General features: G+C 41.0%; 3 protein-coding genes across 5 annotated transcripts; all 3 read left to right on the forward strand.

The window, feature by feature from the left end:
- Positions 1 to 1002: 1002 nt before the first annotated feature.
- LOC132836782 (heterogeneous nuclear ribonucleoprotein L-like) lies at positions 1003 to 48252 on the forward strand. The gene is made up of 14 exons (XM_060856245.1): positions 1003 to 1195; positions 4133 to 4254; positions 5536 to 5767; positions 7570 to 7655; positions 11353 to 11449; positions 13314 to 13386; positions 23783 to 23842; positions 31439 to 31761; positions 33094 to 33218; positions 33313 to 33514; positions 34913 to 34970; positions 35506 to 35526; positions 46526 to 46621; positions 47896 to 48252. The coding sequence occupies exons 1-14, from the start codon at positions 1154 to 1156 to the stop codon at positions 47940 to 47942; spliced, it is 1584 nt and encodes a 527-aa protein (XP_060712228.1). The 5' UTR covers positions 1003 to 1153; the 3' UTR covers positions 47943 to 48252.
- Positions 48253 to 52070: 3818 nt separating this feature from the next.
- Positions 52071 to 78711, forward strand: LOC132836715 (heterogeneous nuclear ribonucleoprotein L-like). Of its 3 annotated transcripts, none has more exons than XM_060856120.1 (13): positions 52071 to 52224; positions 55348 to 55478; positions 59269 to 59506; positions 59787 to 59872; positions 60926 to 61022; positions 61403 to 61475; positions 66504 to 66563; positions 67205 to 67488; positions 67696 to 67817; positions 68769 to 68970; positions 72570 to 72627; positions 73089 to 73184; positions 73280 to 78711. In XM_060856120.1, exons 1-13 carry the CDS (start codon positions 52132 to 52134, stop codon positions 73336 to 73338), a joined length of 1599 nt encoding a protein of 532 aa, XP_060712103.1. In that variant the 5' UTR covers positions 52071 to 52131; the 3' UTR covers positions 73339 to 78711. The 3 variants fall into 3 exon arrangements, with proteins under 3 accessions (XP_060712103.1, XP_060712104.1, XP_060712106.1); XM_060856121.1 differs by having other exon boundaries at positions 52071 to 52203; XM_060856123.1 differs by lacking the exon at positions 66504 to 66563.
- Positions 78712 to 80807: 2096 nt separating this feature from the next.
- On the forward strand, positions 80808 to 104067 carry ech1 (enoyl CoA hydratase 1, peroxisomal). The gene is made up of 10 exons (XM_060856124.1): positions 80808 to 80955; positions 84102 to 84267; positions 87347 to 87435; positions 88216 to 88340; positions 89831 to 89879; positions 94295 to 94359; positions 96058 to 96128; positions 100954 to 101025; positions 102652 to 102802; positions 103570 to 104067. Exons 1-10 carry the CDS (start codon positions 80919 to 80921, stop codon positions 103672 to 103674), a joined length of 930 nt encoding a protein of 309 aa, XP_060712107.1. The 5' UTR covers positions 80808 to 80918; the 3' UTR covers positions 103675 to 104067.
- Positions 104068 to 116776: the final 12709 nt, after the last annotated feature.

Consider the following 116776-nt stretch of genomic DNA (forward strand, 5'->3'; position numbering starts at 1 on the left):
CTCCCCGCACAAAACACACTCCCCTTTACACCCACCCTCAGTCCTGAAGAGTTCCACCCAAAATATTGATTTCTCCATCTCCTGATACTGCCTTACTTTAGATAAGATTGGATTAGATTCCCTACAGTGTGGAAACAGGCCCTTCAGCCCAACCAGTCCATACCGACGCTCTGAAGAGTAACCCACGCAGACTCATTTCCTCTGACTAATTGACCTAACACCATGGGACAATTTAGCATGGCCAATTCACCTGACCGGCACATCTTTGGACTGTGGGAGGAAACTGGAGCACCCTTGCAGTGTTCTCCCAGCCTCCTACTTGTTTACCTTATTTTTAATTAGTGGCGAGAAATACAGTGGATGTGTGAAATTGGTACAAGGCATACACAACAGTGGCACACTCTCAAAATGAGTGGCAGAGTAGATTCCTCATAGCCTACTCCTGCAATTTTTCTACAATTGCAAATCTTCAGGCAAGTGCAGCTACAAACAGCGGCAACAGCAATGTAAGGGTCCCACTCACAATTCGTACACTCCAGAACGGGACAAACTCCCTGATTTTTTTTTGCACAACCAAAGATTCATCCTCAGAAATGCAGCACCCTCTTTGCTATTGATGTTATCTGCTGAATGTGGAATCCCATTGAATTAGTTCCAGTTCCGGCATAACATGCGTTTTAATTTTTCTATGCACACAGACCAACTTCATCAATGTCTGCATTCTGCTGAACTGAAACCTTAACGATGTTTCGCACTGCATAGGCACCACAGTGTTTTCCAGCACTTTGGTACAATCCCAAGCTCAGCTACAACGTAAGCCCCATTGGCGTGCCTTCAGTCTAAAAGATCTGACGGCGCCGCGGCATTTTCATGAATGAACCCCGAAAGGCCCCGCCCACAAATGATGAATGGTGTGCCATGCGACCAATCAAAGCTGGGAGCTGGAGCGGGCCGCGTGCTGATTGGGGACATTCCGCATGATTGACGTCACGCTCACGGGCTCGTCTTGTGGGTGGGAGAAGGAGAGCGCTGCTGTGGCCGCCATTTTTGTTTCTCCGTCTCTCTCTCTCTCGCGCTCTCATTCTTACCTTCTCTCAGCGCGCGAAGCGTCTGCCGGCTCGGAGCTGTGGAGGGCCGGCGATCGGAACCGAAAATGGCGGGCAGGCACCAGGCTAAGCGTTTCAGGTTCGACAGGGTGAGTGAGTGAGTGCGTGCCGGGGTCGGACGGGATGGTTGAACAGTCATCGCGCTTCGAACGGTCGCACCCCCCCCCCAATCACCTCCCCCTGCCCGCGCACACCGGGCAGGCTGAACAAAGAAGGTTTGAGGCCTAGGCCGCGGTCAGTAGATAGGGGCCTTCACAAGGCAGCGGAAGGCATCTATTTAAACGTGCGATCAAACACGCCGTCCGGAACCAGCCACTCGGCAATTCAGTCCCATCTGCTTTAGTGCTAAGTTAGAAGGACTGCTAATTGAAATGAATGCATGTTCAAAGTGACTCCTTTTACGTCGTGTTTCCGCCGTTCTGTGCCATGCATTTATGATTTCAGTGCTTTGAATGTTGAAGTTCGGTTTACCTAAGAAATCATGGAAGCCCTACAGCTTGGAAGCATGCCATTCGGCCCGTCGAGACCACGCTAGCACTCCAATGAGCATCCCATCTCCTTACCCTGTCCCTGTAACCCTACGTTTCCCATGGCTCATCCACCTAGCCTGCACCTCCTTGAACACCGTGGGCCATCCAGCACGGCCAATCCACCTAACGTGCCCATCGTTGAACTTTGGGAGGAAACTAGAGCACCTGGGGGAAAAAAAACTCACGCAGACGTGGGGAGAATGTGCAATCTGCACACAGTCGCCTGAGGGTGGAATTGAACCCAGGTCCCTGCGGCTGTGAGGCAGCAATGCTGACCACTGAGCACTGAGATGCAAAAATTGGGTCTCGCCCCTGGCTATTTGCTCTTTCCACTGCTGGTAGATTAGATTAGATTACTTAGTGTGGAACAGGCCCTTCGGCCCAACAAGTCCACACCGACCAGCCAAAGCTCAACCCACCCATACCCCTACATTTACTCCTTACCTAACACTACGGGCAATTTAGCATGGCCAATTCACCTGACCCGCACATCTTTGGACTGTGGGAGGAAACCGGAGCACCCGGAGGAAACCCACGCAGACGCGGGGAGAATGTGCAAACTCCATACAGTCAGTCGCCTGAGTCGGGAATTGAACCCGGGTCTCAGGCACTGTGAGACAGCAGTGCTAACCACTGTGCCACCGTGCCGCCCACTGGTAGCTGCAGTGCTCTATGTAGAGATTCGTCAGTAGAGCTTTGATTTGGACACGATTGGCTATTTTCTACTATTGTCAAGTCCAAGGTGATTGTAAATATCATGATCTTGAGATACTTGTGTGTAACTTGTCCCCAAAGAAGCAGCCCCACTATCTGACTTAGAGGGATGCAAAGAAAATACATTAATTATAGGGATGAGATTGAAGTGAGTAGATTGGGGCTGTACTTACTGGTGTTCTAAATGAATGAGAATTGATGATGATTGAAATGTAAGGTTCCAAGAGGACTTGGCAAAGTAGGTACTAGAGCCTGTTTCGCCAGTCTTGCATTTGTCTCAGGATCAGGGGCTATTTTATTCTGATAACAGGACTCTGGTTTGTTTTGTTCTGGATTGTATTCAGTTTCTTGTCTCATTAGAGCTACATTAACCTAAGCAAGTAGAGTATTCTGTCAGTGTCCTTACTTGTGCCTTCTCGACAGTTGACACATTTTGGAGAATCTCACTTCCAGAAGTCCTAGCTTTTGTCTGTTCTCCTAAGTGAGAGAAAGTTAGGACTGCAGATGCAGGAGAGTCAGAATTGAAAAGTGTGGCACTGGAAAAGCACAACTGATCAGGTAGCATCCGAGGAGCAGGAGAGTCGGTGTTTTGGGCTTCAGCCCTTCATCAGAAATGCTCTTATAACTCATCTGTCAAAGAGGGCTGGTCCATTTAGTTTCTGGTCATTGGTAACTCCTGAGATGTTGTTACTGTGGACTTGATGAAGTTAACCACAGAATTATTGTGGTGCTGAAAGATGCCATTTGGCCCATTGCCAATCTCCTGCCATTCCCCATATCCTTGCCTACCATTTCATTCCAAATAAGCATCCAAAGCCCTCTTAAGTGTTGAATTGAATCTGCATTCACCACGTCTTCAGGCAGTGCATTCCATGAATCTGAAGAGTGGCAAATAATGCTGAATATTGTGACTCAACCATGAGTATCCTTACTTCTGACTTCAGGTTATTGAAGCAGAGTTAAGGATAATTGAGCTCAGTGTACTATCTAAGAAAGCCTGGTGTGATGTTGTGGAGCTGAGGCATGGCAGCCTTTTAAGGAGGGGATGATGTTCAATTAGTATAATTGCTGGATTGTTAGAAGTCCATTAATCCATTGTTGGAAAACCCACCTGGTTCACTAATCTCCTTTTGGGAAGGAAACTGCCGTTCTTGCCTGGTCTGCTGAATGTGACTCCAGTCCTACAGCAGCGTGATTAACTTTTAACTGCCCTCTTGGATGGGTAATATATGCTGGCTTCCATCCCATGAATGAATAAAAAAAGAAAGCCTTGAGCCAGTTGAAAGGTTACTCATTTCTTCCTTTCTTCTGCAGGATCCTTGAAGGAAAATATTATGTTACTGATTGAGGCTGTCACACTTAATGTTGATACTTTATATTTACCTTCTCCAGTAGGAAAACCAAGATCTTTGCTAAAGTTGCATGCACAATCTTCAATCAGAGATAAGGATGGAGCATGGGAGTACAGGCTATTTTTCTACCCCTGTTAAATCATTGTTAACTGTAACACCATTACTAAAGTGAGTCAGTTCAGCCAGTCCATGGTTGAACATGCATTTCTGGGTAATCACTGAAGCTCTTCTGGCAGCAAAGATTTTCAATGAAATGGCATGACTGTGTAATCTGAGAGTTGATAACCTGTAAATATTGTGCTGAGGACTGAAGAATGAGTGTTTACCACAGGTGATCAGATAATGAACCATTGAATTGCAGAGAAAGTCTTTGTGACTGGATTACAGTGAAATACTGAGTTAATTAATAATTGACTTATGTTTTTTTCAGGATGGTGGTATTGAAGACCTCAATAAGATTTCTCCATCTGCTGTCATACATATCCGAGGACTGTTGGATGGGGTAATGGAAGTTGATCTTATGGAGGCTCTGCAGGATTTCGGCAATATCAGGTATTTAAGAGGGTCATGTGAAGAGTAATGTAGATCCGATGTGAAATATCTCTTGGTAAGATTTGGAATACTTGCATCTACAGTGTGAAGAATACGTAATCTTTATTAGTTTCAGTTTCTGTTACTTGCAACTTGATAAATGTGACATTTTCTGAGCTTGGAAGGGAGCAATACACAAACTATTTTAACCGTTTGTTACTTTTGAATAGCATTTCTACTTGGCTCAGACCTGATATTAAGTTCTGACTATTACCCTCCTAATTCAAAGAATGTTCGATGTTAATCTTCCATTAGAATGGTGCAACGCAGAAGGAGGCTGTTTGGCTCACTGGATCTGTTTTTCTTTCAAAGAGTACTTGATTTTGTTATACCATGTTTGTTTTGGTGATTTCATTACTGTGTGTAATGGTACTGTAGTCCAAAAAATGGGCATATGGCTATTTTTCCTAAAATAGCAGTAGAAATAGTCCCTTTGAATGTTTTTAACACCAAGGTAGATTCCTCATGAGCAAAGGATTGATATTTTGTCAGAGGTAGATGAGAATGTGGAGTGATCAGATCAACCGTGTTCTTATCAAGTTTGGAGCAAGCTTGAGGGATGGAGTGGTCTTTTATTCCTAAATCATATATCTAAATGGTATTTCCACACTCCTGTGTGCAATATATGTTTTTGGTATTGGGACTTGGTACCGACAGTTACAAGAGTGATTATTAATATTTTGAACTTTTTCCAGTTGGTGTGAACATTATTGTAAATGCTGGGACTTAAATTTTTGTAGTTACTCAGTACATTTCCATGTTTGCATGGGCGAACTCTTGTAGCTGGAACAAGGATCTTGAGGTGATGAATGCTTACTCTGAGAAATGACACCTAGAGAATGAGTACTGATCTAAGTAGACAGGTGGTTGAGCAATTTGGAATGAAAGCCAGTGTGTGGATGCTTAATAGTTTTATTCTATGGAACCCTAAAATTAATTCTTTTCAGTCAAAATGGACAACTTTTATATACAATGTATTTTCATGATTAGCTGAGTGAGTGGACAAATACCTGGCAAATGGAATATAAAGTGGGAAAGTGTAACATTGTCCATTTTTGCTGAATTAATTAATTTTTGGTTTTCAGGAAATTAACAAAAGTTGAATCCTATTTTTTTCTTCTCTAACTGATTGCTTACTACAAATGCGGGTTGCTGAAACAACATTATACTCCACAAACAAAATCTGAACATTTCAGACAATTTTAGAATCTGTTGTTAACTGTCCTTCTGCTTGGTTTACAGTTGTGTGATGCTGATGCCCAGGAGAAAGCAAGCATTGGTTGAGTTTGAGGACATCGCTGGTGCATGTAGCTGTGTGAATTATGCAGCAGATAACCCTATCTATGTTGCTGGACAACTGGCCTATGTTTGTTTTTCCACAAGCCAGAAAATTGCCAGACCAGATGATGATGACTCTAAAAGCAATAAAGTCCTGTTGATCACTATTGCAAATTCTATCTATCCCATCAACACAGTAAGTTTAACAGAAGCTAAGTAATTAATTCAGTTTTTAGCAGTCCCAATGTAGAAACTTTGTGTAGTTTAATGCCCCAAGGTGCATCAGGGGAGTGTTCAGCCACGTAATAGAAATATAGGAGGAGTAGTAGGCCATTCATCCCTTCTAGCCATCCATGTTCTAAATTATGGCTCATCACCTACTTCAGCAGTATTACCTCCGTAACCCTTGATGTCATCGATATCTGGAAATCTCTCAATTTCGGTTTTCAGCATACTCAAAGACTGAGTTACCATAGCGTGGGTAGAGAATTCCAAAGAATCAGTGCTCTTGAAAAGATTCTCCCTCATTTCAGTCTTTAAATGGCTTGTTCATAAATAACTAATTGGTGTCAATCCATTTGGGATGAAAATCTCTTAATTAATTAATTTTGTAGCCATGTTCTCTGGTTCTAAACATGCCTCCCTATCTGAACACTACACAATGTGTCATTTATGATGATTTTGGCACTGTGGTTGGGCAGTGTTCTGATAAGAGAAATGCAGAGTTGGAGTTTGCAAATGTGATTTAGTCATATATTGTCATTCTTTTACTGTTGCAAACAGTTCTGGAACATACTCCCTAATAGCAATGTGGTTGTACTGCAAATGGACTGTTTGCTTCAAGAAAGCAGCTCAGCACCTGCTCTGGAATCGAACCTGGGACACTGGTGCTGTGAGGCAGCAGTGCTAACCACTGAGCCACCATGCCGCCACGGAACAATAGACCATAATCATTTTTTAAAAAATCAGGAATATGATATTGTCAGCAATCTGCTAATTATAAATGCATAGCATTTTGTTTTTGGTCTGTACTGTATACTGTGACCACTGTGTTTCTTAAGTTTATGCCTAGATAATCTAGACCCCCAACCCAGCTGAGTTTGCATATTTATACTTTTTTTTTATTGTTGCTGGCTTGTCCTGAGTGGTTTTCTTTGGTTGCTTTCTGCTTAAAGCATTAATAAGTTTATATCAGTCAATGAAATATTATAGATGGTAATATTTGACAAAATTTTACATTTGATCCTTAAGTTGAATCTGTGATATTCATAGGTACACAAAGCAGGACAGTTTGCTCAATGTCATGCTCTGGTTAGGCCATTACAGCCATGTTGCTTGAATCTGGTCGTCACATTTCAGGAGTGATATGAGGTCTTTGGGTGGGTGATTGCTGAGATCATCTGTTGGAATGGTGTTCAAAGTTGGGCATTTTAGCTACAGTTCGCTAGTGAAGCTGGAATTCTTGGAACACAGGAAACTGAGTTGAAATCTGATAACAGGTTATAACAGATTTGATGAAGGTAAACAAAGAAAATACTACTAGTTTTGCTGATGGTATGAGATGTATAGGACACAAATTTAAATGATGCTGGGGAGTATGCAAAAAAAAAAACTTTTTTCACTCGGCAAGTTGTATTAACCTGGAACATGTTGCCTTGCTAAACGAATGAAGGCCAAAATGTTGTGATTTCATAATAAATTACATTGATTCTTGAAGATGATAAACTAGCTTGGCTGTTGGGATATAGCGAGTGAGATTAGTCCACAGAGAGCTGATAGATTTTGTGGGCCCACTGGCCTCTTGTGTCATAAATGACTCTGACACTGTCCTGTTATGAATGCCTTTTCTTTTGTTTTCAACTGCAATCTTATCAAACTCACGTATCGTGTGTTGTATTTTGTTTCTTTGTCTGCTTCTTGAGAAGTTAGAACTACTTTAATCATATCTCTGTGGGAATTTAAATATGTCTTTACCCTTCACAACTCCTTGTTTTGCAGGACATTCTATACACTATTTGCAACCCATGTGGACCTGTTCAAAGGATTGTGATTTTCAGAAAGAATGGAATTCAGGCAATGGTGGAATATCCTTTGAGTTCAACTTTAAGCAGAATGTTAAGTAAATGTTTTTTTAAAAGGGAAAAAGTAGAAATAAGTAAACTAGCCAGGAAAATAGAAACAAATGTAACAGTGATTACAGGCTCATAAACAGAACCTGAAATAAGTGTTGGTCCTTACAGGCTGTGACAGGAGAAATTTCCATGGAAATTGAAGAAAGAGTGTACATGTTGAACTAATATTGTGTTCTCTCAAGAGGTAAATGCTGGATATTAACCACTAATTGTAAGTAACGTTCAGAAATTATCAAGAAAAAGAAACCATATGGTATCTTACTACGATCCGAAAAGCTCTCAAATTCCAGCAGCTAATACCCTATGTCTCAAAGGTTCCAAACGTGGTACATGATAGATGTGCTAGTTCTTATTTTCTAAATTTCTTTGTATTCTAGAATGGTCCCACTGGGTAGGAATGTTACAATTATGAAACCACTGTTCAAAAATGAAGTAGAGAAAGAAGTTTAATCTGCAGGCAAACTACCCTGACAACAGTAATTGGGAAAATGCTTGAATCTTTAAAATTGAGAAAGCCTTAATAGTGCACGTGGAGAAACATTGTCAGACAAAGTCAACAGTTTTAAGTAAGCAATTTTGTTTTAACAAATGTATTCGTTTTCTAAGGAATTAATTGGAAGGCCAGATAGGAACAAAAACAGAAACACCACAGGTCTAGCAGCATCTGTGGAGAGAAAGCAGAATTAATGTTTTGAACTTTTAACTCCTTCAGGACTGAATGTAGCTTCATGAAGGTTGGTACGTATGTTGAAGATTAGGTCGGGTGGTGAGGAGTGAAGAGAGGGAGAGAGAGTCACAGTCACAGTTGGGCAGGCAAAGGAATATGTAAAGGTCAATCTGGGAGAATGAATTACTGCTAATAGGACCATTAGTAGCTGACAATGGGTTGTGGTAGTGGCCCATGTGATAAGGCCTGCTGTGTGGATGTTGGGGGAAAGACATGGGAGAAAGGGCTCATTCCCTAAAATTATTGAATGCTATATTGGGTCCATAAGACACTGGGGTTCCCAAGCATAAAATAAATTGATCCTCCAGCTTGTGTTGAGATTCACTGGAGCACTGGCAGACCTGAGACACAGATATTGGCTACAGTGGTATGTTGAAATGGCAGGCAAGTGGAAGCTGCCAGACAGGAGTCATTCGTTGGTGCTTGCTTGAATTTCTAACAGGCATTTGATAAGATGCTGCATGTGATTAATATTCAAAATGTTCTCACAAAGTTAGACATCATACGTGAGGATGAATGGAAGATTTGTTAATAATCAGGAAGTGGAGAAGACAGATGAATGTGGGCTAGTAAGGGTTTTCACCTCTGTAACATAAGGATAGGAGCAGGAGTAGGCCACTCGATCCTTTAAGCCTAATCTGCAATTCAGTATGACCATGGCTGATCATAGAGTTCAATTATGTAACCTAATCCTACCTTCTCCCATAACCTTTGGTTCTTTTAGCCTGAAGAGCTATACCACCTTTCTGAAAACAATGTTTTGGTCTCAACCACTTTCTGGTAATTAATTTCACAGCCATACCATTCTCTAGGTGTAGAAATTTTGCCTCATCTCACTCTGAAAATGTTTACTCCTTTAAACTATGACCCCTGGTTGTAGACTCCCCCACCATTGGAATGTCTTTCCTGCATCCAACCTGTTTGGTCCTGTTAGAATTCTATAGATTTCAATGAAATATTGCGGTTGTCCTTCTCAACCTAAGTGAATACAATACTAACCGATTTAATCTCTCCTCATGCATCAGTCCTTTCATCCCATGAATCAATTTGGTAAACCATTGCTGCACTCCATCTGGCAGGAACTTCCTTCCTCGTATAAGAATACCAAAAATTCACACAATAATCCAGATATGGTCTCACCAATGCCCTGTATAATTGCAGCAAGATATCTTGTTCCTGAATCCTCTTGCATTGAAGGCCAACACAATTTGCTGCCTTCACTGCTTGCTGCACTTGCAAGCTTTCAGTGACTGGTGTATGCGAACACCCAGATTTTGTTGAACATGCCCCTCTCCATTTACAGCCATTCAAATAATAATCTGCCTCCCTATTTTGCTACCAAGTGGATTAAAAGTCTAGATAATGATGTTCTCTACTTCTCTAAGGAACAATTATTGTTCAGGTGCATCAAGCAATTAAGGAAAAAAAACACAATGCTGACTTTGCAAGGAAATTGATGAACAAGAGTAAAGAAATATTGCTACAATTATATGGAGTTTTAGTGAGATCACATGGCGGTTACTTTGTGCAGTTTTGATTTCTATACTTGAGGATCGAGAGACTCTTTAAATGGGCCAATTGATACATTCAGAAAAATATAAAAACAGATTCTGCAATAGCTTGACAGGTTATACAGTTTGTGGAATTTAAAATCCAGGGGCATAATCTTGGGATAAGAGCACTTTGGACTAATTTGAGAAATTTCTTCATATTAGGAATTCTGTATTGCAGAGGCTGGGGGTACTCCATTGATAAGTAGATTAAAAGTTGAGATAGATGAGCAGAAGTCAGCGACTTAACCCTTTGAACTTGCTCTGTTGTCATATAAGATAGTGACTGATCCGATCACTGCACAATTGGACCCTATTACCAAACTGCTTTGAGCGTGTTTACATCCTTCATTAAATCAGGAGACCAATACGGTATGCAATTATCTTTTCCTAGGGTGGGGGAGTCCAGAACTAGGGAGCATAGGTTTAAGGTGAGAGGGGAAAGATTTAAAAAAACCTGAGGAGTAACTTTTCATACAAAGTGGGGGAGGATGTGTGTGTATGGAATGAGCTGCCAGAGGAAGTGTTGGATTTGGCACAGTTACAACATTTTAAAGGCATTTGGATGGGTAGATGAATAGGAAGGGTTTTGGAATGATATGGGCTGAACTCTGGAAAATGGGACAAGGGGTCAGATTGAGTTGTTTGTTGATGTGGATGAGTTGGACCAAAGAGTCTGTTTCTGTGCTGTATGACTCTGGTGCTTCACAATATCAGAATAAGGAACATCCAGTTGAAGTGGATCATATTGAATAATGCAGCAAGCACTGATGTCAGTGTCCTCCTCTTTCTTTCCGTTCTTGCTTGTTCCTGATCTGCTCTTGTAATTTGGCTTTTCCTCATAAAAGTTTCTGTGTAATGCTAGAGGGCTATCTTGTCTATTGGTGGTTATCAACCACAGTCTACACTCTGCTTCACAGTGGCATTTATCAGGCAAGTGCTTGTCCAAAAATAACATTGTGAAGTTCAAATGCTCTCATTGCACTTTTGTCTTGCATTATCCTCCCCCACTTGTCTGCCACAAAAGCATTTGACACTGATGACCAATTGTTAGTCTTAGGACACTTGAATCAGGGCAGGAATTTCATGATTTGCTTGATGATACGGTTTTGCATTCTTTGAGCTGTTTCTGTGTATATGCAACAAGACCTGGACCGTATTTAGCTGTCCAAAAAGTGTGAATGTAATTATCTCCCTATGACATTCCATTACATTGCCAATGCTAAATTCTCATCAACAAAATGCTTAATGGTGCATTTATTGTCCAAACCATTGAGGGGAGCTGTTGAGCTTCCATCTTTGTGCTGAAAATGTTAAATTGTCACGTTTTTTGTGGAATATCTCTATGCTTACTTTCCTTAATTCAGCAAACATTTGACTCTGTTCAAAGTGCGCAGAAGGCCAAAGCATCTCTTAATGGTGCCGATATCTATTCTGGATGTTGTACTCTGAAAATAGAATATGCCAAGGTAAGCATATGTGGTAAAATGCAGATTGTGATTGTGTTAGATAACCTGCATTTTATCCTTTGTGTGGTGTTTTTTCTCATTTCTTTGGATGAGTGGAACTTGTAGGCATCTGTGCTGTTACTAAACTCTTGTCGCCTCCCCACAAATCCTAATTTGGTAGTTTACCCTACGTTTCTGAAGCTGGTGATTCGTTGGATGAGGTCCTGAGAACAGTTCTCCAGATGTCTTGTCCCAAAATGGCAAATGTTGATGTTTGAATGTAGAGTGTGTTACAGCTACTTGAGTTTTATCTTGCCCACTGGTACCTTGCATGTGCTTTCCAATAGTTGAATGTATAATGTCAGCTGCAAACATTTACCATGTTTTTAAAATGTTTTTGTGTTCTGAAGCTAATTAGTACACTAATTAACCAGTTAGTGCCAGTTGCTGTTCTGAAAGACAAGTAATTCAGCAAATACCAGAAATTGATTCTTGGTATAGTACCAAGTGTGTGACTTGGAATTATATTGTGTTCTTACCAAGCTCAGTAATCTAGTTAGCAGATTATTCTTGGGCTAACTCTCTCAATGGTGAAGTAATTTGATAATATGATGTAGGGCCATTCAGTTCCAGTTGTGGATGGTAAGCGACAATGGTCTTTGTTAAATAGTTAAGCAAAAGTGATGAAGGGCTTTTGCCCGAAATGTCGATTTTCTTGCTCCTGGGATGCTGCCTGACCTGCTGTGCTTTTTCAGCACCATACTGATCTAAACCCTTTGTTAAATAGTTGCATAGTCAACTTAAAGGCTTAATTTTTAGACACTTAATGACTAGCCCATTCACTAATAATTAATTCTGTCCCTGATGCAATGTTTCACTAAATATTGTGCAGTCATCGCATCTCCAGGACATTACTATGAGTGTTCTTCAGGATAGTTTTCTAGGCGAGCCATCTTCAGTTGCTTTATCAATGACCTTCCCTTTAGCTTAAGGTCAGAAGCTATTTGGTTTGATAGTTGTGCATTGTTTGAGCAGTTTCAGCTTATATGCAACAAGACCTAGATAGCATTCAGGCCCTTCAGAAAGTGTGCACTTCATTATCTCCACAGTTATTGAATTATCTATGCTGGGTCCGTGCAATCAACATCCTTAGGTTTGCCATTGACCAAACCTTAACTGGACCAATCATACACATTATTGCTACAAATCCTTTAATTGTATCCCATCTGTCAGCTTACATTTATTCATAGTACTACTGTGCAGTGATAACAATGTGTACTAAGTACAAGGTGCACTGCAGCAACTTTCCAGTACTCTTGACCTTCTAAATCCTTGACTACTTTGACCTCCCTATGAAAGACAAGGGCACCAGATGCATTGGAACACGACAATGTGCAAGACCCTATCCAAGTTTTTCACCTTTTGACATAGAATTATATCCTTTATTCCTCACTGTCATTGGGTCAAAGTCCTGGAATTCCCTCCTTACCAGCACTATAGATGTCCCTTCACCACTTGGACTGCAGTGTTCAAGAAGGTGACTCAGGACTGTCTTCTTGAAGCCATTTTGGGATGGGCAATAAACGCTGCCTTTGTTCCCATTGAATTTACTAAAAACTGGGAAAGGGCTGTGAATGATTTGCTGCACATTAAATTTGATAGCTCAAGTTTGCTAGGAATTGCTCTCTTAGGAAGTCATGATATGTTGTACATGTATCTGTCTTCAGGAATTTGTTTTGAATGCTGTTCAGTTTGTTTCCATTTCAAAGTTTAACTTAACCTTTGAGCCAATGAGCACTTATCTGAGATTTTTTAGCCATCGTCTTGTGATACCTTCTATGAACTAGATTCATTTATCCATACAACTCCTTATTTCCTGTTGCAGCCAACTCGTTTGAACGTCTTTAAGAATGATGCTGATACCTGGGATTATGTAAACCCTAATCCTGGTAGACCAGGTAAGAATTTAATTAGAATTTCAATACAGTCCTCTTTTGCATAGCTTGTCTTTACTTTCTGCTTCTATTCAGTTTTACTTCCTGTCAGCAAACATATAGTAGAACCTCTGACCTTCAACCACACATTATTGGCATGGTGTAATAAAATTATCTTGTACATCATCTTTGTGTATGTGGAATATGGGACTGTAAACATCTGGAAGTGAGACAAGTGATAAGACTGTAGACCTGAGATTTTGAAAAGGTTTATTGTTTGCTTTTAAACTTTTTCGTCTTTTTGAGGCTTCCAACCATTTTACTGAAGTTGAGGTGATTTTGTGGTGCTTCAACTGTTGCTAATTATCAGATTAATAGAGCTGATTTTAAAACACTCCCACTTGTGTTCAAATCCTTTCATCACCTTATCCTCTTCTTCGTAACCTGCCGCAGGTTTCTATGAACTCTGTATTTCACTAAGTTTGGCTTCTTGTGTATCTTCCATTTCCTTCATCCACCTTTAAGCCCCAGACTTCATAGGCAGCAAGCAGTGAGATGCCCTCCCTAAACCTGTTTTGTATAGGAATTCAGTATCTATCCTCTTGTGTGGCTGCCCCTAAACTGAGGGTTTTTTTTGTCACTTCCTCCTAATAGAATTTCATAGCACAAAGGAAAATATATTTTATTATTTTTGAATTGCCTTGGAACTGTTATTCTGCGCTGAAAGCACTCTAGAAATGCAGTGGTTCAATTGTGATTACATTTGACTGAGAAATTAATGCAGTGAGGATTAGTATCAGTGGCCAAAACACTTCCAGAGACTGGCAAATTCTTGCGGGTGAGGAATTGATGTCTGATGAATGGATTTTTTATGCATGATGTGTAGGGGTTATTTTATCTATCCGAGGTAACTGAAGTGATTTTTTTTGTTGGGGAAAAAAAAAGCTCATCTCTGGGAGGGAAAAGACCCTTTATTCATTTATTCACTTTCTCTTTTACAGCTTATTTTGTTAATTAGTGCCCACATTTTGTTAATGTTTTACAAAGCTAGTACTAAAAATGAATTGGATTAGCTTTTCTAAATTCTTGAAGCTCATTGGTATTTGCCCAGACTTGAGGGAAGTCATCAATTGAGCACATCAGGAGCTATGGGTCAGATTTAAGATGTTTTAAAATACATGTATTGTAGAAAATTAAGAAAATATCATTACAGAATTATGTGGATTAGTTAAATAAACCTATAATATGGCTTAGCTAACTACAATAACAGCAAATGCAGGTGACAGTGGTCTGGCAGTACCTGTACACAGAGAAACAGCTAATGTTTCAAATTGGTGACCTATCATCAACATTTGGATTCTCACAGTTTGCCAGAGCTTATTGGGATGTGATAGTTTTCCTGAAATTTGGTGATTTTTGTTTTCTTTTTGCCCCTCCATTGAACTAATGTTCCTTGTACTTGGGAAAATATTTAACATTGTTCTGGATAGCTGAATATCGATAGGTATGATTATCTTTTGTCATCCTTTCTATATGCGCCTGTCAGCATTCAGGAATCAGACTGCTTTTTTTTTCCAACTGTGATAGTACTTGGGGTTTCCAGCTCTGGTGTACATGTTTGAGTGAATAGTTTTGTGTACAAATGCCTCCTGATATACTGGAGTGAAATTTACACTTTTTTTAAAAAGACTACATCCCATCGACTATACAACCACAGAACTACTTAGTCCCTATCTGCTCTTTTCCCCTTGAATGTCTTGAAAACTGGCATTTAACCATTTAAATTTCAACGAATGCAATTCTAGTTTGTGCATTCTCTGATCATTATTCTTTTTGAGACGTCAGAAGTGTGATTGGTTGTTTTACTTAATTTCTTTTAGCCATGGAACAGAATTTGGATTTATACTATTTAGTTGCAGTATTAGAATATGTAGCAAGTAATGCTATATTATTGTTCCACATGCACACCATTTAGTTAATTTGTGTCCCGTCTGACAGTTATCTGATTTATCTTATAAAGACTGTTCAACATGGATCTGAAGTCATTAATAGTGGTTGGAGGTCAAAGGTTATGTTTTGAACCTGCACTCAGCTAAGCTTCCAGCACCCTGTATTAAGGATAGTAGTAGTGATTTATGTTGGCAATGAGGTTACCCAATCCTGCCACATTTGGAGTACTTAGTTTAGGATTGGTGTGAGCAAGGTGACAATATAGCAGTCATTCAAACACTCTGGCATCTCCACAACTGCAGTTCAAGTCTCTCTTAAACATTTTGATCCAGCACAAACATATTTAGATCTTCTTAGATTCTCAGCAATCTCCAACCACATATATAAATACATAACCAGTACTGCAATTGAATTTAATGAAGTTACACTGTCATGGAATTTAAAAAAAACTTGTATAGCATTTAAAGTGGTCCATTTAGCAATAAATCACGTTACATACTATCACCTACACTCAAAATCCCTTAACTTTCATATCCTACTGTTAGGCTTGTTTTTTGACACTAAATTCAAAGCTTCATGTTCCGCTAGTCACTACTACAACCAATTAATGTGCAGCTGACAATGTTCAATAGGTGCAATTCAGGTTCAACTAGACAGAATGTTGTTGATTGTTTCTTCAGTGTTTAAAGTGAATTGTATAAACATTTCACATTTGCCATCCTGTTCAGCTAATACACAGGTGGCAATAATGCCCTCAGTGCTACTGTTTGATTGGGGTGGGAGGAAATGGTGGTAAGATGGATCCAGGCCATCTTCTCAGTATGATTTAAGTTGTGCAATGGTTTGCCTATCTCTTGTAGTTCTAGCACTTATTAATTAATGCATCTCACTGGGCTCATCCATGTGCTTCTAGTTAAACAAACCAAAACGTGTGAAGTTGTGTACTCATGAAAATGTAAATATTTTCATGTATTGGAATGCTTTACAAAGTATCTTTTAATACATTTGTCCTTTCTTCCCAATAAATGGTTAATTTAGCTGTTACAGTTAGAAATATAGTTCAGAACATTGCTTTGGCAATTCATCTTGCCATTTGTTTAAAAATGTTCTGTCACTCGATTAACAAATTGGAAACAACATCTTGTATTGATTTCAAGTTTTGTAAATTTGGTGAGTTGTTCTTACTGTGCATCTCTGCCTTGAAATCACTCTATACATATTCTCCATTGGAAAACTATTGGTTAAGTAATTCAAACCTAAAATAATAGTCAGGAACTCAAGAATGATATTTCATCAGCAATTATAATTTCCAAACACTGATCAGGCTTGCTGCTATCAAGCAGAATTGACAAATGAGCCAATCTGAAATTGATAAATAAGCCTTGGAGTTATCTGCAATTATTATTCCAAAATAAGACAACCCTACTGTATCTAACTCCTCTCCATGTGATTGTTGTATTAAGAGATATTTCAAAACTAGCAATCTTGTTTCCATCTGTTCTTATCAATTCACTTGTACTGAGAGGTGGAGTTCAGTTGTGAATAATATCACCTCAGTTTTGCCTAAGCCTCTTCACCAAACCTGAGCAGCAGTTTCCTCGAGGATTCCAAGTTCTTGTTCAAGATTTGTAAGCACATTAATCTATCACCTCATCGCTATTCAGTGTAAATACTCTGCACATTGCTTCAAATTTCTGTTACTATGTTCATACTTAACCTACAGCTGCCATTTTAATAACCTTGCACTAAAAATGACCTATCAGTGAATGTATATAGAGTAATGTTTTCATGTCTATCCTTTACAGCCACAATTTTTGACTGAGGAAAATGAATGAGAAAATTCAGCTTTATTTCTTCTCTTGCCTCTTGCTTTCATTCCATGTTTCCACAATAATACTGATTTGTTTAATTTTTAAAAATCTGTTGATTCTTTCAGTGAATAAGATCATCTCAATGGCATTGGAATGTTGAACATTTCTCTGTGGAGAGGAATGGGCTACATACTCTAGGGCTGGTTCACCTTGTTTACACTGCTTTTTAATTTCTATCAACTGGATATTGTAGAAATTGGGGGGACTGACATAATAATTGGGGCTTAAGCAATGTTTGATGTTCTTGGCTTTAATTGGTTGTTATAAACTAAGCCGGTAGATATTTGTGGCATAGGAATATTGACCCTCTAATATTGCATGTCCTATATTCTTTACTGAAAACTCCTTCAATTGTTTATATTGATTGCTGTGTTGAAACTTTGATTTATCTTTAAATAAGCCAAACAGTTTAATGTGCTAACCAGAAATCGAAGGTTGCTGGAAGCTTATCCTTTGCGTACAGCGAGCCTTCAGCTTTTTCTCAACAGTCTCTATTCACTGCCTACAACACAAGATGCTCACTTCTATACACACTTATAACGATGAACGTTACCATCGCTGGATGTGGACTGCATGCACAGATTGTCATGTAGCTAGTACTCTGCAAAAGGAAGGGGTGAGAGTGGCAAACCATGTGATCCTCACTGTATTCACAAGAAAACACAATGAATGAGGAAGCTCGTCAAGCTGTTGAGACCATGAAATACCTGAATAATTTCACCTCAAATATGTCCTGCTTTTCATTATAATCTTGTTCACCAACCTCTAACAAGGTGAAGACACTGAAATCATTCATCTACCAAGCCTTTTCTACTCATTAACTTCAAAACAAAATGACACATTCTTGCTCTACCTGATGTGCACTGAAAGTCAGCATTCTATCTTCCACTAAATGCTCCAACCATACAGAATCTCTGAAGGATACCAGTCCTTTCACTGGGCAGACCATTCTACAGCCAGAGCCAGTCACCTCTGCAGGAGAAGTCATTGATATCAACTGTGAACCGATGCAGTCAGTGCTAAGATTACATGAGAGCTTGAGGGCAATTAAACATTTAAAAAAAAAACTGAAGAACCAGCATGTTTATAAGACCATGACTTTTTTCCTCTCTGGATTTAATTTTTTTGTAATCCTTCTGTATGACACATGGGGCAGCATGTTGTTCTATTTATGCAACGTCATGAAAACTAAAGTTTGAAAGTCCAAATAAGTACCCTTTTGAAAGCAAGGTGCATTAAACAAAAAATCTTCCATTATTACAACAGCTACCTAGTATTTTGCTGGGTATTATTCTTGATGTATAAGCACCAGTATGTGTTATTTGAAAAGTATGTAAAATAATGCTGCAAAACCATCTTAAAAACCTTTTAAACAGGATGCATCTGTATAGGAAGCAAGTAGCTTTCATTTTTCAACCTTTCACTCTCTGTCAGACTAATGTTTAGAAAGGAGACAGAGCAGGGCAAGACCATAGTCTGATTACACCGAGAAAAAAAATAGATATGCAAAATACTTAAGTTGGTGAATAGGTTAATACCAGATGTCAGATAATGATGGGACAATGGGAGGCATTGTGAAAGAAATAGGCATGGAGAGATGGGCATGTGCAGAGTAGCATAAAATGGTAAAGCACCATTTTGGTGGGGAAGTAGGGGTGTGAGCAGGTTAGGGAAAACCAGATGTCACATGTTGGCATCAGTGGTGCTTTGTTCCCAGATCAGGCATTGACCTGCATAAGGTTTTTCATACCCTTGTCAGTACTGACACAATACATCTATTGCTGGAAGAGACTGAGAACAGTGTTTATCTAAATTGGCTTGTTAGGATTTGTCTTAAATATATGATGAAGATAGGCCTGGGATTCTTCTTGATACTTTGTTGACACTTTCATTCTAAGGAAGAGTTCTGGGGCAGGGCAGTAGAGTGGTCATTGATGCCAGTGGGACAGAGTTGCTGTCATAGTCATACTTGACTTAACCGAGCAAACTTGGTGATCCGCTGTAAGCCAGCCTCGGGGCAGTGGGAGGCTGGGGAGTAGCAGAGTGAAAGACAAATTTGATTTTAGTCACAATTGGTGAGAGATTTTGTTTTGCAGGGAGAAATAAGGAATATTATTTTCATTTTGAGTAGCTTCATCTTTATAAAGAATAATGGTGACTTTTTTTACATGGCTGATGTAAGGCTGCCTCGAAATTAACCTTTCCAAATCTATACTGTTTAGAAACGCAGTGCATTTCATAAAGACTTTCATCTTCCTATTTAGTCACAATGTCAGCAAACCAAATGTACTGCAGCTTAAGAGAACTTTCATCTGTTTGCATATTATGCATCTCAAGATAACGTTGCATAAGAGAAACAAGGTGACAAGGTCCCATAGAAATAAATACATTTCTGTTTCATGGTGTCGCTCGTGGGTTTTACATTGCAGTTCTGTCTGTCTATACATACCTCGAATGGTGGCTGTGATCTTGAGTCCTAAATGCTTTGCGAGATATTCACTAAACCAGAAGCTTCCTTGGCTTATATAAATTCAAACGTCGTGATTCATTTATACCACGGTCAGATATATGCAGTGGTGAACCTTTTCCTCATAATCCTAGATTTTTCACTTTCTGCACATGTTTATTTGTATAATAACATCTAAATAAGACCTTGATCTCCCTGTGATTAATTCTCGGGGCATTTAGGGATCATGTAGTTTTCAAGTTCATTGCCAGATCAAACTGAGGAGAAGAATCTTGCATGAAATCACATCAGGAATCTGTACATGTAATGTGTCAACTATTCAGAATTCCTTTTCACTAAATTCGCAAATGTTACTGTGCAAAAGGAGTGTATTTGGCCTAATTCTGAAATTGTCAGCAAGTGACTAACTCTTAACTACCCATTTATAATTACAAATTTTACTCTGAAATTTTTGATTTGAGTTGTTAAAAATACTTTGAGTTATTTTAAAAAGTTGCTTACAGAACTTGAGTATTGTTGACAAAAGACATGTTGTGAAAAGCTTTCTAGCTTGAATGAATCAGGACAATTTGCGGGAAATTCCAAATGAAAATGGAAATCATTTATACTGTATGTGAAAGCGGTTCAGATCAATTTTCCTTTAATTTGGTGTTTCTCGTGAACCGATTTGAGTACAAGATGAGAAGCTTCAATTAAAAGTATTAATTTATAGCAAAGCTAAATACTCTATACTACAAAGACCAATGTAAGCAGTGGTCATGAAATGGGTGAGCTGAATTCCATGGTTCAGTCACCGTTCAGGACAAGTGAGTCTCCAATATAGAACTCATTTGACAGTTATGTATATGTTGTATTGCTGAGCACCGTCATGTCATGGAGAACATGTGCTTACTAAGTAAACTTGATGCCTATGGCCATCACGAGTATACTGAGAGGTTGAGGAATAAAACAGTAAAGACCAATCTGTAGAAATACTAAACCAATTTTAAGAACATTCCCTCATGGGACTGTTAGTCTGTTAATATGATTAATTTGTTCCTTTGATATTTTGCCTACTATTTAAATAAGGTATTTGGAATGTGGGGGAAATGTCTCTTCTGTAATAATGAGTCAAGATTAGAGTAGGGCAAGTCAGGCAGCATCTGAGGAGAATCGACGTTTCGGCCAAAAGCCCTTCATCAGGAATGAGGCTGGGAGCCTCTGGGATGGAGAGATAAATGGGAGGGGTGGTGGGGCTGGGGAGAAGGTAGCTGAGAGTGCAATAGGTGGATGAAGGTGGGGATAAAGGTGATAGGTTAGAGAGGAGGGTGGAGCGAATAAAGGTGGAGGGAAGGAAGATTGACAAGGGAGGGGAGGGTGGGCTGTTAGGGGCGTGGACCTGATCAGGTAGTTGTGGAGGGAACAGTCTTTACGGAAAGCGGTTAGGGGTGGGAAGAGAAATATCTCTGGTGTTGTGGTCTGTTTGTAGCTGGTGGAAATGTCGGCTGATAATGCAATGTATACGGAGGTTGGTGGGGTGGAAGGTGAGGACGAGGTGGGAGGGATGGGGTTCGAGGGTGGTGGTGCAGGATGTGGATGAGATGCGTTAGAGGGCATCTTAACTGTGTGGGAGGGGAGACCTTTAAAGAAGGAGACATCTGGTGTGTTCTCTAGTGGAACTGGTCCTCTTGGGAGCAAATGAGGTGGAAGAATTGGGAAAAGGGGATAGCATTTTTGCAGGAGGCAGGTTGGGAGGAGGTGTAATCCAGGTAGGTGTGGGAGTCGGGTTTGTAGAAAATGTCAGTGTTGAGTTGGTCACCATTGATTGAGGTGGAGAGGTCCGGGGGCGTGCGGAGGGGAAGTGTCAGAGATGGTCCAGGTGAATTTAAAGTTGGGGTGGATGAGTTGGTGAAGTTGATAAACTGTTCAACCTCCTTGTGGGAACACGAGATGGTGCTGATGCAGTGTAGCGGGGGAAAAGGTGGAGAGTGGTGCCAGTGTAATTCTGGAAGATAGACTGTCTACAAAGCCGACAAAGAGACAGGCATAGCTGGGGCCCATGTGGGTGCCCATGGCTACCCCATTTGTCTGGAGGAAATGGGAGGATTCAAAGGAGAAATTGTTGAGGGCGAGGACCAGCTCAGTTAAATGAATGAGTGTCAGTGGAAGGGTACTGGGGGTGACATCGAGAAGAAGAAACTGAGGACGTGGAGATCCTGGTCATGGCGGATGGAGGTGTAGAGGGACTGGAAGTCCATGGTGAAGATGAGGCATTGGGGGCTGGGGAATCAGAAGCCTTGAAGGGCGTGGGTGGTGTCCTGAATGTATGTGGGGAATCCTGGACCAGGAGGGACTGGACACTATCGAGGTAGGTGGAGATGAATCCGGTGGGGCAGAAGTAGGCTGAGATGATGGATTGGCCAGGGTAGTCAGGCTTGTGGATATTGTGTCAGAGGTAGAATCAGGCGATATGGGGTTCCCAAACTGAGGTTGGAAACTGTGGGTGGGAGTTCCCTTGAGGTGATGAGGCGGTATATGGTCTGGGAGATGATGGTATGGTGATTTAAGGGGTGGGGGTGAGGTCATGGTCAATGGTGCCGTAGAAGGAGTTGTCTTTGAGTTGGTACCTCGCTTCAGCAGTGTAGTGGTCAGTGCCCCAAACTACCACTGCACTCCCCTTGTCTACTGGTTTGATGGTGAGGTTGGGGTTGGGATTGGAGCAGGGGGAGTGGAGGGCTGTGCGTTGTGAGGGTGAGAGGTTGGAATGGGGGAGGAGGTAATAAGATGAGCCAAGTCCCTTTTTGCTTGCGATATAAAAAGACTAGGAGGGAAATGCTTGGATATAATGTTTATCTTCCTGCTTTTCTGTTTTTCACTTCTGTATCAGCCTGTGGTATAATCACTGTATCTTGCCAAGTTGCTATTTGTTTGCAAGATTCAAGGCCACCATGAATGCCAGCAGGCTACTCATCTTGGATATTGTAGCTGAGCCTCATTTTGTCCTTGCTTAGCTTATCTTCATTTCAACAAAAGGTTATAGGGAAGAAAACTGTGAGCAAAAGTCCTGACTGATATTCTTCCTGCTCCCAAAAGATATTGAAGCTCACATTTCAGACCATTTGGTGCTTTCCCAGCTAAGTTAATGGTGTACAGACAGGACATTAACCCTTTAGAATCAGCTCACCCATTTCAAAGTTTCCTAAAACACTGACTTTGCAGTTTTGGTTTGGCTGAACTTGAATTTGGGTTTATTTTATATATGGTCACTGACCAAGCTTAAACATTGTAAAGTGAAAACTGTTGGACCCATTTATGATGTACGATACAAAATTTAGTCAACCAGCAACACAGATTCATGAGTGTGGATCAAGTTTCCAATTCTGTTACACTTTCTGGCCTGGGACCAGTATCTTCTACCTACTGTGTAGGAATACTTGCATTTGCATAAGCTATCTTCACTAGTTAGTTAAGAGGAAATATGTAGACCCTTCTCACTTCGTGTACAGTGGACATCAGTGCGAAAAATGAATACACATGTTTTCAAATGAACCTACAACAATTGGGAATCCTTGAGGGCTCAAACATAGAAGAACAGCTTTTCTTAAGTCACTTCTCACAGACTCTGACCTGCAGTCTTTCAGTGTTAAAAATTCATTCCTTCTGTAACTTCACCTGTGTGCTGTAAGCTTTTAAAGTGCAAATAAAGAAATATGATGTGTAGAGAATTCTTTCTAATTGTAATCTTGTACCTTTATGGTGTTCATTTACTGTAAAATGTATGATGCAGGATTGAAGTTTCAAGCCTGTGTCGAATCTGCTTGCAACCGTATGTTTGATGGAGAACCATCTTTCAAACTGCCATTTGTTGCTGTTGAGGCATAAAAGTGGTAAGATAATGTTCACTTGGACCTTGTGCCCTAGCACTGCTGTAAGTAGACTCATTTATGTATTAGTTTTGTTTTCCTTTGTGCAAACTATGGTCATTTTGATTATTTTTTTTTAAATTGACTTCTGATAACTCTGTTTAGTATTACATGCTTGGGCAATGCTACTTAATGTAGTTCTGAAAGTGAGACCTTGTGTGTAACAATTGTTAATAGTTTATTCATGCTAGATGTGATTTGTTATTAGATTTATTCCATTTTTATTCCAGAGCCTTCAAACAAGCGCGCTAGATTGCCTGCCTTGCTTGGCGATGCTCCGTCTAACTTTGGTGAGTAAGACTGCGTGAAAAATATCAGCACTGTCTCCACTTGTATTGTAGTATGTTCATTCTGTGTCTTCTTCTCTACTTAAATTCAAAATGTGCATATATCCAATGTTTAGTTTCAGAGACGAAGACTTAATTTTTAGACTGTCATTTCAATGTTTTCCTACCTTCAATGGGGAAAGAAATAAATCTGTTTGCATTGAATAAGATCACAATATATAAAATTCTCAAATTGTTTCTTGCCCAACCCAACAAGTGGGTTTATGAGTGAAGAATGATGTGCTAATTGGTAGTAGCCAAGGGTGACTGGACTTGCTAACCTCATGGATGAAGTTTTGTATAAATCCTTATCAAGTTTTATATGAATAGCTTGGTTCCACTTAAAATCTTTTAAACCTATGCATTATAACATTCCAGTTTCTCTTAGCAATCTGAAATTCCACAATTGTATTTTCCAGATTATTTGTGTGTCCAAATAGAATTTAAAAATCAATTTCTGTTATTTTCCGTTTTTGTTCCCTGGGTATTATCTGATCTGATGCTTTGGCAAACATCTGCAGGAAATCGCTGATGCTTACAGTGGGCCAGTTTCAATTTTATGGGTGTGGTGTTGGTGGTGAAATATACTATCTCATCACAAAGCAAGCCTTGAGTGTGTGGATACTTGATGCATAATGGAAGAAATTGCAGGGCCATTATTGGAAGAAAAGACTGATCCATTTTGGACTTTGAATCATATAATCAATACAGTGTGGAAACAGGCCTTTTGGCCCAGCATGTCTACACCGACCCTCTGAAGAGTAACCCACCCAGACCCATTCCCTACCTTTATTAGATTACATTACTTACAATGTAGAAACAGGCCCTTCGGCCCAACAAGTCCACACCGGCCCCCCCGAAGAGCAGCCCACCCAGACCCATTCCCCTGCATTTACCCCTGCACCTAACACTACAGGCAATTTAGCATGGCCAATTCACCTAACCTGCGCATCTTTGTGATTGTGGGAGGAAACCGGAGCACCCGGAGGAAACCCATGCAGACACGGGGAGAATGTGCAAACTCCGCACAGACAATTGCCCGAGGCAGGAATTGAACGTGGGTCTTTGGCGCTGTGAGGCAGTAGTGCTAACCACTGTGCCACCGTGCTGCCCATTGTGGCACCGGTAGCAAACCTGAGATCACTACTCTACTCGTCCTGCTCTTCAGCTTATCCTATGTTTACCCCTGACTAATGTACCTAACCTACACGAGGCTGGAATTGAACACACATTCCTGGCGCTGTGAGGCAACAGTGCCAACCACTGAGCCACCGTTAGCGTTCACATGGTAAAAGGCAGGTTAGTTGGGAAGAGTCAGCATGGATATGAAAAGGGGGAATCATTTAACTAGTTGCCTTTTTTCTTTTGAAGAATGAACAGACTTGATGGGGTAATGCAGTTGAAATGTTATACGTGAATTTGCAGAAAGCAGATGATGCACTGTCACACAACAGACTTGTGCGGAGCATTATAGGTCATGGTATAAATGAGACATTAGGAACATGGATACAATATTGCCTGAGTACTAGGAAACAGTCATTGTAATGTGCATTTTTTTGGGCTAGAGGAGGTTTGTAGTGGACTTCCCCGAGGTCAGTGTTGGGACCCTGGTTTTTCCTGATATATATTTATGATCTGGATTTTGATATGCAGAGGACAATTTCAAAGTTTGCAAATAACACAATTGTAAGAATTGTAAACTCTGAGGAGGACAGGGTAGGACTCTAAAAGGGCATTGACAAGGGTTAGCGAAGTGGGTGGACAGGTGGCAGATGAGGTTTGATGCAGGGAAGTGTGAGGTGAGCCACATAGGTAGGATGAACATTAACAAACTATATTAAGTAAGAGGGTGTTGATGCAGAGGAGCCTGGGTGTGTATATATTCACAGATCATTGAAGGTTTCAGGACAGATGGGGAGAACAATTGATAAAACATTGTGTCATTGTCTTTATTAATAGGAGCATAAAGTACTGAGCAAGCAGCTGATGTTGAACTGTGTAAGAAACTTGTTAGACCTCAGCTGGAGTATTGTGTACTGTTGTGGACGCCACATAGAAAAGGTACAAATGCAATGAAGAGAGTGCAGAAGCAATTTAGAAGAATAGTTCAATGTTGAGGACCTTTTGAAGATAGATGGAAGAAGTTCTCCTTGGAGAGTGGAAAGCTGAGGGATTTAGTTGAGGTTTTCAAAATCATGAATGAGCAGGAAAGAGTAGATGTGGGTTACCTGTTCCCATTTCATAAAAGGTACAAGAACGACAAGGTGTAGACTTAAAGTGATATGCAAAAGGTAGGCCAATTTACCTAACCTGCACATCTTTGCGTTGTGGGAGGAAACCCATGCATATTCGGAGAGAATGTCACAACTCCACACAGACCGTTGTCCGAGGTTGGAATTGAACCCGGATTCCTGGCACTGTGAGCCAGCAGTGCTAACCACTGAGAGCCACTTAGTGCTTTAATTTAGTTCTACGCCTGTAAATTCAAACACATGTAGATGACTTCACTGTCCCCATGAATGTACTAGCAATACATGTTTCCAACTTTGAGTATTAGGCAGCATGATGGCTCATTGGATGGCACTGCTGCTTCACAGTGCTAGGGACCTGAATCTGGTTTCATCTTAGTGTTCGTGTGGGTTTCCTCCGGGTACTCCTATTTTCTCCCACAGTCCAAAGATGTGCAGGTTAGGTGGATTGGCTCTGCTAATATGCCTCGTGTCCAGGTCTGCGTAAGTTGGGTAAGTTAACCATGTGATGTGCTGGGTTACTGGGGGTGGGTCTGGATGGTTAGTGTTTAGAGGGTTAGTGTGGACTCGTTTGGCTGAATTGCCTGCTTCTGCGCTATAGGGTTTCTGTGATTCTATTTTGGTAATCCCAGGATGTCTTTTTAAGGGATGTAATAAATATTTTTTGAAAAGTGGATTATCTACTATACTTTTTTTTTTCGCTTCTGCGTATGTGCCGAAGAGTTAATGGGTATCTAAATTAGTGTCTGCTGCAGCTTCCCTAGTTGGTGGTTGTCAGGTGGGTCTCTATGCCAGATTGCATGCCATGTAGTTAGCAAGTTCACCTACACTTGACAATGATACAAAATTTTGAGAACCTATGAAATTTGCTGTGGAGGCTAAATCACAAAATATATTTAAGAAAAGTACACTTCCAGAGGCTAAAGCTGTCAGGGAATGTATGATAGAGTAAGAGTACAGTATTGAGACCGAGCAACAGCCATGATCATGTTGAATGGCAGAGTGGGATTTTTGGGCCAAATATCCTCTTCCTGCTCCTTCTGAAAACAATCCAATGTTTGTGCAATATCAATCTTTTGGATTGTGATTTTCCTATTTGGATCGCTGTAATGCATGCTTGGTGCTGTTAAGTAAAGTAGGAGTTCCTGCTGTAGAGAGTAATATACCAGCATGGATAGAAGATTGTCATGCAGAAAACTAGGTTTACATTAATGAGTATTTTTCAGATTGGTAAGATGTGTTAAATTGAGTCTGGCAGGAGTCAGTGCTGGGTTTGCAACCTTTTACAATATACAACAATGACTTAGATTAGGGGACAAGTTGGCATGGTGGCTAAATTTACACAAGGGAAAGTATGTTGTGAAGATGACGTGACAAAGTTGCAAGTATATAGATTGAACAGACATATGTGCACATAAGGTACGATGTGAGGAAATGTAAAATTTTTCACTATAGCAAGAAGAATTAAACAGCAGAGTATTATTTAAACGGAGAATTATTGCAGGTGTGGGGTCACTGAATATCTTTGAGACAGAGATATATAGATTTTTGTTAGGCAGGGAAGTCTAAGGTTGTTGTGGTAGATGGGAAAGTGGACTTTGGAACACAAATGGATGGCCCACAATCATCATGAATAGTGAAGTAGGCTTGAAGGATCAAATGATTAACTCCTGCTAATTTTAACGCAAGAGGCTTAACAGGGTAAGGCAGATGAACTCAGCATGAGACTGGGATATCATAGAAATTACAGAGATGTGGTTCAGGAATGGGCAGGACTGGCATCTCACTTCAGGGTATAGATGCTATAGGAAGGATAGAAAGCAGGGGAAGAGAAGAGAGGGAGTGGCATTTTTGACGAGAGGTAACATTATGGCTGTACTTTGGGAGGGTATTTGAAAGGGATGATCACCTTATTGGGATTGTACTACTAAAGCCCCCCTCTCCCCAACAGTCAATGGGAAATTGAGAAACAAATTTGTATCTGTAAGATATCTATAGGAATAATAGGGATCTGATAAGAATAGGAGGGTGGTTATGATAGGGAATTTTAACTTTCAAACATAGACTGGGACTGCATGTGATAAGGACTTGGATGGAGGGGACTTCATGTGTACAAGAAAATTTTCTGCTCCAGTTTGTGGATGTACCTACTAAAGAAGGTGTATAACTTGATCTACTGTTGGGGGACATAAGGCAGGGGGAGTGACTGAGTTGTCAGTGGGAAGCACTTTGGGGCTAGCAACCATAATTCTATTAGTTTAAAATAGTGATAGAAAAGAATAGACCAGATCTAAAAGTTAAAGTTCAAAATTGGAGGGAGGTCAATTTTGACAGCATTAGGTAAAAACTTTCAAAAGTTGATCGAGGGTGGGGTGTTTACAGGTAAAGGGACAACTGGAAAATGGGAAGCCTTCAAAAATAAAAATGAGCATCTGGAGACCGTGTTCCTGTCAAGGAGAAAGGCAAGACTGGCAGGTGTAAGGAATGCTGAATGACTAGAGACATTGAGGTTTTGGTCAAGAATAAGAAGGAAACATATGTCAGGTGTAGACATGACAGATGGAATGAATCCCTAAAAGAGTATAAAGGCAGTAAGAGTATACTTAAGAGGGAAACCAGGAAGACAAGAAGGGGAAATGAAATAGCTTTGGAAAATAGGGTTAAGGAGAATCCAAAGGGATTCCATGAATACATTAAGGGCAAATAGGGAGAGAATATGGCACCTTAAAGATCAGCAAGGTTGCCTATGTGTGGAGCTGCAGGAGATGGGGAAGATACTAAACAAGTATTTTGCATTAGTGTTTACTGTGGAGAAGGATCTGGAAGATGTAGAGTGTGGGGAAATAAATAACGATATCTTGAAAATGTCCATAATACAGAGGAGGTGGTGCTGGACAAATGCCTGCGATCTGATCAGGTCATAGCGATGTACAACACGGCAACAGGCCCTTTGGTCCAACTCGTCCATACTGCCCAGATAGCCTAACCTAATCTAGTCCTGTTTGCTAGCACTTGACCCATATCCATTTAAACCCTTCCTATTCATATGTCCATCCAGATGCCTTTTAAATGCTGTAATTGTGCCAGCCTCCACCACTTCCCCTAGCAGCTTATTCCATACACTCAGTGCCCTCTGCGTGTTGTACCATAGAACTCTGTGGGAAACTAGGGAAGTGATTGCTGGGCCCCTTGCTGGGATATTTGTAATATCGATAGCCATAGTGAGGTATCAGACACTGGATGTTGGGTAATGTGATGCCAGTATTTAAGAAAAGTGTTAAGGAAAAGCCAGGGAACTATAGACTGGTCAGCCTGACATCGTGATGGGCAAATTGTTGGAGGGAATCCTGAGGGACATGATTGATGTATATTTGGGAAGCCAAGGACTGATTAGAGATTGTCAACATGACTTTGTTCGTGGCGATATCGTGTCTCACTGACTTGATTCGAGTTTTTTGAAGAAGTAACAAAGAGGATTGATGAGGTAGAGTGGTGGATATTATCTGTATGGATTTCAGTAAAGGGTTCGAAAAGGTAGATTGGTTCGCAAGGTTAGATCATATGGGATACAATGAGAACTAACCACTTGGGTTGAGAACTGTCTTGAAAGTAGAACACAGAGGGTGGTAGTGGACAGTTGCTTTTCAGACTGGAGGCTTGGGACCATTGTGTGCCCTGTTCACTACCTTTTGTCATTTATATAAATTATTCGGGTGTGAACATAGGTGGTATAGTTAGTTTGCAGATGGCACCAACATTGGAGGTGTAGTGGACAGCAAAGGTGGTTACCTCAGAGTACAATGGGAACAGGATCAGAAGGGCCAATGGCTGGCAGATGGAGTTTAATTTAGATAAATGTGAGGTGCTGCATTTTGGAAAGGCAGATCAGGGCAGGACTTGTACATGCAATGGTAAGGTGCTAGGGAGTGTTGCTGAACAAAGAGACCTTGGAGTGCAGGTTCATTGCTCCTTGAAAGTGGAGTCACAGGTCGATAGGATGGTGAAGAAGGCATTGATAAGCTTGCCTTTCTTGGCAGTGCATATAGTATTGGAGTTAGGTCATGTGGTGGCTGTATAGGACATTGGTTAGGCCACTTTTGAATATTGCATGCAATTCTGTCTCCATGCTCTAGGAATGACACTGTGAAACATGAGAGGGTTCAGGAAAGATTTATAAATATGTTACCAGGGTTAGAGGGCTTGAGCTATTGGGAGAGGCTGAATAGTTTGAGGCTGTTTTAAGACCATATGGCATAAGAGTGGAAGTAAGGCCATTCGGCCCATCGAGTCCACTCCGCCATTCAATCATGGCTGATGGGCATTTCAACTCCACTTACCAGCATTCTCCCTGTAGCTCTTAATTCCTTGTGACATCAAGAATTTATCAATCTCTGCCTTGAAGACATTTAGCGTCGCGGCCTCCACTGCACTCTGCGGCAATGAATTCCACAGGCCCACCACTCTCTGGTTGAAGAAATGTCTCGGCATTTCTGTTCTGAATTGACCCCCTCTAATTCCAAGGCTGTGTCCACGGGTCCTAATCTCCTCGCCTAACGGAAACAATTTCCTAGCGTCCACCCTTTCCAAGCCATGTATTATCTTGTAAGTTTCTATTAAATCTCCCCATAATCTTTTAAGCGCCAATGAATACAATTCCAGGATGCACAGCCGTTAGACCTACCATTCCAGGGATCATCCGTGTGAATCTCCACTCCGTTTTCTCTGCAGCATTGGAGCCTGAGGTGTGACCTTAGAAGTTTATAAAATCATGAGTGGCATGGATAGGGCAAATAGACAAGATCTTTTCCCGAGGTGGGGGAAGCACAAAACCAGAGGTTTTGTGAGAGGGGAAAGATTTAAAAGGGACTTAGGGGTAACATTTTTCATGGAGTATGGTGCGTGTGTGGATGAACTGCCAGAGGAAGTGATGGAGGCTGGTACAATTACAACACTTTTTCAAAGGAACTGCGTAGGTATATGGATAGGAATGGTTTAGTGGGTATGGACTGAGTGCTGGCAAATGGGATTAGATTAATTTAGGATATCTGGCCAGGATGGATGAGTTGGACCAAAGGTTCCTTTTCTGTGCTGTGTATGTGCAAGTTGATAGTACTTGTGTAATCAGTGCCTGGATTGGGGCTTGAAGCCATGACTACCTGATTAAGGTGCAGATACTGGCACTGACCCAGGTTAGTAATCACATGATTTCAAAACACTGTACTAAAAGAAGAGGACCAGGTCAGATTTTGTTTTAAAATTTATGCATTTCTTTTGCTTGCTTCTAACCATGCTTTCATTCTAATTTGAACAGGTCATGGCTACCCTCCTTCTACATACCATGGCTATTACGATGATGAGGATGATGATGACTATGCTCCACCACATCATTATGAAGGCAGGGGAATGGGTCCTCCACCACTGCCACCTTCAGGGGGAGGTCATCGTAGGGGTCCACCTTCAAGACGATACACAGCTCAATATGGTGGTGCAGCGCCACCGCCACCACCACCTCCACATGGTGATTATGGTCCTCTGGCTGATAGTCCCGTACTGATTGTTTATGGGCTAGACAGTAAGAGGATGAACCCAGACAGGGTGTTCAATATCTTCTGTCTTTATGGCAATGTGCATAAGGTATGTCTTGATCTTTTTATTTTAAAGAGTATGAATTATTGTTGTAGACCCTGCTTTCACTGTTGAGTTGTTTTAAAGCGTTGAAATTTTGAAGTTGTGCTGCCAATTCTGTTGGATTTCAGTGACATTTCAATTTGTGTTTGCAGAAGACTAGCATTAATTATGCAATCAGCATATATATTGATTCCATGTGTGAACTAGGGAAAATAAGTGATAGCTCTTGAAAGTGGAGTCGCAGGTGGATAGGATAGTGAAGAAGGCATTTGGCATACTTTATTTTATTGGTCAGAGTATTGAGTACAGGAGTTGGGAGGTCATGTTGCAGCTGTACAGGACATTGGTTAAGCCACTGTTGGAATATTGGTGTGCAATTCTGGTCTCCTTCCTATCGGAAGGATGTGATGAAACTTGAAAGGGTTCAGAAAAGATTTGCAAGGATGTTGCCAGGGTTGGAGGGTTTGAGCTATAGGGAGAGGCTGAACAGGCTAAGGCTGTTTTTCCTGGAGTGTTGGAGGTTGAGGGGTGACCTTATAGAGGTTTACAAAATCATGAAGGGTATGGATAGGATAAATAGATAAAGTCTTTTCTCTGGGGTCAGGGAGTCCAGAAGTAGAGGGCATAGGTTTCGGGTGAGAGGAGAAAGATATAAAAGTGACCTAACGGGCAACTTTTTCATGCAGAGGGTTGTACATGTATGGAATGAGCTGCCAGAGGAAGAGGTGGGGGCTGGTACACTTGCAACATTTTAAGAGGCGTTTGGATGGGTATATGAATAGGAAGGGTTTGGAGGGATATGGGCCGGGTGCTGGCAGGTGGGACTAGATTGGGTTGGGATATCTGGTCGGCATGGATGGGTTGGCCCGAAGGGTCTGTTTCCGTGCTGTACATCTCTGACTCTATGTACTTTTCAAGTGTAGTTATTGTGGACAACAGTTGGGAAATGTGTTAATCAATTGCACTCAGCAAGATGCTAAAAACCAAAATGAGCAATGTAACTAAGTTTATTTGCTCGTTTATTGATGCCTAAATGTTTTACAAATGTTCAGCACCCTGAAGTGAGAATTGCTAGCAACTTCCAAGTTGTTTTTCCCCCCCACTTTAAACTGGTTGTAATCAACTATACCAGTGTTCTACCAGCAATGTAGCCTCTGCTGCATGGTCATACAGCGAACCTGGATATCACTGTGCACCAGTCCTCCCTTTTATGATACTGCATCAACACAGCAGTGTGGTGACATTTAATCGTGCTATGCACTTACTGGATAGGCAATGCACAATAGCCAAAATAAAGAGATGCTGACCACTCAGGTTTTTGTATAAATCTCTCTGTAGGTCAAATTCTTAAAAAGCAAACCTGGGGCCGCCATGGTGGAGATGAGCGATGGATTTTCAGTAGACCGAGCCCTAACATGTCTGAACACTGAAAACTTTCTGTTTGACCAGCATATAAACGTCTGGTAAGAAAACTGTGCTATCTGTGATCTCGGACCATGCAATTTTAGCTGATGTTTGTGACTGTGTTGCTGAGATGTGTTTTCCACCTCTCCACAGTGTGTCAAAACAGAAGGTAATAGTTCCAGGCCAGTCATTTGAGTTAGAGGATGGCTCTTGTAGTTTCAAGGATTACTCAACTAACCGAAACAACCGGTTCACAAACCTGAAGCAAGCTGCCAAAAACCGAATCCAGAAACCTAACAACATGCTACATTTCTTTAGTGCTCCTCCAGGTGTTACAGAAGAAATATTCCATCAGGTTTGTATTTAATATATATTTTTTTGAGCTATCTCTTCTTCTATGGTAGCAGATACACGGAGTGATATCTTGTTCTCACATCTGCTGAAACCACGCAGCACATGATTGAAATCCTTGTCCTTGCTATGATGTAAAAATGAACTGAACTATTGCTGTACCTCCAAAGGTTTAAGACCACAAAAAATAGAAGCTGAGTAGACCACTGTCCTTGAACCTGCTGTTTTTCAATAAGATCTTGACTGATTTTTAAATTAACTCCCCTTCCAATCCCAGGAATATAGGATAAGGAGTTGGCCCTTCTGCACCTTGAACCTGATTCACCATTTAGTGTCATATCTGATCAGCTATCTCAATGCCATTTCTTGTGTTAATCCCATATCCCTTGATGTCAATGGCATCTAGAAATGGTTTGATTTCTATCTTGAACATTTTCTGTGAACTGAACTTCTTTAATCCTCTGGGGTGAAGAAGTGAAAATTCCAAAGCTTTGGAACCCTTTGAGTGAAGACATTTCTCCTTATCTCAAATCCTAAGTAGGTTGTCCCTTATTCTGAGACTCCCAAGTCAGGAAAAACATTGCTTCAGAATCTATCCTGTCTTTCAATGAGATCACGTTGTCTTTTCAACTCTAGAGAATGCACTGTTATCTCTGTACTACCTGATTACCTTGATGTCCCCCCAACAATCTATTGATGTCAGTCTTCATTGTTAAGCATTCACAACCCTCATGTAAATTATGAATATTCTTAACTAGTTTCCCTACTGTTGTGCTTCATATATTGGCGATAATAGCTATTTTATCTTTAAGAATTTTTCAGTGTTATCATGATTTGATTCCATGTTTAAAGCCGAAGTGACGGATTTTTTCACTAAAGTTAAACAACAAAATTGTCTTTAGATCCAAGACTTTGGTATAACTCTTAACATAGGCCCCAAGTGCATTTTAATTCCTTTGATTCTCTGAAGATTTCTTTTCAATGGTGCTCAGCATGCAGACAAGCAGTAGATGGATTTCAGCAGATTTTCTGGCCTTGTTTCACTTGATGCTGAGATTTCATGAAATCAAATTATAAACTGAGATTCTCATGACCACTGAGTCTTTGTGCTTTGATATCAGAACTTTTAAATTTACAATTTGATAACTTTCGTTATCACTTTTGAAATCCATAACTGTTATAGATCAACCTTTTCTTTCTTCTCTTGCATCCTAAAATGAGAGTTGGTTTCAGGACAATGGTTGAACTGAAAGGGTGACTAATATTTAGCAAGTGGTGACTACTAAATCGATGAGGATGCTAAACTGTGAATTTATTTTTGCTGTGCATTTAATTGCTCGATATATCTTGACAACTTTGTCTGGGCAGAGATCAGGCTGGTTAACCTTCACTTTATTTCCAGATATCTGACAAAGCTAACGTGAAGAGGCCTAAAAGTATTATATTTTTCAGTGGAAAAAGTAAGTGACACTTTGCAACTTGGGTTAATTTTACAGTTCTGTTGTCATTCTGATTCCAAAATGTGAGGGATAATGGGTGTGTGCAATTTTCACAATATTTTGAATTCTAATATGTGGAACATTTTAAATATTACCATCCCAAAACCCTGTCTAATTTATCTATTCTACGAGAATATTTTATGGTGAATGGAGAAGTAATTGACGTAACAGTTTTCTGGAGGGCACCAATTGTTGCAAAAGCAGTGTGGTGTGTTCTGAGGTGTCTTGCTGTCTTTTTGACTGGCCTGACTGGGACCCTCCATGCATTAGTTTAATTGCTGTTTGCAAAATACTGGCTATTATCACAAAATGAAAACTGCTTCTAATGTTTCCAATTTGTTACTTTAATCTGAAGGGAGGGATCCTCTGACTTTGTAACTGAGTGGATATCTGAGAACTTTTGAGAATTTCTGTTAATCAGTGTATGCATGCAGGGAAACTTGTTTGATTTTGTGCTTTCTTTTTGTGATCTTTGGCATCTTTCAACCTTCTTTAGCTGGATCAAAAGGAAACCAAGGTAAGAGCCAACTTCAGATGTCTTCACTAATTACTGTCTGTTTTTCTTCAATGGAACTTGAGTATGTAATATTCACTTGTCATGCGGTTGTGATGGGTTCAGGTGATATCTGCTCATATAACTTTAATCCCATTATCTTAGGGCTTTAATTAAAGAAATTATTGATTGTAAACCTTATGAATTGTGATGCTTGCTAGGCTGTGCAAGAGCGACCTTCTATCAGGATAAGGAGGAACATATGTATCTCAGTACGTTCCAGGGTAAATGATATTTAGAACACATTATAAAGTTGGTGTTGCCGACCTGTTAGTTATACAAATGCACCTAGAAGTAAAAATCTTATGATTTCAGGTCAGTTATGTGCAAGAAGGAGTTTGTTCCAAATTTATTATCTATTTCTATCTGTAATAAAAATTTGACAATTTTTCACATTGGAGTCAAATACTCTCAATTATAATGCAAGTTGTATTCGTACAGGTGGAATTTTAAATGTGCCGCGACAATCCCCAAGGATTGGCTTTGGGAGCAGGAGTTACACTTTGAATCAGTTCTGCATTTTTAAATCAGCTGTGAACGTGCCTATTGCTGCCTCAGCTAGGGTGGGTGTTACTATCAGGAAAGTAACACGCTCTCGAGTGGTGAATTAGTAATTATATTATTTAAGTGGGTCTGTCTCCTTCAGATTTGAGTAGCCTATGAATTTAATAAAGGCAAGGTCAAAGTGATTCCCAATGACCGTTAATATAAAAGGCACATGATGTGGTTTCCACCTCTATATTCACGTATGTTTACAGTCTTTCTTTTGTTTTTGTAGAATGTGTGGGAGGCACCAACCAGGTTACTCATTCCTAAGGCAAATTTGTGCCTGTATAAATTTGTAGTTTCACTAACCCACGACTTTTTTTATTTTGCATTCATACAACTGGCAATAATGCAAAATATTTCTAGCATTGTAAGGAGATCTCTGTTATCTGTAAGAATAACAGGGTGGTTATGGTAGGGGATTTTAACTTTCCAAACATAGACTGGGATTGCCATAGTGTTAAGGGTTTAGATGGAGAGGTATTCAAGTGTGTACAATAAAATTTTCTGATTCAGTATGTGGATGAATCTACTAGAGAAGGTGCAAAACTTGACCTATTCTTGGGCAATAAGGCAGGGCAGGTGACTCAGGTGTCAGTGGAGTAGCTATTTTAAAATAGTGGTGGAAAAGGATAGACCAGATCTAAAAGTTGAAGTTTTAAATTGGAGAAAGGTGATTTTTGACGGTACTAGGCAAGAACTTCCAAAAGCTAACTGGGGCCAGATGTTCTTAAGTAAAGAGACGGCTGGAATATGGGAAGCCTTCAGATATGAGATGACAAGAGTCCAGAGACAATATATTCCTGTTAGTTTGAAAGGAATGGCTGGTAGGTGTAGGGAATGCTGGATGACTAAAGAAATTGAGGGTTTGGTTAAAAAGAAGGAAGCATATGTCAGGTATAGACAGGAAAGGTCGAGTAAATCCTTAGTACAAAGACAATAGGAGTATACTTAAGAGGGAAATCAGGAATGCAAAAAGGGGACATAAGATAAATAGGCAAATCGAGTTAAAGAGAATCAAAAGGGTGTTTACAAATACATTGAGGACAAAAGGGTAACTAGGGAGAGAAAACATCAGCAAGGCAGCCTGTGGAGCCACAGGAGATGGGAGAGATACTAAACGAGTATTTTGCATCAGTGTTTACTGTGGAGAAGGACATGGAAATATAGAATATAGGAAAATAGATGGTGACATCTTGAAAAATGTCCATATTACACAGCAAGAAATTGCTGGATGTCTTAACGCATAAAGGTGGATAAATCTCCAGGACCTGATCAGGTATATCCTAGAACTCTGTGGGAAGCTAGGGATGTGATTGCTGGGCCTCTTGTTGATGTTTGTAGTGTCGTTAATTACAGGTGAGGTGCCAGAAGACTGGAGGTATGGTACCACTATTTAAGAAGGGTGGTAAGGACAAGCCAGGTAATGATAGACCAGTGAGCCTGATGGCCGTGGTGGATAAGTTGTTGGAAGAAGTCCTGAGGGACAGGATTTACACACATTTGGAAAGGCAAGGACTGATTAGGGATAGTCAGCATGGCTTTGTGCATGGGGAATCATGTCTCATGAACTTGACTGAGTTTTTGAGGAAGTAACAAAGAGGATTGATGCGGGCAGAGCAGTGGATGTGATCTCTATGGCATTCAGCAAGGTTCCCCACGGGAGACTGGTTAGCAAAGTTAGATGTCACGAAATACAGGGAGAACTAGCCATTTGGTGGTGGAGGGTTGTTTTTCAGACTGGAGACCAATGACCAGTGGATTGCCACAAAGATTGATGCTGGATCCACTACTTTTCATCATTTATGTAAATGATTTGGATGTGAATGTAAGAGGTATAGTTAGTAAGTTTGCAGATGATGCCAAAATTGGAGGTGTAGTGGACAGTGAAAAGATTACCTCCGATTACAATGGGATCTTGATCAGATGGACCACTGGGCTGAGGAGTGGCAGATGGAGTTTAATTTAGATAAATGTGAGTTGCTGCATTTTAGGAAAGCAAATCTTAGCAGGATTTGTACACTTAATGGCAAGGTCCTCAGGCGTGTTGCTAAACAAAAAGACCTTGGAGTGCAGGTTCATAGCTCCTTGAAAGTAGAGTCGCAGGTAGATAGGATAGTGAAGAAGGTGTTTGATATGCTTTCCTTTATTGGTCAGAGTATTGAGTATAGGAATCTGAAGTGTTTGCAGAAGAAACTCAGTTTGGCATGACTCCAACTATTGTCTGGTAGTTACATTTAGCTTCAGAACTTGTTTAGAACGAGACTGTCATGGCTGACTGGCAATTCTGATTTGGAACATGCTGGTATAGCCTAACAACAGATCATTTTAATTCTGCCTTTTTAACATAGCATTATTCTTTTCTCTCTCAAATATATTGATAGTTCAGTCTCTGTATCTGACACTGTGGTCTGGCTTCAGATCGACACTGCAGATAATGGAGTAATTTATGCCCTTTCTCCTCTCCCCTTTGTTATTCACAATACGATATTTTCCAGAGGGAATGTTTTAAATCATCTAGAGTATGGTAATTTTCTGTTTTTAAACACAGTTTGAGGTTAAGTTTAAATCAGGAAAAGAAATGCTTATTTAGACAAGACACTGAGATGTAAACACTTAGTTCCGTCCCTCCCTCGGGCACTAGACACATAAGATGGATTCTAGGGACAAAACGTGTATAGGCAATTTGTGGAGTTAATAGAAATAAATCATGTTCAAATTTCAGTCGTTTTGAAAAGCACGTATTGCTAACCTGAATGGGTTCTCTTTTGTGGTTCTTTGGATGAAGGATAGTTGGAGGTGCTTCATTTTCCAGGCACAGGCAAACCATCTCACTGGCTGTTCAGCCCCTAACACCAGTCCGAACTACCTACGTTCCTCGTGGCACTGCTGCAGTCATCATCCATAAGGAGTTAGAAAATTGAAGTGATTAGGATTTAAAGTTATTAGCTGTGATGTTAAGCTTCAATGATTTAAAAAAAACTAGCACAAAGATGCTCTAACCTCCATTGAGCATTGTTTGAAACATAAAGACTGTTGTGAAGTGAGATAAGGAATTAAAAGAATTGGAATTCTGTTTATACACTGATTTAAATTTTCAGCAATGTAGAAAAGGTCATACTTGTGGGCAGTGCAAAACGTACACAGGCAGTATGCCAAGTTGAAAGCGCAAATAACTCATTGAGCTTGGATGGAAGTTTTGGGTCACTAGTGGGAAGGAAGGATGTGAAAAGGCAAGTGTTGTATCTCTTGCACTTGTGTAACAGGGCAATGAGCTATGGGAGAGACCATACCTGAAATACTGAACAGTTTGGTCTCCTTATCTAAGGGAGGATACATTGGTATTGGAGGTAGCCAAGAGAATGTTCATTAGATAGATTTTCTTGTGTCAACTACTCATTGGGGTTTAGAAGTATGTTTTGATAAAATTTCAAATATTCTTAGGTTACTCAAAAGTATAGATGCAGAGAGTTGTTTTTACTTGTTGGAGAAACTATGATTTCTGAGCATAATCTCCGAATAAGGGGTCAACAATTTCAGAGGGAGATGAGGATTTTATTTTTCCCTGAGGATAGCATCTGTAGAATGATTCTTCTTGGAGAATTAGAACATAGAAAAATACAGCGCAGTACAGGCCCTTTGGCCCTCGATGTTGCGCCGATCCAAGCCTAACCTACACTAGCCCACTATCCTCCATTTGCCTATCCAATGCCCATTTAAAGGCCCATAAAGAGGGAGAGTCCACCACTGCTACTGGCAGGGCATTCCATGAACTCACGACTCGCTGAGTAAAGAATCTACCCCTAAGATCTGTCCTATACCTACCACCCCTTAATTTAAAGCTATGCCTCCTCGTAATAGCTGACTTCATACGTGGTAAAAGGTTCTCATGGTCAACCCTATTTAAACCCCTAATCATCTTGTACACCTCTATCAAGTCACCCCTAAACCTTCTTTTCTCCAATGAAAACAGCCCCAAGTACCTCAGCCTTTCCTCATACGATCTTCCTGCCATACCAGGCAATATTCTGGTAAACCTCCTCTGCACCCGTTCCAGTGCCACCACATCCTTCCTATAGTATGGCGACCAAAACTGCACACAATACTCCAGATGCGGCCGCACCAGAGTCTTATACAACTGCAACATGACCTCAGGACTCCGGAACTCAATTCCTCTGCCAATAAAAGCCAGTACGCCATATGCCTTCTTCACAGCACTATTTACCTGGGTGGCAACTTTCAGAGATCTGTGTACATGGACACCAAGATCCCTCTGCTCATCCACACTACCAAATATCTGACCATTCGCCCAGTACTCCATCATCTTGTTACTCTTACCAAAGTGAATCACTTCACGCTTGTTGAGACTGAGTTGTTAAGCATATTCAAAACTGAGCTGTCCAGATTTCTAATCAGGCCAGGAATTGAGGGTTAGGGGGATAAGGCAGGAAAGTGGAGATCAGGATGTTAAGAACTACTAAGATCATGCTGAATTGTGAAACACATTTTATGGGTTGAATGTCTATTTAGCTCCTATAGTAAACCGGGTTGTCGCTGAGGGAACTGTCATGTTGCATTACTATAATTTAGATTAGATTACTTACAGTGTGGAAACAGGCCCTTCGGCCCAACAAGTCCACACCGACCCGCCGAAGCGCAACCCACTCATACCCCTAACCTAACACTACGGGCAATTTAGCATGGCCAATTCACCTGACCCGCACATCTTTGGATTGTGGGAGGAAACCGGAGCACCCGGAGGAAACCCACGCAGACACGGGGAGAACGTGCAAACTCCACACAGTCAGTCGCCTGAGGCGGGAATGGGGGAATGGGAAATCTATTAGGTTGTGACTGCCCAGAAAGCAGGTAATCTAAGAGTCCCCCACCTCAGTTATACTGTCTTCCACCTTCTTCCATCAGGCAAAAGGTACAAAAGTTTGAAAACACATACCAACATATTCAAAAACAACTGCTTCCTTGCTTTTACCAGACTTATGAACAGACTGCTCATTTATTAGAGTTGATCTTTCTCTGCATCTTCTCTGTAGCTATATAACGCTATATTCTGCAATCTGTTCTATTACCTTGATGTACTTATGTAAAGTAAGACTTCTCTGGATAGCATGCAAAATAATGCTTTGCACGGTTACAGTAAATCAAATCAAATTGTAATAGAGATTTCTGAGGATTTATTGAATGTGTAGGTTGCTGGATCAAAGCTGATCTTGCCGTGATTATTGGGAGGATGGGGTTTGGTGTAGTTGGGTGTGGTGAAGTTCAGGAAATGACACAGGAGTGGTTGAATGTGACGTCACCTATAGTGGAAGGTGTAGTGGGGGAAAGTTGTTTTTTCCCTCTAATTTGACAACTAGACTTGGTTCCTTTTGACATTGGTTTATTCAAGCACATGCAAGGGAGCAGTATTCTTCATACGATGCTCTACTGACTCTTTGGTCATTACAAAACACCCCTTTGTACATCATGTAGCAATAGTACTAATTTACATTTACTGATGGCAACCTGTTGCACCACAGAGTGTTCTTACATGTCAGTTAAAAGCATAATCAATAACAGCACAGAAATCAAGCTTCACTATTCCCAGAATCATCAACAAAATGTGAAGATTTTGAAGAATCACAATTCTCCAGTTGACGTGTGTTTTAGACTGAAGTTGACAGAAAAGCAAGGACCTGGTTACTACACTTATGAATGACTATTTATTACAAATAAATAGCCTATAGCTGTAGGTAAACAATTGAGCCATCAGCATATTTTGGAAGTAGTTAAAATTCTCATCCTCTTGTAAACTTCTCCTTACATGTGCATGCACACTCAAACGCACGCACACAAACAGGGGGAGAAAACATGGGTATTAATCTAGCAATACTACCATTGTGACGCTATTTCCCCCAAACTGAAGGTAGACAAAGTCAGAAATCTCAACAGGCCAAACAGGTGTATTTGAAATCACAAGCTTTCAAGTTCACAAGTTCACCTGATGAAGGGGCAGCGCTCCAAAAGCTTGAGATTCAAATAAACTTGTTAGACTATAACCTGGTGTCATGACTTCTGACTTTGTCCACACCAGTCCAATACCGGCACCTCCACAAATTGAAAATGTACTTTGGCTTACTTCTTGATGTTGACACTAGCCAGGTGTCTGTATTGGGCTTTTCTCATTGGATCAGGATGATACCTGCTCTTGGTGAAATATGTATGAATGCACATGGAACCATTGGACTTTATATGCTGTAATAGAAATAGTGAGTGTTATTTTCAGATTTACATTTAGCAACTCTAATAATTCCTGACTGGCGAACATCGAAGCCTAATTAACACCAACCGCTATCATAACATACTCAACTTATTGCTAATTTTCAAAACAAAGACAAATTTGCTATTTAAAATAGGTTCAACAATGCACTATATTCCCTATTTTTCAACAATATGGCTCAGTGGTTAGCACTGCTGCCTTACAGCAGCAGGGATCTGGGTTCAATTCAACCTTTGGGTGACTGCCTGAGTGGGCTCTGCAAATTCTCCCCATGTCTGCGTGGGTTTCCTCTGGGTGCTCCGGTTTCCTCCCACAGTCCAAAGTTGTGCAGGATTTAGATATATGTAAGTTAGCCATGGAAAATGTAGGGATAGGGTAGGGGACGGGTCTGGGTAGGTAGCTCTTTGGAGAGGTACGGATTCGATGGGCCAAATGGCCTGCTTCAACACTTTAGTGATTCTATGTCTACATTTGGAGATTACAATTTTTAAAAAATCACCATTTTAATCACATCTGAACGTAGCAAACAGCCTGCAATCATAGAACCTAAAGAGTGACTGTACCATTGAGAGAATATTGTCAGTTGTGACTCACAATTCTACATCACCTCTACACAATGAGGAATTGTTAACCCCTTTTCAAAGTCCTTGGACAGTTGTTTGGAGGGCAGGGAGAGTGGGAGCAGGTTGAAAAGCCTGGCTGTATTCCTAGGATCTGGGAGACAGAGGATTACCCAGTTGAGACGTGTCAAACATTAAAAGCATTAGGAAGGTAGATACAGTGAAACAGTTTTCTCCGGTGGGGAGAAAACCAAAAATGTAGATAGTAGGTTAAAATTACACCCTGTCACTTACGAGCAACATCAAGTTTTAAAAAAAAATTTTCAAGCACAGTGGGTAACAAATTTGGGAACTCTCCCCAAAACAGTTGAGGATGTCAGAACATTTTGGATTTAGAACTGAGATGACTACATTATTAGGGGAGTTAATTATAGATATGGACCAATGATGGGAAAAGAGATATTAGATGCACATCAGCTTTGGTATAAAGCAGAGTGGAGCAGGATCAAGGGGCTGAGTGCCCCTATTCCTATTCTCAGGATACAATGCTCTCCAGCAGACATTGGTAATTCCAGATTCAAGACTACATTTCTCTCTAATATCCTGCAACCCTGTCCAACCTCCACCTGAGAACAAGGCAGGTGAGAAGGAAGAAACAAATCTCCTCACTTAGTGGCAGGAAGCAGGAGATGTCAAACAGATGAAAAACAAAACTTAATACAGAGGCACAAGACAAAGCAAAAAAAAAAGCAAAGCAATATTTTAACATTCATTTGAATACTGTCTTAAAAAGAGACAAGGGTGTCACATGAATATGTGAAAAATTCACCAGCAGTGCTGCCAATATTAATTAAATGAAAGCACAGAAGCAATGGTTTAGTGGTAATCTCACTACATTAGCAATTAAGAACCCCAGGCGAATGAGTGGAGGACGCAGGTTTGATTCCCACCATGGCAGATGGTGAAATTCAAATTCAACAAAAAGGTGCAATAAAAAGCTAGTCTAATGCAACCACCATGGATTGTCGTAATAACTCATCTGGCTCACTCAGGGACAGAAATCTGCCATGCTTACCCGGTTTGACTCCAGACTCATGGCAACGTGTTTGACTCTTAACTGGGCAATAAATATTGGACTCTTGGTGATACATGATTTTGAACAGGATTTTGGTGATATTACAAGCTTAAGATATTGAGGTTAACATGTCATTTTTGATTGTTTTGTTCCTTTCAGCACCCCTTATCTCGTGCTAGTCTCTACTGATTCGGAGTTTCAACCAAAATCTTTTGGTCATCAAAATTCCTTTCTCCTTTGTTTCTCTTATCATTAACAGCCTATTTAACTTTTGCTTTGATGGGTATCTTTGCCATGGCTGTGAAACTGTTTTGCCTTTCAGAAGGGAATAATTGTGTTAGAAACAGTTCAGAAAAGGTTTACTTGACTGATCCCTATGATGAAGGGATTACTTTATGGCTAAGGTTGGAAAGATAAAACACTGGCCTTGGAAGAGGGGCGGTGGGGAAACTATGTAGACTAGATGCATAGTTAATGAGATTTCCAATTTAGGGAGAAAACATGAAGTGGTACAAGCATAGGCTCCAATGTACTGGAAAAACAAACAATAGATGGGACCAGATGATGTCTGGAAGAAACAATAATCCATACATCCTATAAAAAGTCAGATGTTGCTGGAATCTACATCTAGTCTCAGAAATGCATTGAGAATTATTTTGATTTTCTCCATGAATTGAAACATATCAAAATTCTAGCACAGTAAAACTCTACCCCTGAAACTCAAACTGTTTCATCATGGAAGAAATCACTTGTGGCATCTCAGTAAAAGCTAAATACTGCAGATGGTGAAATTCTGAAATAAGAACAGAAAATACTAGGGAAAACTCAACAGATCTAGTAGCATCTATGGAAAGAGGAACAATTAATATTTAAAATCCAATATGATTTCAGAACTGAGAGGCTTGAAGAAGTTTGTAATTACGCTGCTGATAGTGTGGGGAATTAGTGGTGAGATGTCCAGAGCAAAAGAAAAAGGGAGTGTTAATAGCAGCATAGGAGAATGAAACTTTGGTGTCAATAGGTAGCAAATTGATTAGTTTTTGTAAGAGACAAGTCAAAAGACATATTCCAGTTATACCTGTCTGTATGTGGGGTACAGAGGAACCTCTGTTATTTGGCATTTGATTAATCGAGTTTTGGATTATCTGAACAAGATCGCAAGGTCCCAATGCTTGGCTATGTTATCTAGCACTCGATTAACCGAACAAAATACTCCTTTGGATAATCGAGGTTCCTCTATATTAGCAGCATTCCTTGTTCCTCTGATATATGAATGAAGCTGCTTCCCTCTCTGTCTTGGAATTGGAAAAATTACTTTGCTTTCAATGTCCATCCTCCTCTCACCTTCACCTGGTCCATCTCTGACCTTTCCCTTCCTTTTACTTTATTATTTCAATTTCTGGAAATTGGTTGTCTGCCAATATCTAGTATAAACTACTTGATTCCCACAGTTACCTTGACAACACCTATCATGCTCTGCTTCTTGAATGACATCATTCCATTCTCCCAGTTTCTCCATCTGTCGAGCCTGTTGTGATGCTACCAATCACAGAGATGTCCCTCATTTTCCTCAACCAAGGATTCTTGCTTGTATCCCAACCGTGGTTGATAGGGTCGTCAGTCATGTCTGACCCATTTTCTGCATCTGTCTTCAACCTTTTTGCTCCCTCCCAGAATATCAGTAGATTCCTCTGACCCTTGCCTTTCCACCTCACCAGTTTCCACATTCAGAGGATCATCCTCTGCAATTCCTGCCATTTCCAGCAGGATAACACCACAAAACACATCTTCCTCCTTTGCATCATCAGCACTCCACAGGCACTATTTCTTTTGAGAAATTCTGGTGTTCTCTTCCCACAAAAACCACCAGCCATGACCCCTACCCATGTAACTACAGAGTGGAACACCTGTTCGTCTGTCTTCCTGCTCACTTTCCAAGCCCCAAGCCAGCTCCAGGTGAAGCAGTGATATACTTGGACCTCTTTCAATCCAGTCTACTGTATTGCTGCTCCCAAAATGGTCCCATTACATATCATTCTCTTTATTATCATCATTAGCATTCCCTCTGTCATGATCTGTTCCAATCATACCCCTTGTCACCTGTTGACAGCATAAAACCCGTAGTTTTCCAGCCCCATTCAGTTCTGGAGCAGAATCATATTAGACCAAGCATTAAATGTGTTTCTCTTTCCACCGATGCTGCCAGGCCTGCCTTTCACCAACATTTTTTGTTTCTTTTTATGATATTTCAAAGTTGCAGACAACTTACATGAAGCTTAGCATTAAGTGTGATGCTGTTCTGGTGCATCAGCAAGGGAACATTTCAGTGTGGTGTTCAATGATCAGATCATACAAGATTGTTGATCTTTATATCAGGAGGTTTCTGCTTGAGAACATTCTTTTTAAACAATATTCATTTTCTTTTCTAATAAATGTCAGAAATTTCAGATCTAACCATTCACAGAAAAATAATGCTACTAACTTCCCCAAAATCTCAATTTTTAGGTGAGAAGAGTTCTTCTGGCCTTCTGGAATATGAATTGAAGAGTGATGCTTTTGAGGCATTAGTTATGCTGAATCACTACAGACTAAAGAATCCAGGTATGTTATTTTAATGAAGTGTAAAACTGACGTGATATTTAATCTAGAGGATTTTCAACCTTGCACATACTAATGATGGCATATTGCTGTTTAATCATAGCTAACCCGTTGCTGTAAAGCACCTAAAACATTGGACAAGCAACCTTATTTCTATTCTAGACATTTTAACAGTTAATCTGCTACTAATTGCAGATAGTATTAACATCAGAACGAGTGAATATTGTGACCTAAGCTCAAATAATAGAGCTACGGAAAAGTACAAAAAAAAGTTATAATAGTGATACCAGAACTGAGGTATTTTAACTATCCGAGCAATCTGAAGCCCTTTTCTCTAGCAAAGAGAGTGCTGATTAGTAGCATGAAACTATGTCATTTCTTTGAAACTACTGAAGTGGTTTAATAGGATAGACATAGAGAAGATGGCACCACTTCTGTGGGGAGTCCAGAATCAGGTTATAAATATCCATTAGATTCAATAAGTAATTGGAGTCATAGAGATGTACGGCACGGAAACAGACTCTTTGGTCCACTTTGTCCATGTCAACCAGATCCTAACCTAATCTAGTCCCATTTGTTAGCATTTGGCCCATATCCCTCTGAACTTTTTTCATCCCTGGAATGGGTAGGTTGTGAAACCTGCTACCACGTGTAGTAAATAACTTCATGGTTTTGGTTCTTTTGTATCTTAACTTGCATTTGGGAAATGGTCACAAGTGTGATATTTGAGATATTAGCTGTATAAGGGCAAATTTAAATAGGTGGAGGACATTTCGTTTTTGTGCACATTGAGACATTTATAGATACTGCTGTGATCAGTATGGTTAGGAACTGTACACTTGTAATGTTTCACTTTGGAATAAATCCAAACTAAATAAAGATTGAATTCTAGTCTTCAAGCTTAATATGAGGAATGGGGATGGATTATTTGAAGGACTTGGTAGTACCCATGAAATATATTCTCGTGCACTTGTCAGTTTCTCCAGAGTAACCTGCTGATAATAAATAGAAAACCTCGAATAAGCAGAGGGCAGTGGGACTGCACTGAACGATGATAAAGATAGCCTAATATCTTGTTTGGACATAAACCTTAAACCAAGAAATCTGTGTTTGCCCACATTATGTTCCTTTGGACTTCAGTAATGCACTTAAAGATTTTCTTTTTTACAGAACAGGAAGGTTAGTTTAGTTAAATTTATTTGCCAATTTGTGTACTAATGTGTGTGTCTTTTTTTTCTTTCCCTCCTGAATTTTCTGAAAATTCAAAATTTGAACAGATGGGCCTGACCTGTTCACACTGAAGCTGTGTTTCTCGACTGCCTAATATGATCCTGTGCATGGAACCAACTCATCGAGGCTGATCGTTGCTTTTGATGTTTTATTTGCTTTTGCTTTCTTTAATGCTGTAATGTGCAGTGACCCATGGAAAGGAATTTGTTTTCCAGTGCAAGGGCAGTTTTTTTTAGCTTTCCCAAGAATGAATGGTTAGTGAAATGTGGCTGTGCTAGTGGTTAGTATATACAAACATTTGTTTAGAGTTGTTTAATTATTGGAAGATTCCTACACTGCAGAGAACTGTACACTATTGTGTTACAGCTAAAAAGTATTAATAAAAACACTTCTTTTAGTCTTTATGAATGCTTGTTCAAGGTAATTTAAATTAATAAATGGATAGAACTTACAACAACCAACTTAGCGCATACACACACGCACACTTGGAAACGTAGCACAGTAGAAATATGCAAGAAGAAAGCTGGTGTGACATTCTGGATGCAACCCTTTTCATTAGAACTGAAGGTTGGAAAGTGAAGTGGAATTTTTGAGTTTTTTAATGACTTGCCAATGGTCTATTGTTTATCCTATTTACTGCCTTGAGAAAATGGTGGCAATGTGCTGAACTGCTGTAGTTGTATGGTTAGGTTCAGCCATGGTGCATTTTCCCAGTAGTGCAGTCGTGAACTGATTGGCCTATGTTGATGATCTCCAATAGTTTAAAAATCATGACTGAGAATAGCATTTTATTCCAGATTTATTAATTGATTGAATGTAAGCGTCCTCAACTGCCATGGTGGGATTTAACTTGTGTCCAGAGCATTAGCCTGGACCTCTGGGTTACCAATTCAGTCCCAATTGGAAGTGCTTTAACTCAAAGCAATTTCAGCCCTCAACTTAGCATGTACATTGGTGTGTGTCTCATTGTATCACCAGGCACAGCCATTATTTCATTTGGTGCTATCCTGAAATAGCTTGGAGGTGCTAGCATTCCAGAATTGTGCTGAATGTTCCAGGAATTAACCTCTGCGGTACTATTAGGAAGAAATGGGGTGGGGTGTGTGTGACATCATAAGAGAACAAAATAATTTAAAAGCAATGAGGATTTTTTATTTTGAGGGTCATGAGACTTTAGAACTCTTCCTCAAAAGGCATTGGAAGCCTTGAAGAGACCTTGAATACTTTTAAGGTAGAGGTATGCTCTCAGTCCCTTGCTCATCAAAAATCTATCAGAGGTAAGTGGGAATGTGGAGTAATCAGGTCAGCAATAATCTTATTGAATGGCAGAACAGACTTGCAAAGCCAAATGCCGACTTCTGCACCCAGCTCATATATGTTTGTCAGTATGTTTCACGTAGCTTGAACACCCTTGGTGTCTAAATTGTAAGAATATAGAAAATGGCAAAAAGGCAAATTGCTGACAACTGATCTGGTTAGATAACCAAGAATAATTGCTTTCCAAGGGAATGATAGATGCTGTGGGTTTGGAGTCAGCTTTGAGATGGCGTGTGCATCCACCAATTTAAAATTAAAATTAAAACTGAAAGTGAAACCCTTCATTTGGTCAAGTGCAAGAATATGCCAATGCATTCTCCAATTCAGCAAAACTACCTTCTTTTGGACCAAAAAGACCCAGGACATCAACACCTCCAAGGACTGCAAAGTATCCAGTGAACAGATGAGATGCCCCTGAATTTCATGGTGTTTTACTGGACGTTGATATGTTTGTGTTATAGAGTGGAAACAGGATTTTTTTTTTGAAAGTTAAGTTTAGAGGATCAAAATTAAATTTGGAGAGAACAGGGCTGTTTGGTAAAGTTGTCAACAAATCTGTTTGATGTAATTTGGAAGTAGCCCCATCATGAACAATGAATCCTGCACTGAATTGGACAAAATAATTCTCAAGAACTCTTAGGGAGAATTTGGTGGTTGGATAGGGTTAAATAGACAAGTGGTAAGAACAATGACTGCAGATGCTGGAAACCAGATTCTGGATCAGTGGTGCTGGAAGAGCACAGCAGTTCAGGCAGCATCCAATGAGCAGCGAAATCGACATTTCGGGCAAAAGCCCTTCATCAGAAACAGACAAGTGTTTCATCTTGTATTGTCAGACAAGTCCTAGTGAATGGTTGAAACACACATTAGGGAGAGTACCAGCTGCATGTTGGGTGAGGAGTTGTAAAGTTGGAGATGGTGAGGGGGTACGTTTACATTTTTTAATGCAGAATTGAAAATAGGGTTAGGTTCTGGAATGGTGGTATTGGTACTTTGTAAGGGGCTGAATTGAATTGTCAAGGATTATTTCTGGAATGTTGAAAACCAATCTGCTCTTCTAGTTTAACTTCTGGAAAACCAATAACATGGAACACCACTTGCTCACTCCTTTGAAAAACTAGTCCCGACTGGGGCACGGATGTGTGTATAATTAGAATGTTTAAAAGATATTTGGATAGATAAACAAATAGGGAAGATTTGCAGGGATATGAGCCAGGAGCAGGCAGGTGGGACTAGTTTAGTTTGGGATTATGTTTGGCATGAACTGGTTGGACCAAAGGGTCTGTTTTCATGCTGTATGACAATGAATATAACGATAACCTACAAACCGATGACTGCTCTGTTTATTGTTAGTACACCTTGGTTAATTGTGAACATCACCAATGGCAAGTTGATAACTGTCACAAATGGTGAAGTTGCAGATTTGAAATATGCACAAAGTCTGGACAAGCTTTCTTTAGGACAGAATTGGTCACTTGGTCCACAATGGAATATGAGGTACAAATTGTGGCCATGTATGTGAGACTTGTCCATTAATTGAATTTCCACATTGAGAGATTCTTGACTGGAGTCAGCACAAGCCTGATACTTTCTCCGCACCCCCACCCTCCTCTAGCTTATCTCCACGCTTCAGGCTCTCTGCCTTTGTTCCTGATGAAGGGATTTTGCCCGAAACATCGATTTTACTGCTCCTTGGATACTGCCTGAACTGCTGTGCTCTTCCAGCAGCACTAATCCAGAATCTGGTTTCCAGCATCTACCTGATATGCATCAGCTGAAGGTGTTGAACATCTTGCTAACATTGTGGAGTAGTTGTAATCTAATGTCCAGTCATGTGCATAAACAAATTGTCTGTCTCTGGCTACTTACATATAAGAACTAGGAGTGGAAGTAGGCTATCTGGCCCTTTGTGCCTGTTCCACCATTTAATCGGATCCACTTACCTGTGCTCTTGCCATATCCCTTAATTCTATTTTTTGTTCAGACAAAAAACTTATCTTGCTTTAAAACCATTTACTGAAGTAGTATCATCTACTTCACTGAGCAAGGAATTCCATAAATGTACAACCCTCTGCGTGAAGAAGTTCTTTTCAGTTCAGTCCTAAATCTGCTCCCTCTAAACTTTAGCTTTGCCCTTTTGTCCTAGTTTCACCTGCCAGTGGAAACATTCTCTCTACTTTTATCTTATTATCTTCATAATTTTATGTTTCCAAAAGATTTCCCCCCCCCCCAAATTCCAATGAATATAATCCCAGCCTACTCTAGTCTCTTTATAAGCCAACCCCCTCAACTCCAGAATCAGCCTAGTGAACCTCCTCTGCACCCCTCCAGTGCATCCTTTCTCAAGTACTTTAAATCCAAAATTTCCATTCTGACTGTATATATTGCTCTTTCTCTCTTCCTTTAATAGTTCACCAGGGTTTTGCTCACATGCCCCATCAAGTTACATTGTTAATTGTCAACCTGAAACTGGGATTATCATAAATTCCTCGCAAGGTGGAAGCAGGTCATTCAACCAATGGAGTCGAATTCGTTTATCGTGAAATGGAAAGGTGAATATAATTTGAGATTCACTCTCTGCAGGAAGCAAAGGTTCATGGTCTTTTATACAAGTCCACATGGAGCACACGATTGGGTTGTGCGAGATAGAGGTTCCTTTGTCAATTGATGACGTGTAGCCGCCTATCCGAGTGCGGCGGTATGTGATTGACATGCTTCGTGTCCATTGGGATGTTACGATGGGCTGGATCTCACCAACAACAACCAATCGGTGCGAGATCCTAGGGCGCGCTTTGTTGCTGGCTACCAATCAGGACCGGGATGAAGGGCGAGCTCTTGGTTCCGCTTCATCAATTGGATACGGGTAAAGAAGGGGGCGGGAAGGGCCCGGCAGCGCGACTATTTATAGCGGCTGCCATGTTGTCTCTCTCTGGCGGAATCTGAGGACGGACGGCGGTGCTGTTAAGATGGCGAACAGGCAGCAGGTGTACGACGGGCGCGCAGCAAAACGCCAGCGAACCGAAAACGATGGCAACCGAGTAAGAGGAGCCGGAGGCCGGGTACCGACTCAGGGGAAAATAAATATGGGTTGGGGGGAGCAAGAGGGGACGTTATGAATCAAGTGCTGTTGAGGCGCCGCCATTTTGAGACGCGGAGCCAGCTGTGGCACAAGACCTGAGGTGAAGAGAAGTATCTGCTTTGTGTCGATGACTTCTGTCCACCCTCCCTCTTATCCACCGGCCTATTTCCCTGGCCGCTCGTTGTCCACAGTGAGAGCCGCCTTCTCCCTGTTTCAGCGCACTTTATTCCTCTTGCGGCCGCTGTTGGAAATGGAAGTCAGGTTGGGTCGGGTATCTTGCAGAGTTCCTTCCCTCCCACTTGGCCGCCATTAGTGGCGTGGTTTAACCTTCCCACTGCATGACGGCGTTGGCCTTGGAGGACGATAGCACGTGTCGGGATTTGGTGGGTAGTGGGTTGAAGCTGCATCTATCTCCAGCCGCTCGCGAACAAATGGATGTTTCGGGCGATTTATGCCCACTGCAGTACTTTAAGTCACTATGGCATTTGGTAGACAATTCTATATTAAAATTCACATTTAAAAACATTGATCTTTGTGTTATTGATTTCCTGGACAATATTGCCTCGGCTACCATGGTCTCATTTCAAATAGCTCAAAAACGTTTCATTAACTGCTTTTCCTGTAATAGCTGCTTTTGTTTTTATTTCCAGTACCTGCAGTTTGTCCATCTGTTCTAATTCTGTTTCCAGCACGTTTTGTTCGCTAAGGCGTTTCGACTGTTCATCCAAAGTGTGTCCACAATCCTCTGGGTGAAAATCCCCTCTTAAATCATCTTGTCGTAAAAACTATTTGTTATTGACCGCCTCTGCTAAAGAGAAATTTTTCTTCATATATTTAAACTTCTCTACATTGTATATGTCTGAGAGACCCTCTCCCCTCTATATCTCTGTTCTCAGGAAACCAACCCCATACTATTGATTTTCCGTCATAGCTAATTTGCTCCAGTTTAGACATCATCCCAGTGAATATTTTCTCCACCCTCTCTGGTGCAATCACATCATTCCCACAGGCCCTTTACATCCACTCAAGGTATTGGGCCTTGATTCATTTTCAAATCCTGGCCCTCACAATTTAGCTCTTGTTCAATAGGACACCAGAATGTCTGCCTTTGTCTGTGGTCAAATCTTGGAGTGGGGCTTGAACCCAGTGCCTTGTAAACAGGACCTTCTCTCTCGTATAAAGCTGGATGATTTATTGCATCCCATGCAGGCATTGGGATGGGAGTGGCTGTCACTTGCTACTAGAAATTTTTGAAAATTGTTTGGGAAGGGAGTTACTGGTGTAGCGAAGAAACAGGCTCCCTGGAGCCACCTAGACAGTCTCATTCCCTTCCTCTGTTGTTACTTTTCTACAAATTTATTTTTGTCAAGGAGCCACAATCTCTTTCCCTCCATGGAGGGCATTCCCATCTTTTGTAATCCAGCTCTATAATTAAAATTTCCCTATTTTAGAGAACCATTTCTCCAAATTTCTGCTCTCGTGATCTTTCCTTCATCCATGAATGTAGTTCTTTGGCTGTGATCTAACTGGGGCGTTAACATAAGTCGAACACACGTTTCCCATGTTTCGTATTGTATACCTCTTTACGAAGCCTCTGGTCCCAATTGCTTTGCTAACTACTCTCAACAGATACTGCCACTTCAGTGTTTTAGGCACATGAAGTCCCTCTACCCTAAGTACTCTTGGAACTATGTCACAAGTCAGTTTCTGTTGACTTTATCTTTAAGTTCCTCACCTTGTGCTTCTCTTGATTTGTCTTCCATCTGCTATTTGTGTACCCAGTCTGATACCAATTCAGTGCAACAGCTATCATCCACACTATACGAGATTTATGCCATTGACAGATTTTAAAACTTTGTTTGGTGTTGCAGCATACACTGTTAACCTTTGATTACTTTTGTGAGCAGGTGGTCCCATGGGCTGCAGTTATTGTTCACATCAGCTTGCAAAATGATGCAGGTTGTGTGAGAAACCTTTTTGAGCATAGCCATTTTTTGTTGTTGTTGTTGTTCCCCAGCCAAATTATTTATTTCGTTGATTATATATTGGTCATGGTTGCAGCCTGTTGAAAGTTGTAATTGCATTTGTATGGTTCAAAGTCTTGAAACTGGAACTACCAAATCCTTTCACTTTACTTTCAGTTCCTTAAATGTTAAACCAGTTGTGTGCCTTATTTGTATCTGTATAACCAGAATTATCACTTGTATTATTTGCAACTTTTATGAGAAAAACAGACTTGCTATAATTATGAGGAGGTGGTAGAATTTGAAGAGTTGACCTCCTTCTGTGCCTTATCTAATCACCCTATACTTCGTCTTATTTCCTTGTTACTCTTAATTTTTTTCCCCTTTCACATACAATTCCTCTTTTGGCTACATTTGAATCTGCAAGGAGAAAGTGAGGTCTGCAGATGCTGGAGATCAGAGCTGAAAATGTATTGTTGGAAAAGCGTAGCAGGTCAGGCAGCATCAAAGGAGCAGGAGAATTGACGTTTCGGGCATGAGCCCTTCTTCTACATTTGAATCTGCTCTACTACTCTTTCAGGCAGATCTTAACCACTCAGTAAATTTCTTCCTGTCTTGCCTGTTTTTTCTTGGCTTTTGACCGTTATGCTTATGGCAAGTTTGTCTGCTTTTGTCCAAACACTTCCATTAAATCCCTTCTAGGCCTTCTGTAAACCATCTCTTAATTGAAATTCCCTATTTGTGAAACCATTCTTTATCTTTTTCTGCACCCTCTCTAAATGTGCTGCCTTCAGTCAATTAAACAATTAGTGTATAACATTCGAGACATGCAGTGAGATTGTAATTAAGAATTAGATTTGTTATGTGTACTCAAGTACAGGAGTACAGTGAAGTGTATAAAGTCTCCATTCTTGGGCAACACCTTACATTTTAAAAAAGATCACCTGAGATGCAAAAACCAGAATTAAAAAAAATGTTACTGCGTTAAGGTTACCATTGTGGTTCTTCACCCTGAACTCCAGTGACAATGTGTGAGACTGTTGTTGCCACCAACCACAAGACCCTTGGGTGGTCAGGACTGAAAACTATACACTATCTAAATGCCTGCTGTACTAAAGTGTTTTTTTTACCCTTTGCAGCAGCAAGATGGCAGCTATCTTGAAGATCCTCACAAACCATCCCCATCCCCTGTGGTACATGTTAGAGGATTGTCTGATGGCGTTATGGAAGCAGATCTTGTAGAAGCACTACAGGAGTTTGGTGCTATCAGGTATGCTGATCAAGTTGAGTCAAGATGCTGCTTTGACTTCAGAATTATTTTTAAAACTTTGTAGATGAAGTCCTACTTGGGCTTCAAGGGTGCTGTGAATTATGAAATGTGGGGACAGCCAAAGATACACAAATGTCTGACACTTGTACAAATTGATCAATGGACAGTTTTAGAAATTGGGAAACTTTTTTTGAATGACAGCTCTCTTGTTTGTTGCTTGTCATTGATTGGATTCTGACAATTCTTCTTACTGTTAAGTTAAACTGTAAGAATTGAAGTTTTAGCTCCTGATATGAATCTAGGTAATTGTGAGGTAGAACCAAATCTACTCGGTTCCTTTGTCATGAAGCATTAACTTTTGAATGTCCTGTAGATTATAGTGTCCTCTAACAATACCAGTATTTATTGTCTATCCCAATTTACCTTAAGGTGGTAGTGAGTACTGGCTTGTAATGCAGTGGTTGATCCTGAAGGTGTCCCATGGTAGTGTTTGTGTGTTCCATATTTTCAGCCAAGCAATAACAAAGGAACAGATGTATTTCCCATTCCAAATCAGGATTATTTGACTAGAAGGGATACTGACAGTTGATGATTTTGTGCCCTTCTAGACAGATTTTGATATGGTAGGTAAAGGTAAAGCCAAAGCCTGGATGAGTTGATGTAGTTCTTGTAGCTGGTAAATGCTGCAAGGATGATAAGCTAATGGTGTAGGAAATGAAAATTTTAAGGTGATGGATTAGATGTTAACCCAGCTGGTTGCTTTCTCTAGTTGTTTTATTGGTATTGTACATGTCTAGGCAAATGGAGTGTCTTCGACTACGCTCAATGCTTTTATGATGGAAAGGCTTTAGGATTTTGGGTAGTGGGTCACTCAACACTATTATAGCTCTTAGATGCAATATTGTGACCGTTCAGATTCTTGTTGTGGTAACTTGCAGGATGTTTTCAGTGATCTGGCAGTCGAATGATTTCAAAGAAAGACGATCTATCACATGGAAATGTCATGGATATCTGTAATTTGAGATTTTTGAGCAGGGTTAAAATGTACACTGTTCTGTTGTCTTTAATAACTTCATTTATAGAGGCATTTGCTACCAAGTTAGCTGAAGCTCTGAATGTTTTAATGGTCAGTTCCTAAGTTAGTATAATTTGTCAAACTAGTGGAAAGTGCATGTAGATAAGACCATAAGACATGGGAGTGGAAGTAAGGCCATTCAGCCCATTGAGTCCACTCCGCCATTCAATCATGGCTGATGGGCATTTCAACTCCACTTACCAGCATTCTCCTCGTAGCCCTTAAATTCTTGATGTCACAAGGAATTAATCTCTGCCTTGAAGACATTTAGTGTCCCGGCCTCCACTGCACTCTGCGGCAATGAATTCCACAGGCCCACCACTCTCTGGCTGAAGAAATGTCTCCGCATTTCTGTTCTGAATTGACCCTCTCTAATTCTAAGGCTGTGTCCACGGACCCTAGTCTCCTCGCCTAACGGAAACAATTTCCTAGCGTCCACCCTTTCCAAGCCATGTATTATCTTGTAAGTTTCTATTAAATCTCCCCTTAATCTTCTAAGTGCCAATGAATACAATCCCAGGATCCTCAGCCATTCCTCATATGTTAGACCTACCATTCCAGGGATCATCCGTGTGAATCTCTGCTGGACACACTCGAGTGTCAGTATGTCCTTCTTGAGGTGTGGGGACCAAAACTAGACACAGTACTCCAAATGGGACCTAACCAGAGCTTTATAAAGTCTCAGCACAATGGTGCTTTTATATTCCAACCCTCTTGAGACAAGTGACAAGCATTTGCTTTCTTAATCATGGATTCAGCCTGCATGTTTACCTTTAGACAATCCTCGACTAGCACTCTCAGATCCCTTTGTACTTTGGCTTTACGAATTTTCTCACCGTTTAGAAAGTAGTCCATGCTTTTATTCTTTTTTTCCAAAGTGCAAGACCTTGCATTTGGTCACATTGAATTCCATCAGCCATTTCCTGGACCACTCTCCCAAATTGCCTAGATCCTTCTGCAGCCTCCCCACTTCCTCAGTACTACCTGCCTGTCCACCTAATTTTGTATCATCAGCTAGAATGCCCCCAGATCATTTAATATAAAACGTGAACATCTGCGGCCCCAACACTGAACCCTGCGGGACACCGCTTGTCACCGGCTGCCATTCCGAAAAAGAACCTTTTATCCCAACGCTCTGCCTTCTGTCAGACAGCCAATCCTTAATCCATCCCAGTAGCTCACCTCGAACACCATGGGCCCTCACCTTGCACACAGCCTCCCGTGTGGCACCTTATCAAAGGCCTTTTGGAAGTCTAGATAGACCACATCCACTGGGTTTCCCTGATCTAACCTACTTGTCACCTCTTCAAAGAATTCCAACTGGTTTGTCAGACACGACCTCCCCTTACTAAATCCATGTTGACTAATCCGATTCTGCTCTTCCAAGAATTTAGAAACCTCATCCTTAATGATGGATTCTAGAATTTTACCGAAAACCGAGGTTAGGCCTATAATTTTCCAACTCTTGTCTTGATCCTTTCTTGAACAAGGGGGCTACAACAGCGATCTCCCAATCATCCAAGACTTTCCCTGACTCCAGTGACTTTTGAAAGATCTCAACCAATGCTTCTGCTATTTCCTCAGCCACCTCTCTCCGAACTCTAGGATGTATCCCATTGGGGCCAGGAGATTTATCAATTTTAAGACCTTTTAGCTTTTCTAGCACTTTCTCTTTTGTAATGGCAACCATACTCAACTCAGCCCCCTGATTCCCTTTTAATTGTTGGGATACTCACCCCCCTGACTCTCTTTAATTGTTGGGATGCTCCTAATTGCAAAGGGCACCCTACTTCTACACAGATGGCCAACAAATGACTAATGAAATAATGGTTGGGTGGGGGCCACAAAATGACTGCAGGTGTTGGAAGTCAAACAAAATCAAATTGCTAGAAAATCTCAGCAGGTTTTTAGCATCTGGAGAGAATGCAGAGTTAACGTTTCTTCAAAACTGAATAGCTAATGAGATTGGAATGCGTTCATCAAAACTGGGCTTTAAAACTTCACAATTGCTGTTTCAAAATAGAAATAAATGACATGATCTTCCTCTGTTACAACAGTTATCTGCTCTGCTTTATAGGTTCTCTGTTTTGGATATGTCTGGAGTGATTGTAATTTGTCTGAATTTATGCTGTTCGTTGCTAAAACAAAATCCTATGCTAATGTTCTTTATAACTAGATTTAAACACGTGCACGTAGAAATTGCTCATGGTACATCATGGAAGTCTTGGTGAAATTTTTAAATAATGCTCAATGTTTTGTTATCATCTAACGTTATTTTATTGTCAGAACTCATTTTCCTGATTCTCAAATAGTATCCAGTCAGGCATTCAGACTGAAAATATGGTGAGATAATTGATTTTTTGATTAGGAGTTCTTTCTCCTATCTTTATCTGTTCTGAACACTTCGGTACAGTACTTTTCGGAGAAGATGTAAAATGTTTCTGCTTTCTTTACAAACTTAAACTCCATTCAGATAGAATTGAAGTTGCTCTGTATTGTAGTCTGAAGATAAGCGACACTATCCACTTTCTTTTTAAGCGGCCGTTATACTGTAGACTTTGGTTTTGCTGCCAGTTTGGATTGCCATTGACAGATCATGATTACTGATGGAGGTTAATTACTTTGGAAATTCTCTTCTCTGGTATTCTGAAGATTGCTAGTTATGTATGTACATGGCATTTTTAAATAATTGGCACAATATGTTTGAATTCTCAGCTATGTTGTGATGATGCCCAAGAAGAGACAGGCATTAGTGGAATTTGAAGATCTGAATGGTGCATGTGCCTGTGTCAACTTCGCAGTTGAAAGTCAGATCTATGTTGGTGCACAGCCTGCTTTTGTGAACTACTCAACTAGTCAGAAAATTTCCAGACCAGGTGATTCTGATGATTCCAGAAATGTGAACAACATACTCCTCTTCACAGTGATGAACCCCATCTATCCAATTACAACAGTGAGTTATTTTAAACTTTACAACTGCATTATGGGGTGTATTCAAATTGGAGAAAGACATATCTGTTGGATTTGATTTTAAACTGAATGAAATTCTGTTGGAAATGTGATGTTTTATTGCTCATTGACGTTTGTATATCTCATTCTTTTCCTGCTTTGGGTTGTATAAATTGAGGTTCACATCTTTTGCTTGCTGAGGGGGGTTATGGATGGAAAGCTGAGTTGAGTAAATGCATGACCATATTTGTTACAATTAATTGCTTTTTTAAAAATTTTTTCAGGATGTTTTGTACACGATATGCAATCCATGTGGACCTGTACAAAGGATTGTCATATTTAGGAAGAATGGAGTCCAGGCAATGGTGGAATATCCTTTTTTTTGGCACTAACATTTGAGCATAGAATGAGATATGTATGGAAGGAATTTGATTGAAGATTGCTGATCTATTCTACTTGTTTAACAAATTGTTGTTAGATTCTGGCGTATTCTTCATTATTTGCATATAAGTGAATTGAATTTGAAAGATACTGGGTGGTCCCTTTAGGATTGGGAGAAACCTCTTCAACATCTACATCCAGTGAGTGGTGAGGCTGTGGTATTCTCTGCTACAAAAAGCATTTGAGGCCAAAACATTGTTTTCACGTAGAAAATAGATCTAATTCTTGGGTTAAAAGGCTCCAAGGGTACCGTGAAGAAGGGATTTTAGGGTACTCAGTTGGATGATTTGCTCTGGTCCTATTGAATGGTAGTACAGAATCACTGCTCAATTGCCTACTGTTTCTGTGTTTTTGTGAAGTGTATGATTGAAAATTGGTGTATTAAATTCTTGCAGTTTGGTTGTGCCATGGTTTGGATTTGCTCTGATTTGCAGTTAATACAAGAAGGTATTTTGAAGAATATATGGTCTGAGGATTACCTGTTTGTGATATTCTGAAGATATTTTGTGACATGCATGGCCATAATCCCCTTTTGATTGTTCAAGTCAGATTCTATCAACCTCTAGTCCCTGTGCTTCCAGTTGGTCTAACCTCTTGTGCATCCTGTATACTCCAGAAGAATATTTGCTGACTGGGCCCCATACTTTAGTCCTCCACTTCTAATCTGTTTATGTCCCACCCTTTATTTTTCAAGCTTTTTTTAAAGGCCAGCTGTTTCAAAGGCTTTGGGTCACTAATTTGGCTGGGAGCGACTTTGGGATTTTTTCAAATTTTTATTTTACTAATATCTGTCACTTATTTTCCCTCAGTGTAACCATTCATTAATTCTAATGACTGACCACAGAAGTCTAATAGACCATTTGAGTTAAAAATAGAGTAATGTTTGATTGTTATAGTTGTTGTAGTGCTTTAGACTTTGCATTAGCAGGCAGCTATTGTGCATCCTTAATAATTCTGTAATATTTACCTTAACATGAGGCACATTTGATTCTGTACAAAGTGCGCAAAGAGCAAAAGCATCTCTCAATGGAGCAGACATTTATTCTGGATGTTGTACTTTGAAGATTGAGTATGCAAAGGTAAGTATCTTTTGAAATGTACTTAGTGACAAAGGATACTGATGTAAGATTTTAGGATGGAATCTTAAAGTTTGTAAGGAATTGTGAAAAGTGATATGGACATATTAAATGCAGAATTTTGCTTTTTAAAATCTTTTAACCCTCCACTTAGTGTGCTGATTTACTTCAAAATATGACATTGGTATTGGAGTGTATTGTATGCAAGCATTCGTGTTTTGCAGTTTGATATGATACCAGCCAGCAGTACGTGCTCTGAGGCTCTGTATTGCCCTTGTGTTGCATAAGGAAACTAGGTTTTAGCCTGCATCATGACCCTCAGCTGAAGGGCAGATGTTCACCTAATCAGTTTGTTAATCTAATTTTGATTCCGCTTTCTGTAGCCTACACGTTTGAATGTCTTCAAAAATGATCAGGACACATGGGACTATACAAATCCTACTTTGGGAGGACAAGGTAATAGATTTAGTATATGCATATTCCATGTTATACAGAATTATTTGTGGCTGAAATTGTACGCATTCCAATTGAAAATTATACACATTTTAATCCTGCACTATATTTTACAGTTTAACTTTGGTGCTGTCATTTAATAGATTTGAGAAAAGCTTCCAGCAACATTGATTTACTGCACCATAGAAATCTAACAACTGATTAGCCTTAAGGTGGTGGGCTCTTGCTTTTGGTGTACAGCTTTCATTTTTCCACTAAGTTGAAGGTCATGGAGATTGCTACTAGCACTGTGGGCAGACACTTGATCAGGACTGAATGCATTATTGACTAACTTTTTAATAGCTCTTTGGGCTGTTGGAAAGCTTTGATGTGAGTGAGGTAATTTTGCATTGAACAATATTTTGTTTACTGTGTTGTAGCTTTCACTTTTAAATATATCTTTTTAGTACGGGTCCTATTTTTGAGTTCAACGGGACTTATTGACTACATGATCTGTATTGACTACATGAACTCAAATTTATGCCAAGTGTTCCACTTCCTCTAGAAATTTGCTGTCTGCTAGGTCATTAGTCTATATTATCAGTAAGGCAAAATTGTCACGTCTGCAAATATAATACTGAGGATGCAGATATTATTATGGAATAAAAAAAACACTGTAAACATTGTCTTGCAGATCTGTAGCATCTAAAAGAAATTCCAAGTCATAACCAGGCTTTCTATCTTCTGAAATCTGCAGAGTATTTCTGCCATTCTCTGTTTTCAACATTATTCACCATATGCTGGCTGTCCCCATCAGCTATCAGTAAAGTTTTAAGGGTGATGTATCTATAAGTACTAGCTGTTTTTGCTTTTGGCTATTGATAAAGCCGTGTATTGCAGTTCACCCTCGTCAAACAGACATTGGGACAGCAGTATACTGTTTGAGTTTTGGCTTAGGTTTTTGAAGCTTGGGCAGAAGGTAGGGAAAAAGCCTCTTTGAAGGGCTAAAGTTTTGCAGAATACTTTTTTTCCTGCTCTTCACTGGATGTTCACTTTCCACAGTGGAGCTAATTCAGCTGCCTTTCCACATCAGGATGATTATAGATTTGGGAAAATGTAAACTAATGTTAATGTTTTCTCTAAACCTACCATTACGTCAACTTGTTAAATGAACATAACGATATCTCCTCCATTTGAGTCTTCAACTTAAACAATTTCTCATTGCTGCATTGAGCTCTGAAATTTGGATAACTATGGTGTTCTCATTCCATCTCTATGACCAGCTCAACTATATAATCCATTCATACATTTACTTTAATTTTTTTTCTTCAAAATTGATTTAACTTAAATCAAGATCCAGTGATCTAGCTGGTTCAAGACTAAGATTTGGAATTATATTAATTAAGATGTGTTGTCGTAAGGCCATCTGTACTTTGATACTGTGGCTTGAAATTTGTTTTTAGACATTTTTGTGGAAGGGAATGAGTCGAAAGGAGTTGCCTGAATAAGCATAAAGACTGAACTTGAATCCTCCTGATAGCATGTCCGTGCGCAACCTTGTGGTTGTGGTCCTAGACTAGGGTAGCACATTATACAAAACCTCCAGTCTCTGGTTTAACTAAGGAATGAGCAATAAAAATACTAACTTGATGAGCTTTGCTGGTATCTTTTTGGCAGCAGGTGGTTTAGATTTTACTGAATATTAGTATCGCTCATGTGGTAGTGGTGTTCAACAGTCTTGTTTAATCGCTGTAGATTTTTAATAAAATGGTTCCTCATAGGATGTATGTAGCAGAATTAATCCCATAAAAGCTGTGACTTTGGTTCCATTTACAATAAGCTTCCTTTTTGGTTGATCTGCTTTGCAAAAGATTTATTCCAAATGAGATCCAGATTATAACAATTTGGCTTTTTTAATCTAGGTGCCTTGCTCCAATCTTTTGGATTATGTAAAAATGCTTAGCTCTTGCTGTAGTTTTGTAAGGCACGTTCATTACCATCTGACTTATGCCTTGTGACTCTGCCGAGGTAGGGTATAAAGCAGCCAGCATAGTACACTGTGTTCCTGAACCATAAACTTATTAAAGCTTTGTGCATCCATTGAACACACATTTGCATTTGCCTGCTTTGATATCTTACTTTCCTCAGTAACATTCAACATTGATTGTAAATTTTCATATCCTTGAAGTTCATCTAGGGTGGAAAAAACCTTTTGAGTAGCTCAGGCTAAGTTTTTATGGAATTAAGATTCCAATATGATGCTTGTTTGAATAAAGGGCCTGTTTCTAAAATGCTTTCTGACTTTAATCTGACTTGTGATGCTTTGTGACTGAACTTGTCTCAACGCAGAATGTTGCTGGAAGTTTTTGCACATCCACAACAAGGTTTGACTTTCCTGACATTTGCCACCTGTGTTCCACTTGGTGTACTGATATTTAGTGAATGTAAACACTCAGTGGTTTTCTGTGGACTGTGTACTCATCAGCATAGACTAGGTGACCGTGCTGACACTTGGGCAAAATTGTCTTGGCTTTAGGTAATTGCAAACTGGGTTAATATTATGTTTTCATTTTAACTAAAATGCAAGCATTGAGGGTTTTTCTGCAACCAAATATATAATCAATGCTTCTAATATTTTTGTGTATATTGATCTTTGCCTTAAAGATTAGTGGGCTTTTTTGATTCACTGTTTTTGTATGGAGCACTTTAATGTTATGCTAATTGTTTTGTGAAAGCCTTCCATTAACTTACAGAAATGTCAAGAAATCTTTACCTCCCTCTACCAAGGATAGGATGGACTTACTTTTTATTTTAATGCCTTGGCATTTTCCCTGATTGGTCCGCAATTGAGTCAGATTGCTGAGCCAATTTTTAAATTTTCATTATATGAAGCTAACTTCATTGCAGGGTTGCAAATGGAGCAAGTCCAATTTTACTCAACTACTCTCAGTAGTCAGAAGGTAATTTTGGAGTGATGTTGTTTGATTTGGTACCAGTTACTAGGTAACTTGGCCAACTATCTTGACTTGAATTAAATCGGTTTAATATCTAAGTTTTTACATCTGCCATGCCCTTCTGTTACTGACTGTAATGCCAATTACGAAAACGTTTAATGGCTGCTCACTGAGTATACTACCTGTTGTACATTTTGAAGTCACCATAAAATGAAGCTGGGAGGCATGCTGCTAGTTTGGATCGTTGCAAGGTGGCAGCTTGTACAAATCTAATGTCCTCTTACCCATCCAATGCATGGGTTTTAGTCACATGTTCATATGGGTATGCTTTTAAGTTAGTGCTGTAATATAATTTATCATTGCATTGAATAAAGTGGAAAGTCAAACCTGAGATTTTGGCAGCCCAAATGGTGACTGTAAATTGTGACAGCATGTATTTTTAAAGGATATTTGTATAATTACTTCATGAATTCCTTCACAATGCACAGTTGAATTCTGTATGATTGTGATGACTATATCTATCTGAATCTAATCCTAAATTACACTATTCACCTATAATGAGCACATCTGATCCAAAATTTCATTAAATTGCCATTTAAAATTGAGGTGTACATGTGTAACCATTGGGAAGCCAAATATGCACAGTTTAAAATTAAGAGACTTCTGGAAAGTTTACAAAACTTGTGTATAAATCTGGCGTACAAGAGTATGAGCTGTTTTTAATGAAATTCAGCTTTAGCATGATCCAAATGAAGCAAACTGCATATATTCTCATTTAAATGTTGAACTATGCTAGTAGTCATTTAATTTTAAACTCTGCTCTTGCATTATATAATCAACCATTTTCAGGGTTAAGGGCACACACAGTGCAGCAGTAATAGGCAGACCTTTCTGGAGAAGCAAGCAGAATTCTTTCCTTTTTTTTCATTGAACAAGAACAGTACATCGAGTGTCATACATTGACCCAAGATTACCTTGCAGCCACAACGATACGACATGCCATCACTTACATACTGTGAGGCAAACCATCATTTTTCTAGACTTCTGAAGTGAAGGTATTGAAGGCAGACAAAAATGAGGCATATTCGCAAGAGATGTAACTGTTTCATTTTCAAGATTTCTTCAGATAAAAGGTCAAAAAACACTGCCTCATGTGAACTGATACAGAATTGTCTCAGGGGTTTTCCCGCACTTTGCTTAGAGGAACTCTCGTCATAAGACAAGTGCATTCATACAGCGCTCTTGAAGTACATGCCGAGTTCCTTCCACCAGTCAACCCAACCTGCTGAAACACCAGTTTTCTACATTCCTACATTTCAGAGAACATTCAGACATCTGCCATAAACAACTGATACTCGGCAACATGCAAGTTCAACAGGAGGGATAAGAGACACATTGTATGAGGCACATCAGTACAGCTATTTGCTGCATAAATGATACATTACCAATGGTACACAACTTCATTTTGGACACCCATGTGGGAGATGTACACAGATCCTGCACAAGTAAGCCTTGCTACCTACCACAAAGCCCAAGACCAACACATCCAACACTACTTTCAGGAGAACGACATGGAGGAACACTGGGTTATCATATGCTCACAACTTTTTTACTGAACCATTTGACACCTGTGAAGAATCTTTTACCTGAACTGTGAACGTGAAATTTGTTGCTAGATGCAATTGTTAGAACTAGTACTGCCTTTGTATAAAATCTCTATTCATTGCTGTAAAACGTGTAATGCAGGGTTGAAGCATATGTTTGGGGCGCCATCTTTCAAAACTGCAATAAGTTGCTGTTGAAGCATTGGGTGGTAAGAAAAAAAATGCAGACATATTGTGCACATGGACGTTGTTCTCTAACTCTGGCTGTAAGTAGAACTTTTTATGCTTGAACCTTTGTGGTATTAGATCTGTTAAGACTACACTATAAAATTCAAAGCCAAAGTTTTATATGTATCTCTGTACTGTGGAAAATATTGTAATAACTCATGAAGAAAATCAAGTTTCAATTTTTCTGTTATTAATTTGGCTATCTGGCAGCTTGGGCAATGCATTTAACACTGTCCTTTTCCACTACGTCCTTTTCTCTTTGTAAGGTGATCCTAACAAGCGACAGCGCCAGCCAGCCTTGCTTGGAGATCATCCATCTGAGTACGGTGAGGGTTGGGTGTTAATACGTTTAACAGCATACTCTTGTTTACGTTGAAACTTTAGCTTTTTCCTGCCTTTTCACTTTGAAGAAAGTGCTTAGTTTTTCGCCCCCCCCTCCCTATTTTTAGTGGTGCTTGCTGGGTGCAATTTGTCTAGTGACAGTTCACTGTGTTATGCAGCCAGTGATCATATACACTTAGCTTTGGTGAGTGAATCCTGCCCTTGTCTGAGGGTATAATGCACTTCCACCATAGGTTGCGGGATAGCCACCAAAACGAGTAAATTGACTGGCTGAGTTTAGATTTTTGGTGTCTTCTGCTGATTTTTGTAATGAGGTTAATTGTTGTAATGCTGCACAACTGGATTGGCTGACTTAGCACTGTTCAAAAAAAATCCAGTGCTATGAATGGCTCTACACAGTAACAAACTATCTCCTTGGTCACGAAATTCCACTGTACTTGTGCTGTCTTTAGTACAGTTCCTGTTTGAAGATGAAATGTAATATAACTGTCCAATATGCAGAATGTATTAAAACACTTCACAAATGTGCCATTTCAGGTTGATTAAGATTTATTTTGTGGTGTGGAGGTTTTCACCGCCCTCAGTGCAGCATTTGTTTTTAAATCGGTTTTGATTCCTTCCTAAGGGGCTCCCCAAGGAGGATATAGTCACTATCCAGATGATGATTATGGTCCACCTACCCATTACGAACGCCGAAGGATGGGAGGCCCACCTCCAGTGGGTGGTCCTCACCGGGGCCCACCCAGTCAACGTTATGGACCTCAGTACGGACCACCTCCTCCACCACCACCACCAGAATATGGTCCTCAAGCAGAAAGCCCAGTACTGATGGTTTATGGTTTGGACCCTTCAAGAATGAATTGTGATCGAGTGTTCAATATCTTCTGTCTGTATGGAAACGTGGAAAAGGTAAATTTTCTGCTTTTCTTGGAGGCAGAGAACCATGATGCTTTATTCCTACCGGATTACACTTGAATCTGTGGCAATTGCCTGTTACTGTTCGGTCTGTGTCCACATTTTGAGACTTGTGTGATTTTTTTTACCACGATAAACAATAGTAAGTTCGTACTGAAAGACTGTATCTAAGTATTTGTCACCTTTTTGTTGTTTTTCTAGGTGAAGTTCATGAAGAGTAAGCCAGGAGCTGCCATGGTAGAGATGGGAGATGGATTTGCTGTGGATCGTGCCATCGGCCATTTGAATAATACTTACATGTTTGACCAAAAATTAAATGTCTGGTAGGTGCTAACATTTGAAATTTTCTATGGGAGAATGAAGGGAATAGATATAGTATTCTATCCCAAGATTTTCAAACAATAGTTAAATTAGACCAGTGGCCCCCCAGTTGTGTAGAAGTAGAGTCTAGTGTTCTAAAATCCACACTGTAGGAGAGAGGAGATTTCGATTAGGGTGTTGAGCATAAACAGGAAGGAACTTCTTTGTGGATTGAAGGGGCACATTTCAAAGGTGATGTGAAGACAATTACACCTAAGGTGGTGGGAACCTGGATTTAGATCTGCAGTGTGACGCAAATGCTATGGATCAAGTGCTGGAAAATAGCATTAAATAGGTGCTTGTTTTTGACTGGTGTAGACTTGATGGGCTGCAAGGTACTTTTCTGCTCTGCAAACTTACTGATAACTCAATTCTAGTAAAGTCTGAGGAACTCAGCAGTGTGGTGAATATTCACTCTATGTAAATTGATATTGTAGCTGGGGTATCTTAATTTTCTGCCAAACATCAAAACATTGTCAGAAATATTGTCAGGCAGCATCTTTGAAGAGATTCATGCTTTGCTTAAAATTAAAAATCACACAACAGGTTGTAGTCCAATAGGTTTAATTGGAAGCACTAGCTTTTGGAGCGCCGCTCCTTCATCAGGTGGTTGTGGTGCTCCAAAAGCTAGTGCTTCCAGTTAAACCTGTTGGACTATAACCTGGTGTTGTGATTTTCAACTTTGTACACCCCGGTCCAACACCATGTTTGCTTGATGAGCTCTTAAATTCACTGCTTGTTGTGCTTGGTATAATGTTGGATCCTGAACGGCAAGTCAGTAAAGATGGTTTTTAAAAGGTGTGGTGTCAACTGTTAATTTTGTGAAGAGAGATCGTCTTGTGCAAGGAGGATAAGATTGTGTGAGGTCCTGCTTTAGAAATTCTTGTGGTAACTGGTATGTTTTTTCTATGAAGCGTATCCAAACAACAAGCTATAATGGCTGGTCAATCATATGAGCTTGAAGATGGGTCCTGCAGTTTCAAGGATTTCTCTGGCTCCAGAAACAATCGCTTCACCACTCCAGAACAAGCCAGCAAGAACAGAATCCAGCACCCAAGCAATGTCCTACATTATTTTAATGCCCCTCCAGAGGTGACCGAGGAAGCCTTCTGTGAGGTACTATTTGGTTAACATTTTCAGTTGGCATATTGGGGGTCCCTATGTTTGCTTTGTCTCCTTTCTAAGCTGCTGTACTTGTTTTGTTTTATGTTGCACAGATACTGAAAAGATGACTGGAACGAGACTTCTGTTTATTCATTTGAATAAAAGATTTAGGTGCTTTTGCAACTTTTAAGCATTTAGGATAGCAGTACGAGGTGCTGTCTTTTGATCAAAACTTTGGTTTAACTGCCTGGTTAGCTGTACTGCATGGAAATAGACCTGTTGCTCCAACTCTTCCGTGCCATCCAGATATTGTAAATTAATCTACTCCCATTTGTCAGCATTTGCCCCAGCTGAGCGAACGTACCCGGAACCATGGCAACTGGCATCTGAGCTACAAATCTTTATGCAAACCTTCAGTGTACTTTTTTAAAATGTTGTAATTGTACCAGCCGTCTCCACTTCCTCTGGCAGCTCATCTGTACATGCACTATCCTCTGTGTGAAAGGCATTGCATGCCCCTTTGGTCCCTTGTTTTCTTTCCTCTCTCCTTGAACCTATGCCAGTTTTGGGCTCTCATACGGTTTGGTTGACTAGCCAAGGGTATGAAACAAACTGCAGATGCTGGAATCCAACATAGACCAGCAGGAGGCTGGAAGAACACCATAAACCAGGCAGCATAAGGAGGTGAAGTCAATGTCAGAAGGGTTACACCCGAAATGTTGACTTTTCTACCTCCTGATGTCATCTGTCTTATTACTGTGTTCTTCCAGCCTCCTGCTTATTCACCCTATCCCCTTGTGATTTTATAAACCTCCTGTAAGGTCACCTCTCAGTCTCTGTTCCAAGAGGGAAAAAAGACCTGAACTATTCAGCCCCTCCCAATCGCTCAAACTTTCTAATTTTGGCTACATCCTTAAGTCTTTTCTGAACCCTTTTTCAAGTTTCACAACATCCTTCCTATAACAGTGAGACCAGAAAGTAGTATTCCAAAAGTGGCCTGACCAATGTCCTGTATGTGACCTCCCAACTTCTACTTTCAATGCACAGTTATACAAAACACTGCCTTCACTACCCTGTCTACCTGACAGTCCAGCTTCAACGATCTAGAACCTACATTCCAAGGTCTTTGTTCAGCAACACTCCCAGTACCTTACCAATAAATGTACAAGTCCTGCCCTGATTTTCCTTTCCAACATGCAACACCTTTCATTTTTTATCTGAATGAACTCTTCAATCCGTCTGATCAAGGACCTGTTGTCCTGAGGTAGCCTCATTCAATGTCCACGATACCAATATTTTTGTTATCATCTGCAAACTTGCTAACCATTCCTCCTATATTCACAACCAAATGAGCAAGGGGCCCAGCACTAGCTTCCCGAGCTTCCTATGAAGGTCTGGAATACACCTGATCAGGTCCTGGGGATTTATCCACCTTTTATGCATTTTAACATGTCTAGCACCTCTAATACCTCTTTCAAGATATCACTCTTTTTATTTCTCCGAGTTCTGTCTTCCCAAGCTTCCCTATTCTTCACGGTAAGGTACTATCGCAAAATACTAGTTTTAGTATCTTGTCCATCTCCTACAGTTTAGATTAGACTTACAGTGTGGAAACAGGCCCTTCGGCCCAACAAGTCCACACCGACCCGCCGAAGCGCAACCCACCCATACCCGTACATTTACCCTTTACCTAACACTACGGACAATTTAGCTTCGCCAATTCCACGTATAGATTTCATCAATCTTTTAAGGGACCTATTCTCTCTTTAACTACTTTTTGTGCCCTTTTAATGTATGTGTAGAATCTCTTTGGATTCCCCTTTTAATTCCATCTGCCAATGCTATATCATGTTCCCCCCCTTTACCATCTTAATTTCCCTTGAGTATACTACTATTGTCATTTATACTCCTATAGGGATTCACTCAATCCCAGTTCTCTATACCTGCCATATGCTTCTTTTTCGTTTGTCATCCAGCATTCCCTACACCTACCAGCTTTACTTTGCACTTCACACTAAGAGGAACATTCTGCCTCTGGGCTCTTATCTCACTTTTTTTTGAAGGCCTCCCAATTTCCAGCTGTCCATTTTCCCAGCAAATAGTCTGTCCCAATCAACATTTGAAAGATTCTGCCAAATACTGTTAAAATTGACCTTATTCCAACTTTAACTTTTAGATCAGTTTTATCCTTTTCCATTGCTATTTTAAAACTGATTGATAGAATTATGATCACTGGCCCCAAAGTGCTGACCTAATAACACCTCAGTCACTTACCCTACCTTATTTTCCAAGCAAAGGTAAAGTTTTGCTCCTTTAGTAGGCTTATCCCCAAACTGAATAACCAACTTTTCTTGAAAACAACAATTCCTCTCCATTTAAGCTCTTAACATTGATTGTCCAGTCTGTGTTTGGAAAACTAAACTCTTACCGTTATCACCCTGTCATTCTCACAAATAACTGAGATTTCATTACAAATTTTATGGGGGGAGACTACAATACAATCCCAATAAAGTGGTCATCTTTCTTATTTCTCCATTCCACTTAAATAACTTCTGTGTGTACTTCTAGGAATATCCTCCCTAAGTACAAAAATGTTATCCTTAATTGAAAATGACACTTTACCTTCCTCTCTCGCCTCCTTTCTTTCCTTTCTATACCCTTGAATGTTTTAAGCTGCCAGTTCTGTCTATCCTGAGTTGCATTTCTATAATAGCTGATATCCCGGTCGTATGCCCTAAGCCTTGTGTTAAGCCTGTTGCATTGGAATCCTTTTTAATTTATCAGTCTTAACCTGTTCTCTGCCATGTTCGTGCCTGCCTTGACCAGTTGACTTCCTCCACTTAACTATACCTGCCTCAGTGATCTGTTACTGTCTGTTTTAGGTCAGCGCGCACACACACCAAAAGAAAAGATAACTGAGTTTGCTCTGCCATTCGATCGTGGCCGATGCTCCTCGCCCCAATTCTCTTGTCGTCTTTTCATATGCTTTCAACCCATTATCAATTTAAAAATCTGTCTAACATCTTTTTAAGCTTACTCACTGTCCCAGCATCCACGGCATTTTGAGGTAGCGAATTCCACAGATTCACAATCCTCTTGTGAGAAATATTTTCTCCTTAACTCTTTTAAATTTGCTACCCCTTATCCTAAGACTGACCTCTCATCCTAGAATGCCTCACGAGGAATCATTCATTCAATGTCTAATGTATTCACACCATTTATAACCTTGAATACCTCCAACTTGATCTCCCTACAGATACCTTTTGCATTGCAAATCTAGGGAAAATTAGAACTTGAGCAAAGGTGTCTCCACTCAAAGGGTAGTGTACCTGTGGAAGTCTTACCAGAAAACTGGTGGCCAAGTCACTTCATATTTTCAAGAAAGAAATATATCTTGATATTAAGGGCATCAGGGAGAAAGTAGAAATATGGTGTTGATCATCAATCTTATCAAATAGTAGACCAGACTCCACAGGTTGAATGGCTACTGCCTCTTAGTTTGTTTTCAGGTGTGGTTGAACTGTTTGGCTTGAGAATAAAGGAGCATGACTTGACCATATGAAAGTTGTCTTGAATTTCAACAGGGTACCTACAGCTGCTTTCTTTTTTAGGTATGTGATGAGTTGGGTTTGAAAAGACCATCTGCCTTCAAGTTATTTTCTGGAAAGAGTAAGTACTGATTTGATATTGTGATTTGGAGACAAATGTATTTTTGTAGACCGTTCGGATTGGTGTACCTTGATAACTTGTACCTGGTCTTTTCCTAACTGAATATTAAGATGTTTTTATCAATTTGCTTTAAATCCAGAGCGTTCACTTCTTCTTCCTCTTAGATCTGGTTGAAAATTCAGCCTTTTTACAATCTAGGTTCATAAAGAAGGAAATGTCAAATTTGCTTGTTTTCATGTTTTGTCATCTTGATAGCTGCTTAAAGCATCTCAGCCTACCATTCCATCAATTCAGTGAAATCTTCAGACGGTCAGTTATTTCCCTCTTGTCCAGTTGACAATTTGGTAATGTCTGGTGTGTCAACAATCAAATGACCTTTTGTCATCCAGCTCTTTGTGGTCATGGCTTGCTTTACCTACTAATATATGTTGGCAATCACTCCAAATTTATTTCTGTTGCAGGTGAGAGGAGTTCTTCTGGCCTGATTGAGTGGGATTCAAAGAACGATGCTATGGAATCGTTGTCTCTGCTGAATCACTATCAAATGAAAAACCCAAGTATGTCTTTCTACAAGTCTTAACTAACTGGGGCTGTCATGGGAGGAGTGAGACTTGTTTATTTTGGATTAATCGATATCTTTTTCTCCCCCTAGGTGGCCCTTACCCATACACTCTGAAACTCTGTTTCTCCACAGTGCAGCACGCCGCATGAAAACTCAAAATACTTCAGACAAGATGGACTGCTAGCTGTTCTCCATTATTGTGACTGTTGTATTTTAGTATTTTATGTGAAGTTGATAACTTGCAGTAACCCTTCATTTATGTAAAAGGCATGAGCCACAGTTTATGATGCATATTCCAGTTATTTTTATTTTGGTAGATTTCAGTTTAATCTTTTGTAATCTGTATTGTAGAAGTAAAATGTCCCTTCATTTTTATTAGCTGGGATTTGATGTGATCACAGCACTACAAGTGAATAAATGAACAGTTTAACTGGCATGACTTTTTAAGATGTTTTGGGGCATATTGATGACTGAGCTGACATCCTTCAGGTACACCTCTTGTGACTGTTATATTTTGTTTTGATGGATCTGGCTTACTTGTTGCTTCTGTCTGTTTTTCTCTCTGCCCAGTCATTTTCTTAACTTTGAAGTCATTCAGCTTATTTGAAATTTCAGGTTTATATCAAATCTGTTGGATGATGACCTGGTGTCGTGTGACTTTGTGCACTCTAGCTCCAACAGTGGCTTCCCCATATTTTCTTAACCTAGGTTAATTTAGAATGCCACAGTTTGTTATGAAGGACATGGACACTTCTGGAAATTGGTGTTTTTGACATCCATCAACATTCCCCTGTTTGCTATGTTAAGAATCATGTTTTCAAATGAATCCAGTCAGTGATTTTGGAAGCATGACCAAGCTTTCTCCAGTCAGTTGAAATTTAAGGTGTTCAGTCGCTCTAGTCTAAGAAAGACTCTTAATTTTTGTCAACAGACTGAAAATTAATGCAATATTGTCAAAGGGCCCAATGACGTCTGACTGACCTTTTTTTTTAAATTTCTTAATGTATAATGTTTTTTGATTTGGTACCCCTTACAAATTTTTCTAACTCTTCTTGTCTCTTGCTAGGAGTGTTTTTAACTCTTTCTGTATTTTTTTTAACAAGTGGCACTCTTGTTGTAAATGGTTGTTGCAGATCATATTTTTTACACCGACTAACCTGTCTTATCCATTAACACAGATTGGTCTTGTCATTTTTAACTAAACCTGCCCCTTGTGTCTCTGTCTGTGTCTCTCTCTCTGTCTGTGTCTCTCTGTCTGTGTGTGTGTCTCTCTCTCTCTGTCTCTCAGGTTCTTTCAGAGAGAGACACAAGGTTCTCAATGCATTCACAGTTGCCCATTTCAAGGACTGCTTTTTGATCATCCGATTTGCTGACAGATAAATATTCACATTGTTTAATCCGAATTTATTGTGTGGCTCATTTGGCAGGTCCCATTTGATTAATTTACTTTTATATGTAAAAGTTAACTGCTTCCCATTAAAACCCATCTGGCTTTGCTGTTTGTTTTAATTTTAATCTCAGCAATATTGCAAGCTGTGTCACAGCAACAATCAGCCTTGTACAACATTGCTCCAAGTCTTTGTAGAAGTAGGAAATGGGGAAAAGATTTTTAAGTTTCCACTCAGTGTTGTGATTTATTTCTTTAAAGGTGTTCCTTCCTGTTTGATGTGTCCTTATCCTGTTGACCTTGCAGCCAGATCCCCACACAGCATCCAGTCCTGGCTGTCTCTTGGCTAAACCTTTTGCAACAGTAACCATTCACACGCTCCCAAGTTTAATTTTATGCCTACAATTGATCCATCTGACACTGCAATTTAAAAATCATCAATTTAACCAGTGGGAAATCCATTAACCTCAGTAGTCACTGAGCCAGTAGAATAGGATTTTGAATAATGTTGATTCCCGCAAGTGTCAGGACAGGCAAGCAGTTTATCTAACTGGGATGTTTGTTTATATTTAACTAGTGACTATTTGCCAGTGCTGCCCAGGAATGATTGGTCACATGGGGACATAACTCCTTTTGAACTGAGTGCAGTGGTGTCTCTTGTTGGATGACATTAAACAACTTCACTTTGTGACTTCTTGGTAGCCATGATTTAGAGATGCCAGTGCTGGACTGAGATGTACAAAGTTTAAAAATCACACAACATTAGGTTGTGCTTCCACTTAAACCTGTTGGACTATAACCTGGTGTTGTGATTTTTAACTTTTGTAGCCAATTAGGTACCATGGCATCACCTTGTGGCCACTTGCTAAATGTCCCCCCCAAATAAATCATGGTTAACAGGAAAAGGTAATATGACTAAATTTACATTCGAAATGCCCTAATTTCATCCATCCTGCAAAGCTATTTTTGTGCATACCATTTTGATTCAATTCCCCATTTGAACCACTTCTCTTGGCACCATCCCGTGAGAGCACAGGTTATGACCATAAGATATAGGAGTGGAAGTAAGGCCATTCGGCCCATCGAGTCCACTCCGCCATTCAATCATGGCTGATGGGCATTTTAACTCCACTTGCCCACATTCTCCCCGTAGCCCTTAAATTCTTGATGTCACAAGGAATTATCAATCTCTGCCTTGAAGACATTTAGCCTCATGTCACCTGCCCTTCTGCTGCCTCATTCAGAGTGACTGATCCTAGAATATGCAAATCACACTGCTCTGTACTACAGACACCAAGTGAGAATTGGGTGAGCATTTTAAGAGTCATAGAGATGTACAGCATGGAAACAGACCCTTTGGTCCAACCTGTCCATGCCGATCAGATATCCCAACCCAATCTAGTCCCACCTACCAGCACCCGGCCCATATCCCTCCAAACCCTTCCTATGCATATACCTATCCAAATGCCTCTTAAATGTTGCAGTTGTACCAGCCTCTACCACTTCCTCTGGCAGCTCATTCCATACCTGTACCACCCTCTGTGTGACAAAGTTGCTCCATAGGTCTTTTTTATTTTTTTTTTCCCCCTCACCCTAAACTTATGCCCTGTAGCTCTGGACTCCAGGGAAAAGACTTTGCCTATTTACCCTATCCATGCCCTTCATAAGTTTGTAAACCTCTATAAGGTCACTCCTCAGCCTCCGATGCTCCAGGGAAAACAGCCCCAGCCATTTCAGCCTCTCCCTGTAGCTCAGATCCTCCAACCCTAGCACCATTCTTGTAAATCTTTTCTGAACCCTTTCAAGTTTCACAACGTCCTTCTGATAGGAATAAGACCAGAATTGAACGTAGTATTCCAACAGTGGCTTAACCAATGTCCTGTACAGCTGCAACATTACCTCCCAACTCTTGTTTTCAATACTCTGACCAATAAAGGAAAGCATACCAAATATCACCTTTACTATCCTATCTACCTGCGACTCCACTTTCAAGGAGCTATGAACCTGCACTCCAAGGTCTCTGTTCAGCAACACTCCCTAGGACCTTGTTATTAAGTATGTAAGTCCTGCTAAGATTTGCTTTCCCAAATTTTGCAGAGGTTTCAGCCTCCGAGTGCAACCTTTGGCTTCCAGCTGTAGACCGTTTCTATTTTGATCTCTGGTCTCAAACAGCTAATGAACGTTGCCTATAAATTCAAGGAACAGCAGCTTGCTTTTAATGTGGACTAAAGTGAGTTCAGCAGTTTGCATAACTGGTTCAAAATGTTTTGACAGTTAATAGTTCTGCTTTCACATACGCACCCTCTCTAATTTTATCTAATCACAACTATCTGTACCTTTTGTCACTTAAGCTTTTGTCCTCCACTTTCTTGCAGATTTTCCCTTTTGATATTTCATACCAACTTTCTCTGCTTCAGTACTTATTTAAAGCCTATATTTTCTCATTTCTGCCAAAAGTCCTATCAACGTAAAATTCTAACTTCTTTCTTCAATGGAAAGAAGTAACACAAGACTAGCTCTATCCTTACAATACAATCACAGCTGATTCAAGCCTCTACCTTTTTCGTTTCTCCTTCCAGCTTCCTCGATTGCCTGCATATCCAAAATTCAATGAGCCATAAACATACTAAATATGAACAGCCCTTTGGAAGAGTTGCGGCTGCAGGATAGCACCTGTATTGTGATTTCTGGTTGGGTACAATAAGAGCTTTGAAGACCAATAGAGACTGGAAAAGAAGTAGGCCATTCAGTCCATTGAGTCTGTTGCACTGTTCAATGATGCATGTGTTTTCTCTGGTTTCTTTCCACAGTCCAAAGATATGCAGATTAGGTGAATTAGCTGTGCTAAATTGCCCATCGTGTTCAGGAATGTGTAGATTAGGTGCATTAGTTGGGGAAATATGGAGCAATGAGGTTGGGGAATGGGTCTGGGTGGGCCAAATAATCTGTTTCCACACTAGGGACTCCATGACATCATGGCAGATCTGATCGTCCTCTACTGGCCTTTCCTCAATTTTCTCCAATACACAATTTCCCTATTTTATTTTTGTTTTTAAAAGTCTCTGCCTCAAATGTACTTAATAGCCCAGCCTCAGTCATAGAGATGTACAGCATGGAAACAGACCCTATTCCATTTGGCTCACTACCCTCACATTTAAATTACTAATCTCTACCCTTTTGCACATCTTAACTCCCCTAAGAATCTTGTACGTTCTAATGAGTACAAGCCTGACACATTCAACCTCAAGATAATTCCCTTCATACCCCAGGAACAACCTTTGTGAGTCTACTCTGAATTGGCTCCAATGCAAGTATATCTTTTCTTGGATATGAGAGCTAAAGCTGCTCACCGTATTCAAGTGAGCTGATCACTACCTTGTGTTGGTTCACCAAGACTTCCATATTTTTATAATCCATTGCATTTGAGTAAAGCTCCTTTTATTACAATATTCCATCAGGGCGAGAAACAGAGTAAATATCATTTCCAGTTGAAGATACTCATTTGCAATTCATGCTCCTTTTCAACTTGTGTTTTCCTGGAACTTTTGAATTCTTTTACTTAATTGCTTAACTCTTAAACATTTTGGGCTTTTTTTTTCAATCTTGCACTTCCACACACTTTTGAGCTTATTTTGCTCAATGGAAGCTTTTCTAAGCATCTTTTTCCACTTGTTTACTGTTAAACTTTTCTCCGATTTTTCTCAATGTTGTATAAGCTGCTTGTTTTGTTATTAAATTTATTCATTTGCATTATACCTCCTTGCTTGTTTTGACAATTTTTATCTGTTTCAGCATTTTCCCAGCATTTTTATTGCATTTTTGAAATTTCCTGACTTTGGAACATTTTCATTTTATGTAGAGAAGTGGAGGTCCTTTTGAACCTGCTGTGTTACTTAAATATGATCATGACTGATCATCTAACTATATCATGCTATTTCATACCCTTTAGCTCTGCGAACTATGCTGAGTCCTTAAACATTTGATGTTTTGGCCTCTGCCGCTGTATGCACATAAACAGCAATATAACTTTTTGCATTGTACTCCTTTTTGCTTTCCAAGATTTTGTAAATGTTTTCCTGACAGTTCAGTCTTTGAATTTAATATTAAATTTTCCTCACTTTGCTTATTGATTTTACTTTCTTTGTGTTGCATTTTTTTCTTTTATTTTTGATGCATTTTATTAATTTTCTCTGAATCAGGGCAGTGAAAACGCACTCCCTTGAGCAATTCCTCTGACTCTCTCCAATTAAAGGGATTGGATGTGGGTCTCAGTATATTTGGTTTGTAGGTATATTTATAGAATATGTAGGACATTTGTACTTGAGGCACCCTTTCCCATCTCCTTCAGTACATAGATAACTGCATTATTGCTACTTCCTGATCTTGTCCAGAACTGAAAAAATGTTACTTTCAATATGCATTCTTAACTTGGACTATCTCTGCTTCTTCCCTTTTCTTCCATGACATCTGTTTCCATTTCTGGAGATAAGCCGTGCAGTTAAATCCATTCTGAATTTACTGACTTCCCACAGTTACCTTGACTGTCACACTTTGGGGCGGCACGGTGGCACAGTGGTTAGCACTGCTGCCTCACAGCGCCAGGGACCTGGGTTCAATTCCCGCCTCAGGCGACTGACTGTGTGGAGTTTGCACATTCTCCCCGTGTCTGCGTGGGTTTCCTCCGGGTGCTCCGGTTTCCTCCCACAGTCCAAAGATGTGCGGGTCAGGTGAATTGGCCATGCTAAATTGCCCGTAGTGTTAGGTAAGGGGTATATGTAGGGGTATGGGTGGGTTGCGCTTCGGCGGGTCGGTGTGGACTTGTTGGGCCGAAGGGCCTGTTTCCACACTGTAGGGAATCTAATCTACTCCATGTAATGTGAACATGCAGTTCATCTAGATGCACTGTTGCATCTATGTAAGGTCAGAGGGTGGGCTTAGTACTGCTGCCTTGCAGCACTAGAAACCAGGGTTCAATTCCACACTTGGGTGACTCTGCAAACTCCTTATAGATATACTCCGTGTTTGTGTGGGTTTCCTCTCACAGGCCAAAAATGTGTAGATTAGGGGGATTGGCCATGCTAAATTGTCCATAGCCAGCACATCTCTGAACACTAGGTGGATTAGTCATGGGAAATTACAGGGCCACAGTGCTTTGGTAGAGGGAGGATCTGTGTGGACCTGATGGGTGAATGGCCTGAAATTACACAAAGGATTCTGTTATGTTCTTCATAAAGGGTTCTTTGCTCCTCTCTGCTCCATCACTTAACACATCCTCCATTTCAATTCTTTCCTCCCCTCTCACCCCCACACCTCAGGCAATTGCCTCTTCTCATCTCACTGTCCGAGGCCCAAACACACCTTCCAGCTGAAACATATCAATCCAGTCTTCTGTCTTTCATGTTTACATGCGGACCTCTATAGTGGTGAGACCGAATGCAGACTTGGTGAATGTTTAGTAAAACAGTTCCCCTCATAGAATGATTCTGCACTTCTATGATGTGGAGGAGCCAATGTTGGGCTGGGGTGGACAAAGTTAAAAATCACAGGTTATATTCCAAATAAACCTGTTGGACTATAACTGATGTTGTGTGATTTTTAATTCTGTACTTCCAATCACGTGTCTTTTCAAACACCACCTTGCTCATTCTAACTTTGCTGCAGTGTTCCAAAGCAGCAGCCAGAGAAACAGAGCCTCATTTTCCACTTGCATTACAATGTTGAAGACTCCACAATGAGTTTAACGACTTGCATCCGTTTTGCTTAAATCACTTTTTTTTTCCCCCTTCGCTAACCCTATGTTGTAATTATCCATTTCCTGTCATTAACATCGTAATTTACTCTAGGATACACGTTCACTCCTCTCTACCTCGTATCTCTCGGATGGGTTGTGTGGTGCTATGCTGCGGTGACACTGCCGGGCCGCGGGCGGCGCAATGATCTATTTGCAATGACTCCGCCCGGCCATGGGCAGCGCTATTGTCTACTTGCGGTGACTATTGGGCCGCGGGCGGCGCAATGATCTACTTGCAGTGACTCCGCCTGGCTGTGGGTAGCGCTATTGTCTACTTGCGGTGACTATTGGGCCGCGGGCGGTGCAATGATCTACTTGCAGTGACTCCGCCCGGCCATGGGCAGCGCTATTGTCTACTTGCGGTGACTGGCGGGCCGCCGGCGGCGCTGTGGCGTACTTAGTGATCCTGCTGGGTCCACGGGCAAGCCGCGCTATTGTCTACTTGCGGTGACCGCCGGGCCGTGGGTGGTGCTGTGCTGGAGTAGCGGTGATACTGCCCGGCCGCGGGAGGCGCTGTAGGCGGGATTGTCTCCAGGTCGCTGTCGGGGCCGATGGCTGCTCTTCTGGTCGGTGGAGCACGGAGGAGCTGTGAGTGTGGCTTGTTGGGGGAGCGCGGGGAGGGGTTGTGTCCGGTTCGGGCGGGGGGGGAGGGTGGTCGGGCTCGGCTAAGTTTGTCCCGGGGTGGAGTGGACATAAGTTTTAGATGAGGCGCCGGGAAGCCTTCGGTACTGAATACTATCCGTGCAAGTGGGAAAATATCCCTGGATTTGGGGTTCAATCATAGAATCCCGACAGTGCGGAAAGAGGCCATTCGGCCCACCCAGCCAATACCGACCCTCTGAAGAGAATCCCACTCAGACCCACCCCTGCATTCCAATGGCCAATCCACTTAACCCACACATTCCCTGGATAATTTCTCATGACCAGTCCACCTAACTTGCTGATCTCTGGACTTACAATAGATTAGGTTAGGTTAGATCCTACTGTGTGGAAACAGGCCCTTCGACCCAACCAGTCCACACCGACCCTCCGAAGAGCAACCCACCCATACTCAGTTCCCCTGATTAATGCACCAAACACTATGGGCAATTTAGCATGGCCAGTTCACTTGACCTGCACATCTTTGGTCTGTGGGAGGAAACCCACCCAGACATGGGAAGAACAGGCAACCTCCACACAGTCACCCGAGGTTGGAATCGAACCCAGCACTCTGCCTGTCGATGGGGGAAAAACTATGAACTCCATGATCTGGGTTACTCCACCGTGGGAGGGGTGGCAGGAATTTAATTGCTGCCTGCAAGCATCCAGCAGTTGGTCAAAGTTGAAATTCTTGACTTCCTAGTAACAATAGAATCTCAATCTCCCTCAACATTCACTCCCTGGACAATAATGAGCAAGGCCCACCATCCACAAGTCACAAGCCAGGAGTGTGAGGGAATACTCCCCATTTGCCTGGACGGGTGCTGTTCCAACAATACTCAAGAAGCTCAACACCATCCAGGACAAAGCAGCCTGCTAGATTGGCACTACATCCACTCTATTCGCCACTGACACTCAGTGACAGAGGTCTGTATCATTTATGAAATGCACTGCTGCAAATCTTCTAGACACCTATGACTTGCAACTTCCAAATCCACATCCCTTACAAATTCCCTTCAAAGCCACAAACCTCCCAAACTTGGAAATGTATTTTTGTTTCTTCTGTGTCACTGGGTTGAAATCAGTGTCCCTAAACCACCCATGGACTACAGTGGTTCAAGAATATGTGACAATGCTATGGCTTAAAGATGTTATTTGTCCTGCTTTCTTTTAAGAGCGAGATTGAATGAGAGAACTCTATTCAAGTTAACACTACTTGAATAAACAACTTGAGTAGCCTTTGGGTTTTTTTTAACACCATGAATAGGTGTGGCCAGCTTTCTCAGATCATGATTTCTGGGTTTTGGTTTCTCAGTAGCATCAGAAGCTGTTAGGGTCTCAACAGAGTTGGAAGCTTCAGTGAATATCTCCTGGCTGCTACTCTCTTTGAACTTTCTCTTGACGTTTCTTTCCTCCTGGATTGGAGAACTGCATGTGAGATTCTGTGTCTGAATTTGCATTTTCACCAAGGCAAAGTTTCTGGGAAGTCAATTGTATTGGAACAGTTAATTAGTAATAGTTACCATATCTATTATTTGGTTAAGTTTTCCAATCGAGTTAAGTTTTTTTTTCCTTTTGTTTAAATAAATTGGTTTTGCTTAATGTTGAGTAGTTCGACCAATTGCATTGCATCTGGAACATGATACTTTACATCTACCTTTAAAATAAGAAAACTAAAAGATCTAAGGTACCTTAAAATATTTTGAGCAGGTTTGGTCTGATCCATAACACAGGCAACTCACACCACCTTCAGGGCATTTAGGGATGGGCAATAAATATTGGCGCAGCCAGCAATGCTGCAAATAAATAAATACTAGCTGGTGTTATGCTGTTATCACAGTCTTAATTGGAACTGGGCAAATGTGGTTGGATTTCCTGTCACAAATTTATTCCTTCACCATTGCATCTTTGCACCAGAGTGGAATTTGGGATTATGATGAAACCAGGAAACCTGTTCGGATCGAATACCCAGCTTCAGTTGCTCTGCATCAATGTTGTAAAAAAAGAACTTGCAGTTACAGTACATCTCATGATAATTAAATGTCTCAAAGACCTGAAAGAACCTGTGTTTTTCGTCTCATCTAAACTGTGTACACACTGACAGTGCAGCAGTCCCAACATACTGCATTGGAATGCCGGCTTTGATTTCTCTCAAGCCCTGACGTGGAATTTAAATTTGGTGACTTACTCAAAAAAAAGTCTTCCTCCTCCTCATTCCACCCTCCTTTCCCTATCCATGAGATTTTGCTCCTTGTCTGTGCCATTGCAACACTTATCAGAACAACAGCGTCCAAATGGCACAGAGTCCGTGCACTCTGAATGATGTAATCTTGGACAACAATCGATTAAATAAAGTGTGTTATCAGAGTGAAGCCACAAAACTGTACCTAAGTGATGTAGGAAAGAACAGAGGTTCTCTAATCTAATTCCACCGTTCTTATGTCGTCATTTTAAACCCTAACAACATCCAGAATACGAGGGAAAATTCTGATTCTGCAGGTTTGGAAATTAGGCTTGATTGAGGATGGCAAAAGTGAGCTTCTTAGGTGAATTGTCAGATATTCAATGGTTCTGGAAAGAGAAATCCTTCCCTCTATCTTGCTCCATCTATCTACCATATTCCCATGAGTTAAGAGTCACACTCTACCTCTGCTAATTGTCTCAGACCTCACTCTTTCTCTGACTTAGGACATCTTACTTATCACAGGATCTCTTCCAGCCTACACCACAATACTGCCTCAGCTGCCCAAGTCACCCCTGTCCACTCCATGACCCTTACCAGTCTGCCCCAGTACGACTCTTTGTTTGTTCCAGGATACCCCTGTCCGTTCATTGACCTTTCCCCGTCTGCCTTGATGCATTGCTGTCTGCTCAAGACCCTTCCCTGTCTATCCTGAGATACTGCAGTGTCCTCCAGGGTTCCTCCTTTTCTGCCGATTGTCCTATTCTCTGGTTTCCAGCTTCTCCAAGCCCTGATTGCAGTTTGAGACGACTACGCGAAGCTAAGTACAGAAACAAATGTGGGGACAAGTGTTTGCACTTTGGGGACGAAGTGCACAAGTTTCTGTTTGGGTCTTATTGCACTTCCATTGCAGGTCGAGGCCTGTTCCAAACGTTGCAAATTGGAATACGGACAATGTCTGCTGCTGTAGCCTCATACGATTTTGAGACTCTGCATGTCTCGCAACCAAGAGACAGTGTGCTGCATGTAGAATTGAACAGACCTAAGAAGAGGAATGCAATGAACCATACGCTTTGGAGGTGATTGCAAATTTTACCGAATAATGTTCAAGAATGAGTAACACTGATCTACTCTTGGTTAAAGGGGATGCTTGTTTCAATACTGTTAAAGAGCCCTCTCGTTTACCTTTGATTCATTGCAGATTAAAGAGACTTATTGGTATAACAAGGCCTACAGACAAGATGACCATAGGCTAAGTCTTTAGTCTATGTTGCTTGAGCATTGTTCCCAATGCTATGATCATTGTCACACCCCACCTAAAAGTGGTAGCTACAGAAATAATGGATGCATTGATTGAAATTTTCCAGAAATCCTTGGATTCTAGGGAAATACCAGGGGATCGGAAATCTGACAGTGACGCCCCCACTTGAAACGGGAGGGAGACAAAAAGTGGGTAACTGTACATAATTACAGGGTAAATGTCCATTGTTGGAAAAGTATTGGAATCAATTATCAAGAAAGTAATAGCAGAACATTTGGAAAATCATAATCTAATCAAGGAGAGTCCTGAAAGAGATAGAACATAGAACATAGAAGGATACAGCGCAGTACAGGCCCTTCGGCCCTCGATGTTGCGCCGACCGAATCCTACCTAACCTATACTAGCCCAATAACTTCCAAATGCCTATCCAATGCCCGCTTAAATGACCATAAAGAAGGAGAGTTCACCACTGATATGGGCAGGGCATTCCATGAACTCTCAACCCGCTGTGTGAAGAATCTACCCCTAACATCTGTCCTATACCTACCACCCCTTAATTTAAAGCTATGTCCCCTAGTAACACCTGACTCCATTAGCGGTAAAAGGTTCTTAGTATCTACCCTATCTAAACCCCTAATCATCTTATACACTTCTATCAGATCTCCCCTAAACCTTCTCTTCTCCAATGAGAACAGCCCCAAGTGCCTCAGCCTTTCCTCATAAGATTTTCCTACCATTCCAGGCAACATCCTGGTAAACCTCCTCTGCACTCGTTCTAAAGCTTCCACATCCTTCCTATAGTATGGCGACCAAAACTGCACACAATACTCCAGATGAGGCCTCACCAGAGTCTTATACAACTGCAACATGACCTCAGGACTCCGGAACTCAATATATTAAAGTCTTTCAAGGAAGTCTCAACCAGAGTGGATTGAGGGAAAACAGGGGATGTGTTCTATTTGGACCTCCAGAAGACATTTGACAAGGTTCCTCACAAAAGGTCAAGTCGTAGGATAAGAGCCTAGAGCGTTGGAGATAATATATTGGTGTGGATAGAGAGTTGGTTCATGGGCAGAAAGCAGCAGGAAGAAAGGGATTCTTTCTCAGGTTGGTGATCTGTGACCAATGGGATTCCACAAGGATCAGTGCTCGGATCTCAACTGTTTACAATGAATATTAATAACTTGGAAAAAGAAAATAAATATACTGTAGCCACATTTGCACCTGACTCTAAAATATGTGGAAGGACAGGTTGTGAGAGGGAGACAAACTGTTTACAGAGAGAGATTGATAGGTTAAGTACGTGGGCAAAAAGTTGGCAGATGGACTACTATGTGGAAAAAAAGGTGAAATTGTTCATTTTGGATGAGAAAACAAAAAAAAACAGTCTTATGTAAAAGGAGAACAACTGCAGAAAGCTGCAAAACAAAGCAACTTGGTGGTACCTGTGAATGAAACACAGAAGGCTAGCACGCTGGTACAGCAGGTAATAAGGAAGGTTAGTGCCATGTTGTTTCTTATTTCAAGGGAGGTGGTGTGCAGGAGTAGGGAGGTCTTACAGCAGCTGTACAGTGAGACTACATCTGGAGTACTGTGAGGAGTTGTGGTCCCCTTATTTAAGGAAAGACATCATCGGAGGCAGTTTAGCGAAGGTTAGCTACGATGATCCCCGGTTTGGAAGGATTATCTCCTGAGCAAAGACAAATCCTGGTTGGGACTCATTGAAATTCAGAAGAATGAGAAGTGATCTCATTGAAGCATTTGGATTCTGATGGGGTTGGCAGGGTAAATGCTGAGAGGATGTTTCCTCTCATGGGAGAATCAAGAATGAGAGGGCATAGTCTCAGAATGAAGGAGTGCCAATTTAAGGCTAAAAAGAGCAGGAATGTCTTCTGTCAGAAGGTTGTGATTCTTGGTAACTCCTTGTCAAAGAGAGCTGTGGGGGGCACAGTCCTTGTGTATATTTGAAGCTGAGACAGATTCTTGATCAGTCAGGAATTGAGGGTTTTGGGGAAAGGGCAGGAAAGTGACCGTGAAAATTGTTGGTTCAGCAATGATCCTGTTGAATGGTGGAGCAGGCTTAGGGGCTGAATGACCTCCTCCTGTTCCCATTTCTTACAGACTTATTGTGATCTATTGTTAGGAGTCCCCCTGCAGGAAGGGAGGGAATAATCACAGCATATGAACTGTTCATTAACACCTTTAAGCTGGTAAAATGTTCCTAGGCTACTAAAGGAAGTGTTATCAAGCTAAATTTGACAAGAGTCACAAAAGAAGATTTTTAGGATGGGTGAGAAAATGATTGTTGAAAGTAGATGTTAAGAAGCATCTCAAAGGAGGAAAGACAGGTGGTGAGGCAGAGAATTTAAAGAGAGAATTCCATAAGGTAGGGTCTCGGTAGCTGAATACCAGTGATGGAGTGATTGAAGTCAGGATGGGTAAATAGCCAGAGCTGGGCATACAGATCTTATGGTTTTGAAGTTGGAGGAGGTTACAGAGATAAGGAGGGATGTGGGGCTGGAGGAAGTTACAGAGGTAAGGAGGGATATGGGGGCTGGAGGAGGTTACAGAGATAAGGAACGATGTGGGGGCTGGAGGAAGTTACAGAGATAGAGAAGCTATAGAGATTTTAAATTAGCTGATGGGCTTCAAAATATGCTCTTATCATGATTATAACATACAGGTGGATTTATTACCTGTCCAATAATGTTAGCAGTTGATGCTCATAAATCCTGTTATTCCAATCACTCACGCTGACTCCAGACCCCATTGCTTTCTCCAGCGTAGTAAGTTGTTTACTGTCTAGCAAATGCGACTTAAATAACTTGAACCCTTAGCTGTTGGTGGCTTTCAGCCTTGTGTGTTACAACAATAATGACACTGTCTTGATCCAACAGAGAGATGGTGGAATGCTTTAACAAAATCACACATGACACTGACCACAGAGTAGTTGTTGTATCAGGAGCTGGAAAAATGTTTACTGCAGGTAAGTGTGACCTCAAAAAGCTTTAAAAGAATTAATTAGGTTGTGGTGTGTATAACAGAAAAAAGTTCATGTCACCAGGTGGCAGGGTGGCTCAGTGGTTAGCACTGCTGCTTCACAGTGCCAGGTTCGATTTCAGCTTCGGGCAACTGTCTGTGTGGAGTTTGCACATTCTCCCTGTGTCTGCGTGAGTTTCCTCCCACAGTGCAAAGATGTGCAGGTTAGGGTGGATTGGCCATGTTAAATTGCCCATAGTGTTCAGGGATGTATAAGTTAGGTGCATTAGTCAGGAGTAAATGTAGAGTAATAGGGAACAGGTTTGGGTGGGATTCTCTTCCGGAACTAGGCAAGAGTTCCTCTTCAGTGGCTCGGTGTGGACTTGTTAGGCCAAAGGCCCTGTTTCTCTACATTCTATATATCATCTAACTATTAGAATAGACCCCCTAATTTGATAGGGAAGGATGTTTGAGGATGAACAGTTACACAAGTTGCCGCTTTCTGGCCTATAATTTCTCAAAGGAGAAATTTTCCTGAAGAAGGGCTCATGCCCGAAACGTCGACTCTCCTGCTCCTTGGGTGCTGCCTGACCTGCTGCGCTTTTCCAGCAACACATTTTCAACTCTGATCTCCAGCATCTGCAGTCCTCACTTTCTCCTATAATTTCTCAAATCCTGTTTAACTTCAGCCTTGCTAATCAGGGATGCCAGATGTGATTGTAACAAGGAGATGATTAATTATTATACTGATGCTGAATCAAATCAGTAATTGTGCTGATGTTTGCAGGAATTGATCTGATTGACATGGCTGGACATCTATTGCAGCCTACAGGAGACGATACAGCAAGGAAAGCCTGGCACTTAAGGAACAACATCCTCCAATATCAGGAGAGCTTTAACGTGATAGAAAAGGTAGGAACTATGACTGTCAATGCACCAGGATCCTCCCTGGTTTACTCTGAGTTGATTTGCACTTTGCACCTGGCCTCCAAATTGCAGCTCGCAATCACAGTCACAAAATCCTAACCCTATCATTGCATGGCCTGTGCAAGGTAGCACGGGTTAACAGTAATAACGGGTTTCAAAAACAAATAAGTTTTCACCCCAAACTCTCTCTCTCAGACACCCATCCACACCTGTGCACGCTCTCATGCTCACAAACAGCACATATGCTTGTTTACATTGATACATTCATGCACACACTCAAACAAAGCAGTGGACACACCTACCTGTGGACACACTCACCTGCAGACTCCACATGTGGAGACATACAGAGTCAAGATCAGAGTGGTGCTGGAAAAGCACAGTGGGTCAGGCAGCATCCGAGGAGCAGGAGAGTCGACGCTTTGGGCAGATTCCTGATGAAGGGCTTTTGCCTGAAACGTCGATTTTCCTGCTCCTTAAATGCTGCCTGACTTGCTGTGCTTTTCCAGCGCCACTCTAATCTTGACTCTGATCTCCAGCATCTGCAGTCCTCACTTTTGCCTGTATGGAGACATACATGAACCGACTGCCTTCCCAAAGGGGAAGTATAAAATGAAATCCTTTATTCTAGTCCCTACACAGCCCTATGGTCCTCTGGAACAATGGTGACTTTACCTTACATACCTTTACCTAACCTTCAAAAAAATTCTCCAATGATTTAATTGGTGTTCGGTGTTTAATTATTACCTTGACGTGTGTGACATTTCACTGTGGCAAGTTGTGAAATTAAATGAAAAATCCATCTGGTTCTCCAGTGTCCTTCAGGAAAGGACACACCAACTTAGTTTGGACAACACATAATTCTAGCTCCAAGTCAGGTGGTTGTCTCCTAAAGCCCATCACAATACCCATACCCATGGACCACAATGTTGCATCGGCGGAATAAAGTACTTTTCATTCTCTTCGATTATTAAGTTATTTTGTTTTTCTAGTTTACCTCTCCAACCCGTGAATCTTTGTCAATCTGAGAGCCCAAGGTTTGACCTGCTGTCCAAGACACAGGAGAACTTTGGCTTGCACACCAGAACTCCAGATGGCAAATCTTTACAAGATACAAGGCACGGTGGCACAGTGGTTAGCACTGCTGCCTCACAGAGCCAGAGATCCGGGTTCAACTCCCGCCTCAGGCAACTGACTGTGTGGAGTTTGCACGTTCTCCCCGTGTCTGCGTGGGTTTCCTCCGGGTGCTCCGGTTTCCTCCCACAGTCCAAAGATGTGCAGGTCAGGTGAATTGGCCATGCTAAATTGCCCATAGTGTTAGATAAGGGTATGGGTGGGTTTCACTTCGGCGAGTCGGTGTGGACTTGTTGGGCCGAAGGGCCTGTTTCCACACTGTAAGTAATCTAATCTAATCAATATTCAAACGTGCATGACTCCAATGTCTGCTGAATGTCACTTTAATTTGTGCTCCATTTCAGTGTCCTAAGCCAGTGATTGCAGCTGTTCATAATGCGTGCATTGGAGGAGGTGAGTGCTTTGAGTTGTTTTAATAATCTGGAAATTTATAGTTCATTTTGTGAGGGATAGAATCCTCACCACATGAGGTACTGTCTCACTCTTGAGAGTCTCCATAGAGGTAACTTTTAGTTTTAGGAACCCAGTTTTAAATGTTGATCAAAGAAAAATCTGACAAAGAAACTGGGAAACAATCCTGAAATAAGTGTAATTCAGACAGACTGGGGTGATTCCAGTTCAAAAGGGATGTTCCATTATGTTGCTGGTAATTCACACCCAAGATTATATTGGCTACATTGGATCTAACTGCACAAGTCAGATTGCTTCATAGTGTTTTGATATTATTCATGTAGGTTTCCAGAATTAAAACAACTTGTAAACACTGCGTTTCATAGTAGAACCAGTAAGTCTAATAAGATGATTGTAATCGTCATTAGAAATATAAATTATTCATATGGGTCCCAAATCAAATGGTTGTTTTGAAGGCTAAAGATAACTAGTTGAGATCTCTATCTGGAACATCCATGCATGGCTGTAGGGTAGAGGGTCAGAGAGTAATCTTGTGTTTTGGGTTCACCGGTGTGCTGCTTTCACCAGCAGAGAGAGAGAATGCTATTAGGGCTCAGCTTGGAGGGCTGTCGGAGGGCAGTGGTATGTCCACTGACAGCTGGAAGGAGGAGTAGAGAAGCCATTAGGAGTCAAAGACACCATTTAGTTTGGAGTCACTAAGCAGGAATTGTGAGTGGGACTATGCTTAGGACGATAAGTCCAGATTCATGAGTACTTAAAAATGATCAGATCTGCTCGTGGAAGAAATCAGCAGTAGAATCCTTGCAGAGAGGAGGTCTGAGCATCAGTTTGAGGAGAATCAAAGTGAATTCCTGAAAGCTATGTCTCACTTTGGTTTGTGGGGAAGAGAAAGATTCTATAAAGTATGGGGAAACTCACGTCTTGAATTAAAAACCACATGAGTTATTACATTATCAGCTTTGAAGAATAAAGCTTTGCAAAAATTAGTAGGACTTTGTCCAATTCTTGTTTAGATTAGATTAGACTTACAGTGTGGAAACAGGCCCTTCGGCCCAACAAGTCCACACCGACCCGCCGAAGCGCAACCCACCCATACCCCTACATTTACCCCTTACCTAACACTACGGGCAATTTAGCATGGCCAATTCACCTGACCTGCACATCTTTGGACTGTGGGAGAAAACCGGAGCACCCGGAGGAAACCTACGCAAACACGGGGAGAACGTGCAAACTCCACACAGTCAGTCGCCTGAGTCGGGAATTGAACCCGGGTCTCAGGTGCTGTGAGGCAGCAGTGCTAACCACTATGCCACCGTGCCGCCCACACGGCACAGAAATGTTTGTTTAAAATATGAAACTTTGTGGTGTCACTCTTTCAGGAGATAACTGGGAGTTTGAGTTTTTTTTAAAAGAAAATGTTTATGGCTCCCTTGTGCTCATTGTTATACCAATATGTACAATAAAGAGTTTGTTCTAAACGGGAGTTGGTGGACATGTTGTATGCTTGGAAACTCCTCACCAGCAGCCCGAGAATATTATTGCAGTCTATCTGTGGCTCAAGTGTTTCGTTACCAAAATCACTGCTCAGTCTGCTGAGATTGTAAAAAAAGCGCCCAGGGAACCATTTGTTCCCGCCTCAGGCGACTGACTGTGTGGAGTTTGCACATTTTCCCCGTGTCTGCATGGGTTTCCTCCGGGTGCCCCAGTTTCCTCCCACAATCCAAAAACGTGTAGGTTAGTGAATAGGCCGTGCTAAATTGTCCGTAGTGTTAAGTGAAAGGGTAAATGGAGGAGAATGGGGTCTGGGTGGGTTGCACTTCGGCGGGTTGGTGTGGACTTGTTGGGCCGAAGGGCCTGTTTCCACCCTGTATCGTATCTAATCTAATCTAATCTATAGAAAACCAAGAGCGTTCTCCCATGGTGTTCTGGTTAAGTTAATCTTTCAATCAAAATTATGAAGATAGATTATCTTGTTATTGTGGCTTTGCTGTTCGCAGGAACTTGCTGCGAACAAATTGTCTGCTCTTTTTAGATGTTTTTAATCAACCGTTCAGAGTTGTTATGACATGTCTCCCTAAGGGCATTGTGGGTCTTGCTATAGCATGTGGACTGCAGTGGTTCAAGAAGGCAGCTGAACGACTCCTTCTCAAGGGTCAATTGGGGATGGCCAATAAATGCTAGCCAGCCAGCAATGCTCACATCCTACAAGTTAAACAAAAATAAAGCCTCAGGAATAGGTGGGATTTGAACACAGGATCTCTGGCCCAGAGGTAGGGACACTCACACTGCACCGCAAGAGCCCACTATTCTGCTACTTACATTACACTCCATTTTAAAAGTGCATTGGGGTGTGTTGAGACAATGAATGGCCCAACACAACAATGCAAGATTTTCAAGTGAACTTGGAGTTTTTGGTGCTTGCAACTTGCCAATTTGTCCTTTCAGACAATGTAGGATTGGAAGGTGCTGTTGAAAAAGCTGCTCATTTTTCTCAGCAAGATATACCAACCAGGTAACAGTTTAGACCCATTGAGTGTTTATTGACTTGTCTCTTTCCCTGGCCAGAGTCTTGTTTGCTGTAACGTGGCTCAGTGTTACAAAGGACAAAGCAGATAAGAGTAGGACAATTCACAGGTTCAATCCGTATTCACACCTAGAATACATTTTGATGTGAGATAATGGATCTACAGTAATCATTTAGCATGGTAATGTTCTTTTGAAACTATAAATGGAATATAAGGCAGACTATCATTTAGCTAATATCTTTCATAACCTCAATGTTCCAAACCTCTTCACAGATAACAAATACTTTCTTGAAGCCTAGTTACTGTTGCAAAGTAGGAAGTGTTGCACACAGCAAGACCCCATAGGAAGGGGTGACATAAATAGCCATACTATCCATTTTAGTGATGAGGGTTGAGTGATTAATATTTGGTTGTCGCTGAGCTGTAAGTTTGTTCTCGGACGTTTTGTCTGGTGAAGCGCTGGAGTTCTGTCCCGCCTGCTGTTGTGTCTTGGTTTGTTGTGATAGGTGATATCATTCCCAGTTCTGTTTCTGACAGGCTGGTAAATAGGGTCCAAATCTATATGTTTGTTAACAGAGTTCCAGTTTGAATTCCTGCACCTGTCTTTGTTTAACCAGTCCCAAGATAGATGTATTGCCCAGTTGAATTGGTGTCCCTCTTGCTTGATTAACATTCGCTGGGAATCTGGCAGTCTCCTCCCTGTTCCTTGAAGTATGATTATGTGATCTTTTACATACCCCTGAGAAGACAGATGTGGTTCAAAATAAAGGTTCATCCAATGGGCAGCATCTTCAACAGTATGCCACTTCCTCAGAACTGCACTAGGCAGTATCAACGTGGATTAGACACTTAAGTCTCTGGAATCACGCGGGGAAATGAGTAACACGCACATGCACGAGATGGCTTAGCGGATATTGTACTGGATTAAGAAGCCAGCAATTGCAAATCACAAATAACGGAATTGGAATTCATTGCACCTTCTATGTTATAGATTGACAGATGAACAATGTAAGCTGCAGATATGTTGCAACATACTTTATTAGTAATCTTCGGTGGGGGGCACCTGCTATCTCAGCCTAATATGACTCACATACGTGACACTCTACACTAAACACTCTTGGTGTATTCTAAACTGGTTAGTTGCCATCAGTTTCGCAGAGCAATAGATCCAAACATCCCCACAGAGTTTTTGGTTTTGGACATGTGCCAACATGGAGAACGGAGAAAGTTACTTGTTGCCATTAAAGAGTGGGTTTACATTGAGGAGGCTCATGAGGCTGTTTCCCAGCTTTCTTGCTCTGTCTTCTTTGGGAGCTGACACTGGAATGTTGCTGGTTGGTGAAAGGCCACATTATCTGAATATAAGAGTGTGTGAACTGGGTTGGAACAACCTAATGGTTGTTCTCAATCTCTGCTGTTTGCTATATGACCTGGATGTGAATTGAAGAATATAATCTCAACGGAGCTTATTGGCTCAATGACCTCTGTCTCAAATGCGATTAATTTATGTATAGCATTAGGTCAATGGTTTGAACTGTTTCCCTCTTTATTTCACTTAGTCGGTATCCTACAGGGATTAATAATAGATTTGTGCTTCCCAGTCTGTGGAGACCACTGGAGAAGTGAGAGTGTGATAAAACTAATTCATCAAAAAAAAGGGGGCGGGGAGAGAAGATGCTGTGCAACAATTCAGACCCAATCTTCCCTTTCTTAGAGAAAAGAACAAAGAGAATAACAAACAGCATAGACACTGTCCTGGCGTAATAGCTCCTTTCCAAATATTAACCTTATCATTCTGTCAAATCAGCAAAGCTTGAAACACATGCACACTATATTCCATAAACTAAGCTGAAGGCGCTCTTTCCTTTACAGGTATAGATTTGATTACAGCCTGTGACATACGGCTATGCTCGCGGGATGCTTGGTTCCAGGTGAAGGTGAGAGCTTCTGTTTAATAAGTTGCTTTGTCAGCTATCTTATATTAAAGACAGTTAGCAAAACACAACAAAACAATGTTTCAGCTTATTTCTCAACATTATCAATACCAGTGACTCAAGTCTAAGGAAATTACTCTCCCCTCCAACCTTAACTGACTTTGACTGTCACTTTGCCATGGCTTGTAGAGCCCTTTCCAAATCTGCCAGTATGAATTTTTCACAAATCTGAGAACTTAAACTCTGTCAATTCTAATAACCTGCACATTTCTAATTTGGAAGTTTTACAAACTGAACACTTCTGCTGAGATAACATGTCTCCTGAATTGCCCTGAATCTTTTCAGGAGAAAAGCTGAACTTGCTTCTCAACTCACCGCTGTTTTTCTGAACTGAATGAAATACAAACTTGCTCGTTTCTAGATTCTTCTGAATTGAAAACAAAGATAATGGCCTTTCTAGTTTACTTTAACAGTGATAAACACAACAGTATAAACAGTTTTCTGTTCACACCACAAAAGTCTGCAGTCATCTGCTTTCTGACAAAGTGCTGAATTTAATCACTGTCCCAGAAGGACACTCTGACATTTATTATTTGTTTTAAAAAGAATGCCCTCAGAGAAGTGACAAACACCAAAAATTATTTTAAGGTCCACATTATACGCTTTTCATCATGTGCTGTCTAAGCAACGTATTCCAGTAGCCATTAATCTCAGGATTTTCTCCATGTTTGTATTGTGTACATGAACTATTACAATGGGAGTAAGCTTGGGAACCTTGTTTGTCCAAGAGATATGATACTCAAGACTCACAGTACCACTGTGAAAGTATCACCTGGTTCATTATTATCCTTCCTTTCTGCACCTTTTGAGTTGCGGACCCAGCCTGGTGCAGGCAGAACCCACAAGCGAAGCCTGTGATCAGTTTTAGAACAAACTCTGGCAAAATTATTCCCCAACTCAACACTGTGTCATATATTGAGTAATTTCAAGATGGCATCTCCCTCCTCACATTCCCCCTTTCCTGAAAACTCCCTCCTTCCTTCGGAAATTGTCGATTTATTCATGAGATGCTGCCCCAAACTTACTGCCACCATCAGTAATCTATTCTAGGGATAACTGATGGTTTGGGTTGTTCTCCAGTCAGTTTCCACTTCAAATATTTATGAAAATCTACAGTGTCTGCAGTGGTTTGTTAAGTAGCACTCGCACTTCTGATTCAGAATGTTGTTGCTTCGACTCCCACTCTAGAAAATCATAACTGACAGCTCAGTGTGGAGGACTAAGGGGGTGCTACGCTATATGAGGTGCTGTCTTTAGTTGTTAAATTGAAGCTTCTTCTGCCCCTTCAGCTAATTAGAAAGTATCCCAGGTCACTGTTACGAGGCTGTGTGCCCTGGTCCTTATTTATTCCTGAACTACAGCCGGTGATTGGGTCAGTTACTTTATTGCTTTTTGTGGGATCCTACTCTCCGCACATTGTCTGTTATATTTCCTACAACTCAATGCTGATGACAGTATTTCTGAACTGTTTGGAACATCTTGAGGTGGTGAGAAGAAGCATGGTGAAAGTTTTTATTGTTGGCGAATATTTATGACTAAGTACTGCTTCACAATTTGCTGAGAGTAGTTTGATATTACATCTGTTGACAGTCTGCTGAATAAAATTGCACAAGTTTAAGCCTATCCTTTCTACATGTCTAGGAAGTGGACATTGGAATGGCAGCTGATGTAGGAACTTTGCAGCGACTGCCCAGAATTATAGGAAGTGCCAGGTAATTTTTAAAAAATATTCTTTCAAATGGTGTGGGCATTGTTGGAAAGGCCAGAGTTTGTTACCCATCACGTTATGCCCTTGAGAAGGTTGTGGAGAACCACTGCTTTGAACTGCTGCAATTAATATGGTGCAGGTGCACCCACAGTGCTGTTAAGAAGGAAATTGCAGGATTTAATGCCAATTACAATTTTATAAACAGCAAGACAGATGAGAGAAGCAGACTCTTGAGAGGTCTTGTCTCTGCCTCTGTTACAATGCACCTGCGTTCCTGCCTATTTCTTTGTCTCGATCTTGTCAAAAACTCTTCATCTTCCCTTGTTTTCTCTTGCTCCCCTAATCATCTTCTGCCTCCTTGCTCTATACGACTTATACTAAACTACTGCCCTTTTGACTGCTGATTAACAATTCTGCTTTGTGCAAGTTTAAAAAAATGTTTTTTTAAAAGAAAACCGATCCAGGTCCATTTGCAAGTGGGAATTGCACAGGAGTCACAGAACAGCAATAAGCTACCAGTGTAACAGGTCTGGTGAGTCTACTCCCACTAAATTCCTTTTTTCCTTGAGTCTGTATTTGCCTTCCACTTACATAAGTCTAAAGCATTCACCTCAACTTCTGTGATGCAATGTTCCACTGTCACTCTCTGAATGGAAGAAATTTCTCCTGACTTTCCTATTTGATAATGACAATCTTAGACTGATGACATTGTCTTAGTCTATGCTACCCCCCTGAGTAACAACTATGGGTTCATGTCCTACTCTGAAATTCTAGGTTGACAACTGAGGGAGTGCCGCACTGTTGGAGACACCATCTGCCCTTTCGGTTGGATGTGCGATATCCATTTTGAAGAAGAGGAAGGATTCTGGCCAGTGACCCAGCTAATATTTACCCCTCAGTCAATACCAATAAGAAAACAATTGACCTTATTGTTATAAACTTGCTGAGTTAGAGCTTGCCATGTACAAATTGAATTCTTTCACTCTTACTGCAGTGATTATTGTGAGATCTTTGCAGGACAGATGAAAACAACTTGTAGCACCTGAAAGGCAACATCAAGCTAAAATCAGTTTACTTTGGTAGATATGTACAAATTGCCACAAAAGTATACAACTATACTCCTCCTTCCTTGCTGAATATGTTGCATAACATTCAGAATTCCATACAGTTTACATGTATCTCATGTTTTCTATTTATTTACAAATTTAACTTGACCACTGGTTTGCCATTCCTAAAATGGTCTTGACTCAAACTTCCAGTAAAAAGAGTTTGACTCATCTTGGCCTGTGACCGGTCTTTCCTCAAGGGTAGCAGAGTCCAAAGCTAGAGGGCATAGGTTTAAGGGAAAGATTTAAAAGGGACCTAAGGGTTTTTCACACAGAGGGTGGTGCGTGTATGGAATGAGCTGCCAGAGGAAGTGGTGGAGGCTGGTACAATTACAACATTTAAAAGGCATCTGGATGGATATATGAATAGGAAGGTTTCAGAGGGATATGAGCTCAAATATGTGTTGCTGGAAAAGCACAACAGGTCAGGCAGCATAAAAAGAGCAGGAAAATCGACATTTCGGACATAAGCCCTTCTTCAGAAAGAAGGGCTTATGCCCAAAACGTCGATTCTCCTGCTCCTTTGATGCTGCCTGACCTCCTGCGCTTTTCCAGCAACACATTTTTAAGCTCTGATCTCCAGCATCTGCAGTCTTCACTTTCTCCTTCAGAGGGATGCGAGCCAAGTGCTGGCAAATGGGACTAGGATATCTGGTCAGCATGGCCAAATTGGACCAAAGGGTCTGTTTCCATGCTGTACAGCTCTCTGACTGAAGAGAAGACAGGCTAAGCAAAGACATGCCAGAGAATTCCTAGAGGCCTGGTACTCCAACCACAACGCCATCAACAAACACATAGATCTGGATGCCATCTATCAACCCCTCAGAAAATGAACAGGAAATGACATCACCACAAACCCCAGGAACCCCATCCAGGACAAACCTATAAATAGAAAGCAGGAGACAACAGCTTCGCTTCTCTTGGAGGTCGCCACTGATGATGTTACCTAGCCAGGTAATGAAACGTCTGGATATCAAACCTACAGCTCAGCGAGCAAATCTACACCCTAAACCTCAACCTGAGCTACAAACCTTGCAGAGAAGTTTTCTCCAATAAGAACTGATTTTGCCTTTGATCTGCAATTGAATTTTCCCCTTCATCAGCCACATGAGACTGACTCTGACTTGGATCTGAACTGATTTCAGGAATGATTTGTATTGGAGCAGCAATCAGTATGCTACCCATATCCCAACTGTCTGATTTACCAGACACATTTGATTCTTCCCAATACTCTCTTTGCTTCATGAATTTTTGAAGGTAAAACATGATCTACGTGTCCAAATCTAACCTTTCCACAACAAAACTTCATGATCCAGATGTGAGGGCCATATACTTTTACACGTTTCCATGGTAGTCACTTTAACCCACTTGTGAAGAAATTCTTAACCTTCTGGTTCAACATTAAACTTCTTTTCCTCATTCTACACCTGTTATGACCTTTGTTCCATCTGGAAGGTTTTTTCTTCTGACTGCTAAATGTGGTTTTAGCAATGAAATCCTCATTCTCAGAAACAGTTCAGCTGGTATTCTCCCAGTCGCGAGAGGTATGTTCGGAAAAATAAACAAAATTACACCCCTTTGTGATTCAGTGATACCTGAAATTTCATCTAATTTGTATCCAGCATTTTTTAAAACAAGAGCACGCTTGATATTTTGTACTTATGCATTTACTGTTTCATTCGAAGCAAGGATGATTCAGTGAAACTCTAGATGTTTAATCTTGTTCATTCTCATGAAATTTGAAAACTCTCTGGTGCAAAACTGAGGTCATTTATCAGACACACTTTCTTCTGGAAATCCATAAGCAACAATCAAACAATACAAAACATCCAGGTTTTTCTTCTAACTGTTACATCAGACACCCTTCAACTGACTTGGAATGACTATATATCACAATGTATAACTACTGCCCTTTAAATTCTGATAGAACACCCTATACAGCCTTGGTCACATGTTTGCTGGTTAATTTCATGGTTGCAAAGGTACCATTGGTAGTTTTCCTACAGCTTGATGTACACTATGCTGATTAATTGTTTGTTCTATGTCATCATCGAACTCTGACCTCTAAAGATAACTTCTCACCAGACTGTTAGTCAAACTCAATTCTAAATGTTGATCGTGAGGGTTGAACATTACATCACTTTTTTTCTCTGGCTCTCTACAAAACACAAAGGACAACTCATTCTCATGGGTAAAGTAAAAAGACCCGTTTTCTAAATCTGTGTTGGCAACACGTTTTTGATATGGTCATACAGCCTTCACAATATGGCATCCATAAAAGTTATCAATGTTATCTGCTGTGATTGGCAACTCATCTACACGTAAAAGGAAGGGTCACTTGACCTGAAACATTAACTCTGATTTCTCTTCACAGATGCTGCCAGACCTGATGAGCTTTTCCAGCAATTTCTGTTTTTGTTTCTGATTTCCAGCATCCACAGTTTTTTTGGTTTTTATTTAAATATATCCCCCATTATATGTCAGATGAGGATGGTAATCTAGGAATTGCGTTACTATTACAATGGTTAGAAGATCATCTGTACTTTAACATTGTACTTTTAAGAAGATAAAACTAAAGCTAATCGTTATATTTGGGCTGCAGTTAAAGTGAGTGCTGGAGCCTTCAGACTCAAAATAGTCATCAGGAGCTTACGATCACTTTCAATTGTGAAACCGCGACGATACAATTATTTATGAAATAAAAGCAGAAAGTGCTGGAGAAACTCTGCAAACTTAGAAAATGAGTCATAACATTAACACTATTTCTGTTTCCACAGATGCTGTCAGAGTTTCTGCAGTGCATTCTGTTTTTGTTTAGCTTTCCAGCATACACAATAGTTTCCCAACAAAAGAATACCCCTCAATTCATCATCTAGCTTGTTAGAAGCTTACCCAACCCCAACGTTTTCAGCGAGAGACATCCACAATTTCCACTTTGTCGCCAAATGCAGTATATTTGCAGGACAGCCTGAAACAATGTGCAAATACTGGACCTGATTTATTCTGGTACATACATGCAAGGGGCACAAGAGGGTGCTGTTAGTAAAGTTTGCTGTAAAGTACTTTATCAAGAGTGTGGCGCTGGATAAAGCACAGCAGGTCAGGCAGCGTCCGAGGAGCTGCAGAATCAGTTGTTTCGGGCATAAGCCCTTCATCAACACTTTGGAATGTTCTGAGATTGTGAAAGGCCTTTCTTTAAGACCTCTTGTTTTAATGCACCTCCCACCCTCATGACCTCATCCCCAAAGGATTGTATGTTCTCCAAATTTATTTTCTCAAAACAATATGCTGCTAAACTGAAGTGGGATCCAGGCTAATTGGTCAATGTCACTGGCACAAATTATCCTGTTGAGTGGCAGTTTGTTTCAGTCCGAGGCAAATTCTCTTTTCCATCAGAGTCAAACCAAGTGCCTAGCAGGAGAGAGGAAAAGACTAACTCCATCCTTTCTGCCAATGTTGGGAAAGCTTTGTAGTCCAGATCTGGTGGTTAACAGGTACGAAGTGGAACAAGACCTGTTGAACCTGCTTAATCAATACATAACTGAGGCTTGGGCCAGAGTTATACTCAAGAGGCTGTCCATTGATTTAGGGGAAGCTGGAATATTCAGCATTAGATATAGCTGCCTTTAACCAGTAGATATATTAAGGTTGAGGGGGGAGTGAAATGAAAGTTGAGTTAAACTATGATTTATGATGTTCTATTTTTCCTATTGTCTTTTCTAGTCTAATGAGCGAACTGGTTTATACAGCAAGGCAGTTGATGGCAGACGAAGCACTGAGCTGTGGTCTGGTGAGGTAATCTATTTGGTTCTAAGTTACATTCAACCTTGTGTCAACCAAGTCACACTGTTTGTGATCTGTCGTTGCAAAGTTGCTAGCTTCATCTCACTATGACCCTGTTGATCAGTCCGCTCCTGGATGTTATTCACGTTCGTATCTCTGACATATCCAGGAGCATCCTCATTAGGTGCCGGAGCTCTGTTAACTGCTTCTTGTAGATGAGAAACTGAACTAGGTCACCCAGAGCCTGAACAGGGTAAGATACCTGACGCCAGTCCTGATTCATTGGTGGCACACAGACAATAGTAGATTGTAGTTGTTTACTACTCGAAAGACTTGAACAGAATTTCTAGCGGAGCTCTGAACATTACCTCAAGTGGATGCAAAAGATCTCACTGCACTATTTTGAAGAAGGCCAGGCAAGATAATCCAGGCAAGTTTATCCCTTAAAATAACATGAAAAAAAACAGATCAGCTGGTAATCACATCTGGGGTCCCTGTCTTGTGTAAATTGCCACATTTCCTACATTATAATATTGGCTACACTTTTGAATACCTTCGGGGAATTGTAACGTCTTGAAAGTCTGCACAAATGCAAGTTATATCTATCTGTTCGATTCTAAAACATATTCCAGAATAAATGTGCATCAATTGTCTGGCTCCATAAGACTGAAGCCAAAATGAAGAGGGTGATGTATGCGTGTAACACAACAGGAGGCCATTATAAGGACTGATAGTATGATGTCTCCATCGTTAGCAATAAGGTTGGTGCAGTGAGTGCCATTACACACTAGTCTGAGAGTGTATACACTTGATTAATTTATTTTCATATTGGGCTTGATGTTGAATATTGATCTGAATGTTCTAAATTCACCATTGGGTCAGAGGGCACTTGCACAGGCTGTTATGACACAGAACACGATGCAGTAAATCTTGGTTCTTGATCTGGGTTATTGCATCTCAGCTGAGACAGCAGTTGAGTTGGCACTGTGTGTTGATTTTAGTGGATTTGTGCTTTGCTGTATTGCCACATGTGTTCAGATAGCCCGTCAAACCTCATGAGAAGAATGACAACTTGAATAGAGTTCTAGAGGTCTTTCAGGAAATTGATATAGTTCTTAGAGTAAAGGGATCAAAAGGTGTGGGAGAATGCAGGAACACAGTACTGAGTTGGATGATCAGACACTTTAATATTGAGTAGTAGAGAAGGTATGAATGGCCAAATGGCCTACTCATGTTGTTATTTTCTACGCTTCTCCTTTCAGAACCTATCACATTTGGGATGGTGATGACAATTGTATACATTGAGATATGAGATGAAATTTGCATTGTGTTATCTTGTCTCAATTAGATTGGCAGAGGACCAAGTAACTAATATTACCACATGCAATTATAAACATGGATCTAGTGAGGCCAGGAACCAAGAGATAATTACCATTATCTGTTGGCTGCCTTTTGGCAAGGTACCTGTAACAATTCCAAATCTTGCTGATGTTAGATTTGGCTTTGCTTGCGCCTCCTCCCCCACTGCCAAAGCACACTGACCCATGAAGTATGTACACTGAAAAATTGGCATGTTGAACTTTGCCAACATTAAAAAGACTAAAGTCACAAGCTTGTTTTCTTTCATCTTGTCTGAAGCCGAGTCTTTGAAGACAAAGAAGCCATGTTGGAAGGTGCCTTCGAGATGGCATCTGAGATAGCCAGTAAGAGCCCATTGGCAGTACAAGGAACCAAGCTGAATCTGATTTATTCAAGAGACCACCCTGTTAAGGACGGTTTGAACTATATTGTGAGTATGAGACAAATGATTGAGGTTGGCATAAAGGGCAGCATTGCAACAGGAACAACCTGATCTTTTGTCCCCTCTTGACTGGTGGATGTATGTAGACATTTAAAGATTACAATGGAATATCCACGCGAGAGGTATTTCAGAATATACCACAAACACCTTGAAATAAACACCACTTGATTGGACTCAAGTAATTAATATTGCCACATGGATCTTCAAAGAAGAGCCTGTGCTTAACCACTTATTCTCTTTCTGCAGAGACACTTTGAGTCTCCCATGAGAATATTCACAATATTGGAAGTGTGTGTGGAAATACAAGGTCACGCAGTATCATAGCCTTTGTTTGTTCACATTCACTATGTTTTGAAAGCTTTTTCATTTCAGAGAGGCAATAGGAACTGGGAGAGACAATTTCCCCCAAGTATTGTTTTCCCTTTGTCCATCCATATCTTTTAAAGTAAGTATCTGTTGGATGAACAATATTATCCTCTTCTTGGTGGATTGGCACTATTTCAAAGTGGGCAAGACATGTGTATTTTTTGTTTATTTTTTCTCATTATCCATGCATCCGTTTGGCATTGCTTACCAGGATTGAGATATTGTGAACCATTTGATAAAGTACCTTTTATGTTTGAGGTGACAGTACCTCAGCTAAATAAATTCCTGCACAGTTCAGTGGCGATTATCCATCGTTTATACTCTCTCATGATTTCCTTTCATTAACAATGAACAGGATACACTAAGGCTATCTCCTTGTTTTTCCCCAGGCCACATGGAACATGTCAATGTTACAAACAGATGACCTTATAAAGTCAGCCCAGGCTGCAATGGAGAAAAAGTCCCCCAAAGATGTGTCTTACTCCAAATTGTGATGGAAAAAGTTTCAATATACCTGTTCTCAATTTGCGCTAATAATTCCTCTAATTCTAATGATTTTGAAAGCAAATAAACTCATATAACATTGCCTACAAAAATGTTATTTACAATGCAGATGTTATCAAATCATTTTTACATCCTGTGATTTTTATTTGCCATCATTTTCAGCTTTTAATTTGTAAATCCACCAGTGTAATCATGTAATCACAATAATCATTATGGGGAGATGGAGGCATAGTGGTAATGTCACTGACTAGAAATCCAGGGAACATGGATTCAAGTCTTACCACGGCAGCAGGAATGGAATTTAAATTCAATCAATAATTTTGGAATTAAAAAGCTGTGATCACCGTTACTGAGATTAAACTTGTAATTGATTATTGTAAAAATCCATCTGTTTGCGATGTCATTTAGGGAAGGAAATATGCATTCTACCGGGAATGGGCCTACTCCAACCCGAGACACTCAGGGATTATAGTTGATTCTTAACTGTCCTCTGAAATGGCTTAGCACATTCTTTCATTTGGGCAACAAATGTTAGCCTAGTCTACAACACCCACACCCTAAGTAAGAAAATGGAGAAAAATAGTGAATGTGAAAGTCATTACTTTTTTTAAATAATGTTTTTATTGAAAGAAAAAGATGTTTTATAAAATTACAAAATTCCAACAATAATAAGCCTACAAAAAAAAACACTACTCTGTATAAAACAAGAAACAACACAAACAAAACTCAACTATTCTCATGTGCAAGATGAACAAATCAGTAAAGGCAAATAATAAATACATTAATAAATAAAACTTCTCAGCAAAACAAAGCATTAGCTCCCGAACTCCGAGAGCATTGAGTATTGCACATGAATTTATTCAAAGTGCTTCTTTTGAGGGTTTCAAAAGTTCACTAAATCAAATCGTCATGGCTACACAAAAGCCCTAGTTAAGATGGCAGATAAATCTACATCTAGATCATCAAAAACTGCCACCATATCTTAGAAATATTTTCAGTTTCTCTGCATACCGTATTCCTAAAAATGTCCAAAGGAATATGTTCCATGATTAGCTTACTCCAACCTGACAGACTTGGGGGGGTGGGGGTGGGGGGTGGGGGTGGGGGGGGGCGGTTCAGAGACCCCACACATCAAAATATTTTTTTCTCGCTCAAAAAGTGAGAAACTTAAAAATTCTTTTCACATGAGCATCTAAAGAAGATAAATTGGGTAGGCCCAGGAGAAGAGAGATCGGCTTGCTCTTAACTTCAATCCCCAAGATCCTCTCTATTACTCCTGCCACAGCACTCCAATATGTATGGAGTCTGTGGCAAAACCACAGACAATGAGTGAGACTATCGATACATATTTTACACATAGTTGCCATTTGCCAGTGCTGAGAGCCTATAACATTGCCCTTAACCTCAATCTCTAAATATACTGCAGGGTGATCAGAAATATTAATATTTCCAATTGTGTAAGATCTTACCGAATCCAAGGATAATGCAGAGGTTAGTAAAAGATCAATCCTCGTATGACACTTGTATGGATTAGAAAATAACGTTAAGTCTGTACCCATGGGGTGGCGATGCATCCAGACATCCACCAATCCCAATTCCGCACATAAATCCACTAGTTGCTTAGATGGTAAAGAAAGTGTTGAGGGGCCTCCAGGCATTCTATCCATTGCAGGATCCATAAGGCAATTAAAGTCTCCCCCTATAATAATCTGCCATAGTGTAAGTGCGATCAATTTGGAGAGTCGTCTATCTAAAGTTTAACGGGATGCACTGGGGGACAATAAACATTCAAAATACCATACTCTTCTCCATGTATTGAGGCTTTAAGAATGACGAACTGCCCATAAGCCTCTTTAATCTGATCTAGCAACTTAAATGGATAATTGCAAGTATGGCCATTCCCCCACTCCTAGTGTTGAAGGAGGAGAAATACACCCGATCAAACCCGCCCTGCTACAATTTCCTTATCATCAAGGTGAGTCTCCTGCAAAAGGGCAATGTCTATGCTCTCCTTTCTAAGACTAGAAGCACCTTTTTCCTCTTAACTGGTGAATGGATCCCCTCTAATGTTCCAGGTACACCATTTGAGGACACAACTAGCCATGACTCTCTGTAACAACATTTGAACTCCAAAAAGAAAGAATTCGACTTACCAGTTGCTGAGCATAAACCAAAAAAGACTTATGAAGTCTAAAAAATACATAAACTACAACTACTAAGACTAACATACTCGTAACTACGTATACAAAAAAACCAACAAACTAAACTAAATATAAGGCGCAGTGAGGGGTTCTACCCCCTGCCCACAGGGGGCACTTACATATCTCCAAAACAGCCTCATAACTCCTTCTAGCTTGAGCTGCATTCCAGACCCGAGCCAAGAAAGGAAAAAAAAGTAATATTAGCAAGGAAATTAAAAGTAGGCACTCTACCCATCCCCAAAAATGCATGAACACCCACTAATATCAGAAAAACCTCAGCAACACTTTAAGAAAAAGAAAAAAAAGACACTATTGTCCACATCCTTGAAGTCATCCAGTCTATTTTAAAGCATCCAAAAAGTTTTTCACTTTTTCTGAAGAGTCAAATGAGTGCACAGACACATCATAAGTGAAATGAAGCACCACCGGATACTTCAAGGAATACTGGATATCAAGGTCTCCCAGTCTTCTCTTGGCTTCATCAAAGCATTTCCTTTTATAAATCACAGCTGTAGAAACGTCCTGGAAGAACATTATCCAGGTACCTTCGTGAGTTAAGGCCTGTGGATCCTTCCTCTTCATTCTGGAGGCTTTCATAACTTTAACTTTGTCCCTGTAACTGTGGAGTCGCACTGGGACCACGCGAGGGTGCTGGTCCGAACCTGGGCTACGCACCGTGACCCAATGGGCCCTGTCAACTTTCACTTGGCCTGACCTAACCTCCAAGCCAAGAAATCGCGGCAGCCTGCTCTCAAAGAAGCTCGCTGGCTGATTGCCTTATATTCCCTCCGGCAGCCCTGTGACACAGAGATTCTTTTGCCTACCTCTGTTCTCGAGACTGTTGACTTGTTCGAGTAAGGTAAGGACCTGCTTCTCGAGAGCTCGAATCTGTTCCTTTGAAAAGTTGATCACGGTCTCCGAAGCTGCGGTCCTTCGTTCAATTGCCTCTGTTTGGCGTCCAAGGCCTTCAAGCTGCTCTTCATACTTGCGGTGCACGGACTACATTGGGTCCAGCCTATCACGGAACCCCTCCTCGATCGACAACTTGATCATTTCTCGCAGTTTCGTAAATGCTGCACCCAGGGCCTGGTGGGTGAGTGACTCCGACAGACTAGTGGAGGGAGCTGCAGCTGCAGGCAATCTGACATCTCTGGTGAGTGTCCCATATGTTGGGACTTTATTGAACCTTTCACCTTTTGTCATATTTCTTCCATAGAATAGACTTTGTAAAAATATTGTATAGGTTCTACCGCTCTTTAAAGGCCAAATTTCACGAAAATAACTTAGGTGGGGAGGGTGAAAGTGCAATTTTACCTGAGGTGAGATGTAGAACTCAGCAAAGCAGACCTTTCAGATTGCTGCCATCTTGGATCCCCAAAGTCATTACTTTTAATGTAATAAAAATTAAACCATGGGCCCTCTTGTGGCGCAGTGGTAGAGTACCTACCCCTGGACCGAGGGGTCTGGGTTCAAGTCCCACCTGCTCCAGGGATTTGTAATAACATCACTGAACAAGTTGATTAGAAAAATAAATTAAAGGTCTTGTGGCACAATTTGTAGTGTTCTTACCTCTGGGCCAGGAGGCTTAGGTTCATGTCCAAACTGCTCCAGAGGTGTGTAATAATGCCTCTTGAACAGGTTGATTTTAAAAAACGGAAATGCATGAGGTTTGCGGTCCCTCCAGCTTCATTAACACAAATACAGAATTATGATAAATTTTTATCTCTCAAGCATTGTTACTAAACTATTTAACATTCATTCTTTATCTCATTGTTACTTGTGGCCATTTGCTGTGCTCAAATTGGTTTGTGTTTTCCCACTTTACAATAATGATGACGCTTTCCAACTATTTAATTGTAAATTGTGGGTTTTGGAATGTCTTGATTTGAGACAATATAAATACAACTCCTTTCTTTTTTGCAGTTGCTTTCATTTCTACTTGCCTCTTGAACCCTGATTTTTCCATATTCAATTCCTGCTCTGAACCTTTGTACCCTGACCTGGATATGGCAGAATGAAATGTTTTCTTAACTTTCTGAAGCGTGAGCAACCTCATTCCTGGTCCTGGCCAAGCAACTTGAAGGAGGAAAATGAGGGAACTGGTAGCTCTGAAATTGCTGGAGGAGATGGACATGATCAGCTTGGATAATGAGTCCCTGGGATTTTCCTTTGCAGAGTAAGTAGGGGTAAGTGAATATTTTGAAACAGGTGCAGCATTCTCATAAAGAAAGGACAGCACTAGAAATACAATGGAATGAAACCATTTATGGAAGCTTGCAATCTCTCATCAGGCTGGCCATCCCAGGATTAGAGATGTGCTGCAGGTGATCAAGTCTTCTAGTATACAGAGTCATTGAGTCATTCAGCATGGAAACAGAACCCTCGGTCCAACCATCCATGCTGAACATAATCCCAAACAAAACTAGTCCCACCAGCCTGCTCCTGACCCATATCCCTCCAAATATTTCCTATTCATGTACTTATCTAAATGTCTGTTAAACACTGTAATTGTACCACATCCACCACTTCCTCAGGAAGTTCATTGCACAAGTGAACCAGCCTCTGTTTAAAAAAAAATTGCCCCCCTTACCTTTTTTAAATCTTTCTCCTCTCACTTTAAAAATGTGCACCTGTCTTGAATCCCGCCCCCCCCCCCCACCAGGAAAAGAAAACTAGCATAAACTCTACCTATACCCCTCATTAATTCATAAACTTCTCAACTTCCTACGCTCCTGTGAAAAAGGTCCCAGCCTATCCAGCCTTTCTTATAACTCAAACCTTCCATACCTGGCAACAACCTGGTAAATCTCTCCTCAACCATCTCCAGTTTCATATCTTTCCTATAACTGGGCAACCAGAACTGGACATAGTATTGTAGAAGAGTTCTCAACAACCTCTTGTACAATCTCAACATCACTTCCCAACTCCTATACTCAGGACTGAGCAGTATGTAATTGGTCTCTTCCTGATTCAAACAAAAACATCTCCACATTTATCACTTTAAAAATGATGATTCAGTCATGTTTCGTATAATCTCCCCATTTCCCCCTGAGTAAACATGGTTTGGTTTAGCCTCCAATAAGGAGAGAAGCTGAGAATCTGCAGAGGAATAGACATTGCTCCAAAATTGAGTCAAATGCTTTAAAGTGCAGTGGAGCTACAATACAATCAGCAACAATCACCATTTATGTGGCACCTTTATTACAGTGAAATGTTGAGTATCAAATATTTTTTATTATTCGTTCATGGGATGTGGTCATGGCTGGTTGGTCCATCATTTACTGCCCTTGAGAAAGTTGTGAGAAGCTGCCTCTTTTAGTTGCTGCAATCTATTTGGTGGAAGTAGACTCACAATGATGTGAGGGAGGGAGTGGCAGGACTTTGACCCAGCAACACTGCAGGAACAACAATGTATTTCCAAGTAAGGATGTTGAGTCACTTGGATGAGAACTCATAGGTGGTGATGTTCCTAGGATCTTCGAGTAAAAAATGAGGTCTGCAGATGCTGGAGATCACAGCTGCAAATGTGTTGCTGGTCAAAGCACAGCAGGCCAGGCAGCATCTCAGGAATAGAGAATTCGACGTTTCGAGCATAAGCCCTTCATCAGGAATAAGAGAGAGAGCCAAGCAGGCTAAGATAAAAGGTAGGGAGGAGGGACTAGGGGGAGGGGCGATGGAGGTGGGATAGGTGGAAGGAGGTCAAGGTGAGGGTGATAGGCCGGAGTGGGGTGGGGGCGGAGAGGTCAGGAAGAGGATTGCAGGTTAGGAGGGCGGTGCTGAGTTGAGGGAACCGACTGAGACAAGGTGGGGGGGAGGGGAAATGAGGAAACTGGAGAAATCTGAATTCATACCTTGTGGTTGGAGGGTTCCCAGGCGGAAGATGAGGCGCTCCTCCTCCAGCCGTCGTGTTGTTGTGTTCTGCCGGTGGAGGAGTCCAAGGACCTGCATGTCCTCGGTGGAGTGGGAGGGAGAGTTAAAGTGTTGAGCCACGGGGTGATTGGGTTGGTTGGTTCGGGCGGCCCAGAGGTGTTCTCTGAAGCGTTCCGCAAGTAAGCGGCCTGTCTCACCAATATAGAGGAGGCCACATCGGGTGCAGCGGATGCAATAGATGATGTGTGTGGAGGTACAGGTGAACTTGTGGCGGATATGGAAGGATCCCTTGGGGCCTTGGAGGGAAGTGAGTGTGGAGGTGTGGGCGCAAGTTTTACATTTCCTGCGGTTGCAGGGGATGGTGCCGGGGGTGGAGGCTGGGTTGGTGGGGGGTGTGGATCTGACGAGGGAGTCACGAAGGGAGTGGTCCTTGCGGAACGCTGATAGGGGAGGGGAGGGAAATATATCCTTGGTGGTGGGGTCCGTTTGGAGGTGGCGGAAATGGCGGCGGATGATACGTTGTATGCGGAGGTTGGTGGGGTGGTAGGTGAGAACCAGTGGGGTTCTGTCTTGGTGGCGGTTGGAGGAGCGGGGCTCAAGGGCGGAGGAGCGGGAAGTGGGGGAGATGCGGTGGAGGGCATCGTCGATCACGTCTGGGGGGAATCTGCGGTCCTTGAAGAAGGAGGCCATCTGGGCTGTGCGGTGTTGGAATTGGTCCTCCTGGGAGCAGATGCGGCGGAGACGAAGGAATTGGGAATATGGGATGGCGTTTTTGCAGGGGGCAGGGTGGGAGGAGGTGTAGTCCAGGTAGCTGTGGGAGTCAGTCGGTTTATAATAGATGTCTGTGTTGAGTCGGTCGCCCGAGATAGAAATGGAAAGGTCTAGGAAGGGGAGGGAGGAGTCTGAGACAGTCCAGGTGAATTTCAGGTCGGGATGGAAGGTGTTAGTAAAGTTGATGAACTGTTCAACCTCCTCGTGGGAGCACGAGGCAGCGCCGATACAGTCATCGATGTAGCGGAGGAAAAGGTGGGGGGTGGTGCCAGTGTAGTTGCGGAAGATGGACTGTTCCACATATCCTACGAAGAGGCAGGCATAGCTGGGGTTCCTAGGATCTGCTGTCCTTATCCTTCTAGACGGTAAATGTCATGTGTTGAGAAGCTGTTGTCTAAGGAGAGGGTATTTAGCATGGTTGCTTTCATTGTTCAGACCTTTGAGTATAGGAGTTGGAATGTCATGTTCAAGTTGTAGAGGATTTTGGTGAGGGCCTCTTTTACAGTGCTGGTCACTCTTGTTATAGGAAGAATATTATTAAACTGGAAAGGTTCAGAAAAGATTTACCAGAATGTTGCAGGGAATGGAAGATTTAAGATAGAAAAATAGACTGGGAAGATTGGGATTTCTTTCGCTGGAGTGTAGGAGATTGACGAGTGTCCTTATTAAGATTTATAAAATCATAAAGGGCATAGATAAGGTGAATGACAAGGCCTTTTCCCTAGGGTGGGGAAGTTCAAATCTAGGGGACAGATTTTTAAGGTAAGAGGAGAAAGATTTAAAAGGGACATAAGGGGCAACCTTTTTACATAGGGTATGGAATGAATTGCCAGAGAAAGTGGTGGATGCAGGTACAGTTACAATGTTTGAAAGACATTTGGATATGTTCATAAAAAGGAAAGGTTTGGTGGTATATGGGCCAAACACAGGCAGATGGGACTAGTTTGAGAATATGGAAGGTGTGGACTGATTGGACTGAAGGGTTTGTTTCCATGCTATATGATTGAGACTTGTGAATGTCTGCACTGCATCTTGGAATAATACACTGTTGCTACTGCGCATTGGTGGTAGAGGGAGTGAATGCTTATGCAAGTGGTAACAATTAAACAGACTGCTTGAACCTGGATGATATCAAGCTTCTTGAATATTGTTGGAGCTGCACATTTCCAGGTAAATGCAGAATATTCCATCACATTCTTATCACAGACATATGGGGAGTCAAACAGTGAATTATTTGCTGCAGGATTCTAAACCTCTGACCTACTCTTGTAGCCACTTTATTATATGGCTAGTTGAGCACAGTTTCTGGTCATTGTTAACCCCTAGGATGTTGATACTACATTTGACAACGAGCCACATAAACAGATATTAAGGTAACTGACCAAAAGCTTTGTCAAAAAAGCATTTTAAAAGTGAGAAAGGTGTAAAGGTTTAGAGTTTTGCACCAAGGCAGCTAACTATATGACGACCAATCGTAAGGTTAAATGGATTCCACAGGAACCAGAATTGGAGGAACATGCTCTTGGAGTTGATTGATGGAACCAGCTGTTGAAGGAAGCTTTGAGAGTTACTCCATTACGTCTGTCAATCGTACATGCTATGTTGGTGAATGCTTACGATGGTGCATGGGACGTCAATCAAACAGATTGCTTTATCTTGATCGTCTCAAGGTTCTTGAATGTTATTGGAATGACACCAGTCCAGATAAGTGGAGAGTTTTACACTCCTGAATTGTGCTTTGTAGATAGTGGCCTAGCATTGGTGGGACAGTAATTGCTGAGGTCACAGCATATATTGCTGATATCATCATGTATGGAGATTTCCCATGGCTTGAGACAGTGCACAGTTATACAACACGGAAACAGACGCTTCGGTCCAACTTGTCCAGGCCGACCAAATACCTTAACCTATTCTAGTCTCATTTACCAACACTTGGCTCACTTCCCTGCAAACCCCTCTCACTTATGTACCCATCCAGATGGCTTTTAAATGTTGTAGTTGTACCAGACTTCACCACTTGAAAAAGGGAATTCAGAAAATAATCTGAGAACTAAACCGATCTATGTTTGTGTCTTGGCTGTTTTGAGATTGCTGCACATGGAAAAAGGAACTAATAAAGACCCCCAACAATGCTTTACTCAGGTAAGTACATGAAGGCAGAAAATACCAGACACAATTGGTCAGTGCATTAGATATAAGAGTTGGGAGGTCATGTTATGGTTGTACAGGACACTGGTTAAGCCACTTTTGGAATACAGTATTGCAGTCAATTCCGGTCTCCCTGCTATATGAAGGATGTTGTGAAACTCGAAAGGGTTCAAAAAGGATTTACAAGGATGTTGCCAGGATTGGAGGGTTTGAGCTATTGGGAGAAGCTGAATGGGTTGGGGCTATTTTCCCTGGAGCGTCAGAGGCTGAGGGGTGACCTCATAGAGTTTTATAAAATCATGAGGGGCATGGATAGGGTGAAAAGCCAAGGATTTTTTCCCTGGGATGGGGAGTCCAGAAATAAAGGACAGAGGTTTAGGGTGAGAAGGAAAACATATAAAAGGGATGTAACAGGCAACGTTTTCATGCAGAGGGTGGTGTATGAATGGAATGAGCTGCCAGAGGAAGTGATGGAGGCTGGTACAATTACAACGTTTAAAAGGCATCTGGATGGGCATATGTATAGGAAGGGCTTAGAGGGATATGGGCCAAATACTGGCAATGGGACTGGATTAATTTAGTCTATATGGTCGGCATGGATGAGTTAACTGAAAAGTCTGCTTCCCGGCTGTACTTATTAATGACTCTATATCTGGTCCCAGGTTGGACAATCAAAATAAAATTGTTTGCTATCCACCCTATGCTTTGGGAATTAAAGAGATAAGTCTCTTGGTGCAGATTATTCAGTCTCTGTTCTTGTGGCCATAGTATTTACATGGCTGGTTTAAATGTGTTTCTGACCAATGGTAAATTCACAATGTTGACAGTGAGGGTTTCAGCACTTAAAACGCCTTGCAATGTCAAAGGAGATGGTTTGATACTGTTTTGTTAGAGAATGACAAGATCGTTGCCTGCTACTTAAGTGGGCACATGCCATTTGTGTCACACATCAGTCTAAGACTGAATGTTGTCAGTCTCTTGTTATATGCAAGCTCAGACTGCTTCAGTATCTGAGGAGTTGTGAATGGTACTGAAAAGTGTGCAATCATTACCTAACATACCCACTTCTGACCTTACAATGAAGGGAGGGTCTTTGTAGCAAGTTAAGATGGTTTGGTCTGGAAAACTATTCTGAGGAACTGTAGCAGTGATATCCAGGGATTGAAATCATTGCCTTCAGCAACCCTCACCCATTTTTCTAGGTGCTAGGTATGAATTCAATGAGTCGATAGGTTTCCCGTATTCTAATTGCCATAATTTTGCAGGGCTCACTGACGCCATCAAATGATGCTCACCTCTTATTTTGTTGATAGTTGAATCAAGGTTGCAATGAGATCAGGAGCTAAGTGGTCAGTGTGGAATCTAAACCACATCAGTGAACAGGTTGTTGTTGACCAAGTGCTGCTGGATATATTGTCAATGACACTCTTCGTAACACTACTGATGATTGAGAGTAGACTGAAGTAGTGGAAATTCACTTTATTGGATTTATCTTGCTTTTTTGCGACAGTACCTACCTGGACGATTTTCCACATTGTTAGGTAGGTGTCAGAGCTGGACTAGAATAGTTTGGCAAGAGATGCAAATAGTTCTGGAGCATAAGTCTTCAGTATTCATGCCGGTGCATTGATTGGCTACAGGGTCTTTGTTGTTGTATATATTATCATTGTAGGTTGTACATTACTCATTTATCACAGAGTGAAGAAATTGTCTGAAGATTAATCTCAGTGATGCTGGGTGCCTCAGGAAAAGCCTGAGCTGTGTCATCTACTCAGCCCTCTGGCTAAGGATAGTTACAAACATTCTAGCCTTATTCTTTTACACTGACATATTGGGGTTCTCAAATATTGAGAATGAGGATGTTTTTGCAGCTTCCTCCTCAAGTTAGTTAATTAATAGTGCACCAGCATCATGTCTGAATGTGGCAGGACTGCAGACCTTCAATCTGGCCTGTTGATTGTGGGAATACCTGGCTCTGCCTATCAGATTCTGCTTTCACTGTTTGCATGTTAGTCCTGTGTAGTGGCTTCACCAACTTGGCACCCCTGTTTTAGCTTTGACAGTCAGTTTTTCTGGTATGTTTTCCTATGTCCCTTTTAGAGCAGTGTTGGTCTTGTGGCTTAATGGCAATGGTGGAGTGAGGGATGTGTTGGGCCATGAGGTTACAGACCGTTGAATATAATTCTGCTACTGCTGATAGCTCAGAATGCTTCAGAGATGACCAGCTTTGAGCTACTAAATCGGAATTGAATAAATCCCACTTTACAAGTGTTAGTGGCATACAACACAACGAGAGTATCCCAATGTGACAGGAACCTGTCCCTAGAGGAATGTGACTGTGATCACTCCTACCGATAAGAAAACATGGGCAGATGCCTTTTTGACACGTAGATTGGTGAGGACACAGTCAGGTAAGCTTTTCTTTCATCAACTGCTATAAACCCTATCTGGCAGCTATGTCCTTCAGGAATCAGCCAGCTGAGTCTTTAATAGTGTCACTCTCAATGGCAACCACAATGTTTTCTTGCTCATATGTTAACTGATGCTATGAGAGTACCAAGATTCTTGTATACCAGTGTACCACCCCCTCTAGCCAGTCTGTCATGCAGGTGGGACAGAGCATAGCTATATCAGGCAATTGCTTGGTAAGGCATTAGGCGTCCCAAAGAGACATACACCAAACACCACCAACTTCATCAGCAAGGGCAGTATTGTTAAGTTAGTGAAACTATGCCTTACCACACACTTCACCTTCAACAACAAAACCTACAGACAAACCAACAGAAAACCCATGAGATTTCCGATATCAGGATTCTTAGCAAAGACAGTAATGCAGAGACTCGAACAAACAGCTCTGCCCACCATCCAACCCAAACTTTGGGTCCACTACGTGGATGACACCGTTGTCATCATTAAATGAAACAAATTAGAGGAAACCTTTAAGATCGTCATTAATACCCTTACTGGCATAAAATTCACTAAAGATGAGGAAAACAACAACAAACTGCAATTCCTAGATGTCACAGTAGAGAAAACTGCCAACAGAGAACTTCAAACCAGTGTATGCAGGTAAACAACACATACAGACCAAATATTGAACTACAGAAGCAATCATCCCAACATCCACAAACGAATCTGCATCAGAACATTATTTCAACAAGCCATCACACACTGCTGCACAGAGGAACTACGCAGAGCAGAGGAAAATCACCTATACAATGTATTTAAATAAAATGGGTACCCAATGAACATAGTCTGCCGATTTCTGAGCAACAAACCCAAACAAGCAGAAAAAAAGCGTCCAGAAACCCTAGCCACTCTCCCGTACATCAAAGACATTTCGAAAATGACTGCCAGACTACTCAGACCTTTGGCATCATGGTAGCCCACAAACCCACCAACACATTGACACAGCAACTAATGAACTTGAAAGATCCTACGTAGACAACAGCAAAACTAATGTCATTTACAAAATACCATGCAAGAACTATAACAAACATTATAAGGCAGAAAACTAGCCACCAGGATAAATGAACATCAACTAGCCATAAAACGAAATGACCCTCTCTCAGTAGTATCCTTACATACAGATAAGGAAGGACACCACTTTGACTTGGAGAACACATCCATCCTAGGACAAGCCAAACGGAGACATGCACGAGAATTCCTAGAAGCATAGCAACTGGAATGCTATCAACAAACACACTGACTTGGATCCCATTGACCACCCCGAGAAAAATAACAGGAAATGATGCCACCACAGGAAATGACATCAACAACCCAAGGAAATCCAAACATATAAATAGAAAGCAGGAAACATCAGCAGTGCTTAGTCTAAAGGTTCACTGAAGATGTTACTTATTGTGGTGATGAAATGTGTGAAAAAGAACCTTCCAGCTCAGAGATCAAACCTACACCCAGAGCTACAAATGTTTTCAAAACTGGCGTTTTATAACTGGCTTGTAGATTATTGATCCAGTAACATCACTACTATTCAATTATCTCTCATTTCAATATCATTTACTTGCAAAATTTTATGGTAGTTGTGTTTATTTTTAATAGATCCTTTATTAGATGTGCCTGTTTAATGAAAATGAAGAGT

This window comes from Hemiscyllium ocellatum, chromosome 47 (assembly GCF_020745735.1).
Source record: "Hemiscyllium ocellatum isolate sHemOce1 chromosome 47, sHemOce1.pat.X.cur, whole genome shotgun sequence".
Classification (NCBI taxonomy): Eukaryota; Metazoa; Chordata; class Chondrichthyes; order Orectolobiformes; family Hemiscylliidae; genus Hemiscyllium; species Hemiscyllium ocellatum.

Excerpts from the sequence above, each read along its gene's own strand:
- LOC132836715 (XM_060856120.1), top strand. The coding sequence starts at position 52,132 with ATGGCGAACAGGCAGCAGGTGTACGACGGGCGCGCAGCAAAACGCCAG. Across the intron at positions 66,564-67,204 it reads AGATCATCCATCTGAGTACG|GGGCTCCCCAAGGAGGATAT; the intron begins GTGAGGGTTGGG and ends TTCCTTCCTAAG. Across the intron at positions 72,628-73,088 it reads CAAGTTATTTTCTGGAAAGA|GTGAGAGGAGTTCTTCTGGC; the intron begins GTAAGTACTGAT and ends TTTCTGTTGCAG.
- ech1 (XM_060856124.1), top strand. The coding sequence starts at position 80,919 with ATGGCTGCTCTTCTGGTCGGTGGAGCACGGAGGAGCT. Across the intron at positions 87,436-88,215 it reads TGGAAAAATGTTTACTGCAG|GAATTGATCTGATTGACATG; the intron begins GTAAGTGTGACC and ends TGATGTTTGCAG. Across the intron at positions 96,129-100,953 it reads AGAATTATAGGAAGTGCCAG|TCTAATGAGCGAACTGGTTT; the intron begins GTAATTTTTAAA and ends TGTCTTTTCTAG.
- LOC132836782 (XM_060856245.1), top strand. The coding sequence starts at position 1,154 with ATGGCGGGCAGGCACCAGGCTAAGCGTTTCAGGTTCGACAGG. Across the intron at positions 1,196-4,132 it reads AGCGTTTCAGGTTCGACAGG|GATGGTGGTATTGAAGACCT; the intron begins GTGAGTGAGTGA and ends TGTTTTTTTCAG. Across the intron at positions 11,450-13,313 it reads TGAAAATAGAATATGCCAAG|CCAACTCGTTTGAACGTCTT; the intron begins GTAAGCATATGT and ends TTCCTGTTGCAG.